Source organism: Perna viridis, chromosome 11 (assembly GCF_037379345.1).
Source record: "Perna viridis isolate PV_CMFRI_1.1 ecotype Kerala chromosome 11, ASM3737934v1, whole genome shotgun sequence".
Classification (NCBI taxonomy): Eukaryota; Metazoa; Mollusca; class Bivalvia; order Mytilida; family Mytilidae; genus Perna; species Perna viridis.
In genome coordinates, this window is record NC_142455.1 from 555,426 (window position 1) to 659,009 (window position 103,584).

Consider the following 103,584-nt stretch of genomic DNA (forward strand, 5'->3'; position numbering starts at 1 on the left):
GAATGTGTTTTTATTTAAGACTAGAATAACTTTCCGTTTACATAGAGTATATTCTCATGACTTCTTTGCATATTATTATAGCATGGATCCAATACCTTCTTTTCCATAATTAAATGTATCAGGAATAATATACGTATATACATTTGGTAATTGTGATAGAAGTTTACTCTATCATTTTAAAATTATAGTGCATGCATAGCATAGCTTCACTAAGATTAAATGAACAGTAAATTAGATAAAAAAAAGTTAGAAATAAAAATGGAGCACAATTTTTTTATTCTTCCTGGTTATCAAAAAGCAATACTTGATCATTTAGTTCTTTCCCGGGGTTTTAAGTCAAGATGTCTGTAACACAGACACTGGAATATGGTTCGTGTTGTCCAAAAACTTCTAAAAAGTTCGGGATCCTGAATAACCCTATGTTATATTTATATGTATGTTTCAATAGGGGACCATGGGTAACTCAGTGTTATATCTATATGTCTTTTCTTACAGAGGACAATGGGTGACCCAATATTATATCTATACATATGTTTATACAGGGGACCATGGGTAACCAAATGTTAAATCTATATGTATTTTCCTTCAGAGGACCATGGAAAACAAAATGTTACATCTATATGTATGTTTCTACAGAGAACCATAGGTAACCCAATGTTATATCTATATGTATATTCCTACAGAGGACCATGGGTAACCGAATGTTATATACACATGTATATCGGTTATGTTCATACAGGGGACCATGGGTAACCCAGTGTTTTATCAATATGTATTGTTCTATTGGGGACCAAGGGAATTCCAATGTTATATTTATAAGTTAGTTCATATACGGAACCTAGGGTAACCTGATGTTATATCTATATTTATGTTCTTAAAGAGGACCATGAGCAAACCTACTTTATATCTGTATGTATTTTGCAATAGAGGACCACGGGTAACCCAATGTTAATATATATATGTATGTTCCTATAATATAAGGGACATTGGTAACCCAATGTTAAATATATACATGTATGTATGTTTCTATAAGGGACCATTGGTAACCCAATGTTATATCTATATGTATGTTCCTATAAGGGACCATTGGTAACCCAATGTTATATCTATATGTATGTTCCAATCGGGGACCATGGGTATAACCCAATGTTATATCTATTCTATATATATATGTTCCTACAGATAGAATAAACAATGTCCTTTATAAGCTGTTTATAGCTATATCGTCTACTGAGAAGCTCTTAAGAATTAAACGAAGTTTCTTACTTTAATAAAAAAGGGATTCACATAATAATTATATCTATGAATCGGGGTTTAAATCTAATATTTTACATTAATTCAGCAGTAAAGTATTGTAAATCCTTTATTTATATGTGTGTTAGTGTCCGAGCGTGTGTGTAATTATTTAGTGATAACTTTCGGCAAAAACACTCCTTTTATTTTTTATGCAACATGACCACATTTTTGTAAAGTGAAATTAGATATAAATAACCTCCAATATGTGTAAATTAGTACGCCATCATCTGGCACTATTTAGGAGGATCTCTTGTCACCGTTGAGCGACAGAAATATCCTTGTGCACCTTAAATAGTTTACTAGGAAGTCCTCGGAAGTTTCCACAACCTCTACGCATTTGCTTGTTATAACTTGATCAGCCTAGATGTATTTATTTGTATATATATCCGACCTTTAGAACACTCTGAGATAAATGTTGAGGTGAACGGTTGTATTGAAACCAAACATTACTTGATGTAAAGATCAGTAAGGTAAGACAAAAAAAAGCAAACCTCAATTTTTCTAATGCAATTATATAATCCGAAACTCCTTAGCACATTGCTGGGAAATGCTCTGCCGCAAACACTTAAATTGCTGACATGAATAAAAAAAAAACCCAAGCAAAATACTTCCTTCTTGTTACTGAATAATTACATTTATTCATACATACAATACTGATTTCAGGTAAGCCCTGCTCTTTTTGTTTGCTTTACTGCGTTACATTCTCTCTTTTTATTTAATAATAAATTGATAATAACATGTTTTGTAGGCACGTTCTGATCGATATTCATATCAGATAAGTAAATAAGTACAGAAACAAGGGGATGATCCAGATATTTATAAAAGGGGCATCTTTTAGGGGTTCCGGACTACTATCATTTGCTCATATCTAATAAAGGGCTAAGCATGGCAAGCCAAAGTGGACAGAAAAATGAGTTTTCTAATATTAAAAAAAAATCAATTGAATTTCTCATATTAAAAAAAGGATTTTTTAATATTAGAAATTGATTTTTTAATATTAGAAAATAGATTTGTTGTTTTCAATTACTATTTTTTAATATAATCATTATATCATAATATATAATCATTTTGTAATATTAAACTAATTGAATGACTTTGTAATATTGCAAAGTGGATTTTAGATATTATAAATTTATTTTCTAATTTAACAAATTCATTTTCTAATATTACAAATTTAATTTGTAATATTACTAAATTAGGAATTTGTAATATTACAAAATGAATATTTAAATATTACAAAATGAGTTTATAATATTAAAAAAATATTTTCTGATATTAAAGAATGATCATGTAATATAAAAAAAATGTGTTTTCTAATATTACAAAATAGGTGTTTTCTAATATTACAAAATACCTGTTTTTTTAATATTAAAAAATAATTTTTTGATATTACAAATTGGTTTTCCAATATTGCAAATTTATTTTCTAATGTTACAAATTTGATTTCTAATATTACAAAACCTTTTTTTATTATTAAAAATTCAATTGAATTTCGCTAATAGTATATTTAAAGAGAAGATAAAGTATAATTATGTCGCAACGATTCATTAGAGTACACCGGGCTGTTATATATAAGTACATGTAGTTTGCACTGTAAATAGGCTCAATTTAAGTTTTACATGCATGTGCATATGCAAATTACCCAATTTTTTTTAAACAACTTTGGGCTTCACAAACCTGGAATTAATACTTTAATTGTACATAACCCCGCTAAGTCAAACCAAGGACATAAGTCAAATATACGAAGTAACAGAAATAAACATAAAAATGAAAACCAATGTAATAATGGGACCAAGGAGCAATATATATAAGCACCTCCATTACTAAATCATTCGCGTACCCGTTAACACAAAAGAAAATAAAAAAGAAAAACGTTTGGTAGCTTACTACTTTATCAGTTTGATGAGACCGCAACTTTTTTTTGAAATTCGAGATTAACAGTTTGAAGGGGGCTGGTGGTTATACATTTATTAAATATTTGTACAGTTTTGATATATGTACATTGCTCTGTGAGCAAAAGGCGTCAAACCTGCACTCTAGTTTTACAACTTTCAAAGGCAATTAACAGTTGACTAGTAATTAGCGGAAAAAAAGCTGTGCATTCTAAGGATTTTTATGAGCGTCCTTCCATTTTAAAAGACACCATTACGCTTGGTTTAAGAAAAATACAGATTGTGTTGAAACTGGTCCTGAACGAACCCCAAGTAAACCATAAGCCTGTCCAAACATGAAGTATGTTTAAAACGATTGGACGTGTATTACTGAACACATCTGTAAGTTCCGAAGGAGTTCCGTTTACACAGGTTTCAGTGCCCTGTCTACGTCTGGTTATCTTCACCGCGGTCTATTTACAAGGCATATACATTCAATTGTATTGCAGGTGTTATTTCTACAGTAAATACTAGTAGAATGTCTGTCAACCAACAGCGAAAACGCGCCATGAAGCGCCTGATGCAGGATTACGAAGAAATTCAAAGAGAACCAGTTGAGAACGTGTCAGCAGCTCCATTAGATGAAAACATGTTCGAATGGCATTGCAATTTCAAACATGACGAAATCATATATCATCTACTGTTACTCTTTACTGAAAAGTACCCTTATGAGAGTCCAAGTGCTGAATTTGTACCTGTCGGTTTGCAGTACAACAGTGGAGCTACAAAACCAGGTAAAAAAGGAACAAAGGTGTGCTTGAATATATTTTCTGATTTCGCCGACATTCACACAGAATGGAAGGACGAGAAATCTGTAGGCTGGTCACCAGGATACACCGTACAAACTATTTTACTAAACGTCGTTGCTTTTCTCGCAGAGACACAGTCGGGTAGGTGTTTTTGGGCTGGAGTCGAAGATTCAAATACGCACAATCTAAAACTTTCCAAAACATTTAAGTGTGATGATTGTGGTCACACTTACACAAAGCCATTCCCTGCCATTAATGCGGGCAAGCCAGAAAGTACATTGAAAAGACAAACTTCAAAGAAAGGAAAGAAAGCGGCCGAAAAAGCTGATTCCGCGAAGCCCGTGATCATTGACTATATGTCTAAAGAGAGTTTCCCAATGTCAGTCCCTAAAACTGATGACGACCTTTTCGGCTATGGGCTGATTGTTTCTGGTCCAACAAGTCGGCCATCTCTAACAACCCCCTGTGAATTCATGAGAATAGAATCGTACAACGGCATGAAGAAGGCAATGGGCACAGTAAAGAGTGTAATGAAAGAAGACGTGAAATATTTCCTCCCGATGTATATACACCCTCCTCATGGTGGGAAAATAAAAGAAACTTTTGAAAAGACATTAATCGAAGTGGCAGGGATTTTAAAGAGCTGCAACCCAAAGAAAACACCAATAGAAGAGATGGTTATAAGAGTTGTACCTAATTTAATGAGTGCCACTGTGGTAGAATTTTCTAAAGGCACACAACATACAAGTGACAACAGTTTAAACGGCTACTTCTCTCTACACAGACTTTTTCTCTGGGCCTTGGAAACATATCCTGGTCTGCAGAAGGTCATCGATCAGCGTCTAAAGGTATATATCTTAATAGCATAGTTTATATCTGCATGTAGTATTTTGCACTTATGTTCCAAAAGCGAAAGTAAACCAAGCTTGCCTTTGTCATATGGTAGTATCTATATTTAATATTGCATTTTATTGGTATTTCGTTCTGGATTAAATGTGGCTACTTTAAATTTTAATAATGCAGGTTAACTATGCCACCTCACGACTTAATGTTGTTTGAAAAGCAAATCAATCTGTTCTTAAACAGGGGCGAATCCGAACACTTTGAAAATGAGGGGTGCCAGCCACGGTTCCTCAGAAAAAGGGAATATAAGACATTATTTGCCATTTTTTGAGTCAATTTGACACATAAAAATGACAAATTTTCTAATACAAAGGGGGTGCAACCACCCTGTACCCCTATTGAACATATAAGTTCAGCCGGTGAATATTATTTCCACTTTGTGTGGAATCTGTCTTTCAGGATTTTATTGATGACGAAGGGAAGCGAACAAAGAAAGCCTGTCCTCACATCGGGGAGTGGTTGATGCTACTATCAGCATCTTGGAAATATAGGTTAGTATACAACCTTAAATAAATCAATTGGTCTTGTTTTATGGGTTTGAAAACAAACATTATTTCAATGTTTTATGCGACTCGTAAGAAGTCTAGATGTTTAGGAAGCAACCATTTGATAAAAAGGCAGGATGGTAGCATATTGTAAAAAAAAATCCAGGCTGACCGTTCGGGTTAAAAAAGGCAGGATGCATCTGTTAAAAAAAACAGAATTTGTTTTTTTTTGTAAACACTTTAGTGTTACAGAATGCTGATTTTAAAATACATGTAAATCGTCGTATCATGAAAAAATCCAGGACAAGCTAGAATCAAAAATAAAAAGTCGGATAGTCTTGACACAAAAAAACGAGTATCCCGGACGTAAAATTTAATCCTAGCCCCCACCCAAAAAAATTAAATGGTTGCTCCCTTTATTAGTGGCCAGAGGTACAAATTCATGTGGTATAATGTTAAACATATGAAATTTATTAGTATTTAAAGGCCTTAATTGTTTGGCAACTATAATACTTTTTTTTTAATATAGATGGCAAGACGCTGCAATGGCGTATATGTCAGAAAGTTGGCGGCGTCATGTGATGTGGTACGTCAAGGAGGACGCCAAACTAGGCTTTCTGGACACAGACAAAGCCTACAGAATCAAACACACCTTTGAAAGAACTGCAGTCAGCAGGAAATTACTAGCTTTTCAAGTCCTTTTCCTCGACATTGCAATGCCGAAAGGGGTGTCAAGAGGAGATTTGGTAAAACGATACGATGGTAACCTAGGATTCCCAACCACGGACATGTTGAAACAAATGAAGGAATCGTTCCAGAAACTGGAAAATGTGAAATCTTACAAAGATTGGTTTGAGGTAAAACTAAATCATGAAATATGGCTACTTGTGAACAAATAAATGGTGATGAATGAGAAATAGAAGTATAATTCCCTCCTTATAATTTCAATCTCTATGTTGTGGATTTCAGACAAAACTGCTTCGATTATGATAAATTCCTCCAATTCAGTCACAAAAAAAAATAAAAATCTTGTCGCCACAGCAATAATGCCGATACAATATTTTGAATAATCAGGGTTTCTGAAATTCATTTAAAAAGGTTTCCTGGTATAGCCGAATAAGATATTTATAAACGTGAGCGTCTTTGATGTGGTACAAACTGTAATACGTGTATATACATGTATAGATGTTGTAAATGAAAGCCAAAAACGTTAACAAATCTTTATTTTTGACTTCAGGTATTGAAAGTTAAACCACTATCAGAGCAAGAGATTTATGACAAACTTTTAAGCTGTGTTGACTATTCACTGAAGACTGATGGTTATCGTTGGACTTTCTGGAAGAACGCAGGAGGCTGGATGGAGGTTCTCAAAAGATACCCAATAGAAAAGAAAGGTAGGACTTTTAAGTTCGCTGGAGTATCACAGTCTGTAAAAATCTTGCAAATTAAAAGGGTTTTAAGGTAGAGTAAAGAACAAAGTGACCGGATGGTTCAAAACAATTAGGCAGGTAAGGATACATCTGTCACTATTTAGGTGTTCAAAGTGTCTTAACTCTGAGCGAAAAATCTGAAAACGATGACAAAGAAGGAAACAATTTTTGTTATAACATTGCTCCAAATATTATGTTAATTCCTCAAAGACTTTTCTGATTATAGTAATTGGACATACGGACGGACGGACGACTAGGAGTAGTGCCTCAAATGGCATAAAGCACAACACATAAATTAGCTACTAACCATTGTGTATCTTCTAATCCATTTGGGTCAGCGAGGATGGGGGGCGTCTTTGGCTATGAATACTTAGAAGAAAAGGAACAGATATGGTGTAACTCAACACACGCGCCATCGTATAATCTAAAAAAAAGGTAAAAACAGAGATCACCAAAAGGTCTTTGATGTAAACGATTGTTTAAGTAAGCTCTCAAAGGCCTCGACAACAAAATAATAAACTCCAAATAAACAGAACAATGACACTAAGACACATTAATGACCAACGTCTCATAACTATTGACAGGCGCATGTCTGTGGTGAGGTTAAACTAGTTTTATAAGGCCTTAACGGACCCCTTTTAATGTAAGGTCAAAAATGAACTGAAACAACAAACAAGCCACCACAAAATTTACTCAGTAATACATGTACTTCCAATTTCTTTCATGGATTATATACATCATATAGACAGAATGTAAGACAAATAAAGGAGATAAAACATTATGAATTTGTCACCGTGGGGGGGGGGGGGAGAGGTTGAAATGTTATTTTGATTTAAACAATGGAAATTTTCGCATGAACATAAATGAATAAATGAAACTATTTCAAGAAATATTATAATTTTCAGCAAAAGATGGTGGTGAGGGTTCTTCAAAAGGGAAAGGGAAAAGTAAAGCAGCTAAAGAGGATGATGAAGAGGTTAAACCAACAAAGGGTAAAGGTCAAAGCAAAAAGGTGAAATTTGACATGGAGGTTGAGCCGAAGCCAAAGGGGCGTGGTAAAAAGGTGAAGGCTGAACAAGAAGACTTAGATATTCCTAAACCCAAGGGGCGTGGGAAGAAAGGAAAAGCTGAGCCAATGGAAGTTGGGATACCTGTGGCCAAAGGTCGTGGACGTGGCAAACGGAAGGCAGAAAACGAGCCTTCAGTAAGTGTAGGCAAGAGAGCGAGAAAAGGGCGGTAATCCAATGACTGTAAAGAAAGACCTTACATGTTAGAAATAGTATTTTGTGTTAATGATTGGAATAAAGTTAGAACACCGATTGTTTTTAACGATTGCTCATTTTTTCTTGTTATTTAAAGTGAATTTGAAATCATACAGATTTTTTGGCACTGTATTTAGTAGGTGACAGCCTATATATTTTATGCAATTGTAGGTTCGATTTCTTATGCAATTAAGCAAGGGAATTTTATCAAGCTTTCAATTACAGGCGCGTAGCTGCCGTTAGGCAAAAAAGCTTTTGCCTGCACTTAATTTTGCCATTTTTTTTTGGAGATAAAATACATCCTGGAGAGGCATAAATGGTGCTCTAAAACGCTATCTCTGCGGAGCTTTGGGGGGGGGGCTTCGCCCTCCTGGACCCCCTGCCGTAATTTTGCCTACACTTCAATTTGGCCTCAGCTACGCGCCTGAATTACATGACTGTATATCATCATTCTAGCAAAATATAGTCACTGAAGGGTTTAGTTAGAAGTAGAGAGAATTTTATTGAGATTTTAATTACATGACTGTATATCATCATTCTAGCAAAATATAGTTACAAAGGGTTTGGTTAAAAGGAGATAATATAGTTGGTCACCGCCCTATATCTTGGAGTTATACGATAATGCATCGAAGGATTAACCAATACGTAAGTAAATTCCTGTTCAAACTGTTATTCTGGATAAGTACTTGTTTGGGATGTCATTTTTCTAGTTTTAAAATAACAGATACATTCTGGAACAATGTTGTAATGATTGTTTTAATTTGTTTATGTCGAAACTAATGATTTAGAGTGTTTTCATTAACGCCGTGTTATTTTCTTTCTATTTAGCATAATTTCGAAGTAAATTTGTTGAGTATATATGTTGAGATATTTTAATTTTTATTATATTAATACAAGGTTGTAATACAGTATATGTTTGTTGTTAGTTTAACGTAAATTAAAACATGTTTCAACAATTAGATACATTCTTTTTTTTACATTATTTTTACATTTTATTGAAGATCGATCTTATACATCAATTGATTTTTAAATGGAAGGTACTCGAAAACATAACGTGTTAATATAATTACAAGAATTATGTGGGTTTTGTTTTAAATATGAGATAGAAATATACACAAATCCTGTACAATTGGTGTAAATTCATAAACCAAAAAGTGAGATAAAGCAACATCCATTTTTATTGGCGAGGTAGGACAGGGGTAGTGTGGGATTTATTATTTTTTTTAAATGATAGGATTGCAAGATTCTACATTTTTTTACTTGGCCATAGGCAAAAAATACGTTTCAATGTTTCTTTCATTACTTTTAATAATGTAGATTTTCAAATTAAAATGTTTAATCCATGGGCTGAGGGTCGTCTACCGTGCACCCAACTCATCAACGTCATGGTGATTGTCGTCAATGAATATTCTCATATTCTTTTTCAGTATAAGCCTATATCTTTCTATCCAACTGGGTAAAAACAATAATTTATTTTTTAACTGAAGCATAAATAATCTAGGATTTCGAGGCTGAAAGATATGTAAATTTAAGTGACTTTTCGGTGGGTGGGTTATGTGTACATTTTGTAAAAAAAATTACCCCAAAAACCTAAGTGTTATACCGGAACTGTCTTGATACCATCGTAAAACTGAGACATTGGGCTATATGTCGATTTTACCTCGTTTTGTAGAATGTAAAGAAGTTCGAAATATAAAAAAAAAACATTAAAATAATGGATTTTTGCATCAACGAGTTATCAAAAAATACAAAAATGCTTCAGTTTATTTTTGGGGACAAAATGATTCGTATATGGGAGATGTAAGGGTTGCTGGAAATCATATTTTTGTTGATGAATAGGGGTGCCGCTTCTGGTGGGGTGGGTATCTCAGCGTAAGTAATATTTAGCTATGTATGCATGGCTGCATGCAGCTGGATTAAAATATTATTTTCGTACTTATACGGAATTCTTTTTTCTCACTAAACCCCCAAAAAAAAATCCTTAAAAGGAAAAAACACACACACATACACAAACAAAAACAAGTACTGTTTAAAAAAAATTTAACATTAAAATGAAAACAAATGGATACAATATCATAATTACAAAAATCGTAAAACCGGTCATAAAAGTCTAAACTATTTTTGAGACGCGAAACTGAACGAGCAAGGGTTCAAACTATGATGCAAATTTGGACAAAAACATGCAGATCACGATCTGAAATAAAAAGCTATGATCTGAAACAGAAAAATGAAAATCGTGATTTGAAACAAGAATGTCGCGAAAAAAAAACTGAAACAAAAATATTATGCGGAGAAAACACAACCCCCACAAAAAAAAAAAAAAAACAAAAAAAACCAAAAAAAAAACAAAAAAAAAAACATAAAAGAAAAGAAAAGAAAAGAAAAAAAACTTTGAAAACAAGTAAACAAATAAAAAAGAAAGAAAGAAATCATCCTATTTCACTTGTTTAGGTACCAATGTGTCATGATGCATGCTGTTCGATCTGCAAACTCTCAGAACAAAACATGTATAGCTCTAAAGTAAAATAATTAAAACCATTATTATATTTATAGAACCAGAAACGGGATATGGACTATTCACGTAGAATAAGTAATCAGGAGAAAATAATAAATAATACAAATTCGTATTACTAAAAGCCTACTAACAGAAACTGAAGAATGAATGAGCAACAAGGACGCCAGAAAACGGAAAGTATGGACAAGGGTCACTAGTATAGGACAAGCGTTCACTGTTATCTAGAAACACTATCCCATGAAGTTGCTCATGTGATATGAATTCAGAGTAATGAAACGAAAGATGGAAATACAACATTGTGACCACATCTGTTCTCATAGTGATAAAACTATTACATAAAAAGTACGACATTTCATATAGCTAAACTGGTCAAAGAGAGGTAATTCGAATCATACGATCTGTACTATTTACCTATGCTGTGAATTTTGGGGAAAAAATGGCAATTTAAGAAAAGGCATAACTCTAGATGTTGGCATTCGGGGCAGATCCATACTTCAAGTTAAGAGTTGCCGTACATAGAAGTGAGAGCCGAGCGAAGCGGTTACATCTTTGTATGTAATTATTTGTAAAATAAGATTCCTTGCTAACAAACTTTTATTGACAGTTTCAGGGAGTATATATACTCCAGAGTGTCCAACGCTTCCTTAATACATTGAATCCATGCAGTGTAACTCATTGCACCTGTCCTTTACTCTATTGAATTATAACTTCCCTTATAAATATCATTATTTTAAAATAAAGCATTCCAGTTTATTAATCAATTTTAAAAAATACTTAACAAATTAATTAAACCGTATAATTCACAAACAAGACTAAATTCAAAGATTTACTAAAGCTATGTTTTGATTTCTGGGAAACCTAGATATGGCGAATTTGGTATAGTACATGCACAAGGGGTCCAGGATTTCATGTTAGGGGCGGAAATAAAAAATAAACAAGCAAGAGAATTGAGGAGGAGTAGAGTTTTCGAAAAATAAAAAAAAATATCGTGCAAAAAAGAATATTCCTAAATTTAGGGGGGTGTACAGTGTCTACCGACCCTCATGGAATCCACACCTGTAATACAGTCATGTATCGACATAGATTTGTGTCGCTCTTAGAAAGCATACAAGTTTTGATATCGCGATATTTAAGTTTAAATTCGAATTTCAAGATTCAATTTATTTAACACAAGCAGTAAATGATGATAGCTTCGTAAACAGAAAAAAAACCGCTACTGATTAGGGTTATAGTCAAAACATGAAAAAAATCTCCAGCGCCGAATCCAAAAAATGTATTGATTAACTGTGTAGCGTTATATGTCGCGGTGTGTATTTACAATTCTAAGATAACAATATTACTTTAATGTTTCCTAAATTTCATTCTCTATCTTTAAATAATTGAAGAAGTTAGAACGCCACGAATTAGAAATATTATATTTTTCATTTTGATTTTGATATTATACGTCAGTTGATACAATGTACTTTGGTTTCCTTAAAAAAAAAAGCTCATTTAGTTTTTAGTTGAAAACTTAACTTAATATGGTATATGCAACGAAACAAAACAACAATTAAACTACTGTACACTTTTCTGTTTAGTGGGGTCTTTGAAATATCCGATCATCACTGAATAGTTTTCCCAGGGAGTGGTTTTCTCGGCAGATAATAATTAAGAATAGTAACTAGATCTATGTTCCTGAGACAATGGAACCAAATTTGAAAGTACAAATAATTCTTATTATAAGGCATGTATCACTCTCTTTTTAGTTAACATTAAATTACGATTTTGTACACCGCTTTTTGTGGTGTTCTTCTATTGGAGGTATATTCACAATCGATACATCCTCGGCCAATCCCGGCTATGCTCGGAATCAATGAGATAGTTTTAAGAAACATAGTTATCTCCCCTGAATCAAAAGCGGAAACGAGGCGAACAAAATATGGAAACATGATATGTGTCATCCGAAAGTTGATTAGAAAAACTCACCTTGATCATTTTCAGGCTGAAAAAGGTGGTTTGTTGTGGTAAAAATAAAATTTGTGATTCATTACGACATGTTCGTATTGAAAATTTGTTGATTAATTTGGAATTTAGACAGAATGATCGGCAGACGATAGAATTTCTTTAGTGTTTACATTTCTAGATTAGCCACCATACCCCCGCGTCATTCAAGTTCTGTGACTAATTTAGTGGATATTTTATTAAATAAGCTGTTAGGAAGAAAAGATGTAATGCAGGATTTTATTTTTCATATGTGACATTTGCCTGGAACATGCTGTACTATTACTGAACAATGTAAACCAACACTTTAATTGCTAGCTTTTTCAAATCTGTTTACACCTTTTATGATGTACAATGTAGGATTAACGCCAAATACATGAAATGTTGAGAACATTTAGAGACTGTTACTATTGGTCTGCAGTATGCCAATGAAAGTGACAGTCTGCTTTGATAGAATTCGAGTTATTGTTCCGTGTGGAGATGGGGAGATTCCAGTCCATAGTTTGATTGACAAGGCTGTTGTTCGGTTCAAGAAAGCTACTGGGAAGGTACATGTACAGAAGTAGTATAATCATATTTTTATTGGTTTTACAAAACATATTAGTGTTTTTTTTTTTCAGAAATAATTCAGGGAGACTTGAGTACATGGATATCATTAAATTTACATGTATACAATGGGTTGCACTTGTACAAAGCACATGTACAGTTGTATGTGCAATACATGTAGACATTGTAGTGTTCCCTACTGATCATTCCCTACTAGGGTGCAGATGCCCTGCCCTTTTGATGGGTTTTACAAGTACCTTTCCATTTGTTGTAGCCCTGTGTGGGTTCGGGTGTCAAAAGAATTGGCCTGCAGCAGCACTAAACTTGTTGTAAAAGGTGACTAAATAGTGCTCAGAACCCTTGCCAGGGGCCAGGGCACTCTGTCTACAGAGCAGCTGGGTTGTGTGCCCCAGATGGTGGAATGGGGTAGATGCTGGGCTTGTCAGACCATAGTATGGAAAACCTGACCGCAAAACATAGTGGTGCATCATGTTGGAAAAGATGCCATGTTCCTTGCAAGTTAAAGAATCCTTTTCCTCAACATGTCAGAATGTTCTTTGTTTGTTTGATAGCAATGCCTTTTTCTAGCTGCAGGGAATACTATACACATTTGTACCTGTTCATATACATGTAATGTACATGTACAAATACATGTATGTACTTTTTTTTACATGTGTACATACAATGTACATGTATTCATTGTGTATTTATGTCAAATACAATGTGCTGTATGAATTTACAAAAAATTGTATTGACCTGTGGTACCTGAAGCAAATGATAAACATAAATTGGAGTTTCCTTACAATATTTTGATTCCAGTCAGTTTAGTTTTTGAAAATTTACAAGCTGCATGTACCTGTACATGAAAAAAAAATCAGTGTCATTTTAGTTAATTACAGGTAAAATTTAAGTTATCACTAATTAGGTAGTTTTGATCTTTAACATAACACTGATTGAAGTTCGAGAATGTTCTGAAGTCGGTATGATAAAAGCATGAAAAAAAATCGGATGAAAACAAATTATTGACCAAGGAACTCAAACTCTGAAGTTTTTAAAAGCAAACACAGCATTTTTAAAGTCCAAAAATCAACATAATCTTCCGAAAGGTAACGAAAAAGATCTACAAACTAACAAAACTTCGTAGGAAGTAGGCAATTTCTAACGATAAAGTCAAACTCGGACTGGCACCTAAAAAAAATCCGGAAATATACGAACTTCCATTTCTCGAACTCCCGATAACTTGAACACATTTCACTGGTCCCTTGGAGTTTGAGCTACCGAGGTTTGACTGTAGTTGTATAATATATATATTTACACCCAGAAATCTATCTGGTATCTGGTTGTCCACACCCATTAAAAGACTTTATATTTTTCACCTACATTGTATGATAAATTATCAAATTTAATTTTGGAAAACTTCAAAGTAATTCGATTGTCCTTGCTTGCAAGAATTGTCAGGAGTTCTTATGTTTTTTCTCTTTTGTGATGGATTCAAGTCTCCAATTTAATCTTTGTACACACTTCTTTAAATTTAAGTTGTATTTTTGGCCATTTATTGTCTCAAGTTCTCCTCTGTAGAAAATCATAGAAAACAATTTTTCTCATAGTATATGATTTTTCATTTTGGCTGTATAATTTTCTGTTGATATACTGTGTACTTCATTTTTTTATCTTTACATGTACAGTATACATGTAGATCAAATGTCTTTTAATGCAGTATTAGTACATTCATGGAAGCTCATTCAACAAAGGGCCATAAATGGATTAATTAGATAAATAATATTGTCATCAATCTGTCCCCTGTTTGTTATCTGTCTCATATTTAACAGACCACTGACTCCACTGTTATAAGATATTTGAGTTATGTAAAATTATCACCTATGCTTTACACCCTTATCTGACATTCAATTGTTGAATCTCACCTGTTTCTATTGTGGTCTTAAGTAGGTCATTATTGTTTCCTAGTGATAGATAAAAAGGGGTGTGTCCCCATTTGTTGTGATGCTGGAGGGTGATAAAAACACCATGTCCATTTTAGTGTAATGGAAAAATTGATTTAGTAAGTTAATTTCATGCATGATAGTTAACAGGGAGAGAAGATTGTCCTCTGTTATATTTTAATCCAATTAATTGAACATTTGCCTGGTATGATTTCCTTTGGGAGAAAATTGAGACTTTCCAAATCCTCTAATTTACATTACTCTGTATTTTCTGTGTTCATTTATGTAATTATAGACTGACAGTTCAATGTACATTTTGTACTGTTTGTCTTTGTTTAGAAATATGTACATGTCCATTGTACATCATAGGATGATGTTCATTGCACAGTGTAAAAATGGTAAAGGTCCTGTTAATTAATCTGTATGTGTAATATATACTTTGTACATGGTCTTAAAGTACCTTTTTGATTTCACAAGAATGTCCGGGGTGTTTTACAGGTAAAATAACAGGAAACAGGTACATTGTACGACAGTTAGTGTAAGATGTTTTTGGATTTGAGTGATTTTTTTTGCTACATGTACATTTACGGGTATAAATAATTGTTAACTGAAAATACATGTAGAAGGTTTGGAAAACAACCCCTATACATGTACTATACATGACAATTTAACTTTAATACCGGTAATATTTTTTTCATTTTTACATGTAATAATGATATAAAAATGTATCAAAGTAAGACAGATTTGTAAGAAATCCTTTTACATTTTATTTCATCTTTATAAGACAAAGTTACTAAATTTTACAATGTGCAAAAATGTACATGTGCATTGTTTTCATGTACAAAAGTGTATGTACAAATGTAGATGTACATGCACATGCTACATGTAGATATAAATGTTCATGGCCTACAAAACATGTAAAAAATGTACATGTACAGTAGCATACATGTATAACATACATTATACAGAAACATGTGTAAAATTCAATTTGCAATGCATAATTTCCATGATTTCTGCCTCAATATTTTTCATTGTTCACTGAACATGTGCATTTTTGTAAATACATGTACATGAATTTATTATAAAAAGCCCCCCCCCCAAAAAAAAAAAAAAAAAACAAAAAAAGAAAACAAAACCAAAAAAACAAAACCAAAAACAAAGACAAAAAAAAAACAGGCAAATAAAGACACAGATGATTATGTAATCATGGTAATCTTAATGGAATCCCTGTATAATTCATATATCACTGTATCTGTAGTGTACATTGACAAATATAGTTTATCAGTAGTTAATTGACAAATAAAATATAACTTTTGACCTCTTTACAACAATCCAGGAGAGAAATCTGATATCAATATTTATATCTTCATGTACAGACTACATGCACTGGTTTAAAACTTATCATGCCACTTTCGTTATGGTAAGTTGAATTTAGTCATCTTTATATAAATGTACATATTGTACTATGGCAGTGTACACAAAATTGGTTCAGACTACTGGACCAAATCTCAAATTTTGTACTATTCTCCTGTATGTATGTGGCAAGCTTAAAAATAAAAAAAAATTGCCAGACAAAGGCATTCTTCGGTCTGGCAGTATTTAGTTTAAACTGACCATGGTGTTATTTGTTCATAAATCTACACGTGTACATGTATATTTGTACATTGTACATGTGAATCAAAACTGAAGCATGGTTACATGTACATGTAAAAAAATGACATGTTACTGCTTTGGAATTCATATTTTTCTCATGTGGATGAAATACAATTTTTTGTACATGTACAATTAATAATTTTCCTTAAATTTAATCACCTTCTGATGTGTTAGGGTAAAGAATCAGTTTGATGGGGTTTAAAGGGTGAATGTATAATGCATGTTTTTTAGTATTATCCTGGATGCAAAGTATGGCAGAATGTGTGGTTTGTAAGATTGGACTTTGAATATGGGGTATTGTTAGTCCAACCTCTTACATGTTGTAAAAGTACCTGTACATGTATCAGGGACTTTGATTGCATGATTCAGTACTTAAAATGTATATGAGTTGTCTGTCTAGTTATATATAAAATAAGAGATGTGGTATGATTGTGAATAATAAAGTCATCAACCAAATGCCAAGAAAGGAACAATTAAATATTAACAGGTCACCACACTGTTTTCAGTGTTGGCAAAACCCATACCAGCAAGCCAGCTGTAAGCCCACCAAAAAAGTGATGTGAAACCATTCATAAAAGATGAAAAATGATCTAATCTATAAAAAAAAACAACATAAAACAAATAACAAAGAACATTAAGACATCCTAGTTTTTATGCTTATGGTTGTATTGTAAGTGTCTCAATCACCTTAATCTATGTATTCATAAGTTTTGACTTTTTCTTCTATTTCAGTCAGCTGACTACTGGGTGTCTGTCAATAATCTCCGTACAACAGACGGAGGAATCCTCGACCCTGATGACCAACTTGTTGACGTTGTTGATGACAGAGAACAGGTAGTTATCTCCTATTCTTAGAAACTCAATCTTAGGCTACTCAAGGTTAGCAGGACTTTCCCTGTCTGTCAATTTTAAGAGTCCCTCATTACCTACAAATGTACATATACATGTACATGTATTTTTATCAACATATCAGTAAAAAAGCCATAAAACGTACCTCCCTATCATTAGTTCTGGCTATATTCCCCATCATTAGTTCTGGCTGTCTGTTGAAAGCACCGTTCATCATCTTTTAGGGCAATGAAAAGTTTAAAAGAAGTTTCTTCTTCCTTCAGTGTTATTTTTCAGTAAAATGACCTAGAAACTGCCGTTGCGTATGCAGTGTTTATTTAGAATGGAAACCTTTACCATCTTTTACATGTACATCTGTCTCAGATTAATTTTTTGCAAAAGTTAGGAAACATTTTAATTGTACTCATTATTTCCGGTGACAAAGACTTTTTGACCTGTTTGCTATTGGTTACACACATGTACTGTAGTTACAATGACCTGTTTGGTATTGGTTACACACATATACTGTACTTACATGTACAATGTTCATGTATCTCTTTAAATTAGTCATCATTTATTTAACTCTTGGACACAGTATCATACTATATTATTTTTATGACGTGTCATAATTTTGTTTTTGCCAGAGCTGCCAAAACTTAGAAGTACAAATGTAGTTTCTCAGTTTATGGATATTCTTACATTGTATGTGTGTGAATTGTATTTTACCAAGCAAGATTACTGTACCATCTCAGATTTGTGGCTAACTTTGGGTGATAAAACTGCAGTGTACATGTACATGTAGGTGTATTCAACTTCCAATCATTACCATAGTACATGTACATTTTGTAAGTAATAAACAGAGCAGGCTACACCTACATTGTAATAAACAGAGCAGGCTAAGCCTACATTATAATAAACAGAGCAGGCTAAGCCTACATTGTAATAAACAGAGCAGGCTAAGCCTACATTGTAATTTTCAAAGAATTCCATGTTGATACATTGTAAATCAAATGAACTTAAGGGCTATACAAATTTATACTGGAAGCTTTCAGTCACTCAGTCTGTCTCTCTGTTCATTTTAATATTTTGGGTCTGCCAATATTTCTGTAATACAAATGTACCTGCTCGCTGGATTGTCAGGAAATTTTAGGCAGTGTTAAATCACAATATTGATATGTGTATATTGTAAGTAAAATTCTATGAAACATATTGCACACACACACATGTATTACTGCAGTTTGTTGTGTAAGTCTCTTCAAGGACAGATGTGCATTTTTTGTAGCTCTAATGCCTCAGAATATTTGTATCTTTTATTCTGTTCTAATTTAAAGTTTATTCCAGTTTGAGACATTAATCAGTGTTAACATTAATCAGTGTTAATGTGTTTTTCTGCTCTATTGAATAATCAAATTGAAATAAAGTGAAGTTGTTACATTGAAGGTAAAATGACTTGAATGAAATATTATATTTTTAAGAAATTTTTGAAGTGATTATTAAGGTTAGAGTTAGTTCATGTCTAGAAGAAATTCATGTACAGCAGTTCCTGTACATTGTACATGTAACCTGAGGGCAGCACATTCCTTTAACTAGAAACTTCATTCATGTTATACATTATACATGTATAGGTTTGGGAACAAAATGCACAAATATTTGGTTAATGTGGAAGTATAACCAGAAAAAAAGTTAACATGTAAATATTTGTAAGAAGTTTAATTTGAAAAGATATTAAATTTTACAGGAAAAAAAATTACATGTATGAAAATGTACAGTATTTATAGTTTATAATAATGATAATTATTTGTTACATGTACATTAGGGGCAGAAATTGAATTAAAACTATTTTTTATGTTTGATTTTTATAATTTGTCTTACATGTTTACTGTATATATCTAGGAATTTATTCCTCCCTATCTGGCTTAACAGCAGATTTTATTTGTAATTCTATACCTTATGTTCTTGTAAACCCACCCTGGCAGCTTTCACATTTTTATCTACAAGATATCAAACATATTTTTTCCACTCAGAAAATGTACATGTCATGTACAATAGTCAATACAATTTAGTCTATTTAAATGTATCAGATCTGTGAATCACATGAAATTAGTAAGAAATTCATGTGATTTTCATGTGAAAATTTTATGTGAAATCCATGTGAAGGTTCGACATGTATTGGACATAATTTTCTCCATAAGTGTAAGTATGTAACCTATTATGATAATCAAAATATAATTATTGCAGTTGGTAGCTGATTATGAAGAACAAGGTTCTACCACATATCAGCCACACAATGGTGATGGAGCAAGTGCATCGTCAACTGGTACTGCCAGTCCTGAACCTTCAGAGAGACCAGTCAAGGCTTATCACAATGAAGATGACACAGTTGTAGTTACACAGGAGGACATTAATCTAGGTAATCAGGGATCACTTTGGGAGGGGATATTGGCCATTTGGCCTAAAAATGCAAAAATGACCTGAAAAGAAAGGGAGGCATGGGTCAATGGCACATTTTTCGTGTAAAATGCATTATTCAAATTTTTAGGCCATTGTGATGTTTGCAATGTCACAAAAATGGGTCATTGGCCCAATATGAGAAAATACAACAGTTATCTCTATGTTAATGTATAATTTTAGTTTGCATTCCTGCCTTAGGTATTGTGGTGTTTAGTTCCTGTCGTAGGTACATTGTATCAGTGTGTTAAGTTCCTGCCTTAGGTATCAGTGTGTTAAGTTCCTGCCATAGGTATTAGGGTGTTAAGTTCCTGCTTTAGGTATTAGGGTGTTAAGTTCCTACCTTAGGTATTAGGGTGTTAAGTTCCTGCTTTAGGTATTAGGGTGTTAAGTTCCTGCCTTGGGTGTTAGGGTGTTAAGTTCCTACCTTAGGTATTAGGGTGTTAAGTTCCTGCCTTGGGTGTTAGGGTGTTAAGTTCCTACCTTAGGTATTAGGGTGTTAAGTTCCTGCTTTAGGTATTAGGGCATTAAGTTAGATATATCTGTTCATTTATTTATTAATTTAATGTTTTGTGAGCATCTTCCTGAACATAACAGATCCTCCAGGAAAGTCAAGTTTCCTACTTGCCAATGGGGAAGTGGAACATGATAAACAACGTTCCATCATCAAAATTTCATGATGGAAAAATGCAATCCTATAACATGTAGAACTCAGATTGATTAAAACAGATATTTTCAGATATATACAATGCAGAGATCATTCCTCCAAAGGTAGAGGAAAAGACTGAGAAACTCCATTGTCCGAAAGCTTCATTTCAATTCACTTTAGTTGCTGAATATTAGTTATGATTAAAACTCTGCCAATGTGGAATTATTGTCTATCAATAAGAAAAATATGTATATGTACAAATGTACTTCAGCTACATGTATTTCAGGATCTCGTTTGACAGTAAGAAGAGGAAGTGAACCAAATCTGCATGAACTGAATAATAATTTACTTAGTATAGCCCCTGTGGAGGAAGATGGAGAGAAAAAAGTAAGTCAGTAACATATGAAATATAGTTCCTGAGTAGGAAGATGGAGAGAAAAAGAAAGTCAATATACAGTATACTTAATATACACTACTCACAACACAACTTTAAATTTCTCCACTCTTCACAATGGAGATACTATGAGTGGAGTCACCATTTCATTAATTGTAGTATACTAATCCTGTCTTTATACCAAAGTGTATTTAATGGTTCTAGCAGTTTAATAATATTTTAGTAACTGACAGAAATAATTGCAAAGTATAGAAATGAAGTAACTTTATACCAGTTTTCACTTTAGTGGAGTCACAGAGTGGAGAAAATGAGTGACTTGACTGTGAAAAGTGGAGGAATAAAAATTTTGGTTGATGGTAGTGTAGCTTCTCTCTCCACAGCAACTATATTTAGTATGTTCACTAAATTTATCCATGGAAAGCAGAGTCTGCTGATAATATACTGTTGTGCCTGAATATTGATTGGGCCAGTTATATCTGACTGACAAAATGTACATTTAAGTAGCAGTCTAACTTGTTAAACTTCAATTTATGGAGAAGGAAACTAGATTTTTTTTAATGTTGACTTCGATGTTAATGGAGATGTTTTGGCTTATAATCAAGTAAACAAGGAACTGTTTTTTACTCTATTTACTTTAAAGTGATATCTTTACATTTATCTGATGAGACATTGTAACTTTGTCAACATAAACTAATACTGTAATAGATAGAATCTATTTTTATGTATAGATAAAACTACGAAGAGTCTCCAAAGTAAAGTTTTACATGTTTCCCTTTAAATGTCAAATATTTGTGATTTTATCAATGTCGACTGGGTTATTATTGAATTTTCTAACTTATGTAAATTTATTCAGAGAAAGGGACACATGATCAGATTTATTATCCATCATCAAATGGCAGTATATTCAATCAATTGTTTTATTTGGGGTTGATTTTACTTTCCTCTGATGTTATGAATGATGAAGCTGTGACCAAGAATTCATTAACCTTATTTCTGTTGTTTATTTCGTGGCCAATACTGTGTACTGTTGAACTTATTAAGGATAATATGGACAAAGATAGCAGTAGACTATTAACTTTAGTACAATAGTTAATCCTGAGGTTGTTTGGTGCAAAAATAATACCTAGAGATTTTCTTACAATGTACATGTTCATCAGAGTTAGAAATAGTAGCCTGCCCGCCAGCCCGGGCAGGGATTGCTAATTATAGCAAAAATCTCTATAGCCATCTAGTAAATATATTGGAAAGTTGTATTCAGGATTGGCTAGAATTTGAGTGAGTTTCTTACCCTGATGTACATCTTTTATATCCCACGTAAACATTGGACATTTTGGTTTCCTTCTGTCTGTCAGTCTGTTTATCTATTCTTGATTTTACACGTCTTTAAGGGTTTTGTTTTATCAAACGCTAATGACTATTTTCAGAGATAAGTTAATATTTCAACAAATATTTACTTGCTACATTACATGCTTGGTATGTTAGAACAATACTGTGAGTTAAATGTAGCCTGTACAGAAAACTATTTTATAAACTTTTTATACCTCATGGATCTTAGATGATTTCTAGTCCTTTAACATTTTCACCAGTTTTGATAAGAGTTAATAATAATTAGCTAGATACATATTCATATACAAAGATTGTGTACTTCATTATTATGGTACATGTACATGTACAAATATTTCGCATTATGGCATGTGAATAAAATGTGTTAAATATAAAGGTATAGAAATCTGTGTAAACCAGACACGATCTGAAGTATCTTCTGCTTCATGAGTATTACAACCAGGCTTTGGCAGGTACATGTCTTCAGCCAATAAAGTTATTCTTACTTTTAAATATCCCTTTCAAGCTAAACAAGTTAAAAGGGAAAATATTGTCTCTAAATTTAAAAAGATATTTTGTTAAACCAGGTTAAAGTTTATCTTGTGTAGTATCTCGTCAATAAACATTTTATAGGTTAGTACTGAACATGCCATTGTTTGGGTTCATAACAGGTCTTTACAACTGATTAAACTTACTAGCTTGTCTTTTGTTTTCTTCAGCTCAATAAATATTTACCTTCTAAATAGTAACCTACTTATTTTATCAGGGGGCATTGTGTTAAAATTTTGATCAATTGTACATGTAAAATAATTTTTGAGGTGCATGCATGGCATTTCTGTTGCTATACAAAGTAGGCTTTATATACATGTACATGTATTTTCACTTCCTGCTTTAATGCTGTGACTGCCTATTTATATGGTTTAGGTCATTTCAATGGAAAAGCTGACTGTTACAATATGTGTATCATATGGCTATGTTTCTAAAAGTCATACTGTTTTTTTTTTCAAAACTTTGAAATAATTGCATTGTGTCTGTCATTGAGGTATTATTATTTTTACCCAATCACACGTTCAGTCTGCAGACCATCTATTCCAGTACAATATTCTGACTATTTTAAAATTATCAAACCATGTTCCATCACTTTAAACGATATATTTGACTACAATGATGACGAACCACATTGTACCATATCAAAATGTGGTATTAAAAATTGCAAAACATGCAACATTCTTATAACCGACCCTTACTTCTCCACTTCCCTTACAAACAAAACCTTCCATACATTATACAAGAAATCACCATGACTTAAGTTGCAAATCAACAAATTTAATATATGGATTAGAATGCAACTTATGTGGTTTAATATATGTCGGAGAAACGCAAGAACGATTAAATAAAAGAATGTGCGGTCATCGTTCGGGAATTAACACCACCAAATTCCAGACAATTTATCAACACTTTAATCAACAAGATCATTCAATCCTCTCCATGAAAGTTCGTATTTTAGAAAAAATTTACCCTCCTACGAACAGTACCGTTTTAAGTAAAAATTATCGTAGGGAAAGAGAGGAGTACTGGATACACAGACTAGGTACTGCAATACCTTACTGATGCAATGACAACATTAAAAGTATAGGAAACCTTTCAAGCCAATATAACAATAGCATAAATGTGATGAATTTATTTGATAAAAATCCAAGACAGGAAAGAAGTCATGGCCATCGCCACTATACGTCACCTAAGTTACATGATGTCTCCATAGATGGTCTCCTTCCTTTCATACAAAAACCTCTTGGATTTCATCACATTAGAACCCAACTTTATTCTATACCTCTCACTCTACTACACTCCCTTTATAAAACAAGTCTTGACACTCCTGTTTCTGACCCCACCTCATCATTATGCAGACTTGTTGCCATCATTTTGGATATTGGTTTCCACAGACTCTTTAAACCAGTTTGTGTGAAAAGTAAAGATGAAGAAAAACGATCATTTCTTCCACTTTCATTTGTCAACAAAGGTATAGATGCAACTAATTTGGCTAACATCCTCCATCACAAAAACGTTACCAACAAAATTCCCCCATATTTCAAAGACAAATCCATACCAATTATTTCATATTCCTATACTTCACCCATCACATCCAAAATTTTCTGTTATAAAAGGCTATTGCAGAACCTCGAGATTGAGGACTTCAAGGCTAAACTACCTGACTGTTCTTGCAAAACCTATCTATTCAAATATGGGCCTTCTGGTCACGTTGTTACGGGAGATTTAACCATTATCGAAAATGAATCTCTGCGTAATATCCTTTCTAAAGGTCCCAAGTACCGTGAACCACGCTCCATAAATTCGAATTATAACTTTAAAGTTCTTATGGATGCCGTTGAGGACTATGCAAGAAAATGGATAAAACGAGAACAAGAAGACATTGATTCTCTGTCAGAGTGGTTGAAGGTCGTGAGGTCTTCAATTTTGAAACGAATGAAAGTTTTAAGTAGGTCAATGAGTGCCAAGGCTACATCAGTTTTCAAAGACCCCGATGTAGCAAAAACATTGTCTACTATACATGACAAATATGTTGTCGTACCAGCAGACAAAGACCAAAACAACATTGTTTTTGTCTGCAAAACGTTTTATATCCAATGTTTATTATCAGAGGTAGACGTAGTAAATAATAGCAGTAATAAGACCCACACTGCTACCACTCTCTCGAAAGAAGAGATTGTGGAAAACCATAAATCTGTGCTATCCTCTTTTGGTCTGTCTACCAAGGACGATGATTGTGATTTACCGTCTATGTACTGGATTCTTAAACTTCACAAGAATTCATACAAATAACGTTTCATAGCTGGATCTGCAAAATGTACCACCAAACCTCTTTCAAAACTTTTAACTTCTATACTCACAACTGTCAAAGAGGGTCTAAAGTCCTACCACAACACTTGTTACTCCCGTAGTGGTCTTAATTCAATGTTGAACCTGAAAAATTCGAAAGATCTCTTGGAGACAATTAGTTCAAGACTATTATCTGAATATAATAGCATTAAAACCTACGATTTTTCAACACTGTATACTTCTATTCCCCATACTCAGTTAAAATCCTGACTTAAAAACATTATAAAAACATTATACACCTTTGTTTTTCCAAAAAAAATGGTACATCTAGATACAAATATATAGTTCTTGGTAGAGATTCCTCATACTTTGTAAGAAATAATTCCAAATCATCTTCCAAATATACAGAAGATGTTTACAAAATGCTGGAATTTTTGTGTGGTGTACATGTTTTTCAACAAACGGTCGGCATTCCAATGGTAACAAATTGTGCTCCTTTACTTGCTGACCTATTCCTTCACTCTTATGAGGCTGACTTTATAGCTGATCTGATCAGAAAGAAAGAATATTATTTGGCTAGATCCTTTAATCTCAGTTTCCGCTATATAGATGACGTATTATCTTTAAACAATCCTAATTTCGAGGATTTGTTACATCGCATCTACCTAAAAGAACTTGAGATAAAGGATACTACAGACACTGTGAAGTCAGCCTCATATCTTGACCTACACTTAGAAGTCGATGGTAAAGGAAAACTATTGACCAAACTTTACGACACACGTGATGACTTTTCATTCAGAATTGTCAACTTTCCTTTCATCTGTGGCAACATCCCTTCGGCTCCTGCGTATGGAGTGTTCATATCACAACTCATACGTTATGCCAGAGCTTGCCAAAGCTACGCAGACGTTTTGTATCGCGCTAGATCTCTAACAAATAGGCTTCTGGAACAGGGTTATGTTGCTACAAGATTGAAGTCATCACTACAGAAGTTTTATGGTCGTCATCATGAAGTCATGGATCGTTATGGTGTATCCATCAGCACCATGAAAACTAATTTATTCAACGGGTCATAGTTTTCCTTTCCTCGTTTGTCTACCCCGGACTTGACTTTTTATGAGCAACCTGGCGGGTGTTTCTAGAAAAGCAGAGGACGCTTACCCTACCGGTGCACCTGGTCCTTGATCCCAGTTTTTTGTGGAGTCCGAGTTGCTCATTTACTTTTGTTACTTTGTATGTATAATTTTAGTTACTTTATGTTCTTTGTTGTGTATGTCTGTTTTCCATGTCTGGTCTTTGTCCCTGGATTACATTCTTTTGATTACCACTATAACCTTGGTTCCCTTGATTACTCTTTTATGTCTGAATGCATTAGTTGTTCAGTATGTTAGAGTCTGATGTTTGATATTTTTTTTATATCTTTCCCTTGTATAGTAGTATTTTTAAGAAACTCTTGATCTCTCATTTTGAAAAAAAACAAACCTATGTATTGACATACATGTACATTGTACATTATATCAAGAATGTTGGAGAAGTGGCTTGAATAAAAATAAACTGGAACCAAATGATCTTTTAATTGATTGTAATCAAACTGAAATACTGTATTTTATTTAAATTTAAAGGGAAGTAGCTGATGTTTCATTTGCCCTCAAATTTCACCTTTTCTGTTTAAAGTAATGGTGCATTGTATAAAGATATTATCAGTGGATATCACACAATCTTTGTTAGGTGACTCCCACAAAATTAAATAGGAGCTGTCCATTTATGTATCTATTACATTTATAGTCTGTTTCATTTATATTGAATCCAGAAAACTCAAGAACATTCAAGTACTGATTGATCCATATAAGAATAGAGAAGTCCTATAGTTATTTATTTACAGTGACAATATTTTGCAGAAATTTTTATTGCATTAAATTATACAGTTGACTTCACAGTTCAGCTCTAGGATATTTTTTATCTGTACATACAGTGACCAATTGAAATACTTGGTCCGTTGTCCCATACCCCCAGCAGCTTTCCATCAATTAGGACTGAACCTAAAAAATTCTGACCCATTCTATCCCAACTGGAGGTCAAAGATCACATTAGTTAAAATTGCAGATGTGCAAGTGCTGGTAAAATGTAATTGAATATTTGGAAAAAGAAGAAGACATTAATTGGGAACCTTCAAAATGTACACCACTAGAACTTGCACATAAATTCTTACCAAACCAATGGGACTGATATCTTACAAGTACATGGTGAAATGATGCCCTGAATCATGCAAGCGCTTACATATTAGTGGTGTACATTTTGTAGTTGTGCTGAGATTGGAATGTGTTGATCCAGTTGTACTATTTTGTCAATGAGTGGTGGCAATTCCTGAAGATTTCTGTCATTTGTTAGGTTAAAAGTCGCGCGGCTCCAGATGTCAAATGAATAGGCCTGCAGCAGCGCTAAGCTTGTCGTAAAAGGTGACTAAATAGTGCTCAGAACCCTGGCTGGAAACTAGGGTGCTGTGTCCACAGAGCAGCTGTGTTGTGTGCCCCAGTTGGTGAAATTGGGTACCCCTGGCGTATTATATGCTAGGGTTGTCAGGCCATAATATGGAAAACCTGAGTTCAAACTTTACTGGTGCAAGGTGTTGGGAAAGATACCACGTTACTCGCATGTTAAAGAACCCTCCTGCGGTTTGTGATAGGAGTAGGAAGCTTTGCGCTCCTCCATAGTGGCTAAATAGCCTGACCCTACCCCCTCTCCCAATTTCCAACAGCAATCAAAATATGTCAACCATATTATCCTTGTGTCCCATCCCATTTTTCATTTCATCATCATTTCATGTTTATTTTAATCACCCATTTCATGTTCATCACCTGGATATACATGTAGCTGAAATATTGCTGCTTGGGCATTAAACACTAAAAAACAAACAGGCCAAAAACAGAATTTTATTCCTCAGCTGCACTGGCCATGTAGACTAGCGTACCAAATTGAACATCTGCCATACATAAAATTGCCAGCTAATGTGTTGCTTGCATAAAATTTGAATTGCATAAACTCCAATTATGTTAGTCTGAAACCTTGAAATAATGTCAACTAGAACTGTATCACATCATGTTTTAGGGATGTCAGGTACATGTACATGCTGAAATAAATACTGATAGTATGATGAGTCAGACAATAACATTGGGATGATGGGTAAATTGTCAGTCTAAAAATTATATGTGGAAATCTAAACAAATACTGGGACTCTGTAGATTAGTATACCCTCAGTCTAAACACTCATGAGTTACTGAAGATAAAGATAATTATCCCTGCAGCCAATATAGATTTGACTGTTTGTCTTTGTAGAGTCTGACACATCATTATTTCCTGCTATCCTTAGTTCATTTAACAGATACTATTTAAAAATTGCCAAAATCCACCCAGCATTGTCCCAAACAGAAGCTTTAGAAAGTGCAGGGATGTAAGAAATTTCACTAAATCTATGTTTTTTTGGTAATTACCAAATTTATTAGTATTGAAATTTTTCACTCGCTAAATCTTAAGTTTTTCTGGTGAAATCTGATCTGAATTTATATATATAACACATACAGAACTCTATAACCAAATTTTAGCAAACAGAAAAACTTCCTACTAGCACAATTGAATCATAACTTGAATTAATAGCAAGTTTGATCACTAGGTAGTGTTAAGGCTGTACAAGTAGAATTAAAAAAGTCATTCAATTAATGACTAAAATATGTCCTTATATTTGATTTAGGTGCTTAAAAAGTTTGGTTCAAATAACATATAGAGTAAGATAGCAGACTTCCCAGAACTTTTTCTTTTGTTAGAAAATCCAAAATTTGCTGACAAGTTCTCAGTCATTTTGAATAACAGACATGAAGGTACTGCCTGACTGAAAGATATTCTGTTTGATACTTAACTTCAACCTGGATACCATTGAAAGAAGATCTGTACCATTTAGTCTGAAGATTTAGTCCTGTGAATTTTTCAGAAAGTCTGAGGAGGAATTGTCCTGAACCTGAAGCAGCCTTATCCTTTTGGTTTCATATGATTTTAGTGTTTTCCAATGAGGTATAGAGATATATTTGTACTCAAGTGACATTTGAATTTGTTGATCTAGACTTTCTCTAAAATGTTGTGCACCTGTGTTAAAAGTTCAAAGAGTAATCAAGGGAACCAAGGTTATAGTAGTAATCAAAAGAATGTAATCCAGGGACAAAGACCAGACACGACATACACAACAAAGAACATAAAGTAACTAAAATCATACATACAAAATAACAAAAGGAAATGAGCAACTCGGACTCCACTAAAAACTGGGAGCATGGACCAGGTGCACTGGTAGGGTAAGCGTCCTCTGCTTTTCTAGAAACACCCACTGAGTTGCTCATAAAAAGTCAGGTCTGGGGTAGAACCATCATGTCCTAACTGCAATTGTCATTTCAAAAGTACACCATTTCTCACCAAACGATTTTGAGCCATTCATGTTTCAAGAGCATATAGGACATCCTGGACACTCTGTCCCTCATATTAGTGTATAGGACATCCTGGACACTCTGTCCCACATACCAACATATAGGACATCTCGGACACTTTGTCCCACATATCAGTATATAGGACATCCCGGGACACTGTCCCACATATCAGTATATAGAACATCCTGGACACTCTGTCCACATATCAGTATATAGGACATTCCAGACACTCTCTTCCACATACCAGTGTATGGGACATCCCGGACACTCTCATCCACATAGCAGTATACATGTATAGAACATCTCGGACACTCTGTCCCTATGAGCAAGGACTGACAGTTATTAGAATGAGGAGGAGGACATACATGATCTGAGGAGGAGGACATACATGATCTGAGAATGAAGGCAGACACTAAATGACATTAATTTACTAATAGCCAAAAAATAAATGACAATCCAGACTCCACTTAAATCTGGGTCAGGTTCATTGGATTGGCAAGCAACCTCTAGAAACAACTGCTCAGTTGCTCATATGATGTCAAATCAAGTTTAAAGGAGTAGGAAATCTGAGTTGTAAAGATTTCCGATGAATTGTTTTTATTGAGGCAATGTCCAGTACTATGCTTTCATTAATAAATGAAAACTTGAATGCTGATACTTACAGGTTAATTTACTTTTGTACTGTAATTAAGAATAATTTTATAATTGATAAACCTAATTTTCTCTCATGATAGCATTGTGCCTTCAACAATTTAACAAAGTAGATTTAATCTATGTTTGAATGGCTTGGTTTTGATTAATTACTACTCAATTAAAAATACCTTTATGATGGTAAAGTCTTTTCATGGCTCATTGAACTCTACAATGTTGTTAATCATTTCTGCCAGAGATTTTCTGTACACCTTGATGTAAAAGAAAAGAATGTTATATCGAACAAAAAAAACAAAAAAATACAAAACAAAACTGGGTGGATTCAGGCAGGGTTTGGCAGATGAGTGCTTTTTCCTAAAATTAAAAAAAAAAAATTACTTGTACAGAAAATTTTAATAAGCTGGAAAAGCAGTGTGCATAACAATACAGGTAACTCATAAACTTTCATTTAGCTGGGTAAAGAACCATAGAATCAAGAAATATGCACCAAATTCTGTGTAATGCACAGTGTACACATAACTGTACTGGGATTATCTTTATCAGTATATGTAGATTGATATCCCAAGCTATAAGTACAGTGTCTATAGGAGACATTTGTACATCTGCCATACTACAGTGTACAGTGATTAAACATTAGGTTTTGTGGAAATTATTTATATTTGTAGATATATAGATACAAAGTTGGACTTCAAAACCTTAGTTTTTATGTCTTGTTAAATTGATGGGAAATGATTGCATAATATCAATTCTAATCCAATTGATGGGTTTTAAATGTCCTGTTATATAATTGTTATGTATATATTTGACCTGAGTGACTGTTTAAACATACTTCAGTCTTGTGTTTATTTACCAATAGATGTGATGTAAGTTAAACAGGAGATGTTGTGGTTTACCTATTTTTATCTGGAATTGCATACTTTTCATGTTTGACCGAGTTTTATACATTTATTTTCCAAAAAAATTTTTGCAACATTTCTGAAAAAATTTGAAGAAAGTCTATTTATGTACATACAAATTCTGCTTGCCAAGCATTCTTTTATTATACCCTGTGTACTCCTGGGTTTTTATTTGAAGTAATGAAAACGCCAAAAATAAGTCAATTACATATCTGTTTCAATCTAACATACATGTACATGTATATAGTGCCAAAGCTTAGTTCAATAGCAAAGCCAGGGGTTGCACTGGTCACACAGTTTATAAAACTGTCCAATTGTTGTTTCATAATTTTCCTGATTGCTTCTCACTTTTTTTCTCAATACCTGTGTCTCCGTCTGTTTTCCTGTCCAATTACATTTTGTGATAGAAATTGACATTGTCGTGTCTAGTTAAATAAAACTTATTTTCATAAAATAACATGCCAGCTTCTTCAACTGTAAAATTGTATTCCCTTTGGACAGATCAGACACATTCTATTATGTTATTACTAAGTTGGCTTCAGTCCAGTCTCCTGTGATGGGTGGCTACTGATGCATGTGATGATCCAAGTTATATAGAACATTAAATACTGCTCACTTTGATGGCTAGGCTTCAGTTGGCTGCACCTGTTTCTGATTGGCAACTTCTAGCACATTAAATACTGCTCACTTTGATGGCTAGGCTTCAGTTGGCTGCACCTGTTTCTGATTGGCAACTTCTAGCACATTGAATATTGCTCACTTTGATGGCTAGGCTCCAGTTGGTTGCACCAGTTTCTGATTGGCAACTCCTAGCACATTGAATATTGCTCACTTTGATGGCTAGGCTTCAGTTGGCTGCACCAGTTTCTGATTGGCAACTCCTAGCACATTGAATATTGCTCACTTTTATGGCTAGGCTCTAGTTGGCTGCACCAGTTTCTAACTGGCAACTTCTAGTACATTGAATATTGCTCACTTTGATGGTTAGGCTCCAAGTTGGCTGCACCAGTTTCTGAATTGGCAACTTCTAGCACATTGAATATTGCTTAGTTTGGTGGCTAGTCTCCAGTTGGCTGCACCAGTTTCTGATGGGCAAGTCCTAGCTGATCAAATATTTCTCAGTTTGATAGTTAGGCTTCAGTTACAAGTTCAAACTCCTAGACATGTGTTAATATAAGAAATGAGTACATTAAGTTCTAAAATGTATAATTAAAAGACATTTTACTTAAATTTAAATGTACCAGCTTGCATGAAAGCTCATTTCGATAGTGTGTCACCTGGGCAAATGATGCTAAATTTAGGATCTTAGAATATTTCAATTCCCTGTTACCAGTAGCAACTAAAAGTAAGCCTAATGTTGGACAGGTTTATATGACTATTTAATTTTGCTGGTTGACTTCTGTTTTGAACATTTTAATTTTTATGCCTGAAACTGTTATGAACAATAGAAATTATTGAAAGAAAAAAATGGAGCCCTGATTGGTTGCTTGCTTTATTTAAAAAAACAGACAGAAGTAAACATCTACAGGCTACAAGTACATCTAACAAGTAGTCTTAATATGATTTTTGTTTTCTCAGGGGTATGTTTTTGAGTAGTGCCCAGCCCCCTTAAATACAAAAAAACCCCAAAAAACAAATGCAACTTTGACCTGACCTTTGTATTTGATAGTAGTTATAACATGACAATCAAACAGCTTATTTATATCAACAATAATAGTGAAATAGACTATAGTTATGTGTATTAGCCTAAGATGGGATGTGTATTACATGGTTACGTTTTCTGATGGTGTTCCTATGAATCTGCAGGTAATCCAAGAACACCACATAGAAGGGACTAATTCTTTACCGAAAAATGGATTCCAGGGTCGTACAGATCCCTTCAACCGATTCTCTCGGGACTCTTGGCGGCAATCATTGGGCAATCGACCAGATATGTACAAATGGTTGCTGGCTCAAGAAAAACAACAGGACAGAATTCAGGTTAGTTTACCTTAATATTTATATATATCTATATCAGTTTTTTTTTTTTTGCTGAAGAAGAAAAATGGGTGTATTATATTTTTTTCCTCTACCTGAATTGTTTTAAGGTATATGTATGTAAAAGTTTAATTTCACCACAAACCCAAGTTGTTTTTTTCCAGTTTTGTCAAAAGTTCTATGACCTGTGCTTTTTGGAGGAAAAAATTTGTTCAGGATTTATGGATATTACCTAGTTATCTTGTAACTTTGTGTAAAGTATGTAAAAGCCACCATGTCTTGGTACATATAAATTAAATAGTTTTCACAACAAAAACATCAAACATGAAGAGTTAGGACTACATAGTATATGTAATATGAACAATGGATTTGAACAATAATAGATATATTTACCAATTGGGATAACATTTTGGTCCATTTAATAAGCTCAAAAGATTATTGTCACATTTTATCACTATTAGAATAGTTTAAATAACTCAAATCATCCAAAACAAAATGATGGGACTTCCTGTGTTTGGAAGAAATATACTGCCATTTACTGAAAGTTTAAGTTGATGAAGTCGGGGTAAGTTCATTGGAAAGGTTATATTATAAACATTTTATAAATCTTTACAATATGAATTTGTATTTGTTTTCTTTCAAAACATAATTAGATCTTTCATGTTTATGTTTCTTGATTTTGAAGATAGAACCAGAAAGTTTGAGGGAATATCCTTGGCTTAAATTGTTTTTTACACAGCTGTTAGACTAAAACTGTTGCTTCTCACTTTAAATATTGAAATAGAAATTTGAAACTTGTATTAATATATTGTGACCAGTTTTTTGGGTGATTACAAATGTGTATATTGTGACCAGTTTTTTGGGTGATTACAAATGTGTAGAGACCTTTCTTGTTTAATATTGTCTACAGGTAGATATTGTATTACATGGAGATGTTACTTTATGTGGCAGAGACCAAAGCTGTGGACATGTTAGGATGTTTTATATTTGTCAATGCTTTAATATATATCTACATGTAGGTAAAACAAGGTTTAATGAACTTTCTTTTCTAATTTAAATGACGTAATCATTATCACCTTCACCTGACTGTAGATTGGTGTCATCTGTCTATAGTAGCCAAATCGGTCTTGTCTGACAAGTAATCAGTACCACAGTTATCTAACCAAGGTAGTCAATATCAGAGCCATCTAACTAAGGTAGTCAATATCAGTGCCCATCTAACTAAGATAGTCAATATCACTGTCATCTGCATTGTTACTAAGGTAGTCAATACCACTGCCATCTAACTAAGGTAATCAATACCACTGCCATCTAACTGAGGTAGTCAATATCAGTGTCATCTAACCAAGGTAGTCAATACCACTGTCATCTAACTAAGGTTGTCAATATCAGTGCCATCTAACTAAGATAGTCTATATATTTGTCATCTAACTTAGGTAGTCAAAACCACTGCCATCTAACTAAGTTAGTTAATATCAGTGTCATATGTTTATAGTAGTCATTGTCAGTTTTGACTGACTATAGTTGTCAAATTTTTCTCCTCTGACAAGAGTAGGTAGTGTCAGTTTCCTCTTACAGTAGTTGTCAATATTGTTGTCCTCTAACAAGAATGGGCAGTGTCAGTTTCCTCTGACTATAGTTGTCAATGTTGTTTTCCTCTGACAAGATTAGGCAGTGTCAGTTTCTTCTGACTGAAGTTGTCAATATTGTTGTCCTCTGACAATAGTAGGCAGTATTAGTTTTTTCTGACTGTAGTTGTCAATTTTGTCAGTATTGTTGTCCTCTGACAAGAGGAGGCAGTGTCAGTTTCCTATGACTGTAGTCGTCAATATCTGTGTTCTCTGATGAAAGTATTTAACGTGTCCTCTGACTACAGTAGTCAGTGCCAGTGCCAGTGTTCTCTGACTAAAGTTTTCAGTGGCAGTGTCCCCTGACTATAGAAGTCAATGACAGTGTCCCCTGACTATAGTAGTCAATAACAGTGTCCCCTGACTTCAGTAGTCAATGTCTTTCTGTAACAGTCACCCCTGACTATAGTAGTCAATGACAGTGTCCCCTGACTTCAGTAGTCAATGTCAGTGTCCCCTGGCTTCAGTTGTCCGTGTCACTGTCCTCTGACTAGTATAGGAGTCAATATCTGTGTCTTCTGACTAGAGTAGTCCTTGTGATTAGTCATCACATTATTACTGGTGTCACTGGGAATCATACAATGCAGCCTCTGTGTTATAATGGTAGTCAATGTCAATATCCTCTGACTTTAATAGTCAATGTCAGTGATATTCATTTTAAAATCAAAAAATAAATTCAAACTTTATTGTCAAATAAAGGGTCACAGCCACTTGTTTAATTTATGGTTTCTGGCTTCCATGAATAGCAACCTTTTTTATACAAGCAGTATAGTTACAAAACACCATTTCATTTTATTTTCTTTTTTTATTTTATGTAGATCAAAATTTAGTCAAGAAAAATCTACTCTAGAAGTAATGTACAGTGTATATAAACCTTAGAATGTTACAGTAGATTAACATTGTAATTATTTGTTTACACATTATGGTGTCATATATTTTGACATTTAGTAGGTCAACTTGATGTGATTTATGACCTATAAACTGTAAAAGATCTTGGGTTTCAGTGGTTATTTTTATTCATACAGTGTTTTCATTATTGTATTACAGATCTTATGTATCATTGTTAATGAGGAAAAGATCATTACTTTTACAGGTTTAGGGGAAATAATTATAATGATCACTGGCACTTCATACATGTATGTTGTTTTAGGTTACTTGTACATAAATATAATTAGGAACATAAAGTATAATGCATGTACATGTAAAAACTGCATGTATACATGTATACATCCCATGATAAGGTTGTTACCTTGGAATTTTTATTTTTGTCATTGTGAGGTATAGTAAAATTAGCAAGTAGATAAATTATGTATGACACTTGCTTTTCTTGCTTAGGTAGCCCACAGGACTGTTTTATAGTTTAGTTAAAACATATTTTATTTGCTTTCAACAAAATGGATTGGACAAGAGTAAATTATACTTATTTAGTCCTTTCCTGAATACAATGTATAAATACACACAAATAAAGAATAAGAGAGCGTTCTTTAACAATATATGAACTATACATTACTGTAATGAGTGTAACAAAAAGTCAACTGGGGAGAAAAAGAGTTTGGGGAATGTGGTGTGGTGGATATAATCTTTAACTAAGCAAAAACACAAAATGTACCAGCTTGATTTACAAAACATATAACGAGAAATATTTCTGACCCTTTTATATATTGAAAAACCTGCTGAAAAATGCAAAATAGTTTCTTCATATTTTAATTCAGGGCTTCCAGATATTCACATGTTTGTGTATGATAAATTTTTTCATGGTCATGTCCTTATAGGACTATAAAATTGTATAAAATTTTTGAAGTTGATTTATGCAGCCTAAAGGACTAATCAAAATTTCAAGGAATTCCTCTTTTAAAGTATTTAGGCACATGACAACCAGACTGCTGTCAAATCCTGCTAAGCTTTAAGTATGCATTGATCTACATTGTACAGATGTAAGATAGAAAAGACAAAGAATAGTACCACCAATCAAATTAATACCAAATAATGCATAAATAAACATAATATTTATTAAACCTTAAATGCATGTAAGAAGACAAAATGGATTTCTTTTATAAAGGATGGACAAGCTTACACCAGTTGTATGCAACTTTTAAGTACAAGAAATAGCTGTAAGTAGTAACTGTAATTAGTTTTGTAGTATTTATATACTAACAGGTGTGGCCCAAATTAAAAACACTGTAATTTAAATTTAATGTTTATTCTCAAGTCAGGTTGTAAATGGACAAATGACACCCCTGCTGAATGAACTGACAATTAAAGTAGTAATGTAGATGACCAAATTTGTTTTTCACTTGTTAATCTTGAGGGTTTCATTCTGAATAAAACTCTTTGTCTCCATTATACCACATTGATTGTTTGGCAAAAAATCATAGTGAAACCTGTCTAAACTGGACCCTGAATTAACAGAAAACCTTTTGTAAACTGGACCCTTAATTAACAGAAACCTTTCTAAACTGGATCCTTAATAAACAGAAACCCTTTCTAAACTGAACCCTGAATAAACTGAAAACCTGTCTAAACTGAACCCTGAATAACAGAAAACTTGTCTAAACTGAACCCTGAATAAACTGAAAACCTGTCTAAATTTGAACCCTGAATAACAGAAAACTTGTCTATACTGAACCCTGAATAAACAGAAAATCAGTCTAAACTGGACATTAAATAAATAGAAAACTTGTCTAAACTGAACCCTTAATAAACTGAAAATATGTGTTAACTGAACCCTGAATAAACAGAAAATCTGTCCAAACTGAACCCTGAATAAACAGAAAATATGTCTAAAGTGGAAACTAAATAAACAGAAAAATTGTATAGACTGAAACCTTATTAAACAGAAAACATGTCTAAACTGAACCCTGAATAAACAGAAAATCTGTCTAAACCTGGACACTAATTAAATAGAAAACTTGTCTAAACTGAACCCTGAATAAACTGAAAACCTGTCTAAATTGAACCCTGAATAACAGAAAACTTGTTTTAACTGAACCCTGAATAAACTGAAATCTGTGTAAACTGAACCCTGAATAAACTGAAAATCTGTCTAAATTGAACCCTGAATAACAGAAAACTTGTCTAAACTGAACCCTGATTAAACTGAAAACCTGCCTAAACTGAACCCTGAATAACAGAAAACCTGTCTAAACCGAATCCTGACTAAACAAAAAAATTGTCTTAAATGAACCCTGAATAACAGAAAAGCTGTCTAAACTGAACCCTTAATAAACTGAAAACCTGTCTAAATTGAACACTGAATAACAGAAAACTTGTCTAAACTGAACCCTGAATAAACTGAAAACCTGCCTAAACTGAACCCTGAATAACAGAAAACCTGTCTAAACATCCTGACTAAACAAAAAAATTGTCTTAACTGAACCCTGAATAACAGAAAAGCTGTCTAAACTGAACCCTGAATAAACTGAAAACCTGTATAAACTGAACCATGAATAACAGAAAAGCTGTCAAAACTACCCCGAATAAACTGAAAACATGTCTAAATTGAACCCTGAATAAACTGAAAACCTGTCTAAACTGAATCCTGAAGAAACAAAAAATCTGTCTTAACTGGACACTAAATAAATAGAAAAACTGTCTAGACTGAAACCTTATTAAACAGAAAACCTGTCTAAACCAGACACTATTTAAAGTCAATTCGTATCAGTTTATATTATTAATATATTTTGAACCAAATCAAACAAGTTTCACTGTACAGTATTATTTGTGAATTTGACAGGTAATTCTTTGTGAAATATAAAACAAATCATCAACAGTTGACTTCATTCAGTTTGTGCAGCAAAGAAAATATCAATTTCTTTTGATTACTGCTATAACCTTGGTTCCCGTGATTACTCTTTGATTACTGCTATAACCTTGGTTCCCTTGATTACTATTTGATTACAGTTATAACCTTGGTTCCCTTGATTACTCTTTGATTACAGCTATAACCTTGGTTCCCTTGATTACTCTTTGATTACTGCTATAACCTTCGTTCCCTTGATTACTCTTTAACATTTTAAAATTAATTCAGAAAAAAACAAATTTTAGTTGACCAATTTCATTTGTTTGAAAGAGTAATCAAGTGAGCCAATATTCTAGTGGAAATCAAAAGAATGTTATCCAGATACAAAGACCAGACATGGAAAACAGACAAACACAAAAAGACATAAAGTAACAAAAATAATACATACAAAGTAACAAAAGTAAATGAGCAACTTGGACTCCACTAAAAACTGGGAGCATGGAACAGGTGGACTGGTAGGATAAGCGTCCTCTGCTTTTCTAGAAACACCCGCTGAGTTGCTCATAAAAAGTCAAGTCCAGGGTAGACAAAAGAGGATAAAAGAGTGATAAAACTGTATTGTATAATTTATATTTCTATATTTCACATGCAGTTTACATATATTCAAGGTAATTTCTTCTGTATAACGTCTTTTTAGACCACCCTTATCAATTCATAAAGGGGACTGTAATAATTATTAATAGGACCCTAACACCCTGTAGTTACCAGTCTGTCTATTAATCCATTACTGATTTGCCTTTCATTTGGCATGTAGGTAGACATCCTCGAAATGATGTGTACTGGGATGGTGTCATTTAACCTCAAACTTTGACTAACTTTGACTTTCTCTTACAGATGGAGCGTAAAGAGCCTGTTGGAGGTTATGGTACTGATATGAAGAAAGACATTCCTGATGTTATTAGCAGAGTACATCAACCACATATTCAAGGGTAAAATCTCTCACAATATAATTTATTAGGGGATGATTTTATGGGCAATTACTTAATAAATGTGTATAGATCTCTATGAAAGTGTACACTATGCTTCAAAATCAAGGTTTAGATTGGCAGTAATTGGATTTTTAGGGCCCAAATGAGGTCAAAAGTAAGTCTTTTCCTGAACTAAATCACTGAGTACAGGTGGTAGCAAAGGTTTGACTGTATACAAAATTCACTCACACACATACAATGTACCATTCTATTGAAGCCAGGTTTGGACACTGAGTGAAACAATTGAATAACTACCAAAATTTCTGTTTACAGGAGTATACTGATTAGTTTACCAACAGATGGAGGACCTCTGGGTATCCATGTTGTTCCTCACATTGATGATGAGGGCAGGTGAGTTGACATCTGTTGGACATTTCAAATTTCTTTGCAATTATCTTGGCTTCTAATAGATAGATTGATTCAAATTTGGTGCGTTGCCTTATATAATTAGGGCATACATTGTAAGCAATTTTGGTTTTTGTCCACTATCAACTTCCTCTTTCATTGGACTTTGCCATTTTTGAGTTGCTAATATTGTTGGCTACTTCTTGAACTTGTAATTTCAGTACCTTACATTCGCATATGATTTGCATAATTATATATTACTACACCACATATATTGGGGCCCTGATAATGTTTATGATCTATATAGTGATTGCCAGGTTTAATCTGGTTCGAAATCTGGTTCCCTGGTCAATATCATAAGATCACTAAAAATTTGAGAGATACCTATGGAACGAAAACATTACCCACACTTCCTGGTAACCAGTTGTTTTGACTGAGAAACATTCGGGTCGTCACAGTTTAATGTGTTTAATGTAATCTTATCAAGATTGTAGTGGAAGTCACCCGAATTTAGAGCATATCGAATTCGTGCCACTTCATATGTTGAAAACAAAATCATTTGCGTAGAATATTTGAGGATTAGTGACTTCAGAGACTTCAGTGTTTGATTTTATATGGGGTGATAGAGAAAATTTTTGTCACAAAAATCACAGCTACTAATGAATGCATCAATTTGGCTTTCTATAGATGGGGCATGTGTTGCAATGGATTTTTGGTGCTGACTGATATCACTTCCTGTATGAGTGGGGATATACCTAGCCTAACAATGTGTGATACTTAATGTATTTTATTTTATTTACAGAGAGAATGGTTTGTTGGTGCAAGGAGTGGAGACAGGAGGACGGGTAGACAAGGATGGAAGACTCAGACAGAATGATAGAATTGTAGAAATTAATGGAATTCCACTTCTCAATGTTTCTTTCCAAAGGTAAAATTTGAATAGGATATTAGTTGTTATGGATGCTTTATTATGATTTATTTGGTTGTTTCTGGCAACAGTTGCCCGCACAAAAACAAAACAAAATAAATATGTGAGAACAAAATCACCTCTTTATTATTAAGCTGTGCTTTTGTCTACTTAAGGATTAAACACTGTTTTTACAGAATTTAGCCATATGTAAAATTGAACCATTCACTCACAAAACAAACAATAAAAGTCTGAAGGAATTTCTCTCAAATTCTTTCAAAATTGTTGTTTTGAATATACAATGCCTAAAATGAATGGAGCAGATAATACCATTTCATGCTTTCATTTATGCAATGGTAGCCATTTTGTTTATGATATTTATAATATGTATATGGAATTTACACTGTACTGAAAACTTATTGCTGAGGTGATAAAAGGTGAACTGCCAATCATTAGTCATAAAGCAGAGGTCTAGTCCTGATGTATTTTGTTTTTTGTGTAATAGTGTGAATTGATTGTTATTATAAAGTTTCACATGTTTTGTATTTGTAGGGCAAAGGAAATATTTGGTGAGGGAATGAAGGCAGATGATGAGATAAAATTACGAGTTGTCAAGAAGAAGCCGGCACCAGCCCCTCCAAAACAGCCTCCTCCAACTCTACCAAAACCTAAGGGTTACTCCCCTAACAAACCTTCTCCTCTAACATTACCTCCACAGAAACTAGACAGTCCAGATTCTCCATCACCGACTGGTCCTGAGAAAACCAGTACACCAGCAGATTCTGGTCCTAGTGGTGGTAACAGTCCATTCTCTGACAGTAAACCAGTAATAAGGGACCAGCAGCCTATAAAACCAGGTCCACCCATTAGACCAGGCTTGCCAAATAAACCTCAGTCACCAAACAAGAAGACACCTCCGGCAGTTCCTGTACGAGATCCCAAAACTTCACTTTCTTCCCAAGAAAATGCTATTATAGCTCCAACTAATACAAAGAAAATTGGAAAGAGAATTCCTATTCAGCTTAAGAAGGGTATGATCTCATTTATTTATTATGTTGGTAATGTTGTTTTTATTATACCCAATGCAACAAAGTTGCGAAAAGTATAATGTTTTTGGCCTGTCCGTCAGTCCAGCTTCAGTTTTCCTGACTTTTTTTCTAAACGCTTGCAGATATTGACATGATTTTTGGTGTTCACCATGATAATTTACAGGTCAAGTTCAATTTTCCTTCCGCTCCAATGATTTTTACCAAAATTACGGGCCGTAAACTTTGCAAAATTCGCAGATATAACAGTTTTTTCCAGACTTTTTTTCTAAATGCTTGCAGAAATTTACATGATTTTTGGTATATAAGTTCACCTTGATAAGTTACAGGTGAAGTTTATGTTTCGTTCCACGTGATTTTCACTGAAATTATGGGCCTTGAACTTAGCAAAATTAACAGAAATAAACATTTTTCAGATTTTTTTTTCTAATCGCTTGCAGATTATGACATGATTTTTGGTATATAAGTTCACCATGATAGGTTACAGGTCATGTGTACGTTTTGTTTCGCTACGATGATAGTTACTTTGGATGAACTAAAACTCAAAGAAATCACATTCTGGAGTAAAACTACCATTCTGAGTAATAGAATTTACTTAGAAGATAAAGGTCTAAAGCCTAAAAAACATTCTTATGCCTCTTTTTATTGGGGTCCTTCTACATATATTTCTCTTACAAACAAATTTACTTGAGTATCCAACATGGGGATGCGTTGGGTATGTGAGCATGCTCACTAAAGTTCTTTAATTAATCATTTTGAAATCATGAAGTGCACTTAGCTTTTGTATGGATTTTTGTTACTGAATCAAAATTTTGATTGCAAAGTCTTTCTTTGATCTATGAAGACCACTGTCACAGTAAAGAATCAATCTAATTCATGTAATTGGAAAAATAAAATTTAGTATATTGAGGCACTGTCAGCTGATCACAGATTTAATGACAAATTGTCTGTTGTGCTAACATATTGTTATCATGTTGCAAGAATATTTTTAAAAAACACATAATGTATTATGCATTAAAACCGACATATGTTGTTAAAGTATTGATTTATACTTTGTTAGAATTGATTTATACTTTGTTAATATTGATTTATACTTTGTTAGTAATGATTTATACTTTGTTAGTATTGATTTATACTTTGTTAATAATGATTTATACTTTGTTAGAATTGATTTATACTTTGTTAATAATGATTTATACTTTGTTAGTAATGATTTATACTTTGTTGGTAATGATTTATACTTTGTTAATAATGATTTATACTTTGTTGGTAATGATTTATACTTTGTTAATAATGATTTATACTTTGTTGGTATTGCAAGTAACATATTAAACATCTAAGAAGCTGCAATTATTTATAAAGGATTTCTCTAGAACAGGAATTTTCAGTTAAAAAAATCATATTGAAAATCTAAGAAGCAACAATATTTGTTAATGAATTCTCTCAGAAACTTTCTGTTAAAAAATGATCATAAATTGATTTGATGCTCTGTGGATTGTGTTATGAAGTTATAGTTTTATCTTTGCAGGTCCATCAGGTCTCGGTTTTAGTGTGACCACACGAGACAATCCAGCTGGAGGGTTCACACCTATTTACATAAAAAATATTCTCCCTAAAGGGGCAGCCATTGATGAAGGAACATTAAAGGCTGGTGACAGACTACTTATGGTAAAGTTGAGAGTTGCTGAACAGTGTGAAAACTTGTAGTAAATTGGTGGTAAAAAAGAATCATAATGGGGTAAAATCCACTTGAGAAAAAGCAAATTTGCATCAAAAGGTCTGAAGATGTCTTTTTGCATGAGAAATAATTAATTTGAAATCAGTGTAATGTATGAAGCCTGAAATCACATCTTATCACAATTGTATTAATCATACGCCATACAATAACTACATATATATAATGAAAAATGTTTTTGCTGCTATAGTGGTAAAAGACTTTGTTTTCAACCTTTAAAATAGCTATTTTTTTTTTATGTACTTGCACAAAATGTGTTCAAATTTCTCATTTTCTTTTAATATTCCCTGCTTACAGGTAGATGGACAGGATATGGATGGTAAAGCTCAGTCAGAGGTTGTGGCTCTGTTACGTAATGTCAAGCTTGGAGAGATGGTAAATCTAGAGATTTCTCGTCAAGTGACAGAGGAAGACAGGTTCAAAGTTCCTAGACAGCTGGTAATTATCAGATCCTGACAGATCAGATCCTAGAAAAATCTACATCAGAAACTATATGCTCTTTGTGGTACATGCTTTCTTTACTGAAACCACTTCAATGTCGTCACTTTAGGCATAATATTTCTATACTCAGGGAGGCTGTATCACTCCAACTTTGATCAATTTGAACTTTTGAATGCAAATACATGTAACATTTATAAGTCAGTTGTATTCACTAAAAGATAAAGAGATGATGTTGATAAGTAATGATGTCATAGAATATTATCAACAGTAATGTCCTGACTAATGTCCAGATTTACTTTCAGGACTTTTTTGTGAATACAGCAATAGGAATATAGAACCCTATGAATAGAATTTCTTCTAGATCTCTCTTTTTATTTGCTTCTCTTCCATGTCTGCTGTCTTTATCTGTAAGGTTTCGTGTGCTTTTTTCTACACTATCTTACAATTGTGGAGATCACATCTCTAATACATTTTCAGTAATCATTTCATATGGCATCGTTCTGAACTAGAAGGAACTTTGTTACTTATACTTTACAGTTTTAATTTTAGTAACATAATTAAGTTTGTGATTGATTTAGCATTTATAAGTAAAAAAAAGAAATGGATTTATCAAGTTGCTTGCTCCAATTAATATTCAATTGTTATAAATTTTCTTCATCTATTGTTTATGGTTGAGTTTTTCAGTTTGACAAACCCCCAGGAGTCTGGATCTGAAGGCACCATGTTTTTTTTTCTGTAGTATTGTGTATGCTAATTTTTGTTTTTTTCTGTCTATATAGCCTTTTGAATGTTATGTTTAGTTCTAACACAGTGTCTGTTACAGCCCATACATTGATGATGTCCAAGGAATAGGTTGTCTTTCCCTGATAAAATGAAAATCACCTGATGAACTGCCTGAGTTTCCTTGACAAGGAGATTTACTATCAATACATAGGTATTTGTATTTCAATCTGAGAGAAAGTTTAAGTCAGTTGTCCAGTTCACTACCAAAGGCAGTTCATAAAGTGATTGTTATTTAATTAAGAGTAGAAAAAAACAAATGTATCCCCTGAACATCTTCATTGTATTTGCTGTAATGTAGTCAGTGTATTTGCTGTTTGGTATGTAGTATTTTAGGTGGTTAAACTTAGTTCAGTAGATACATGTATCTCTGTTTAAATAATAATTAGTGTAATAGATTTATTTTTATTCATTTGAAAGGATAAGGGAACAATTTTCTGACAATTATGTTACATTTAATAATACATTAGAATTGACTGCGTATAGAAAACTGTATGATGAGTTATTTTGCTGCGTATAGAATGGGGGAAAACTGTATGGTGAGTTATTTTGGCAGGTGTAAAATTTGGCGATTTTAAGACAAAAATGTTTTCGAAAAATTTAGAAGTTTCTTACTTTGGCAGATGCTTAGCGATGCGCAGAATTTATATTTTGTGGAATTTATATTTTTGCACTTTTAGACACACTGTTTAAAAAATGCCAAAATTAGCACCCAACGAAAAATTTAATGTCTGCTATGCAGTATAAAAATATTGATTATGCAAATATTTAATATGTGTTTTTGGTTACAAGTATTATCATTATGATGTATCTCAGCATTTTGAATAAATTATTCAAGATCTGAGCTGGGTTTATATATTAAACTAAGTATCTGCATCCTGAGTGTTTTCTATATCTGTCAAAATTTTCTTTGTTGAATGTGTGGATGGTCCTTCATCAACTACTTCGTTGTAATGCTCTATCTTTTTTTCTGATCAATAAGAGACACTTTAATCTTTATTTACAATGGCTATACCCACTAATCAAAAATTAATGATCCCATGCTGTCACAGAAAATGATGCTTAATGTAATATTTGGGAGATTGGGTATATGCATTTGGTACTGAAAGAATCATGATTTATATGTTAAAGTTACAGAAAATGAAAGGTGGAATATTCAAAAACCTTTATCATATAAAAAATTCTATACAAGCATGTTAATAATGCTTTGTATCAGTTTACTAATTGCATGGGAATTTGGCTGGAACTAACATTTAATCACAAAATGTGGACAGGAGACTTTTGTGTGGATTGTATGTACAAGGGACTTATATTGTTATATTTGCAATACCAAACTGCAGGAACAATTTTTTGTTGTTGTTTTTTTTTATTTTTGGTTCATACTTATAAGAAGCTTAGAATGTTACTGAAGTGGGGCTTTTGTCCACATAATTTCATATCACAAAAGAAGTAAAATTGTTTAAGTTTAAAGCTACATGTATATTCATGAAATTCGTGAAGCAAGATCGAAAAAAAAAGAATTTTGTGCAGTCAGTATCTTGATTCTGAAGACATTTTTCATAAAAACATGCGAGGGAGGGAGGCATTTCATTTCTTATGAACTCTGCTGCACCCCCCTCTCTAAAAAAAGATAAAAAAAACCAAAAATGATGAGAACTGTTTTTTTTTAATCCCAGTAAAAAATGTTGACTTGAGATGTTTTATTTCTGTTTCAATAAAAATTGGTTATGCAGCATAATCAATTGATTAGACTGGGCAAAACCAAGAAATTGTCAATATTTGGCCTGGTATGGTAAAGAGCTGTACCGTATATTTGGCCTGGTATGGTAAAGAGCTGTACCGTATATTTGGCCTGGTATGGTAACAGAGCTGTACCGTATATTTGGCCTGGTATGGTAACAGAGCTGTACCGTATATTTGGCCTGGTATGGTAAAGAGCTGTACCGTATATTTGGCCTGGTATGGTAACAGAGCTGTACCGTATATTTGGCCTGGTATGGTAAAGAGCTGTACCGTATATTTGGCCTGGTATGGTAAAGAGCTGTAGCAATAAAACAAAATGATGTTCATATTTAGTTCAGTGGATCAATGTTGTAAATTGGCTGAATATATGGCATTCTTAGTCTGATTACTAATCCTTTATTTGGCATTCACATTCCTTTATTTTCATTCGACCTTCACATTCCTTTATTTTCATTTAAATGGTGTATTGGATTTTAGAATTATCATTTTGTGACTATGTCTCACTGTTGTAAGTTACCATGTTGGTGTGAGCTAATATTGCATGTAGATTAACATGGCTAATTGTTGCATTGTAGATTTTTTTTATTTATTTTGTTTATTTTGGTGCACCCACTCTGGACTCCTATGGTTTTGTTTACAGAGCAACATAGAAAAAAATAATGTCTTGCAGCCAACAGAAAAATCTGGAGATGATGTGTCCCTTGTGTCCATGAAAAACAAAGAAATTATTTCCCTTGACATACCGCTGAATGATACTGGTTCTGCTGGTCTTGGTGTCAGCGTGAAAGGGAAGACAATACCAACACCTGGACAGGGAACCAGGGATTCTGGCATCTTTATTAAAGCTGTGATAAATGGTGGTGCTGCTTCCAGGGTAAAATAAACAATTATGGCAACATAGTTTTCTATATTTGTAATTCTTGTAGGTAAATGATATTGCTACTGATATTTTCTCAGCAAACTTTGCTAGATACTGTACTTAAGTGGAAACAGAATGGGTATTTGAAAAATTAATCTTTCATTGTACTTAAAATCATGAAATTGAGCTGCATGAAAAGCATTATTGAAATACCACTGTTGATTTTCCGTTGCTCTTACAGACATAACGTTAGAATATACTTGTTCAAAGGGAAACGGAAGTATACAGTCAGAAAAAAGTCCTAGTTTTTAAAGAACGTTTTTGACAATAGAGAATGTGTTGATGTTCTTTGGTAAATATTGGTAAAAATACTGAGAAATATTGAAGGACAAATCAAAATCTAAATACATGAGCAAAACATGAAAATAGGGAACAAAAAGAGAGGGGAGAGTAGTTCATATCTGTATTTACCTGTCCATTGGTTTATCCCATTTTTCTTTGGACCATTTTGCCACGGAAGAATTATTTTTTATATTTTATATTTTCAGGATGGAAGACTGTTAGTTAATGATCAGTTATTAGTAGTTAATGGTGAAAGTTTGAAAGACCTTTCAAATTCTGAATCTATGGAAGTGTTACGTAAAGCTATGCAAAAAGAGGGAGATATTCCCGGACACATACATTTAGTGATAGCCCGTAGAATAGGTGCACCTTCTCCATCTCCTTATCAGGAGAGTTCCATGGATTTTTCTTTTCATAATCAATCAAAGTCAAGTGACTTAAGTGAGTCCAATGATTCACGAGAGGTCTGTTCACCTGTGCCACCTGACCTTACTCAAAACTTTCCTCCAGCTGGGAAGGATTATAAAGTTGATAGCTCTCGTAACTTTTTAATTGAAAGACTAATGGGAGGTAGTAATGGATTGAGGAATGAATCATATACTCGTGCTACACATGATAGTTTTAATGATAGTGGTAATATTCCGTCACCTGAAGTTTCGCCAATCAAACCATTAAAAAGTGCTCCAACTGTTCATGAACTTCTAGAAAGGAATTCTAGGAACTCAGTATTGATAGAAAATGACTCTAATGAACCTCAGTCTAGAATGAGACCTCATTCAACTTTAGGAATTCTTCGTCATAATTCTACAAACAGTTCCAGTTCAGATGAAGGAACCCAGCCTCCTTGGTTACGGAGTCAGGGCTGGGATAGACACCACAGTACAACCAGTGAAGAGATGTAAGTTATTTGGGTGGAGTACTGTTCATTGGTTGGAAAATATATTTTTGAGTTAAATTTAATTTTTTGATTCAACAACTCTATCATACAAATAAAAGAAAATTTCAATTTTATTGGTGACCGAAATTCATGATTTACCAAACCAACAAAAACCATTCAAGTTATTACTCTGCAAACAATGCTGCTTTCACAGTATATTCATGGATTTTAGTATTATGCACAGATTTTTATATAGAAATCATGTCCAGAGCATGACCCCAGACCATGGGGTGCATATTAGGCATCAACAAAAAACTGACCACAAATGAAAGATTTTACAAGAAAAGAGACCATGTAATGTAAGCAGACAAACTGGATGTGAAATATTATTGAAAGAAAGTTTATTTAATCATCAAATACATTTTTAAGTAACAATGTCCTTTTTTTTGTCAAACCCTTCTTTTTAAATGCTTTTGCAGCTGAAAATGAATATTTTGAAACCTATTTTGATTATTTCTAACTATTTTTTCTGGAAAGTTAGTTTAAAAAATGAAAATTACTGAAATTTTAGTTACAACCAACACTGGAAAAGTCTGATTTTCCCTGACATTTGACTTTGTTTCATGAGCCATTTCATATATCCTTTGGCAATTTTATCATGCTTTGAAATTAAAATTATCTCATAAATCCATGAGCACTAACATCCCCAAAATATAAAAGGGAGGTATTGAGATAAATATAAAAGGAGGGTATGTTCTGTTAATTATTGAGATAAATTACAAAACCTGAAGTACATGAATTTCACTTGTAGAAAATATTTATTGTTGTTTGTGTGCTTCCATTGAAAACACAGAACCTACAGAAAATTGGATAAAATGTTGTTGAAAAGCTTATTTTTACTTGGATAGCAAATTAAGTTTATATTGAATGTGCCAAACTTGTTATATTTATGCAATGAAAGCCTTTGAATTAATGTCTTCTGGGAAAAATCATGAAAGTATAGAGTTGTGTAAGTTAGATTACTGGTACGTAATCTCTGATTATGAGATTCATTTTGATTAGAATCAATATTTTGTGATATTGTTTTGTCATAATATGATTAGGGTTAGTACTATGGCATGTAAATTTTGTGTGCCAGTATTTGGTTTAATATTTAGACTTTAGAATTTACTTAGTAGAGGTATTTTTAAATACCGGTATGTCAACATTTTAAGACAGTAATGAAGTGGTAGGCTTAAAACTTGTGTTTGTGAATCAACCCTGGTATACACTACAAACCACAATAATTAATATTTCTAAGAATCTTGTAAATCATATTCTTAAACTGAAGGAACAAGTTGATGACATGACTTTAAAAATTTGTAGAGCCAGTCCCCTAGATGAAGGTGCTATTACATTCAGTAGGGAAGGTTTCGGTAGACAGAGTATGTCAGAGAAACGGAAGGCTCACATGGATCCAAGCCACAGTGAGGTCTACCAGAAAATCAAAACCCAAAGGGACAGCAACAGAGGTATGATCATAGTTTATCTCATCAAGACCATGTTTTTTTTTGGCCAGAATTTTACTATTTAAGGCAATGTCTAATTAACATTCCCCTGACAGCTGTTTTTCTCCTGGTAGATATGTCCCCATTAACTTTCTTTTAGTGTTAATTTGAAATGTTGTTTGCAAGCCATTAGCATAGCTGCCAAAATTCTCTTTCCTCCTTATCAAGGTTTGGCAGTGCAACATTTGAGAAACTATGATTGTAATGAAGAAAAAAGTAGTACATGCATCGTAAAAATTGTAATAAAATAAAAAGAAGCTCTGAGCCTGAGGTAAAAATAAAAGTAAATTGTTGAAGTACTTTTTGCAGGTTTACCTAAGAGGAAAACTTTATCATTCCAAATACCAGGTACTCCTGTCACATGATCTGTTAACAGCCCTGTCACAAGATAAGTCAGCTGATGATCATGTGATAAAATTTCTTTGCTGCTTCATTTACAATTTGCACCCTGTAATCTAGAACAAGAGTTAAGATGCTGATTCAGAAATCTATGAATGTATAGAAGTGAAGGGGAGTTTAGTTTTCCTTGCTCAAAAAATCTTCAGTTTTTTTGGTTTTTTTTACCATATGCAATTTTTTAAAATTCAAATTTCTGAATCAGCATTTGAATTAAAGAAAAAGAAATCACTCCTAACTTCAAATAGTTTACAAGGAGCAATTTAATAAAAATTGTGTTTAAAACATGTACGATTAAAGTTCAGTGGTGTTACCATTGTTTATACGCTGTATGTTACTAGAATTTTTCTGTTGTGTTTTATGTTGAAAGTAGTTGATTTATTTAATTAGATTTAAATTATTTATACATTACTTATACATTTGTTTATATTGATGTAATCAAAACACATTAGAGATGTTCAAATTGATGTTTTATTTTATTATAATTTCAAAGTTTACTGATACATCTACATCTACCTTTTATGACAAAGCCTTACAACTTTTGACATTGCTAAGAACCTATAAAGCACAGTATATTGACATTATAAACAGACACATTAACACATTATACAGGTTTTTTCTCTTCAGATATTTATACATGTATTTACTGTTGGTGTATATTTTATTAAGGAAAGGATAGATAAATCAATAATTCCCCTTGTTATGCTTGTTGTTAACACAACTTCCTCTTGAATTACAATTATTCCTGCTGAATAACTTTATTTTTTTTTAGAGGGGATGCATGAATACTTCTTCTTGAAGTGTGTTTTAGATTTTTGTCCCTGCTGCAAAGTTGCAGGCTCAACCGGAAAAAATATCTACCTATGTATCTGTCTGTCTGTCCTGCCATTATATTCGCACTAAGTTTGTTGGGGATATGGGACAAAAACTTTTTTTTCCCGACATTTACTGGAAAACCTTTAGGGCACATGATGGATTTTCCTCTGAACTTACATTGTACTTTTGGGATTGCCACCATACCATTTCATCTAACAAATTTTCCATGAGTAATTTGGACACATGATGGATTTTCCACTGAACTGGGACAAATAATTTCAAGTTGAAAAACTGTTATTTGTTTTTCTCTAAAATATGTATATGCCCATTTTACTTCGATGATATGATGATAAGCTTTGGTTTTTGGGAACAGAGCTATCTGTACTTTAGTAATAACTTTGTTGATGATTCACCATTGTGTGGGTGATGTCTTTAATTACATGAATTATGTCAGAATTCCTAGAATATCCTCTTTGTGCCTATGTTAAAACTTCTAGCAACCATTTTTAAATTGCATACGCCATGTCTGACTGAATTATTTTGAGTCGTTCATGTTTCAGACCCCAGCCAATATAGGACAGTACTGACACTTTCTCCCTATAACTTTACTGCAGGTTTTGCTGTTATTTCTTGAACACTAAATATGATGTGATATTATTCAGATGGGAAGATTGGGGAGATAGGTCATTTTACACATGCTTTAACTTATTAATTTTAATCTAAGTTCTAAGTTTTGATTGACATCTATAGTTCATTCTTCTTGGTGATAATTAAGATAGAAAATTTCTTTTAACACAAATTTTGTTCAAAATAACTTGGCTAAAAACATTGTACAGTAATGTTTTATTCAAAGCTTCACTCTACTCTCTACAATGAAATATAATTTTTTTCTTCTTGAAAAGAATGAATGCATTAAAACCAGGACAGTTACATTGTATGCCCAGTACAACTTTCAGTTTAAGTCCAATTAAATGTTAAAGTTAACATTAATGTTTTCAGAAATATCTTAATGGTTTTATTGTTGATCAATTTGTTTTAGAGTAAAACTGGAAACTGTATGCCCATTCAATTGATTTATATTTTACTTTCTTTAAAGTCAATAATTTGTAGACTGCTCCAAAACTTTAATTTATTATATTTTCTTTGACAAATTGTATATTTTTCTATGATAACAATAATGCATGTATATGATATCTTACTACATGTACTTGTTAATTGTTAAAATAGGAAGATACATGATTGGTCTCATTATTATGTTTTCCAGCTCAGAGTGGTCAGAGGAGGATATCATCCAACATGATGAGAGTTGGCTCCATGGAATCACTTGTTAGTCATGGAAACAGATCCAAATTACCTCCCTTACCTGTCAAACCACAATACAATGTCAATGATGGTAATTGTCTAAGTCTTACACAACATTTTTTCTTATACCTGGGGCATTGAAGGTGATCATGGAGTCTGTTTTTCTGTTCATCTGACTACACCTTTTTTTCTGCAACAACTTATCACAGTCAATTCATATTTTAAGAGAAGTCTACATACATGTTGGTATAATGTATGTAATATAAATAGCATTTGATTTCAGATTTGAGTGATTTCCAACTCCTGTTTGATGACTTTGTTTTGACCATATGGTTTCTACGTTGGGAGTGAGCTTGCTCAGTTTTTCTTGCAAAGATTTTTCATTGTGATAATAATGTGAAATATATTTTGACTTTGAAAATCTGTGGGTCATTTATTTCATTCTGTTGGGTGATTTCATGCAAATTGTTAAACCAGTTCCTCTGTTGAGAATTATATTTTGGGAATAAGTTACAAATGTATGCACATACTAATTTGTTATATCCAATTATGTATGTTTTTAGTTTACTTGTGTATTTAAGTTTTCATATTTAATTGCTGCTCCATGGAGATCTAAAAAACAGATAGTAAAAAATGGTTTTCTCCTGTTTTGTCAAACAAAGTGTTTGAATAAACTACAAATAATACTTACTAATTATCTTGTGCATATTTAGTTTTAGGTGAAAAATCCAAGACTCCATTGTCAAATCTTAAAAGATTTGGGTCATTAGAAAACCTTGCGAATACTAGTAACCATTCTGATAGTGAAAGGGAACCAGAAAGTCCTGAAAAGACCGAGAGTTCACCAAGCCCAGAGATGCCGCGTGTGGCCAGGGGTAGAAAATGTAATGATAGTTTCAGGGCCGCTGTGGATAAATCCTACGACCCTCCTATTCCTCATAATACAATGGATACACGTAGGTTTAACGCTAGTTATTAACATGCATGCCACAATCTAGAAAGCAAATGAGTTCAGGCAGTGAAAAAGTTTTAATCTACAAAACAAAGTCTTGAGATGACTATATAAGTTAATAATAGAATCTCCTATTATTAGATTTAAAACATTATAATTTAATTCTAAATTTTCTTTTTTTGTAATAGAACATTGCTTGTTGAATATGGTGCTCAAGGTTTTTAATATCTCCTGGCTTTATTAAATTACTTCTCCCCTGATGTTCATTAGCCATTATTTGTTTGAGTAATTTATTGGTAATAGAGCTATTTCTTTAACGATTTGGGTAGTTGTTATTTTACATCTTTGATTAAGTTTCCTAGTAACTTGTTATTAATATTTTGGCTGGTTTCTTTGTTATATTTAATTAATTTTCTTTATTGTATTTATTAATGTTTTTGGACAAGTTTCCTTTTTAATATTTTGGACTGGTTTCTTTGCTGAACAGGTGCTAACAATGATTCTGAGGTGGAGTCTGAGGGTGGAGACAGCCCACTTAATACCAGTGGTGGCTTTGCTGTGCAAGGCGATGGTACTAAACTCTGTGATTAACGCATGGATAGAACTTATTTTTCTAACAGCACGATATTGTCGGTGTTATTATCAGATTGTGTCTAATCACACATCTAACCCTGTATATATTAAAAAGAATTTTTTAATTAGCCTGGAATCCTTATAGTAGTGAACAAAAATATTTTAGGAAAGATCTGATAAAATATCAACCAAATTGAAAATTAGACCTATCATTATTTCCATTCTGTCACAGCATGTAACAACACTGCATTCTACTTTCTGTTCTGATGATGTTTTGAAAATTTTCAGGTTTTACATATAAATAATGATTTTAAAATTGTGAAAGATGAAATCAGATTGGCTGATCAGAAAGGTCATCAGAACAGAAAGTACAATGGAGTGTTGTTAGGTCCTACATTCTGTGGCTGAATGGAAACAATTGATAGGTCTTATTTTAATCAGATTGATAATATTTTTATACATTAAACAATGAATCTAATGGCATATTGACTTTCACTAGATTTTTTTTGTTTTCTGTTAAATGGTATTGCTAACAGAAGGGAGGGGTAGGCACATTGTAAAAAGAGATGAGTAAGGGTCTATGTTACAAAGAAATTTATTTTAAAGTGTTAGTATTTGTAAAAATCAGGCAAAATGGAAAATAATCTGTAACATGCATGTCAAATACCCACTGATCTGACAATATGATTTCACGAAAGAATGTTTTGAAGAGACCATTATTTGATATCTGCATCATTGCATTTGCTGAGAAATTTTTCAATAGAATGTTTAAAAAATAATTTTTTGACAGAGTTATCTGCCCTTTAAATGTTAATTTTCAGTGCATTTCAATGAAATCATAACTCCATTTACCAAAGTGAGATGAAAAATCTTATCTTTTTTTTTCTTTCATTCTGATGGTGCAGATGTCCAATTAAACTTTCAAATGGTTGTTTTTTTTTTCATACCATGTTTCACTGACTGCCTGATTTTTACAGAGACTGACACTTAAGTTAGCCTTTTTTATCCTGTGATAGACATCAACATTTTTGTAATTAAATTTCTATGTGTGATATGTATGATGACACACTCTGGTTGGAGCATGGTAGCAGAATATTTATGGTGGTAGCAGTTATCTCCCATTGTTTTTGTGGATTACTTGTTTTTTCTATATGCAGTATAACTTGTGTTGATTTTGCTTTTCAATTTTTCATATTTCAAAAAGTTTAAGTAGTTATACCAACCATAAACATAAGACAAGACTCTTTCATTATAAATTAAAGGAGACAAAGATATCTGCACTTTTGAGATGTAGAAAAGCAAAATCCACACAACTGTATCAGTCTTAGAAAAATCAGCCTTGAGATTTCCATTAATGCCATAAATCAAATTATAAAATGTTTCTACAAGCATTGAATTCAAAATTTTTGTCACCTTCATGTACTTTATTAAAATTTGACAGTACAAACTTTTGGCATTTATTTAAATTCTTTACTTGGTTTTGGTTACAGCTACATGTCATATGGATTTCTTATTTGCCTGGTCTATAAGCCTTAATGATAATGTTTTGTTTTGTTTCAGATTTTTGTTCTTTTTTATTATTTTGTGTCTATATTTTGCATATTATCTGTATGTTTGTCAGTGGGTCAACATACCCTACTGCATGTGTGGATTTGCATTTTCTATGTTTCTCAATGTATTCATTTATTTAGCAAAGTTTTCTGAGCTGTATTCACTCACCACTTTATATTACAAACTGGTTAAGTTGTTTTTAATGAAAGGGGGACTTTCTTTGCGACAGAATACATCGAATACATCAAAAAGTTTGTACAGTCCCAAAAGTGTTTCATTAGTGTATACCATGCAGTGAAAGACTTTGTCTGTTTGTCGTGTTATTTTGGCCATGTTATTCACTTAAGATCTTGCCATGGTGTCCTGTTGGGGTACACGGTGTATAATGTACAGTGTAATATAAACACACTTATATCATAGGATATTTCACTGCAACTTACACCTCAGTCTGTGTTCTACATGGTCTGGCAGCTTACCCCTCAGTGTTGGTGTTTTACATAATATAGGGCATCTTACATCACAGTGTTTGAGTTCTACATGGTCTAGGGCAACTTACACCACAGTGTTAGTGTTCTACATGGTCTAGGGCAACTTACACCAGAGTGTTTGTGTTCTACATGACATAGGGCAACCTACACCACAGTTTTTATGTTCTACATGGTCTAGGGAAACCTACATTGCAGTATTCATGTTCTACATGGTCTAGGGCATCCTACACCACAGTGTTTCTGTTCTACATAATATAGGGCAACCTACAATGCATTGTTTGTGTTCTACATGGTCTAGTGCAACCTACACTGTAGTGTTTGTGTTCTACATGGTTCAGGGCAACTTACACCACAGTGTTTGTGTTCTACATGGTCAAGTACAACCTACATTGCAGTGTGTGTGTGTTCTACATGGTCTAGGGCAACTTACACCTTAGTTTGAGTTCTACATGATCTAGGGCAAACCTACCCCATATTGTTTGTGTTCTACATAGTCTAGGGTAATCTACATCACAGTTTGTGTACTACATGGTCTAGGGCAACTTACACTTCAGTTTTTGTTCTACATTGTCTTAAACTGCTAACCCTGCAAAAGTGTATTCTTTAAATGTTCTTAATCAATTTACACCACAAAGTATGTTCTACATACTGTAAAAATGTTACCTTTTCTAGAACAACTTACACCAAAAGTTTGTCTTATCCATACTTAATACAGGCTGTTGAACATGTTGGTGTTCTTGGATCTTGGTATTGCAGTACACACTGTGTTCTAGGATTTTGGTACTGTCATACACTCTATATGTTCTAGGATCTTGGAATTGCCATACACTCTGTGTGTTCTAGGATCTTGGAATTGCCATACACTCTGTGTGTTCTAGGATCTTGATATAGCCATTCACAGTGTTCTAAGACCTTGGTATTGCCATTCACTCTGTGTTCTAGGATCTTGGTATTTCCATTCACTTTGTGTGTTCTAGGATCTTGGTACTACCATTCACTCTGTGTTCTAGGATCTTGGTATTGACATTCACAGTGTTCTAGGACCTTGGTATTGTCATTCACTCTGTGTTCTATGATCTTGGTATTGCCATTCACTCTGTGTTCTAGAATCTTGGTATGCCATTCACTCTGTGTGTTCTAGAATCTTGGTATTGCCATTCACTCTGTTCTAGAATCTTGGTATTGCCATTCACTGCGTTCTAGGACATTGGTATTGTCATTCACTCTGTGTTCTAGGATCTTGGTATGCCATTCACTCTGTGTTCTAGGATCTTGGTATTGCCATTCACTCTGTGTGTTCTAGAATCTTGGTATTGCCAGTCACTGTGTGTTCTAGAATCTTGGTATTGCCATTCACTCTGTGTGTTGTAGAATCTTGTTCAAGGACATTGGTATTGTCATTCACTCTGTGTTCTAGGATCTTGGTATGCCATTCACTCTGTGTTCTAGGATCTTGGTATTGCCATTCACTCTGTGTGTTCTAGAATCTTGGTATTGCCAGTCACTGTGTGTTCTAGAATCTTGGTATTGCCATTCACTCTGTGTGTTCTAGAATTTTGGTAGTGCCATTCACTCTGTTCGAGAATCTTGGTATTGCCAGTCACTGTGTGTTCTAGAATCTTGGTATTGCCATTCACTCTGTGTGTTCTAGAATCTTGGTATTGCCATTCACTCTGTTCTAGAATCTTGGTATTACCATTCACTCTGTGTGTTCTAGAATCTTGGTATTGTCATTCACTCTGTGTTCTAGGATCTTGGTATTGCAATTCACTCTGTGTGTTCTAGAATCTTGGTATTGCCATTCACTGTGTGTTCTAGAATCTTGGTATTGCCATTCACTCTGTGTGTTCTAGAATCTTGGTATTGCCATTCACTCTGTTCTAGAATCTTGGTATTGCCATTCACTCTGTGTGTTCTAGAATTTTGGTAGTGCCATTCACTCTGTTCGAGAATCTTGGTATTGCCAGTCACTGTGTGTTCTAGAATCTTGGTATTGCCATTCACTCTGTGTGTTCTAGAATCTTGGTATTGCCATTCACTCTGTTCTAGAATCTTGGTATTGCCATTCACTCTGTGTGTTCTAGAATCTTGGTATTGCCATTCACTCTGTGTGTTCTAAAGCAAAGATATAATCAAATATTTAACAGCATTGATAATACAAATCTGTTGAAGGAAATAAATTAAAATAAGTAAATTTTAGTTTGAAAAGATGTTATGGTATCTATATTCTGTCAACATTTCTAGAAATAACTATTGTAGTGTATTAGTTCTGAATTTATTTCTGTGATATATAAGTTGGAATCTATCAAACTCTGCTGTATCCTGTATACAACAAAAATGCAATTACCTTAAACAGTTGTAGATAATTATGTTATTGTATACTTAGTTTTAAATGAAGTGTACTATATCTAACACAGACAAATTACACATATTTTAAACTTCTATTAATTTTGTGCCTTTTTTTCCAGTGGAAGAAGAAAGTAGTGAGAGTAACTTGCCAAACTCAGCTCGGTCCTCTGTAAGCAGTGATCCTAATGATGACCACAAAAAACCCAAAAAGAAAAATCCAAAAGATAAAAAGGGAGGCATTCTGAAAGGGATATTTAAGTAAGAACTGTATCTCTTAGGTTTTATCAAATTAAGCTGTTGTAGAAAACATTTACTTAAGCTGTTTTGTTAAATCAGATTGTATGTTTTTAGGTTTCATTAGACCTTGAAACATACAGCATTTCCAAATTTGCAATATGAATGTATTCTTGTACATCATACTAGAAGTTTGACTTTTTACCTCTTAAAGAACTTAAAAAATGGATATCCCTTAAAAATGGCTATTCCTCAATATTTACAGATCAGCAAAAATGAGACCATTAAAACAATATTTTAGGAAAATTTACAATGATATAATGATATTTTAGGATTGGTAAACACAGGAAGTCTGAGGAGAGCTCCACTGCAGGAGATGAAGATAGAGATAGTCTAAAGGAGGCAGAGCAACAGTTTAAGGTCAGAGAGGCTCAGCACAGGGAACAGGAAAGGTAAACAACTTCCTCAAATGAACGTGTTTTGTTTTTTGTTTGTTATGTTTATGCCAACACAAAAACACAAAAGATATTTTTTAATTTTATAATTGGTTGTCAGACTTTCACTTTTTTATGTCTTTAATTTGACATCTGGTTGTCAGACTTTCACTCTTGCATATCCTTTTATGAACTTTTCAACTATAAGTTCTTACTTCACTTAATTATTAGTTTTTATTGGGGACTTAAATCAATGCCTTTTTGCTGATCTTTATTTTTGCTATTTCAAAGATTTTATACCTCTGCCATATGAGGTACTCTTCTCATTACAGTACAAAGATTTTCCCAGATTTGTAATGAATTTTATTATTAGTTAGTAATGTGATATACTGTAAACCATGAAGAGGTTATTAGCTGTGTGTTGTAGAGTCTTAATTAAAGGAGTATAATTGTTCTGTTGTAAAACAGAAGACAATAGAGCATAACACAATTAATTGGCTTTCTAAGCTAAAATATATGCACCAATGATGAAAAAAAGGGATTTATCCAACTACTGAAAAGTAGATATAGTAACCATAGCTGGTTCAATATTCTATTGATTTATTTTTTTTGAAACAGAATTCAGGAGCAATATAGAAGACTTCAGGATTCCAATCAGCCATCAGAACAATACAGATTACTCAGCTATCACCATGGTAACCAGAGAAGCTTCGACAGTGATCGTTCACCACGAAATATGACTCCAACAGAACGAAGTGAACACATTCAGATGTTAAGAATGAAATATCAGAGGGAACACAGAGAGAGGAAAGGACATTATCCACATGAGGATAGGGAGGAGTTATACGAACAAGAAATACAGCAGTCACTAGATAATATGAAGGTATCATTGTTACATTGCTTGAGATATGAGTTTTCTATCTTTATTTTCACATTCTGATTCTGATTTCCACTATGTTTCCAGGAAACTGAGCAGTACTTTAATGGCACTAAAGATTTACTTAGATACTCATGGTACTGTGAAGGAATATGAGTTTTTTCTTTTTTTTAATTTGGGGTTTGTATCTCATAGATATCACTCAAGAAAAATATTTTCACCAACACAATAAAATTATAGAAGACATCAGTTATTTTCTCCATCCTTAGGTCCTCTTGTTGTCTTTCAAACTCCTCTTAAGCTTCTGAACAGGATTTCACTGAACATTGTATGTAACTGGGACACAATATGCAGATTTCCATGACATTTTATCCCTGTAGTTACATGTAATGTTTTACTTAATTCATGAAGATAATAATGATTTTAAACTTGAGGATTTATAAATATTAAACATTCTTTACAATCATATTGTATTATAATTATATTATTATTTATTTATTGTATATTTACAGTTTCAAGGGGACAGTGCAATACATATGTATCATAAGATACAGAAACCACGGCCATCAAGTCGGCAACAATTTGACAGGTAACTGTAATATAAAAAACGTTGAAGACTTCAGGTTGGTTTGTTTATAGGTCCTTGGAATATGTTTTTTTTTTCATCAGTTTGAGTTCAGAAAAAAAAATTGTATATTGAATTCTGGGTTCCAATTTTCATGGTTTTGTTGCATGGTTAAAAAAGAAATTCAATGAAATTATTTACCATCTATTAAGCCAAGTAAATTTTTTACAGACCTAAAAATTATAACATTGAGTATTATAACTCAATTATTTTCTATTAAATGTATGTTAGTAAACACAATTCAGTTCTTTATGGTACCATTATTTTTCAATGTGCCTACCCCTGCTGCCAACTGTAGGTTTCAATGTTTGTGTTGTAAGCTACTAGAACCATGCTTTAGACTGACCTTTTTAAGCATTTTTAAACTGGAAATTGGTATGAGCATGCTTTCTTGCTGAATATTAATTATACACAGGCAAATATCCAGGAATAACGTATTTTTTTTAATTTCTAGTTAGGAAATTTTTTGTCAATATATGCTATGAGCTTTTAGTATATAATGGAATTTTAAGATTTTAATTTTATTCTTGGTACCATTGTGTCTTCGTTACTGTAAGTTCTTTTTTTACTGCATTTTTTTCAATTTGAGATCTCACTTACAGACTTACAACATTAAGAAGGGATGGTATTGTTATTATTTTTGGCTTTTTGAAGGAATTTTTACACCTCTGTAAATTTTTTTAGCTTTTCAACTTCAGCCATTTGATATTTCATGGTTATTAACTATTTTCTTTGTGATATTAAATGCTTGTTGTAGCAGGTAGCACCAGGTAAGTTCATCCAAAGTAAACAGACATACAGACATTGTACATGTTAACAAAATGTAGCGCTCACTAGATCAATCCCATGGCTTTAATTGAAATTTCACTGTGACATGGCATAAAATAGATTGAGCCCTTGTTATATTGGGTAGCTTATTACACACCCTCTTGTAATAGCTGTAAACTTACATGTAATATCCTCTAATGAGTGTGTCATAGACTATATCACCAATGTATGTCCTAATTCAGAAGAAATTTAATGTCAAAATAAAGTACTGTGACTGTTTTCTATCCACAAAGAATTGAAACTTAATAGTTTTTGTCAGCTATATTGTTATCAGCTATTTATGTTATATAAAAGCTGTTCCTCAATTCTCTAACAAAATATGGTTTAAAGCAATATTTTCTGTTAAGAACTGTTTGAATTAAAAGTCATCCAGAGAAACCCTTTTGTGACATAATTGCATGATTTACTAATTAATTGTGAAACGGTATACTGGTTCATGTGAAATGTAATACCATTGTCTAAACTTATAAAAGTAGCCTTTGTAGAAAATATCCTAGAATAATAAAAATAACAAAAAAATGTCAGAAGTATAGTATGAGTAAAAAAAATGAGGTAAGTTATTAATTATTGTTCCTTGATCTTCCAAAGTCAGTCAGAAATTGTAGAAATGGGGGGATGTGTAATTATTGATCAGTTTCCTTTTTAATGTTTGTTGAATAACACCATTTCTTGTTCTAGGATTAAATGTTGATGTTTTCAGGTAATCTCCCTATACTATCATTTATATATTTACTGTAACACAGTAGAAACATATGGAATTTTAGTAAGAAATCTAATTACACTCTTCCTACTATAACAGTTACAGTTGACAAGTTGTGTGTAAGTGTTTAAGCTAGGTAGGAGCTTGATGCTTTATTTCATTATCTATCAATGGGGTACACAGTGGGATTTGTGGCACTGTTACCATGGGGTACACTTTGGGGTTTGTGGCACTTTTACCATGGGGTTCACAGTGGGGTTTGTGGCACTCTTACCATGGGGTTCACAGTGGGATTCTGGTACTATCTGATGGGTTACACAATGGGACATTGCATAGTGCTTAAAGGCTCATTGTGGATGTGCACATTCTGTAATGAAGAAATAGGACAATTATTTGTGCCTGTTGAATTTAGCCATTGGTTTATTGTTTATTCTGTTCTCAAATATATTGAACCAATATTATTCATTCACCTTGTGAGTAACTTTACAAGTTTGGAATTGTGGTGTGGTAGCACAACTGAGATAATAACTATCAAATTTCTCTCATATACAAAAACAATATCTGTTGAAGAAATTTTACAAATTTTTAACTTTGTGGTGGATTAAGAAAACTTGTTAATATCCCCTCTTTTTTATTTGTTAGGTCCATTCACTCTATTGTGTAAATTGTATAATTTGATTCATTTTACATCTCATTAATCTGCAGAAAGCTATCATAACTATAGAGCAATAGTTTGGACAGTTACATTATAGCACCCAGAGTGTGATTTGCACCATTCTTATAGCTTTCACATTAATTATCTTATTTATTTTTAGCTCAGGAAGACTTTTTATCAGCTAGATCAAATTTTAATTCTTTTGAGAATACACTGTGTTTGTAAACAATATGTATATATCCAGTGTAGTTTTTTTTCTAAAATGATGATGACACTTAAAACTTGAACCTGGAAAGTAAGATATGCCTCTTTCACTTTTACATCTGAATCATTCAGGATAATACTGTTGACATATATTATATTCATGGATAAAAAAAATACCCGCTTAACAACTGTCTTGTCTAATACGTTTCATAGTGACTTTGCAAAATCAATATGAAATGAGATAATTTTACTTTTTAGAATTATTTTTCACTGTAGTTGCAAGGGATAAGTAAAACTAATTAAACTAAAATAATTGATTTTAGTAATTGTAGATTTGCTAATATAAATTCCATTACAAAGTTGTGATTTGGCTAACCTGTGTTTTAGAGTTGAAATTGTTTTAATTGTTGAAAATGCCAAAATGACCCATGGGTTAATGATGAGTAGAAGACAGAGGCACCCAGGGTTCTGAGGATGGATCTTTTCATGCACTACAGTTTTATCATTTTAACATCAATATTATTTCAACAAAAACTTTACAATAATAAATAACAATAAGACACAACTGTTGATTGAAATATATTGACTTCTTTCCCATTATAATTAAAGTCAATGGTTTTTAACATTTGTTATGATTTTTAACTCCTTAACTTGAATCACTAATTTCAGCAACACATATTTTGCGTGTTCTTTTTATACAATTTATTTTATGAGATTGCTAGTGTATCATTTAGTATTGTTATTCTCTTTCCAGTGTTTATAAATATTCTATGTAGTTACTGCCCATTTCTCCCACTTTGATCTTTACCCCTTATGGTAATAATTCATGATTTGGTATGAACTTTGATCTCAGTTTTTTTTTCATTACAGACCAGATCATTACCAAGTGCATCCTTCACATCACCATCATTATGAGCAACGAGAACAACCACGGTACCAACGTCAGCCAGCTGCAGAAATTTTCCATCATCGTCAGAGTAGTGATACACTTGACGGTTCTAATTCAAACCAAGACAATTACGTACATTCACTACCAAGGAGTCATACGCCTGTTGAACGATATTTTGATGGGCAACTCAGTTACCATGAGAAACAACCATATAACCATCACGAACATTCATCTGGTTACTATGGGGATCCTATATTTGCCTACAGGGATCCAGTCTACTCGTCTGTGGCAGGAAAACGTAGTGTCCAGACAATATCACAGTCAGGGTCAGCAAAAGTTTGATGTTTTAAATTAAATAACCTGTTTTGGCATTTTGCAATAACAGGTTCTGGCAACATGGCTTAAAAAAAACTGAGAATATTTCATCCATGGCAACAGTTTTTGGATTTTATGATGTCAAATACAGTTAAAAATATTTCCAGACATAGTAATATTTAGTTTTGTTGTGTTTGGACCAAGACTTTTAGCCAAATCAATGTTACTGTTAATCAAGAAATTACTGTAAGCATTTACAATTTTTAATTTTAATAATCTTTTAGACCTGAATTTGAATGATTGATGTAGTAGGATATAACATACCAAATTAGATGGTTTTAACTTTTAAATTGAGAGAATGGTGCAATATTGAAAGTGGTAAATGACATTGCCATAATTTTGGAATTTACGATCTGGATAAGTATGCCAATGTACAAATGTATACTCAACATAATCAGCAATGTATGATTCAACAGCTTCACGGGTAGACATTTTCCTCTATTTTATTATTTAAATGAACAATTTCACTTGTATTATCTAGGCTTTCTGTTGTTTATAACACTGGAATATAGAGTCCTTGAACAAAAGCATGACCATTTAAAATTGAACCTTAATAGCAAAAGTTTCAGTGATCATTTTAATTAAAGAATATGTCAAATATTGACCAGTTACAATTTATATGGTATTATCTACCATGAAACTTAAGATGGATGAATGACAGAGGTTCTTGTTAGCTTTCAAATGTGATATATCAGGGACATTTTCAATTTTTCAAGAAAATACAAGATACTCAATAGTAGGTCTGTTTAGAGATTGATGGTCAAGGACTTGCGGAATTCAAAGGTCATGTTTCAGAAATCATAGGCCATGGACATCGGACCAGAGCTAATTTTAACCCCTGTTTCAGAAATCATAGGCCATGGACATCGGACCAGAGCTAATTTTAACTCCTGTTTCAGAAATCATAGGCCATGGACATTGGACCACCTTAACCCCAGTATGAATGAATTTACTGTATGTTTAACCTTGTTTATAATGGTTGTGATGACAGTTTTATACCACATTTTGACTGTTTATAGTATAGCACTGTTGGTTAAGGTTAGTGCTATTGTTGTACATTTTATTATTTTATCTGTAACTTGAATTTTTGTTTGTTTGATGCTTGTTTAACTGCCCTAATTATATGTTGGTAAATTTTGGATAAAACTTGTTCATGGACATTACATTTTTTAAAAATCAGTTATATATTGTAGCATGCTGATGTCCAGTGTAACCCAGTGTTAAGAAATGATGCAGAATTTTTTACATGCTATGTTTTCATTGTTGGAACCTCATTTCATCCAATATTTTAAAGTATACAATTTAAACTTTTTAAATAACTTCTGAATGCAGACCTGATTTTCTTCTGCTTTAAAGAAAGTGGAATTCTGTTTTTTCAAATCAATAATTTACTGTTACGGTTCTTCCCCACCCCATCCCCCCACCAACCCTCTTCCCCCTATGTTTACTTTTGATTTTGGCAATTTCCCCTGTTCTTTGTTGGCTCCATAAACCAGGTCTGTAATTAGAATAAACATGTTTGAAATTAATTATAGTGAATCCCATCTATACTGAACCATGTCATTGCCTCTAAAAAACTAAGTGGTCTAAAGCTTTGAGGATGGTTCATTACCAGTGCTTATTCAAGACAAAGCCAGTAGAGCAATAAACTGTTCTGAGTGACCTGTATTACTTTAAACATTCCATGGTTTTGATCTCAGTGTTCACTGTGAAGAGTCAAAATTCCTTTTGTGTAAGGTCTGCTTTAATACAAATCCCATTGCAATTCAAAATATTGCCATCAGCATTTCATTTTCATTTCAAAATTTTGTTGAACAATTTAGCATTGTTTGGTTAACACACCAACAGTTCTTATTTTTGTCAAAGCATGGATAGTCTGTCAAATTCAGCTAACAAGCTTTGTTTTTTTCATACTGACTCCATAATTATAACATTAATCCTATCCAGACCAAAACATCATCTTTAGTTATTACCTGAAATATTCCAAAATACTACACAATACATACACAACACATATCAGACAGGCAGCACTGGATTATAATATTCCTCTTTAAACATTGGAAGAGTGTATTTAATGATCATGCATATTGCTCCTTGTAAGTCTTCGTATGTATAGATGTCAGATTTTGAATTTAGTTCAATAGATATTATATTATACAATGAAATGAAGTCTCCATTACACTATTTGTATGGATTTTTCTAATCAGTAGTTGTTATTAGGAATTCATTACAAATTCTCCATTGTATCTTTTAACCTAAGTAATCTAAGAAAAATATCTTGAATATCTCCAGAATTTGAATGCTTTTGGTGATGATTAAGTGTATGTAATTGACAGAAATCCATATGAATTTGACATGTTTGATTTTACAAAGGGTCTTGCACATGTATGGTTCATTTTACAGACTTTCAAAATCCATTTGGTATTTTCATGTTATGATTGGTTTTCATTATTTGCAGTATGTAATTTCATTGAATGTCAGATTTCTATTAAATGTTGATGTATGTCATTCAAAATAGGAAAAGAAATAATTGTTTTAAAAATAAATGAAGATTGACTACTGCACTCACAGAAGTTTTTCACATGCTTTTAATGTGAATTTAATATGATTTTTACATGTATTTAGCAAATGAAATTTGTGAGACAGTTCATGTGGAATTCATATAAATTATATTTATTAACATGTGTTTTTCACTTGCTTATTTTTAATGAGAGTAATGGTAAGCAGAAGTCACGTGAAAATCATGTGAATTTCATTTTCAGTATATTTGAATTTAAAAAATAAATACCAGAAGATCTGTGTTATACACTTTTTTGCTATTAAATTTACTTATAATAGTGCTTTTTTCACACTTGACAGTGGTCTTATTACACTCTTTACATTTCATTGTAAGTGACAAAGGTTTATAAATATGATTAAAAAAACCAGTATAATTCGACCATTTGTATCATCAGGATAAAATTTAAAAAAAAACACAAAAAAAACTAATGTGCCCTTTTTGCTAAAACAATTTCACTGAAATGCTTTAAAAATTAATAATTTAGGAGCAGATAAGTCTTAAATAATGTGACATATCGAAAAAAAAAATACTGACTAATTTCTCTACCTGTACAGATAAAGAGAAAAATGATCAGTGTCAATTTTCATACCAGAGTAATTTATGTATACAATTTGCCTTCTGATGCGCTGGTTTTTGCTTGCATGTTTAAGAATTTATTGATTTTGACTTGCTCTCACAAAGAGTTGTAGTATACATTAAAACTGAAAATGTATGTTTTTTTATTTCATATTCTATGCTGGCCTGTTATGACATGTAAGAATAATACTCATATAAGGTAGTGTTGGGTAATGTATAATGTATTGATAAATAATTCATTGGCTAGTTTTGGAAATGTCACTTGATGTGTGAATTTACATATTTTTATACTTGAAAATATATGCCATCTTTTTGATAGAAAGTCTTTAAAAAACAAGTATCAGGAGAAAATATTTAGAAATCATCAAATGCAAATTTCAGTATTTCCCTAAAAGTAATACATAACTCAATTTTAAAAAATGAAAAAAAAACTTGAGAATGTAAGAGATTTTCAAGAATACATCTTAACAAAGTAATCTAGTTTTGGCCATATTTTGCAGCTGAATATAATGGTTTAAAAAGTTAAATGATACAGGATTGCCAGATATGTGAATGATGCCAATTTACTGTGTATTTTAACCTCACTATTGATTGATGAGTTTCGTTGATGATATCACCTTCGCTCGATTTCATTGAGGCATTCAGTTTCATTAGTAACAATTTCAGTCATGTTGATTATTGTTAGAGCATTATATGTTGCCTTTTTTTCATAATTTCTTTCATAATATTTTATTTTCTTAATTGTTATATATTCTGTATTTCCAGAATAAAATTGTAATTGGTTAATATATTTACTTGAGCTTTTTAATGCCTCCGTAACATCTTTCCATTATTCTGTCATTGTTTCTGTCTCAGTTTCCATGGAATTTTTTTAAATATTCCCCATGTTTTCAAAGTGGGAAGTTGGGTGTGTATATATTGATAGGGGTGCCGTCCTTTGTTCTAAAGAAAATGGAATTTCATGAAACTTTCGCAGATTTTATTAAATATTCCCATTGTGCACTTCCTATACTAGTTAATATTTTTATCCCAATTAATGTATAAGTCAAAAAATGCATGTTATCAAGTATGGTAGTGGGATTATCATCTTAGTTTTTCAAGTCTAGATTGTTGTCGGTATTAAGATCTTGTGTCACGTGAGTACATCTTTAATTCAAATTATATTTTACTATTTTGTTCTTATTTTCTTTAACCATCCTACCAGGTTACCAACTTGAAAGTGAAGTCCACACTATTGATTTTGTCAGTACAAGGTTTACACAATGAGCTGCCAATTCTTTTATTGGTAAACATCGGATATATTCAGAGACACGCATCCTACAAGAATTGTTTGCAGTATTTAAATTTGGTATTTAGATCCGACAGAATTCAGTTCGCTTCTCATTCTAAGAGAACGATATAGTCACCTGATATGTAGCCCCAGTTCTGATGGCTATGATTTATGCTTTCAGCAACATCCCTTCAGCACCTGCGTATGGAGTGTTCATATCACAACTCATACGTTATGCCAGAGCTTGCCGAAACTGATTTTTTCAACGTATCATAGTTTTCCTTTCTTCTTTCTTCTACCCCGGATTTCACTTGTTATGAGCAACTCGGTGGGTGTTTCTAGAAAAGCAGAGGACGCTTACCCTACCGGTGCACCTTGTCCATGCTCCCAGTTTTTAGTGGAGTCTGAGTTGCTCATTTGCTTTTGTTATTTTGTATGTATGATTTTAGTTACTTTATGTTCTTTGTTGTGTATGTCTGTTTTCCATGTTTGGTCTTTGTCCCTGGATTACATTCTTTTGATTACCGCTATAACCTTGTTTCCCTTGATTACTCTTTTATAATATCAAGCTCTTGTGGTGAGGTTTTAGTGGGTAAAAGTTGTTATTTTGATCATTTCATGTGTCTATTTTCTTTGTCATCACCGCTGGAATATGTACCACAATGTCATATAAGAAATGACAAATACCATATGTTAACGTAAACGCATGTACTTACAAGCTTTTTCTGTATAAAACAAATCAACTTAATGGTTGCATATGAAGTGCAATATTCAACAATTCATTACTTTTATCAGTTAAAAATAATGTCAATTATGAAGCAGAAGCAACAATTGGTTATCTGTCTTGATTAAGTTATACAATCCTTCTTCAATAAATATCATATCCATGCTGATATCAGCTGTTTAAATATTGCACACGAAAAAAGGTAGGAATTCTCTTCTAATACTTCAACAAATCAAAACATAATTATCCATGATCAACAAATCAAATCATGATTATCCTTGATAAATATTTATTTTACAAATTCACAGGTATTGAAGCTTTACTATTGGATCGACATAATTATTTATGGCCGTCCTAATAAGCGTAAAGTAAACGCATTTGTTTTTGTCACAAGATAATAAATCTGTATCTTTCGGTAATTTTTTGGGTTTCATATACATGAAATATCAGATAAGATATATCGGCCAATCGCCCGGGGTTTCTAAGAGCAATCAAGGGAACCAAGGTTATAGCGGTAATCAAAAGAACGTAATCCAGGGACAAAGACCAGACATGGAAAACAGACATACACAACAAAGAACATAAAGTAACTAAAATCATACATACAAAGTAACAAAAGTAAATGAGCAACTCGGACTCCACTAAAAACTGGGAGCATGGACCAGGTGCACCGGTAGGGTAAGCGTCCTCTGCTTTTCTAGAAACACCCGCCCAGTTGCTCATAAAAAGTCCAGGGTAGACAAACGAGGAAAGGAAAACTATGAACAAATGCTAAGCAAAAGTTTGGTTTATTTTATGAAAGGTTTGTTTTTATATGAAAGAAATGCTCGCCTTTGTCAACTTATTTAAATTTACAACTAACATGCGATTAACGATTTTTACCTTAGCATTCTAAAATTGCTTTCAAATATAGATTTTTAAAGTTGGCTATTTTATTCATTTATATCTGGTAGTAGGAGTTTTTTAATGTACAGGCTCACAATTTGTGAAAGTACCACACATTTAAAAAGGCAAACAAATATATGATAACAGAGATGCAATATACAATAGGATTTATTTTACATTTCGTTATTTGCTATTATTCGTTTTGTCCATAAATGTATATTTTTAACAAATTCAGCTACCGATTGTGATTCTTCTTCCATCAAAAATACTACAGCAAAATGCAATCAAGACGCTTTATTTCTGTTTTAGTCTCTACCAGATAAGGAAGATCATACCTGATATTTCTAGAAGAATTTCTTACTTTTTTACCAAAGATGACTCTGAATGTACATACTTTAGAATTTAATGTAAAAAACATATGTCACCGAACTTAATTTTGTGAAAATTGTCACCGAACTCTTTTTTCTTCCAATATCAATAAATCAATATTCCCTTCATATCTTCAATAATTTCATCGCCAATTATCTGACTTTTGAGAGAATTTTCTCACCAATTATCTCCCTTTGAAAGAGGCTTTTTAAAAATAATGATTTTAATTTTCCCACGTCAAATTTTATGTCAAAAATAATATAATTTGAAATTATTTAAATACATTATTTTTATTATTAGTAGCTGATAGAAATTACATGCTGTATGATTTTGCAAGATAACAGAGAAGGAAGTTTTTTGTGGCTTCTTTAATACTTACACTTTATTTAAATTTAAATATATATAAAAGGGTCGGAAAAATTCCCAACGATGTTAGAACTGTCAAATTTGCTCAAAATTTTAGTCGTTCCCTCCGAGGGACTCGAACTCATGCCGCTCTGACATCTATGGCAATACCGCCTGCACAAAGTCCAGCGCCATAGACCACTCGGCCAGCTAGGCTATATATAAATATAGCTTTCGCTGGCCGGCTCATTCCTCCTCGTAGGATTATTCTAGGGCTGTAACTTAGTACACGATGTATGGTAGTACGGGACAGCTTATCTAGGTGCTATTATGTAGGATAGAGGATCAAATTAATGATGCATGTCACAACAAATTAATATTTTACAAACGTCTCAGAATGTGACGCCTCTATTCGCTACACTGCTACATCGGATCAAATTGGTACAGGGAAGATAATTTAAACTTATAGACGGATCTGAAAAATTCCCAACGATGTTAGAACTGACAAATTTGCGATGCACATTTTTAGTCGTTCCCTCCGCGGGACTCGAACTCGTACCTCTGTGACATCTATGGTAACACCGCCTGCACAAAGTCCAGCGCCCTAGACCACTAGAATTGTCCCGGACTAACATACATCGTGTACTATGTTACAGCCCATAACTGCATATAACTCAAAAACAGTTGGATTTAGTTAAAATCTGGTAGGAAGTAAAATTGTTCAGCACGATGAAATGGAACTATGCCGAAATTTTAGGAAAGATTCGTTGACGAGTGAGTGCGGTATGGGTTCTGAAAAGGATTTTTTCCCGAATTTTACATTTCCAACTTTGAAGACCTTCTCCTCTGAAACTACTGGATGGATTGAGACAGTTGGGTTTAGCTAAAATCTGGCAAGGAATTAAACTTGTTCAACATGATGGGATTACCTACATGTATGCCGAAATTTTCAGAAAGATCTGTTGAAAATGAATGAGTTATCGGTCTTGAAATGGATTGGTTTTTTTTAATCTCCTCTTACACACCTTGTAGGATGGATTGTAACCAAACATTGCATGCATGTTTGTTAGGATACTCTTAACATTCCTTTATCCGTCGAAAACATGGCCACCATTACTAAAATTGAAGACTTGTTGAAATTACTTGAAAACCAAAGGGTTTTGCATAATTTTCTAGGGGGCTTTGATCAGCATGTTGGGACCGACCTAAGCCGAAATTTTCATAAGAATCAGTTTCTTAATGTTAAAGGTATTGCCCCTGAAGAGAAAAAAATGACAATTAGAGATTTATTTTATAATATAAAAACTCGTATGAATAACTATGACGTTCTGTATTGATTAAATTATTCTTGTGACAATAGTCAAGGCTCGTTGAAATTGAACGACTAAGTAATTTTGTTTACAATGTTCAGCTTTCAGTTATTTTGAAACCTTTAAATACTATTTATTATAATTGAATTTCTCAATTATTATTAAATATATTTGGATTTTGGTCTCCATTGCAGTATTCCTCATGTTTCATTAATATTTCAGAGCATTTTCCTATCAAAACAAATCTAACTCAGGTAATAACTGACTGGTTTTTAACATGTTTTCTCCATAGTATTATGTTTTGTTAATTGTTAAACATGTTTCAATTCAAATAATAATTAAGGGAACCAAGGTTTTAGCAGTAATCAAAAGAATGTAATCCAGAGACAAAGACCAGACATGGAAAACAGACATACACAACAAAGAACATAAAGTAACATCCCTTCAGCACCTGCGGATGGAGTGTTCATATCACAACTCATACGTTATGCCAGAGCTTGCCGAAACTGATTTGTTCAACGTATCATAGTTTTCCTTTCCTCTTTCTTCTACCCCGGATTTCACTTTTTATGAGCAACTCGGTGGGTGTTTTTAGAAAAGCCGAGTACGCTTACCCTACCGGTGCACCTTGTCCATGCTCCCAGTTTTTAGTGGAGTCTGAGTTGCTCATTTGCTTTTGTTATTTTGTATGTATGATTTTAGTTACTTTATGTTCTTTGTTGTGTATGTCTGTTTTCCATGTCTGGTCTTTGTCCCTGGATTACATTCTTTTGATTACCGCTATAACCTTGTTTCCCTTGATTACTCTTTTATAATATCAAGCTCTTGTGGTGAGGTTTTAGTGGGTAAAAGTTGTTATTTTGATCATTTCATGTGTCTATTTTCTTTGTCATCACGACTAGAATATGTTCCTCTTTGTCTAGTCATCACGACTAGAAGATGTTCCTCTTTGTCTAGTCATCACCACTGAAATATGTTCCTCTTTGTCTAGTCATCACCCCTGGAATATGTTCCTTTTGATTTCTGGTTGAATCATGTTTTTTATTGCCCTTATATAAACGCTACCGGCTAGTTTACATAGTATTTCTCATTTCAAACGATTCATATATACTTCATCGACTTGCCTAATCATCAAATTCAAAGGTATACTTAAGTTTAATATACTTTCAACATTGAACATTTATACCACAATGCAATATAAGAAATGACAAATACCATATGTTAACGTAAACGCATGTACTTACAACCTTTATCTGTATAAAACAAATCAACTTAATGGTTGTATATGAAGTGCAATATTCAGCAATTCATTACTTTTATCAGTTGAAAATAATGTCAATTATGAAGCAGAAGCAACAACTGGTTATCTGTCTTGATTAAGTTATACAATCCTTCTTCAATAAATATCATATCCATGCTGATATCAGCTGTTTAAATATTGCACACGAAAAAGGTAGGATTTCTCTTCTAATACTTCAACAAATCAAAACATAATTATCCATGATCAACAAATCAAATCATGATTATCCATGATAAATATTTATTTTACAAATTCACAGGTATTGAAGCTTTACTATTGGATCGACATAATTCTTGATGGCCATCCTAATAAGCGCGTAAAGTAAACTCATTTGTTTTTGTCACAAGATAATAAATCTGTATCTTTCGGTAATTTTTTGGGTTTCATATACATGAAATATCAGATAAGATATATCGGCCAATCGCCCGGGTTTCTAACAGGAGCAATAAGTTCAATATTTCTAACAGGGGAAACTCGTTTGGCGTCTTAAGTTGGGGACCTTGTTCGGTGTGCTGCAAGAGCAATTCGTTTGTTTTGACGAGATAAGCATAAGCTGCTAAAATATGAAGTGCCATTCCTGTTAAAACAATTGTGAATGAATAGTTATATTATACATTTGCATATTGACAAAACTTGGTAGGAAATGCCTTTAGAGTTGGTTTTCAATTATCGTATAATATGATTCATATACAGCACACACATTACATAGGTATTAGTTACTGACATATTTTTAAAAAAAAAGACATGAATGAGATTTGTATGTTGGATATAAGAAAGCATTTTAAATCATGTTTGGCTAACCCACATGAAAGAGTAATTAAGGGAACCAAGGTTATTGCGGTAATCAAAAGAATGCAATCCAGGGACAAAGACCAGACATGGAAAACAGACATACACAACAAAGAACATAAATTACTAAAATCATACATACAAAGTAACAAAAGTAAATGAGCAACTCGGACTCCACTAAAAACTGGGAGCATGGACCAGGTGCACCGGTAGGGTAAGCGTCCTCTGCTTTTCTAGAAACACCCGCCCAGTTGCTCATAAAAAGTCAAGTCCAGGGTAGACAAACGAGGAAAGGAAAACTATGAACAAATGCTAAGCAAAAGTTTGGTTTATTTTATAAAAGGTCTGTTTTTATATAAAAAAAAATGCTCGCCTTTGTCAACTTACTTAAATTTACAACTAACATACGAATAACGATTTTTACCTTAGCATTCTAAAATTGCTTTCAAATATAGATTTTTAAAGTTGGCTATTTTATTAATGTACAAGCTCACAATTTGTGAAAGTACCACACATTTAAAAAGGCAAACAAATATATGATAACAGAGATGCAATATACAATAGGATTTATTTTACATTTCGTTATTTGCTATTATTCGTTTTATCCATAAATGTATATTTTTAACAAATTCAGCTACCGATTGTGATTCTTCTTCCATCAAAAATACTACAGCAAAATGCAATCAAGACGCTTTATTTCTGTTTTAGTCTCTACCAGATAAGGAAGATCATACCTGATATTTCTAGAAGATTTTCTTACTTTTTTCCCAAAGATGACTCTGAATGTACATACTTTAGAATTTTAATGTAAAAAAACATATGTCACCGAACTTAATTTTGTGAAAATTGTCACCGAACTCTTTTTTCTTCCAATATTAATAAATCAATATTCCCTTCATATTTTAAATAATTTCATCGCCAATTATCTGACTTTTGAGAGAATTTTCTCACCAATTATCTCCCTTTGAAAGAGGCTTTTTAAAAATAATGATTTTAATTTTTTAATTTCACCATGTCAAATTTTATGTCAAAAATAATATAATTTGAAATTATTTAAATACATTATTTTTATTATTAGTAGCTGATAGAAATTACATGCTGTATGATTTGCAAGATAACAGAGAAGGAAGTTTTTTGTGGCTTCTTTAATACTTACACTTTATTTTAATTTAAATATATATAAAAGGGTCGGAAAAATTCCCAACGATGTTAGAACTGTCAAATTTGCTCAAAATTTTAGTCGTTCCCTCCGAGGGACTCGAACTCATGCCGCTCTGACATCTATGGTAATACCGCCTGCACAAAGTCCAGCGCCATAGACCACTCGGCCAGCTAGGCTATATACAAATATAGCTTTCTCTGGCCGGCTCATTCCTCCTCATAGAATTATTCTAGGGCTGTAACTTAGTACACGATGTATGGTAGTACGGGACAGTTCATCTAGGTGCTATTATGTAGAATAGAGGATCAAATTAATGATGCATGTCACAACAAATTAATATTTTACAAACGTCTCAGAATGTGACGCCTCTATTCGCTACACTGCTACATCGGATCAAATTGGTACAGGGAAGATAGTTTAAACTTATAGACGGATCTGAAAAATTCCCAACGATGTTAGAACTGACAAATTTGCGATGCACATTTTTAGTCGTTCCCTCCGCGGGACTCGAACTCGTACCTCTGTGACATCTATGGTAACACCGCCTGCACAAAGTCCAGCGCCCTAGACCACTAGAATTGTCCCGGACTAACATACATCGTGTACTATGTTACAGCCCATAACTGCATATAACTCAAAAACAGTTGGATTTAGTTAAAATCTGGTAGGAAGTAAAATTGTTCAGCACGATGAAATGGAACTATGCCGAAATTTTAGGAAAGATTCGTTGACGAGTGAGTGCGGTATGGGTTCTGAAAAGGATTTTTTCCCGAATTTTACATTTCCAACTTTGAAGACCTTCTCCTCTGAAACTACTGGATGGATTGAGACAGTTGGGTTTAGCTAAAATCTGGCAAGGAATTAAACTTGTTCAACATGATGGGATTACCTACATGTATGCCGAAATTTTCAGAAAGATCTGTTGAAAATGAATGAGTTATCGGTCTTGAAATGGATTGGTTTTTTTTTAATCTCCTCTTACACACCTTGTAGGATGGATTGTAACCAAACATTGCATGCATGTTTGTTAGGATACTCTTAACATTCCTTTATCCGTCGAAAACATGGCCACCATTACTAAAATTGAAGACTTGTTGAAATTACTTGAAAACCAAAGGGTTTTGCATAATTTTCTAGGGGGCTTTGATCAGCATGTTGGGACCGACCTAAGCCAAAATTTTCATAAGAATCAGTTTCTTAATGTTAAAGGTATTGCCCCTGAAGAAAAAAACAATGACAATTAGAGATTTATTTTATAATATGAAAACTCTTGTGAATAACTATGACGTTCTGTATTGATTAAATTATTCTTGTGACAATAGTCAAGGCTCGTTGAAATTGAACGACTAAGTAATTTTGTTTACAATGTTCAACTTCCAGTTATTTTGAAACCTTTAAATACTATTTATTATAATTGAATTTCTCAATAATTATTAAATATATTTGGTTTTTGGTCTCCATTGCAGTATTCCTCATGTTTCATGTAATCCAGAGACAAAGACCAGACATGGAAAACAGACATACACAACAAAGAACATAAAGTAACTAAAATCATACATACAAAGTAACAAAAGCAAATGAGCAACTCGGACTCCACTAAAACTGGGAGCATGGACCATGTGCACCGATTGGTTAGGCGTCCTCTGCTTTTCTAAAAACACCCACCGAGTTGCTCATAAAAAGTCAAGTCCGGGTAGACCAAAGAGGAAAGGAAAATTATGACACGTTTTCATGGCGCAGATGGATACAGCATAACGATCCACGAGTTCATGATGACCGTAAAACTTCTGTAGTGATGACTTCATTCTTGTAGCAACATAACTGTTCTGTTCCAGAAGCCTATTTGCTAGAATTCTAGCGCGATACAAACAATCTGCGTAGTTTCGGCAAGCTCTGGCATAACGTATGAGTTGTGATATGAACACTCCATACGCAGTTCTGAAGGGATGTTGCCACAGATGAAAGGAAAGTTGACAATTTTAAATGAAAGTCATTACGTTTGTCGTTAAGTTTGGTCAATAGCTTTTTTTCACCATAGATTTCTAAGTATAGGTCAAGATATGACGCTAACTTCACAGTGTCTGTAGTATCCTTTATCTCAAGTTCTTTGGGGTAGATGCGATGTATCAAATCCCCAAAATTAAGATTGCATAAATATAATATGTCATCTATATAGCGGAAACTGAAAATAAAGGATCTATCCACACGATATTCTTTCTTTCGGATCAGATTAGCTATAAAGCCAGCCTCATAAGAATGAAGGAATAGGTCAGCAAGTAGAGGAGCACAATTTATTCCCATGGGAATGCCGACCGTTCGTTGAAAAACACGTCCAGCATTTTGTAAACATCTCTCTCTGTATATTTGGAAGATGATTTGGAATTATTTCTTACAAAGTATGAGGGATCTCTACTATGAACTATATATTTGTATCTAGGTGTACCATCTTTTTTGGGAAAACAACGATGTATAATGTTTTAAGTCGGGATTTTAACTGAGTATGTGGGATAGAAGTATACAGTGTTGAAAAATCATAGGATTTAATGCTATTATATTCTGATAATAGTCTTGAACTGATTGTCTCCAAAATATCTTTCAATTTTTTCAGGATCCACATTGAATAAATACGACTACGGGAGTAACAAGTGTTGTGGTAGGTCTGCGGATCTTCTTGGACAGTTGTGAGTATGGAAGTTGAAAGTTTTGAAAGAGATTTGGTGATACATTTTGCAGATGCGGCTATGAAACGTTGTTTGTATGGATTCTTGTGGAGTTTAGGAATTCATCAATTAAACGATTAACAATTTGGTTGTCGATACTATTGTATAACTTCATTATCGAAAAAAACCCTGTGTTTTCGTTTTTGTGTTTTAATAACAATAAAAACTTGTTCTATGGAACATGATTAATAGTTTCATGGTATTTGTTTTGTGATAGTTTATAGATAACATAAAGCAGCACATATATTGTGTTTTTCTTAGGACACTATAGCGGAATGCGATTTCAGGTTTTTTTATGGTTATTGCAAGTATTTTGATGATTGTAGTATTTGCGCGTCGACAAATATACAAGAACATTACATTAGCATTATGTATTATCACATATATGAAGCATTTAGAGAGCAGAAACCAGCTTTTGATAATTTAAAATATGACAAAACACAAAGACATTATGTTTCCTATGAAATTATTTTTAATTATCATCTTTTAATCGGTTGACACTGAAAGAAAGTACAAACTTCAAATCAAACCTCTGATTAAAATATTTTAACAGTAATGGCAACACATAAATTGAGCAATGGAGCAAACAATAGTCCTATATTAGCACCGTTCGTGTTGTTGTGTTGTGATCCGATTTTACTTTATTTTAAAGAGGTATCATCGTTCTGTTACCATGGATTTCTTACGTTTGATTTCGGGGCCTTTCAGAGCTTACTTGAAGGTTTGATTACACTAACCTTTTGGTGATCTATGAAAGTGTTTCCTCTATCTCTGAATGTATATGATATTGCATTTGTTGTATTTCCCCATATCTGTGCTTTTTAAATGTTACTGTTAATGTGCGATTATAACGTTTCTTTTAATCCATACCAAAGTTAGCCATGTGTTAGGTAGCTGCATTAAAGCGTTAACTGGAGGCTTTTCCCAAATTGGCGCTCGTCTATAAGATAGATCATATATCAATTTGGAATAAGAATCCACTATCTTGGAAACCGCTATGCACATCAGGGTTTGCACAACAAACGATATTTTAACAATGACCGTATTTGATACAATTCGTCTATATTTTAGGTAATTGTACACAGATAGCAGGATGCGTTGTATTCTCATCTTACACACAGTCTTAATTTTCGTGTCTTTAATTTGTTTGAAAGTTAACGCAGATATATGTACTACTTGCGTATGTCATACAGATATGTTAAACTGTCATAACAAAGCTTTAACGAGCATTCCTGGCGATCTCAAGTCATTTACTGGTTCCTTCGTGTGAGTAGATACTTATCAGCTGGATACTAACTTTGTATTATATACAAATAAATAAATTGAAGTGCTGCTAGAAACAAATATACATGTTGATATACATATGCAAAGAAACATTTAAATATATAACCGTATGCATGATTGAACTGCTAATACGTCGGATGCAAAAATAATTATTCATTCGATGAGCCATTCTCATGATAATATAAGCACACACACTTTTGATTTTTCTACGCTGTAAGTCCCGCCAATCTAGCTAACATTTGGACCTAACCTATTTTGTTTTATTTTAACATAATTGTATAATTGAATTACTACTAATACCTTGCATTCTTACGTGAATTCAAACAAGAACAGACAGCCCATCATAGTTAATCATTTGTACCAGTTTCTGTTTTTTTATGCACCTTTTAGTGTTATAGAAATTGTATCTATTTGTTGTCCTTTACATGTTATCATCGTTTTCTCCGTGTGTTTTGACCTTGTTGAAAACTTTCGATGTATTTCAATCCTTCCTTGTTACTCTACAACATAAATGACGTCGATTTTTGTCAAGACACGTCCTTTACTGACCTCATACACTGTTTATGTAATTTTGTAGATCTTTATCCAGTAACCAGATTTCTTCGATTGATGACACTGTTTGTGTTGGAATGACACACCTGAAAAAACTGTAAGTGCACAATCAGCAACGGGTTGTGCTCAACTTACATTGATTTGTTGTTGCACTTGTTTATCATTTCAAATTTACTTAATAATTTATATATGAATCTATAACTATAAATCTTATTGTTTAAATTCTAGAATGCTTATTGTAACAAGTGTGTGTGTGATAACTGTCTTGACTTTCGAAATTGTAAAAGTAAAAAAAATATTTGTTGATGTAGTACGTTTAGATGAATTTCCGTTCTTTGAATTAACGAGTATTTCAGTGCAGGCTTGTAGCATCAAATATTTGATATTCATTAAGGCCCAGATTCGTACAAAATTCGGACATTTCCAATTGTATGAGCGATTCAGCGTGCAGAAAATTCCACCGAAAAAAAAACGATGCTTTTTACCGTATACAAACGCCGTATTTTGCCTAAATATAGTCCTTTCAGTACTCAAATCTATATTTTGATATAACCTTGCATTAACCTCTTTCTCGATTTAGATCAGATAAGATAAGTCTTGCAACCATAGCTCATGTCAATCTATATACAATCTATGTACAATCTATATATTTTTAGTCACAAGCGCAATAATCTAAATGACAAGATTAGACTGGTTATGTAGTTTGTAACTGTTTTTAAGAAGACATAATTTGTTTTCATCTTGAGTGCTTTTGACTTGTTTGTATTGTTTACGGTCAAGTATTTAATAGACTTCTAATTAAACATATAAATTTCTTAATAGAGTACTTCATTATAACAAAATCTCCAATATAGCAGATAGTGCATTCAAGCAATGTAGAAATTTAGAGTATTTGTAAGTATAAAATGCTTATCATTAGAAAGAAAAAAAGCTAGCTTGACACTTGTTTGTCAAATACTTATGTAGGCAAAAAATTAACAAAAAAACAAAACAAAACAAAACAAAAAATCAAAAACAAAAACCACAAATATTAACACAATTCGATGACAAATGAAGACTGAAAATAAAAAAAAATATAATAATACATAAACAAAGCATTTACACGAGTATACTAATGTCAAAGTTGTGTGTTGCATCCTCTGAGATATAAAAGAAACCCATATTTTTCACATGTAAAAACGAGGTGACGATGAAGAATTGTAATCCAACGCAAAATGATCAGAAAGCAAAGGTAAATGATCGCAATCCTGTGATAAACTGTCAGAATCAAACGGTAAATGTTCAGCGATGAGTAAACAATCGAAGCAATTATGAATGTTCAGAAACAATTGTGAAGAAACAGAAAACAACGGTAAATAGTTGGAAACAACGGCGTATGATCAAACACAATGGTTAATGATCGCGATAAATCATCCGAAGAACCGGTAAATAGTCTGAATACACGATATATAATCAAATAATAACAACAGTAAATAATCCGAAAAAATAGGGTATATGACTAAAATACTACAGTTAATGATCTGACGACTATGGTAAATGATCAGAAGACCGGTCAATGATCTGACGACTACGGTAAATTCTTTGAAGACTACGGTAAAATATCATAATTAATAAACAAGTCCTGCTAATTCCTGTGTATATTATGAATAATGCTGATTGTTCTGCCTGTCATGAATCATGACTATTGCTGTGTCAATCTTGGTTCATGCTGATTGCTGTGTCTATCATACATCAAGCTGATTATTTCGTCTATCACAAATCGTACAGATTATTCCTGTTTATTCACCATTTACGAACAAGAAACAATGGTATATGAGAGGTGAATTATCAACGTAAAGCAATTAATGAAAATAAAACTACGGTAAATGATTAAATCAATCGGTAAGTGTATACGATGATGTGGGGGACTGGCGCGAATATGTATGAAAGAGTAATAAAGGGAACCAAGGTTATGGATAGTAGTATCAAAATATCATTTAGAAACATTAGTGCCGAAGGAAATAAATATGCTTTTATCTGGATAGTATGTATTCAAGATGCACTTAAAGATTGATTTGGGCCAGATATTCAGTATATGTTTTATAAAACCTTTTAGTCTTGCATATGTGTTTATTGTTTAATAATGGATGCATTTTGCCATCATTTGTTAATGCCAAATTTCTTATAGGTCTCTTTCCAACAATAAGTTATCAAGTCTATATGACAAAATGTTCGAAGGTCTCAATACTCTTAAAACGATGTAAGTATGAAAAATATTAAACAAATAATCTGTGTTTTGTTTACCTACGTGCACATTCGATGATCGCAGACGATTAATTTGTTTTATCTTGTTTTACTTGGATTAACTGTGAAAAAAGGTCTCAAAAACTAATTTGATAAAACATTGAAGAAGCAAATACTAGCATCATTTGAATGAATTGTTCATGCAACATTCAAATGATTCTTGTTCATTTATTTTATTCCGTGCCTCTTGTGAAATGGTTTGTTCTACATGCCTATACATGTATTTTTGCTTTTGTTTTTATATGGTTTGTCATTTATTTTTGTTGGGTTATAGTTATTTTTGGTAAATATTTTATTCATTTTACATTTAAACACTGCATAACTACGCAGACGTCTTGTATCGCGCTAGACTTTTTACAATGAAACTTCTGGAAGAGGATTATGTTGCTACAAGATTGAATTCATCACTATAGAAGTTTTATGTTCGTCATCATAAACTCGTAGATCGTTACGATGTATACATATGCAACATGAACACTGATTTGTTCAACGTGTCATAGTTTTCCTTTCCTCTTTCGTCTGCACATGAGCAATTCGGCGAATGTTTCTAGAAAACACCGAAGACGCTTACCCTGCCTGTGCACCTGGTCCATGCTCCCAGTTTTTAGTGGAGTTCGACTACTAAAAACTGGGAGCAGAAACTTGCCCATTTACTTTTGTTACATTGTATGTATTATTTTAGGTATTTAATGTTCTTTGTTGTGCTTGTCTGCTTACAGTGTCTGGTCGTTATCTCTGGATTACATTCTTTTGATTTCCGCTACTATTGGTTCACTTGATTACTCCTCAGTCTTCTCATTTAAATTGATTGCAGGAGTCTGGATAGAAATTTAATACAAAGATTGACACACTTTTGTAAAAATTGCCAGAGCCTCAATCAACTGTAAGTATTAAACTTTCTGTGAACGTAACTGCACTTTTAATTAAACTCAGATATCCCTAACCTACATATGACCAAAGTATATTTTTACTCTACCACAATACCGAGATTACCAATCAATGTTTCATCTGATAACATTCCCTCATAGATATCTTAATTCTTTATTTTGCAATTCCATAATAACTACGCTAAGTATAAGAACTGAGATCCAGCAGATAATTGTGAATACATGATTTTAGCTACTTAGACAAAAATGTAGTTTATTTATAAATGCAAACTACCTAACCACATAAATAGCGCGTATTTCAGTGTGCTGTACACGAGTTGATAGGAACTACTTAGGACAGATTTTCTAAAATTTCAGACCACGCAACATACACAAAGACTGTAGTTTAGAGTGTAGTATAAACTCTATTTGCGGTTTATATTTAAATGACATTGTATCTGTCTATTTATAAGTCTTATCAACAAGAATTAAAACTTCATTCGATAACGTCATTATGTTCAGGGAATTAATTTCATGATTGACCGCCGCAGATTTCGTATGCAGGGGAAGAGTTCTTTTTTTTTAATTGTTATTATGACCGTGATTATATTATACAGTTGAATTATAATGGAGATATTTGAATATGTCACAGATTCGATGTTAGTATTACTAATATGATAGTAGTAAAACATTTGCAGGACCTGCTGACGCGTCGCGTGTAAAAACTGACCACTGTTATCTCCTAAAAATGCTTTTCTGTGTATCAAACTAACTTTACCAATTTTCAATTAACAAAGCAGTTGTGTTTGAGAAACACAAGAACTCTAGATAACAGTAAAACACAACGTATTTGTTTTTACTTCAAATCTTTGTTTTTGTCATTTCAGACTTCTTCGAGGGAATCAGATATCTAACATTGACGCGGATGCATTCAGGAGTCTTGTCAATTTACGATACCTGTAAGAATTCTGAATATTTTATGTCATATTAGACAAAATATTCTTTTGCTAAAGATTGTGTTTGGTAGAAATATTTAGGTTTTTAGGCCACTTATAAATACAAAAATATCATATATAAGTGGTAAATGGCAATGTTTGTCATGAATCGCACTGATTGTTGCATCTATTACAAATTGCGGTAAATCTTCAGTCTTTTCTCATCGCTGGTTCTATCATGAATCATGATGATTGCTTTGTCTATTTTGAACCATGCTGATTGTTAGGTATATCATGAATCATGCTAAATGGTGTGTCTATCATGGGTCATGCTGAATGCTATGTCTATTTTTAATCATGCTGCTGGCCGTATCGATCTTAAGTCCTGCTGATTCCTGTGTCTGTCATGAATAACACTGATTGCTGTGTCTATCATGAATAACACTGATTGCTGTGTATATCATAAATAACACTGATTCCTGTGTCTGTCATGAATAACACTGATTGCTGTGTCTGTCATGACTAACACTGATTGCTGTGTCTATCATGACTAACACTGATTGCTGTGTCTATCATGACTAACACTGATTGCTGTGTCTATCATGAATCATGCCTATTGCTGTGTCTGTCTTTTAAAAATCAAGCTGATAACTGCGACTAGCACAAATTGTACAGATTATTGTGCATATAACAAATCTTTTGTTTTGATCATGTGTCATGTCAATTTTTCCGTAAAAAGTTTTCAATTTCAGGCAACTAGATGAAAACAAGATATCAAGTCTTGAAGGAAATCTCTTTTATCACCTAAAAAAGCTTGAGTATATGTTAGTATATGTTGACCTTTATTTTGACCAATGTTATATCATTTTGGTAATGCGCTTTCATTTTATGGGCTTGTAATTTTATGACAAAAACAAAAACAAAAACAAAAACAAAAACCAAACAAAGAAAACAAACAAAAACAAATGACGGAAAGGGAACCCGTCAGTACGTATTACGTTATCTAAAATATCTAAGTCGATTGGCTACAGTAATTAATTCAAATTTGCATCATAGTAATATGACATGTGCGACTATGCGTTTGTTTCTTAAAAAAAAAACCGCGGACATCTATTTTAAGTTTCCAATGACTTTTTTTAGTTTAATGCTATGTAATCCGTAGGGTCTTAAATGCTGTTTGTTTCATGAAATTTGCTTTTGTTCGCCTAATCGTTCGAATGCAATACATTTGCAATGTACATGACTTTATTCATTAATGTTAAAAATATATAATGTCTTTTCATGCTTTAGGCGTTTGTCCCACAACCAGATAGCAATCATCAAAGAAAATGCATTTAATGGCCTGAGTAATCTGATGTTTTTGTATGTATTAAGTACATAACAATCATCCATATAATGTACTAATAATTTGTCCAATTGCCCATTTTCACAAATTACAAATATCAGGTACCTAGCTTCGACAAAAGTAATTATACAATTTACAAATTGAAATTTTATCTTATTAACAAACTATTCTTTAAACAATCCTTGGTGGTTATGAATTTTAAATCATGTATTCTAATTGGTCTTAACACAAATATGCAAGCATTGATGAGATTGTTATCTGAACATCTCAAGTATTTTGTATTATGCTTTCTATTTTAGATCATTGTATGGAAACTCAATACAAACTTTATCGACTACAACATTCAGCGGTCTTTCTAATCTAGTAACCTTGTAAGTATTACGAAATATGAGAAATCAGATGTTCTTTGTTAGTGGTAGTAGAGTATGTAATCTATCACTCACAGTTAGTAACAACAAATAAAGGTAGTCAAACAAAGTAGTAACACTCGCATTTTACATGGCTATTTTGCAAGCATTTATGACATTGTCCTTAGGACCTCTCATTTTTTTGTATTTTGAAAAAGCAGACGAAGCTGTCTACCGGTGCACCTGGTCCATGCTCCCAGTTTTAGTGGAGTCCGAGTGTCTCGTTTACTTTTGTTGCTTACGTATTATTTCTGTTATATTTGTTATTTGTTGTATGTGTCTGTTTCCCCTTTCTGGTCTTTGTCTCTTGATTGCATTCTTTTGATTTCCGCTGGAATTATGTTTCCCTTTTTCAACTAACAATGCAAAGTAAATTGAATATTGCATTGCATTTTAGGGAACTACAAGCAAATAGGCTGGAATCAATAAACACAGACGCAATTAAAATCCTTCCTTCTTTGAAACTCCTGTGAGTATTATGTATATAAAAGTAGCAATATTTCTTTCTTGTATTTCATCTTAGACTTGAATGACGAACGTATGAATCACTGTGCCATCTTAAGCACTTTTTCTCATGCTGTGAAAATTTTAGTTACAATCAATAATTTGAAAATAAATCAATAGAACCAGGATTAGATGGTATCAAAACTGACATATTCAGAATAATATTAATTAGACAATGAAAATTGACGCACGCATAGGAAGGACGTGAAGTAAGAAGCATAACATAGAAACATAAGTAAATTAAAATTTACGTTTCTACGAATACGAGTAGGAGTCGCCGTTTCCAGATTTATTGTTTTGGGAAAGATCATCCATTGAACTGCATATCATTAATTGAGGTAGCGTAACTTGAATATCAAAATTCATCGGAATCGAACAAAATTGAATTTTGACTGCGGTGGCAGCCATTTTGAAAATGGCAATCGAGACGCACGCGATTTTTTCCCTGACCTAATTGGGATAATTGAGCTTAATATATATACCAAGTTTCGTCGAATTATGTGTAACATAATTTTTACATTGTGCAATATCTCTTACAAAATATTAATAACAAAAATGCTTAAAAGATAATTTCTCTATAATAAAAGAGAAATTGAAACTAGTGTTAAGCAGATTGGTGTAATTCAATTGTTTCTGAACAATGTAGTGCGAGTATCTTTCTCGCAAAATTATGTACCCATTTTACACTAGAACTATTCAATGCGTATCTCAAATTACACAGCATTAAACAAAAATCACGGAATAACCGAAAGGGATAAACACATCAATTCTATTCAAAATTGAATATCAAATATGATTATAATCCTCTTTTTTTAAGATTGATGTAACATTATCACTCCCAAGAACCCCTGATCAATAATGTTACGCATCAATCCCATAAACCTCTAATCAATAATGTTACTCATCAGTCACATGAATCTCTAATCAATAATATTACTCATCACTTCCATGAACCTGTAATCAATAATATTTCTCAACACTCAATTGAAACTCTAATCAATAATGTTACTCGTCAATCCCATGAACCTCTAATCAATAATGTTACTCGTCACTCACATGAACCTCTAATCAATAATGTTACTCGTCACTCACATGAACCTCTAATCAATAATATTACTCATTACTTCCATGAATCTATATTCAGTAATGTTTTGCAACAATTAATTGAACGTCTAATCAATAATGTTACTCATTACTCCCATGAACCTCTAATCAATATTGTTACTCGTCAGTCACATTAACCATGAATCAGTAATTTTCTCAACACTCCAGTGAACCTCTTATAAATAATGTAACTCATCTTTCTAGTGAACCTCTAATCAATAATATTACTCATCACTTCCATGAACCTGTAATCAGTAATGTTTCTCAACACTCCAGTGAACCTCTAATCAATAATGTGATTCATCACTCTCATGAAATTCTAATCAATAATATTCGGCAGTCACATGAACCTGTAATCAGTAATGTTTCTCAACATTTTTCTCAATAATGTTACACATCACTCCAATGAACTTCTAATCAATAATTGTACTTATCTTACACATGATCCACGGCCTCTGTAAGCCTTTTGACTTTAACAATCTATCAAAGGACAGATTTGTCCTATTTTGCAGGCTTTCTATCTCACGTATTTAATTTTGCGTTAACTACAGTTGTCTAAGTTAACTTAGTAGTTATACATCTACCTTAACTAATATTGCATTCTTTATGCAATGATTTTACTTTTGTAGATTAGTATGGAATAATCCACTAACCTGTGATAGTAGGATGACTACATTTCTAACATGGACGGCTGCACAAACAAAACTGACAGATGTAAAATGCACTGGCACAAAGCTGGAAAGACACTTTGACAGGAAGTTCTACAAATATTTCATTTCATAAACTTCTTTTCTCGTAAATGCCTTAGGTTTTCTTCATGACATTCCTCGACCTCTGGTAAAAATGAAACTAAATAACTCATTGTCAATGGCAAGAAAATATTCATTAGTTATATATTAAAGAGTTTTCAAAATCTAAATATGTGTATGTCATGGTGTTGTCTTCAAAGATGCCGTCGATACTAAAATATGAGCAAGCTGAGCATCCAAATTTTTTTTATCAATAATAACTATAGTAGATAATGACGAAAATAAATGTGATTAATTATATCATATTTTTTGTGCAATTATTTAAACTTTAAAAATGTGATTCGTGCATGTCAAAGTCCTAACACAACTAGTCTTAGTTTGTACATGTAGGACGTATGTATTATAATTTTATCAATTTAGGTCTGCACGAAGCGATGAAAACAATGATGAAGTTCTGTTATAAGTTTTGTCAGTTAATTCATTTTTCCTAATCCTTCAAAACTGATTTGTTCAATGCGTCATAGTTTTCCTTTCATCTTTCGTCTACCCCGGACTTGACTTTTTATAAGCAACTCGGCGGTTGTTTCTAGAATAGCAGAGGACGCTTACCCAACCGGTGCACCTTGTCCATGCTCCTAGTTTTAATGGAGTCCGAATTGCTCATTTGCTTTGTTGCTTTGTGCGTATGATTTTAGTTGCTTCGTGTTTTTTGTTATGTGCGTCTGTTTTCCATGTCTGGTCTTTGTCCCTGGATTGCATTCTTTTGATTACCGCTATAACCTTGGTTTCCTTGATTACTCTTTAATCAACTGCTTGCGGGGAAATATAAAATTATTGATTCATTTCAAAAGAATTCTTATACGCTATGTATGTCATATATTCTTACATGGGATAACAGCGAAACTAGAAGTAGAAGAAAGAAAAAAAAGATGTTGTTAACCGGAGCGCGCATATAATTCAAAACTGTCGTTTTTATTAACTTATTTCTGAAAAAAGTCAAATTATGCTACAAGGCTTGGTTGATAAACATTGACGTTGATCCATCTTTGCGTTACATTAATCACTATAATTTGCTCATGATCATTTTCATATATTTACGATTCGATTTGGGAGGTATGATATATTGATAACCATTATCTGTCTCCGGACAGAGATGATTTTTTTGTAGTTTTACTACTATGTGCAGTTATTACATATGTCCATCCATGGTCAGTTCTTAATGTCAATCACCCTAATTTCATATCAATTCCATGTTTTATATAAATACATCCTTGTAAATATTATAAATATTCAACACGGTATAATGTTATGTCAATATCCCTTGGTACAAAGTACAGAACAAAATTAAGTGGTAAAGAGATCAATTGTCATACCGAACTTCTCGTTGGGGATGAAATTAGGTGCTACGAAAGGGCACCCAGTTCCTGTTTCTTGCAAGATATCCACCATGCTGTCCGTTAAAAGTCAAATCCTGAGAAATAATAAGACTTCTATGCAGATCGTTTGTCATACGGACGCTCTTTATCGGCTTATTAGTACATAATGACGACTGTAGGATTTATTGAGTGAGAACCTGAACTAAAAGGGTGTCAGTGCAAAATCAAGGCACATGATCATTTTTTTTCGATGCGTATTATAAAAAGAACTCAACACGTTGGAGTATTTGTTATACAAGGTAAGAAATACAGGTATAACATGAGGTAACCCGAGAAATCTTATTTTGTGAATTTTGTCCAAAAAAAATCCCATTTTTAAAACTTTGATTTCCTATTCTTTCCTTTGTAATAAAATTCTTGTTGCTTCAGCGGATAGAGGTTTTAGTCATTCAACTCATTGTTTTTTATTCAAAAATTGCTACCATTTATGTTATTTCCAAGTTAGGACTGGAACATACACTATTAACATAGTGATATGTTTGACATGGATTACAGTTGTCATTTCTGAACTTTCGACGATCATCTCAATGACCTGCATTCAAGATATGGATTGTCGTATATCAACATTTCTGCAACGTCACCATACCATCATACCATGACTGATTAATATATTGTGCTTTTCTGTCATGATCCGTTTTCCCCAACTTCCAATGTATTTATTCTCCACCAGACTTGACCTCCAACGAGCAGCATAACTGGTGTATTGCAAGAACATGAAGTGCTAACCCTTCCATGGTTCCAAAGTTCATCTCCAGTTTTTTTTCAGGGATATTGTTTTTATTAATCTCAGTGTATCATTATTTCCATTGTGTGTTATCATTTGTCTGTTAATTTTGATTTTCCTGTTCACGTTGGTCGATTCAAGATGAAGGCTAAGATAAAAGGCAGACTTAAGTGCGTCTGTAGTGTCTAACATGAATCATAATTAATATTTGACACTAAACGAAAACAGACAATAACTGTAGCTAACTTTCCACTTTACCGGCTTGTACAATATTTATTTTATCGTTTTCTTTTCTTTCATATTATTTCGCGTGGATATAAGACCGAGAGTATGTTAAACAGCGTTAAAATAATTCACAATATTTAAAAGACGACACGCTAGAACAAATCCTCTGTGTCATAATTATCTTTGAGATAAGAAAAAAATGATTTATTAAAGATTTTGGGTCTGATATTATTAGCTTAAACTTTCAGAAATATCACGAGTTTACAGATACTTTAGAATTTATAGTTGCTGCTTCTATTGGGGGTGGTGGGGGTGGTGGGATTGGTGGGGGTAAGGATAACTACAACGTGAATACCTATCATCTTAAAAAGCCAGAAGAATAAGTGAGTGAAACTGGTTTCGCATATAAATACCCCCCCCTTTTTTTTTAGCATATTCGGCTAAAGTGATGTTTCCAATTTAATCATAGTTTTAATAATTTTAATCTGATTTTTGCAACGTGTGTATTAATGTCCAGAGCAGTTATTGGCCTTATAATATACGATACAATAAAATTACAATAGAAAAGTAGTGAGACGTTTTGACATGATTGTATTGACCATGAGTTTGTCATTTACCGTCTATGTACTGGATTCAAACATGTCAAATGGATGGGAACAAATTGTGCTCCTCTACTTGCTGACCTATTTCTTCATTCGTAGAGGCTGACTTTATAGCTGATCTGTTCCAAAAGAAAGAATACCGTTAAGCTAGATCTCAGCTTCCGCTATATAGATGATGTATTATCTTTAAGCAATCCTAATTTTTGGGATTTGATACATCGCATCTATCCCACAGAACTTGAGATAAAGGATACTACAGACACTGTGAAGTGAGCCTCATACCTCTACACTTAGAAATCGTTGGTAAAGACAAACGTGATGACTTTTCATTTAAAACTGTCACATTTCCTTTCATCTGTGGCAATATCCCTTCAGCTCCTGCGTATTCATATCACAACTCATACTTTATGCCAGAACTTGCCGAGCCTACGCTGACTTTTGTATCGCGCTAGAATTCAAACAAATAGGCTTCTGGAACAGGGTTATGTTGCTACACGATTGAAGTCATCACTACAACCTAATATGATGAAGGTTTGACCCTTTAACGCTCCCGAAGACACATTAATTGAAAACAACTTTGATATTTTTTGTCAGCTCTGATTTGATATTTTATACTTATAACCTTCAAGTATGGCAAATTTTGTAATGATATATATTTGTCCTAAAGCATTTTACTGATTGTCATGGTCTGATATGTCTATTTGGCGATATGTCCGGCATACATAGGGAATTATTGCTTGTCATGGTCCGGCACTAGTTAAGATTATGGTTCTTATATTTGCGAAACGTCTTATTTCTTTTGTTGCATTTAGATTCGCTTCATTCTGTTCATTTTGTATACTTAAATTATGTTATAACGATTTGATTCGTTTTATCGAATAGATTGGTTTCGATTAGTTCTTTTATCGATTATTTTCGTTTCGTTTTGGTTCGTTTTCGTTTCGTAATTTGTGTGAACCGAGAATTATGGGTAATATTGATTACGTAATTATAGTAAACATCTGGACGCCATACTGCAGACTATAAGGCCAACCCTATCTTGGAAAATGTATGATTCGATTTTTATTAAATTATCGAAACTAGCAAATATTTTCCGAGACTGGTTTGGCTCGCAATCGCACATATACAAGTATACGCAAATGAAGCTGTCATTATGCTGTTTTTTCAGCTCCTGAAAATGCAGGTACAAACCGGATATTGATGCTTTTTCTTTCCATAAGTATACAGAACCAAGTTGATAATAAAACCATAAACGCTCCTTTCGGGAGCGTATAATTAAATATACATACTACTATGTATGTATTAAAATCATAATATCATAATTAAAATGCCAATGCAATTATTTGCTTTTAAACATGTATTCTCGTGTCAAACCAAACATATTCTTTGATTTCTTTATCAAATATAAATACGAATAATTCCATTGTAACGTTCATAACATATCAGCAAAATTAACTTTGGTTCTTTTAGCAACGGGTAAAAATTTTGAAATATATATGGATATGGATATTGTAACATAAGATAAGTAAAAGCAGTTATTTGATTTATGATCGTCATCATAAACTCGTGAATCGCTACGGTGTATCCATCTGCGCCATGAAAACTGATTTGTCCAACGTGTCATAGTTTTCCTTCCCTCTTTCGTCTACCCCGGACTTGACTCCCATTTTTAGCGGAGTCCGAGTTGATCATTTGCTTTTGTTACTTTGTATGTATGATTTTAGTTGCTTTAAGATCTTTGTTGTGTAAGTCTGTTTTCCATGTCTGGTCTTTGTCCCTGGATTGCATTCTTTGGATTACCGCTATAACCTTGGTTCCCTTGATTACTCTTTATAGACATCAATCTATCTGTATCAATAAAATCGAATATAGAGAATGACTTTATTCTCAATAACAATAAAGCGATATCCTTATATATACATTAGCATACAAACAGAATAAAACTGCCCCATATTCATAAAGGTGAATACACCTCAATTACAACACTTAAAATACGAATACTTATAAACAATCAAATTTTTATTCATAACATGTTATTCATTTTCTTAATCGCAGACTCTAATGCAGTACTTAATAATCAAGAAAAATTTGTCTGTGATGGACCAAGTGATATATCACCAGGATCAGACGACACTTCTAAGTGTTGGCCAACAAACGGAACGAATCTATTTCAAGTCGATTCTGGAGATAGGTAAACAATAATATGTCATTGCCTTCCCTGTCTTTATGAAGTTGTTTATTTGTTGAGGTTGAACGGTATTCTCTATCTATTGTCTTTTTAGTGTTCCAGGTAATTTGATTTTAGGCTATGCCTATGATAGACGGAGCTCATTATCGTATTTTAGACAAAACAGCGTATCCGCACTTGCGCATTCGTCTACTTCCTTGTTGAAATGTTTCGGCACTTCCGTCAGAATATGTTTTAGCCATTCATTGTTCTGGTCGTACATTCTACATGTATAGCACGTCGCGGACGCTCTGTCCATATTATTTTGTTCACGTTTTTTTATTTCTTTTGACCAACATCATTGCTATTTTATTAATATATATTCATTTTCCAGTTTTTGTAGTTTTGTTCGAACAGACAGTAGGTTTCCTGCAAAGAGAACTGAATTTTCTTTTATTTCAGCTTCCACGGCTTAGAAGATGCTTGTACTAATTAAAATCATTTTTAACGCAGTTTCATTGAAACTATAATAAAATGAATTTGAAGAGTCGTATTCTTATATAGGTGTGTTATTTAATTATAAAGGAAATTTTTGTGCAGCAACCTGATCAAGCTACGAAGGCTATATATGTCTTGTATAGAAAATTGCAAAATTGATCTCTTCCGGTGGATTTACGGTTCAAATTATTCGATTCTTCTATCAGTCACATTCTCACTTATTCTGGCGAGGTTTGTGGTTTTAACATTATACAACTTGTTGATAAGATTCACTTAAAACTTTGCAAAAAAAAAAGATATAAAAAATACTAAATAATACACTAAATTACATGAGAATGGTTAGTTTTTGGAATTCTCTTTCAGAAGGAAGTAATAGATTTTCAAGCATTTTATACAATCTTATGTAGAAGCTACAACTGAATAATAATAATATAGATTACTTGTGTTAAATCCATATTCGAGGGAACTGGGTTAAGTTTTATATGGAATGACCAAATGAGTTTTAAGAAAAATATGTTAAATTAAATAGTAAAAAATGGTTGATAAATTTATTCAGGATTTGTTCTCACAACTAGGTAATGCTTCTTTGGGATAGTTTTACGGATGGTTTTGATTGAATTTAAGTTCAGTCTTTATCTGATTAAGCTGAACAAGGCTGATCGTATTTATACGGCAAAAATTAGATGTTCATGTGTACAACTTCCTGTTGAGACTGGGAGATGGGTCAGCAGATCGATACACCAGACTATACTACAAATATACAAATTTTGGAAAAAAAAACCCTCTGGGAAATGAATACCATTACCCATTTGTATGTTACCATCTCGAAATTGTGGAAGCTAGAAACAAAGTCATTCCACAATATCATACTAATAATCTGAATATGAGCAACCTGAATGGGCTATTAACGTATTGTAATGTTCGTGTATATTGCAATCTTTCATATTTCATCAAAAACATTATTAAAATTCTTGCATCTATGTAAGTTGATTAAAAAATATGTATATTAATTTCTAATTCAAAATAATGTACTTATACATTTCAATAAATTTTAATCCAATCACATTCAAATAAAAAAACCATGTGCAGAAATCACGTGGTATACTAAGCTTGGGATATACACAAAGTCATTCACTAACTAACACTAATGCTGTTATGTCACCTTACCTTGCCTTTGTTGCTATTTATCATACATGTGTAAAAACAGATTGACTTCTTGTACACCTCGGTGTCTGAGGATAAATAAAGTGTTTGTTTGTTTTTTTTTGTTTGAAATTGGAGAAATAACAAAACTGTGCCTCTATTCTCAAACAAGGACACACCAAATATTATTGAGTGAAGCCTTTGAATTTATGCTTCAGAATTAATGAATTTTTGCACCTTTTTTCAGAATAACGGTAATTTGTGAGGATCGACACAGTGGTTTATGAAAAGTCTCTTTGAAATTTATTGTCAAAGGCACTAGAGAGATCAAATCACATGATTATATTATATATATATATATATAAACGTCTAAATATGTTTAACATCACCAGAAGATGGTAAAATTTAAATTGAATATTTCGGATAACAGATATCCTTCCTCCTCATAAAACTATATGAGCATAAAACTCACAAAACTTAACGAGCATAAAACTCACCCAATTTCAAGATCAAAACCGATTCAGAAGCTGAATAGCGTGCGCTGTGGGTGATTGTACCTTTATCAAAAGCTCACATAAGCAACTGATGAGGAGCCTGAATGAAAATAACAAAGATGGTCTTTTTATCAAAGTTACAATTAACTGTGGAAGACAATTTAAAAAAATAAAAAGTTCAAATATAGTAGTACGGCGTATTGATGTATAGCAAGTAGTGCTGTACCAGCCTTAGATCCAAGACCTAAAAATGAATTATTTTTTCTTGTTAATTCCATCTGGAGAAGTTGTTTGCAATTTCTTCATCCAAAAGCTTTCCCGAGATACTCTTTTACATTTTGACCAGTTTTTATTATGTTCTATGATCGTCACAACAATGTTGTGGAGATCCTCCTGGGTGTGTCCGGCAGATCTAAAATGGCGACTCAGAGGGAGGTCTGGTTTGCATTTGTAGTCACTGCGATGACCATTCATACGCCTGTTGAAAGGTTGTTCTGTTTCGCCAACGTACTGCATACCACATCGGCACTGGAGAAGGTATATGGTATTTTCGATTTTGCAAGTTACGTCGCAAAAAATGGCAAATTCTTTTCCAGTGCAGTAGCTTTTAAAAGTTTTGGTGTGCAGCATCTGGGTACAGGTCTTACATGTGGAGATAAGAGATCTTCTGGTGATGTTAAACATATTTAGACGTTTATTTTATTTATTATGTTTCGCATCGTTTTTAACGATCCATCACCCCGTAAGAGTGATTGTTGACTATTATTTAGACGATTATATATATATATGTGACGACTTTATTCGCTACAATGCTCCATCGGATCAAATTGATACAGGGAAGATAACGTAAACTTATAGAACGGTCTGAAAAATTCCCAAAGATGTTAGAACTGTCAAATTTGCGAATCAAATTTTTGGTCGTTCCCTCCGCGGGATTCGAACTAGTACCGCTGTGACATCTATGGCAACACCGCCTGCACTAAGTCCAGCGCCCTAGACTACTCGGCCAGCTAGGCTGTATACAAATATAGCTTTCGCTGGCCGGGTCATTCCTCCTCGTAAGTTTAATCTAGGGTTGTAACTTAGTACACGATGTATGGTAGTACGGGACAGTTCACCTCGGTATTATTATGTAGGATAGAGGATCAAATTAATGATGCATGTCACAACAAATCAATATTATACAACGTCTCAGAATGTGACGACTCTATTCGCTACACTGCTCCATCGGATCAAATAGACGCAGGGAAGATAACGTATACTTATAGAACATGCAAGTGTCACTTAGTCCGTTTTTAATTAGACCCAAACTTAAATTGAATGCCGAACTTTTATAGGCACTTTCATTTTTGTAGGAATCTCGGATATTTGTATTTAAAAAAAATGTTGATAGATACCAACGAAGAAATTCAATACGTATTTTTTCTATCATAGCGTTCTATATCCGACCAGATATGACATTACACAGTACTATAGTGGATATTTTGTATATATATACTTATGTAGTTTCTATGAATTGTTTTCAAAGGAAAATATTTTTTTTATAATTCCACATCAACAATCATAAGCAGAAACTCTTAATTTAATGAAAAAGGATAAAAAAAATATTTATTATTACTTATCTAAAAATCTGTCATAGTTAAACATATTTATCAATGAAACAGCAATAAATACTTACGACAAACTTAATAAAAAAACTAATGATTATCTGTCTTCGGTAACGCGTTTTTTGGGACAATGCTAAATAATAATATAACGTAGACACCTTAATCATGTTTGTTATAGAACCAATTTGTCTCATTTGTTATTTTTGAAAGTACTTTCAGAAAATAAAATATATTTTAGCAGTCATGAAAAGGAAAGGAAGAGATTACAGATCCCTTTGGCGGAGACAGAAAGGCGGAGACAGTGACTAGCATTACTCAAGTGTATTTTTGTAAGCTTATTTTCGGAATTACATGCTATAATAAGGTAAGTCTCTTTCTAGTTTTATTTACCTACCACAATTTCCAATAAAGAACTATTTAAATCCGAAGACCGATTTGCATTTTTTGTTTACTTCCGGAAACTTAAAACTCTGCATGACAATGAAAAATCTTTTTCATTTTATACTTTTTCTTGACATTTTCATCTTGTAGAAATAAATGTCGGGAATCGGGAAAAGAGATAGGATATTAGGGTGGATTTTAATAACACGGAAAGAAACTACTCGTGTATAAAGTGTGTATTTGTTTTTTTTTTTTATATTTTGAATTGACTTTCAGATAAAATTCTAAATATGAAAAAAAAATGTAAAATTCAATTTAAGTTGATGATGCAAATTTTTGATTAAAATAATTGCAATAGAGATTCAATAGGTAATGGGATACTTCTATAGGTAATGGGATACTTCTATAGGTCATGGGATACTTCTATAGATAATGGGATACTTCTATAGGTCATGGGATACTTCTATAGGTAATGGGATACTTCTATAGGTCATGGGATACTTCTATAGATAATGGGATACTTCTATAGGTAATGGGATACTTCTATAGGTAATGGGATACTTCTATAGGTATAGGATACTTCTATAGGGAATGGGATACTTCTATAGGTCATGGGATACTTCTATAGGTAATGGGATACTTCTATAGGTCATGGGATACTTCTATAGATAATGGGATACTTCTATAGGTAATGGGATACTTCTATAGGTCATGGGATACTTCTATAGGTCATGGGATACTTCTATAGGTAATGGGATACTTCTATAGGTCATGGGATACTTCTATAGGTCATGGGATACTTCTATAGGTAATGGGATACTTCTATAGGTCATGGGATACTTCTATAGGTCATGGGATACTTCTATAGGTAATGGGATACTTCTATAGGTAATGGGATACTTCTATAGGTAATGGGGAATGGGATACTTCTATAGGGGATGGGGAATGGGATACTTCTATAGGTAATGGGGAATTCTCCACTGGGTATTGGGATTAGGGAATTGTGTACATGGGAAGTTTATATCATTCATGAGCTGTCAAATTTGCTTATGTAACTTTTAAATAATATATAAGATAAGCGACCATATCTACGCATTTTAAATTCAATTCCTATATGATTTTTTTAGAAGAAAGAATATACATGGTGTGTCAAAATTGTCAACAGAAATTAGAATTAAAAAGTGAAAATGTAATCCCGAGAAGACTTCCGAAGCGCAAACTGTAAATTAGTACTTTAACATGATATTACTCACGAAAATGTTTCACTAGATGAGTTCTTCGCAAGAAAGTACTTAATTCTGTCAACATAGAATAATTAAAACATAAACACATGCTTTGTATTTGGTTTAGTAAAGAAAAATAATTATGAACACTGTATCCAGGATTTTTCAATGTACCTGCATTAAGAAAGGACAGCCATCTCAATAACCGACATAAAAACTTTTGATTACACTGTCAATAGTGTCAACTATATAATTCATTATATATTATTAACATACGCTCAGCATATAAATAAGCATGCAATAATAATAACTTGTTGGGAATAGTTAAGACAAAGACGAAGTTCTACTTAAGCTATATATATAAAATGGTGTACATGCTGTAAATTACACAACAAAATATAATTACAACGACAAAAAAGCACAAAAAAAGAAGAAGAACGCATCTTACCCGAACGAACTTGAGATAAATGATACTACAGACACTGTGGAGTCAGCCGCATATCTTGACCAAACTTTAAGACAAACATGGTGACTTTTCATTCAAAATTGTCAAATTTCCTTTCATCTTTGGCAACATTCCTTCAGCACCTGCGTATGGAGTTTTCATGTCACAACTTGCGTTATCCCAGAGCTTATCGAAACTACGCATATCACGCTAGACTTCTTATAATTAGGCTATTGAAACAGGGTTATGTTGCTACAAGATTGAAGTCGTCACTACAGAAGTTTTATGGTCGTCACAATGAATGCGTGGATCGTTACGGTTTATCCATCTGCACCATAAAAACTGATTTGTTCAACGTATCATAGTTTTTCCTTTCCTCTTTCGTCTACCCCGGAATTGACTCCTAGTTTTTAGCGGAGTCCGAGTTGATCATTTTCTTTTGTTACTTTGTATGTTTATTGTATTATTTTAGTTACTTTATGTTCTTTGTTGTGATTGTGTGCTTTCCATGTCTGGTCTTCTTTATGCATTACATTCTCTTGATTTCCGCTAGAATCTTGGTTCCCTTAATTACTCTTTAAAAACATAATTTGCAAAAAAAATTAATGATACAAAGACATTGTTAACCTCTTCTTCTGAGCTTCACTAGACATCAATGAGGCAGGTGTCATTCGAAGCTTATCATAATACAAGAAATGCAATTTTGCATAATCAATTTTCAATATTAATAACAATTGCTTGATTTGGTTGCTAGTATCATTTAATTTACAGAAAAAGTTTGTAATAAGAACATTACAAAAACATTAAAGTCTGAATCTAATATTTACCTTTCATTTCGAAATTGACAAAAAGGATAGCGTTTACCTAAAATGCACGACAAACACAACTTTGATTTCCCCTCTAGCAACTATTACTCAATATGACTGTTTAGTACATATATTTCTCACATTGTGAGGTCATCGCTCATACAAAATTCTACGGTCGTCCTGATAACCTTCGTGATTGATATGAAACGTTGCTATCCAGTTGCAAATGACCTTCATCTGTTGAACATAATCTTCGCTATATCCGGATATTCAAGTAGCTGCACTGATAATTTCTTGCAAAACTCAGGCACACTTTAGTTTACCCTGGTTTTAATTGGTTTATTGTTTATAGTTTTTTTTAGTGTGATTAATTTCACGTCTTTGAGTGTTCCTTTGTTGCGAAAAATTAGCAAAACACTTTGAAATAAATGTTCACAAAAAAGGATAGACATATACATCAGGTGCTATGGTAGGGTCTAACTCCACTATCTGCACCTGTAAACTTGAAAATAAAGGTAACAACAAAATAACCAAACAATAAACCGATCAATAATCAAGTAAAGTCCAAACTAAATCTTGCATAATAGATATTACCCCACAGGAGCTGCTAGACCGCAATGATCATGACTTGGTACAGGCATTTCAAATAGTGAGTATAATCTAGGTTTTACAGCACGCTTAACCTAGCTCGTCATTGTGGTGTGAATATACCATTGGCGATTAAATAGCTTTTGAATGCTATTGCGTCATAATCGGTAAATCGACGGTCACATCAGCACAAGGAACAATTTACAAAACAACAATCATTAGTCATTTTTTTTAGAAGAAGAGACGGCGTAGTTTTTAACCAAGGACTGATATCTAAAAAGAATTTGGTAAAAGACCTTTTGAGACGCATTTCTTCATACTCCTGATTCAAGTGAGTAAAGTCCAGTAAGCGGAAATATAAGTGGAGACATTAGGTCTCATCCCTAAGATAGAAACTCATATTCTGACGACGAAATATAACATATGTTGTGAAGCTGAAAACAAGTCTGAACGTATCCCTGCCTTAAAAACGTATTCGAGTATATTATCTCTACAACACAAATTAGTGCACCAATAACAAATGACCAGCAAAGGATAAACTATGAAATAAATACTCTAATGTATCGAAAAGTTGAAGCCTTTATCTTTTGATTAATTGCAAAAACAGTTTTATTTACAATTGGAAATCAAAATCGTCGAAAACAACAACAACGTCCTGTATCATCTATGTAAATGTTAAGGTCTGGGTATGAAGCAGCAAATTGTGTATCAGTTGGGTCTTTAATTTCAAGTAAAGTTGGATATATATACATCAAATTCAAGTAAGTCTTTGAGTAAGGATATTTTAGAGATAATATATAATCTATATAACGAAAAATGTAATAGATAGATTGTGCTAGTTGCTTCTTTTTATGTAGTTGTCAAAACCTAATGTCGTGTGAAAATAAAAGCAGAACGGTTATCCCGTCTCAGGTATATATATTAAACAAAACAGTTTTATTGGGACACTTGTAATAAATTTGGTAAATATTGATAATAATCAATCAGTCAATCGAATATCTAGCTGATAATAATATTCATTTAATAATCAATGGGAGTGAACATGTTATAGAAGATGTCGTTTATTGACAAAATAGTTATACAAAAGAAAATGGACTATACAGCCCGTATACTGATCCACCTAAAGGATATTCATATTCTTTTCCGTCTCGTAAATTTTCGTCTTTTTTTCAAAATTAGAAAGAATGACATGAATAATACATGGAATTGAGTTCGATTTACGGTTCATCACATCTTCAACAACTGCATATCTGAACGGTTCGGATGTTGTTTTTTTTATATAATATCTCCTGGAAAAAATATCCTTAATACTTTAAAAAGGACAATCTGTGAGGTTCTCAGATCTGTATTTAGATTGACCCAAAATATACACTTTCGTATTGCAGAATTTCCCATCAGTAATGTAATAAGTTTAGCTTCCATATGTAATATCTGAAAACTAAAGCTATGCCCTGTTGAACGATATGTAGAACAGTGTTCACAGTTCTTGTCCAAAACGTTGTACTTATAATTCTTTGAATCGTTTACTATTTCCTCAGCCCGTTCTTTGATATCCTTTAGTTGAAACCCTTTTAAATAGTTGCCGTTTTGCATATGCTTATTTTACAATTACGCAAGTATATCTGATATTGATTTCTTCAATCTTTGGATTAGCCTTCTTTTGGCAACATAAACTATTCATGGATGCATTACTAAAAGTGTTCGGGACATGAGGTACCTTTAGTTTCCCAGTAAAATTTTCTTCACATAATTTTTGAACTACTATGACATCATGATAATAAAACTTCTGTTTAATTCGCTAATGCTGTCCAGGTTTTATGTTTTTTTCACATTTTTCACAGGTTTGAAATGTATAAATTCGTAACATCCTGTTCCGCCTTCTATAGGTATTGTCATTTTGATGTTTACAAACTGTTCTGCATGACAGTGATGACATTAACATGGAAAATACAAATATACTTTAACGTTGATGTTTTCTTTCAGATTCTACTTGTATAATGTTTAACTGTAATTTTCCGCGAATTGTATCGCTATTTTTTTTAACCTCAAACAAAACTGTAAACCGTGACCTGTGATACCGGTGATAACGGGAAAAAAATACTTTGCGGTTGTTAGCTGGAATTAAGACAGAAGATCCCACACTAAATTATAATCTTATCACATTCAGTTTTTGCTTAAGTACAGAGGTTTAGATATTATTTAAATCATAAGTATATGTTGGATTATAGCGTATTTTCCTCTATGGAAATTAATTTTAGGTGACATGTCAGATCACTAGTTTGACACTTACTTGTGCAAAAGAGCTACTTGATATTTGATATCGATATTGATCTATGTTTTTTTTTTTTCAGACTGGCTGGTTAATTCATTGAGTTACATCAATCTACAAAAATGTCCACCCTACCTAGTTTAAATGCGACTTTAGAACCAACAACTACAAATCCGATCCCGATTTTTTTTTTTGGAAGACATTAAGGAATAATAAATAAGTTACTCAAAGAACATCAGTCACATCTCAAAATATGAAATAAAACATGTTAGTAAAAACCTATATAAAAAGAATGTAATCCAGGGACAAAGACTACGCATGGAAAACAGACACACAAAACAAAGAAAATAAAAAACACCCAAAATAATACGTATAAAGCAAGAAAAGTAAATGAGCAACTCGGATTCCCCCCCCCAACAAATAGGGGTATGAACCAGGAGCATTAGTAGGGTAAACTTTCGGGCTTTATTTATTACATTACCATAGAAACTAGAGAGCTTTTAATTCTTTTT

General features: G+C 32.9%; 3 protein-coding genes across 13 annotated transcripts; all 3 read left to right on the forward strand.

Moving 5' to 3' along the window:
• Positions 1–1,576: 1,576 nt before the first annotated feature.
• Positions 1,577–9,015, forward strand: LOC148602236 (uncharacterized). 2 transcript variants are annotated; one of them, XM_088552655.1, is made up of 6 exons: positions 1,577–1,766; positions 3,677–4,824; positions 5,279–5,370; positions 5,894–6,221; positions 6,602–6,758; positions 7,700–9,015. In XM_088552655.1, the coding sequence occupies exons 2-6, from the start codon at positions 3,706–3,708 to the stop codon at positions 8,032–8,034; spliced, it is 2,031 nt and encodes a 676-aa protein (XP_088408781.1). In that variant the 5' UTR covers positions 1,577–1,766; positions 3,677–3,705; the 3' UTR covers positions 8,035–9,015. The 2 variants fall into 2 exon arrangements, with proteins under 2 accessions (XP_088408781.1, XP_088408782.1); XM_088552656.1 differs by lacking the exon at positions 1,577–1,766 and adding an exon at positions 1,880–1,959.
• A 3,434-nt stretch (positions 9,016–12,449) lies between these two features.
• On the forward strand, positions 12,450–68,347 carry LOC148602237 (partitioning defective 3 homolog). 9 transcript variants are annotated; one of them, XM_088552652.1, is made up of 24 exons: positions 12,450–13,099; positions 17,423–17,524; positions 19,757–19,928; positions 20,902–21,002; positions 32,990–33,163; positions 39,422–39,516; positions 39,829–39,906; positions 40,703–40,828; positions 41,360–41,838; positions 43,382–43,521; positions 43,886–44,026; positions 47,193–47,426; positions 47,960–48,651; positions 49,996–50,141; positions 50,487–50,525; positions 52,654–52,782; positions 53,405–53,647; positions 54,131–54,214; positions 58,724–58,862; positions 59,171–59,290; positions 59,891–60,155; positions 60,662–60,738; positions 62,402–62,421; positions 64,032–64,171. In XM_088552652.1, the coding sequence occupies exons 1-23, from the start codon at positions 12,974–12,976 to the stop codon at positions 62,409–62,411; spliced, it is 3,912 nt and encodes a 1,303-aa protein (XP_088408778.1). In that variant the 5' UTR covers positions 12,450–12,973; the 3' UTR covers positions 62,412–62,421; positions 64,032–64,171. The 9 variants fall into 9 exon arrangements, with proteins under 9 accessions (XP_088408778.1, XP_088408779.1, XP_088408772.1 ...); XM_088552653.1 differs by lacking the exon at positions 62,402–62,421 and adding an exon at positions 61,532–61,544 and having other exon boundaries at positions 64,032–64,163; XM_088552646.1 differs by lacking the exon at positions 62,402–62,421 and having other exon boundaries at positions 64,032–68,347.
• An 11,163-nt stretch (positions 68,348–79,510) lies between these two features.
• On the forward strand, positions 79,511–88,623 carry LOC148602238 (uncharacterized). Of its 2 annotated transcripts, XM_088553505.1 has the most exons (11): positions 79,511–79,701; positions 80,297–80,368; positions 81,094–81,165; positions 82,439–82,510; positions 83,369–83,437; positions 84,308–84,379; positions 85,108–85,179; positions 85,646–85,717; positions 86,000–86,071; positions 86,505–86,576; positions 88,345–88,621. In XM_088553505.1, the coding sequence occupies exons 1-11, from the start codon at positions 79,529–79,531 to the stop codon at positions 88,496–88,498; spliced, it is 972 nt and encodes a 323-aa protein (XP_088409631.1). In that variant the 5' UTR covers positions 79,511–79,528; the 3' UTR covers positions 88,499–88,621. The 2 variants fall into 2 exon arrangements, with proteins under 2 accessions (XP_088409631.1, XP_088409633.1); XM_088553507.1 differs by lacking the exons at positions 85,108–85,179; positions 85,646–85,717 and having other exon boundaries at positions 88,345–88,623.
• Positions 88,624–103,584: the final 14,961 nt, after the last annotated feature.

Bases quoted from the DNA above. Each gene is read 5' to 3' on its own strand.
- LOC148602236 (XM_088552655.1), top strand. From the start codon at position 3,706: ATGTCTGTCAACCAACAGCGAAAACGCGCCATGAAGCGCCTGATGCAG. The intron at 4,825-5,278 runs GTATATATCTTA...TCTGTCTTTCAG, and splicing joins TCATCGATCAGCGTCTAAAG to GATTTTATTGATGACGAAGG. The intron at 5,371-5,893 runs GTTAGTATACAA...TTTTTAATATAG, and splicing joins TCAGCATCTTGGAAATATAG to ATGGCAAGACGCTGCAATGG.
- LOC148602237 (XM_088552646.1), top strand. From the start codon at position 12,974: ATGCCAATGAAAGTGACAGTCTGCTTTGATAGAATTCGAGTTATTGTT. The intron at 13,100-17,422 runs GTACATGTACAG...CTTCTATTTCAG, and splicing joins TCAAGAAAGCTACTGGGAAG to TCAGCTGACTACTGGGTGTC. The intron at 21,003-32,989 runs GTAAGTCAGTAA...ATGAATCTGCAG, and splicing joins AGGAAGATGGAGAGAAAAAA to GTAATCCAAGAACACCACAT.
- LOC148602238 (XM_088553505.1), top strand. From the start codon at position 79,529: ATGCGTTGTATTCTCATCTTACACACAGTCTTAATTTTCGTGTCTTTA. The intron at 82,511-83,368 runs GTAAGTATGAAA...AATTGATTGCAG, and splicing joins CTCAATACTCTTAAAACGAT to GAGTCTGGATAGAAATTTAA. The intron at 86,577-88,344 runs GTGAGTATTATG...TTACTTTTGTAG, and splicing joins CTTCCTTCTTTGAAACTCCT to ATTAGTATGGAATAATCCAC.